The 144,179-nt window shown below is 41.5% G+C and overlaps 8 protein-coding genes across 12 annotated transcripts; 5 read left to right on the plus strand and 3 right to left on the minus strand.

The window, feature by feature from the left end:
• Positions 1 to 4,047: 4,047 nt before the first annotated feature.
• hamp (hepcidin antimicrobial peptide) lies at positions 4,048 to 5,407 on the minus strand. The gene is made up of 3 exons (XM_084051987.1): positions 5,183 to 5,407; positions 4,842 to 4,919; positions 4,048 to 4,482 (listed from the first exon to the last, which is right to left on the minus strand). Exons 1-3 carry the CDS (start codon positions 5,267 to 5,269, stop codon positions 4,369 to 4,371), a joined length of 279 nt encoding a protein of 92 aa, XP_083908113.1. The 5' UTR covers positions 5,270 to 5,407; the 3' UTR covers positions 4,048 to 4,368.
• A 9,923-nt stretch (positions 5,408 to 15,330) lies between these two features.
• Positions 15,331 to 32,873, minus strand: usf2l (upstream transcription factor 2, c-fos interacting-like). Of its 2 annotated transcripts, none has more exons than XM_084051762.1 (11): positions 31,546 to 32,873; positions 30,524 to 30,564; positions 30,035 to 30,138; positions 28,840 to 28,956; positions 27,941 to 28,094; positions 27,514 to 27,601; positions 24,891 to 24,929; positions 22,703 to 22,761; positions 22,302 to 22,396; positions 22,046 to 22,174; positions 15,331 to 18,166 (listed from the first exon to the last, which is right to left on the minus strand). In XM_084051762.1, exons 1-11 carry the CDS (start codon positions 31,578 to 31,580, stop codon positions 18,077 to 18,079), a joined length of 951 nt encoding a protein of 316 aa, XP_083907888.1. In that variant the 5' UTR covers positions 31,581 to 32,873; the 3' UTR covers positions 15,331 to 18,076. The 2 variants fall into 2 exon arrangements, with proteins under 2 accessions (XP_083907888.1, XP_083907887.1); XM_084051761.1 differs by having other exon boundaries at positions 30,035 to 30,144.
• A 133-nt stretch (positions 32,874 to 33,006) lies between these two features.
• etfb (electron transfer flavoprotein subunit beta) lies at positions 33,007 to 45,764 on the plus strand. The gene is made up of 7 exons (XM_084051763.1): positions 33,007 to 33,157; positions 35,603 to 35,761; positions 38,193 to 38,351; positions 38,593 to 38,655; positions 41,067 to 41,225; positions 41,497 to 41,702; positions 44,877 to 45,764. The coding sequence occupies exons 1-6, from the start codon at positions 33,104 to 33,106 to the stop codon at positions 41,665 to 41,667; spliced, it is 765 nt and encodes a 254-aa protein (XP_083907889.1). The 5' UTR covers positions 33,007 to 33,103; the 3' UTR covers positions 41,668 to 41,702; positions 44,877 to 45,764.
• Positions 45,765 to 46,881: 1,117 nt separating this feature from the next.
• LOC311042106 (NACHT, LRR and PYD domains-containing protein 12-like) lies at positions 46,882 to 51,275 on the minus strand. Its single transcript, XM_084052659.1, has 7 exons — positions 50,889 to 51,275; positions 50,065 to 50,139; positions 49,806 to 49,856; positions 47,889 to 49,689; positions 47,654 to 47,740; positions 47,364 to 47,531; positions 46,882 to 47,246 (listed from the first exon to the last, which is right to left on the minus strand). The coding sequence occupies exons 1-7, from the start codon at positions 51,214 to 51,216 to the stop codon at positions 46,934 to 46,936; spliced, it is 2,823 nt and encodes a 940-aa protein (XP_083908785.1). The 5' UTR covers positions 51,217 to 51,275; the 3' UTR covers positions 46,882 to 46,933.
• Positions 50,971 to 57,564, plus strand: LOC311042107 (sialic acid-binding Ig-like lectin 5). Of its 2 annotated transcripts, none has more exons than XM_084052660.1 (9): positions 50,971 to 51,093; positions 52,209 to 52,388; positions 53,193 to 53,588; positions 53,918 to 54,214; positions 54,363 to 54,626; positions 55,990 to 56,262; positions 56,697 to 56,802; positions 56,897 to 57,062; positions 57,178 to 57,564. In XM_084052660.1, the coding sequence occupies exons 2-9, from the start codon at positions 52,346 to 52,348 to the stop codon at positions 57,337 to 57,339; spliced, it is 1,707 nt and encodes a 568-aa protein (XP_083908786.1). In that variant the 5' UTR covers positions 50,971 to 51,093; positions 52,209 to 52,345; the 3' UTR covers positions 57,340 to 57,564. The 2 variants fall into 2 exon arrangements, with proteins under 2 accessions (XP_083908786.1, XP_083908787.1); XM_084052661.1 differs by having other exon boundaries at positions 53,199 to 53,588.
• Positions 57,565 to 59,380: 1,816 nt separating this feature from the next.
• On the plus strand, positions 59,381 to 79,058 carry xrcc1 (X-ray repair complementing defective repair in Chinese hamster cells 1). Its single transcript, XM_084052598.1, has 17 exons — positions 59,381 to 59,866; positions 60,053 to 60,145; positions 60,594 to 60,701; positions 61,370 to 61,528; positions 63,173 to 63,250; positions 64,422 to 64,545; positions 64,981 to 65,087; positions 65,925 to 66,093; positions 66,237 to 66,480; positions 66,704 to 66,820; positions 71,032 to 71,113; positions 72,270 to 72,369; positions 75,304 to 75,349; positions 76,371 to 76,507; positions 77,691 to 77,781; positions 77,984 to 78,059; positions 78,787 to 79,058. Exons 1-17 carry the CDS (start codon positions 59,816 to 59,818, stop codon positions 78,892 to 78,894), a joined length of 1,890 nt encoding a protein of 629 aa, XP_083908724.1. The 5' UTR covers positions 59,381 to 59,815; the 3' UTR covers positions 78,895 to 79,058.
• Positions 79,059 to 89,929: 10,871 nt separating this feature from the next.
• Positions 89,930 to 110,308, plus strand: drd2l (dopamine receptor D2 like; the record flags this gene model as incomplete). The annotated part of the gene is made up of 7 exons (XM_084052254.1): positions 89,930 to 90,286; positions 91,099 to 91,208; positions 105,187 to 105,323; positions 107,562 to 107,773; positions 108,226 to 108,309; positions 109,118 to 109,472; positions 109,703 to 110,308. The coding sequence occupies 7 exons, from the start codon at positions 89,930 to 89,932 to the stop codon at positions 109,897 to 109,899; spliced, it is 1,452 nt and encodes a 483-aa protein (XP_083908380.1). The 3' UTR covers positions 109,900 to 110,308.
• Positions 110,309 to 130,453: 20,145 nt separating this feature from the next.
• On the plus strand, positions 130,454 to 135,768 carry ethe1 (ETHE1 persulfide dioxygenase). 3 transcript variants are annotated; one of them, XM_084053813.1, is made up of 8 exons: positions 130,454 to 130,602; positions 130,919 to 131,138; positions 131,696 to 131,840; positions 132,425 to 132,573; positions 133,535 to 133,664; positions 134,332 to 134,421; positions 134,993 to 135,109; positions 135,405 to 135,768. In XM_084053813.1, exons 2-8 carry the CDS (start codon positions 130,929 to 130,931, stop codon positions 135,449 to 135,451), a joined length of 888 nt encoding a protein of 295 aa, XP_083909939.1. In that variant the 5' UTR covers positions 130,454 to 130,602; positions 130,919 to 130,928; the 3' UTR covers positions 135,452 to 135,768. The 3 variants fall into 3 exon arrangements, with proteins under 3 accessions (XP_083909939.1, XP_083909940.1, XP_083909941.1); XM_084053814.1 differs by having other exon boundaries at positions 130,454 to 130,577; XM_084053815.1 differs by lacking the exon at positions 130,454 to 130,602 and adding an exon at positions 130,664 to 130,795.
• Positions 135,769 to 144,179: the final 8,411 nt, after the last annotated feature.

Here is a 144,179-nt window from a genome sequence, read left to right on the forward strand (position 1 = left end):
CAAATAAAAAATAAACAGCGGGATGAGGGAACATCAGTATTCCGCTGCACCCCTCTGGAGGGGATGAGTGGGAGGGGGGATGGAGACCCTATCACTTGCTTTTGCTAATTAAAACTAACGACTCCAGGTGTGGTGCTGGAGCCGGACTGGAGGAGAGGCTGGGCGGGGTGTTTGTGTTGCTGGTTTGCCTTCATTACCATCTCCATCCATTCTCCTTACGAGGCCGCCACGCTATTGACTGGAAACCTGACATACAGTATTGCAATGCAACAGAAGGGGGTGGAGGATGGTGGTGTGGTGATCTAAATGCAAATCATACTGCAACGGCGTGGCATATTAGAGACAGTGTGTGTGTGTGTGTAGTGGTGATATAGGCAGTGTCATGAGGAAGCTCTTTTTTTGGACAGCTGGAATCTCAGTAATGGCCACCAATCAATCAATAACGGTATCACACCTCTAAATGTTCCCCAAAGCTTGGGAATGTGGAAGGATGTTTCTCTGGAATCAAACAGTCAATTAACATGTTATTTCCATGGCCTTTAAGCAAAGCTGTGATCAATGAGAGAGAGAGGGAGAGAGAGAGGGGGGGGGGGGGGGGGAGAGAGAGAGAGAGAGAGAGAGAGAGAGAGAGAGAGAGAGAGAGAGAGAGAGAGAGAGAGAGAGAGAGAGAGAGAGAGAGAGAGAGAGAGAGAGAGAGAGAGAGAGAGAGAGAGAGAGAGTGCAACCATGCTTATTCCCACACCTGTCAGGCCTGCCGAGCCCTCAGGTCATAATGGGACTGTTCCACTGCATACACACACACACACACACACACACACACACACACACACACACACACACACACACACACACACACACACACACACACACACACACACACACACACACACACACACACACACACACACACAGAGAGAGAGAGAGGTGCTCTACCCAAAGGCTGCCAACTGCATTGCAGACATTCATTACAATGACACATGATGTTGATATGCCCAATAATACATCACCAATACAGTGGAAAATTGGCCTGAATTTAATTCTAAATAATGTATAGTAGTGCTGTGTAAAAATGCTTTAAAATGAGAGCAAGCTCTGTTGATTCACATAGAATCATCAGTGACAGCAGATACCACCCATCTAAAAATAAGAACATGAGAAATCTTTAATTAGATCTTTTTAATTTGTGATCAAGGCTACAGTTTGAATGAATTGTTTGAATGGGTCTGACAGGATTTCATTGCATGTGTATGCCTGGGTGTGTGTGTGTGTATGTCTCTGTGTTTGTTGGCCTGTCTCAGTTTTTTTGGCCAAGTGTTTAGCACTTTTCCAACATCAAAGCCTGTCCCCTGTGTCAGAGACTGAGTCAGAGATGCTGCAGTTGCTGTGTTCAATGGCCAGCAATCAGTGTAAACAAACAGCTTCCTTCAGAATGATAATGTATTTTTTGCCAGACCCAGGGGCTTACATGAGGCTCTGTACCTGTTTTCTTCATACATGGGCATGCCCCCTTTGTCCTTAGGTCCCAGCCAGAAAAGTCTGTCCCCCTTTCGTCCATACATGGGCATGTTTTGTACCTGTTTTCTCCATACATGGGCAAAAAACTTGGCCCCGTCCGTTTGTCCTTAGGTCCCAGCCAGAAAAGTCTGTCCCCCTTTCGTCCATACATGGGCATAGACACAGGCTGACACGTCATGTGAAGTCCGGCTTAGCCTGAGTCTGGCAGAAGGTCTCCTGGTCTTGTTTTAACACAATAACACCACCGAATCACTTGAGGTTGGTTGGAAGATACAGCGTGGTGTCTGATGCCATGATGATCGAGGTTAGACAACACACTCCATATTTGGGCATTGAGGCATTGTGAACTCCTTATATGGTTATGGCTGAGTCATAGTGACATGAGCGTGGCTGCTGGAGCCCGCTGGCTGGCTTTTTTAAGATTAATATGTTATTAGATTACGCTCAATATATGGGCATAATCTGGGCACACACTAATAGAGGTAGAGCTATGTTCTAATTTACATTGATAGATAAGTGTATGTGATGTACTGTATATCGTTGCTGTCTTGCAGGAACGTTGTATCTCCATATTCAATTTTTAGCGGCGCTAGCCGCTCTATACCTTTATTAGCGGCGCTATAGCGGCGCTAGCCGCTCTATATACCTTTATTAGCGGCGCTAGCGGATCCTGCTCTATACCTGACTTTGTCCGTGTGCGTACGTCAACGTTCTGATTGGTCAGGTGTGTCAACAAAGTGATTGGTCAAGCTTCACGTGACACATGGCTATAAACACATTATAAACACATATCGATGACAAAATGTATCAAAGGCGCCGCTACCTTCACACAGGGTGTGATTTTTTTCTTTGTAATTTAATGCCCTACTTTGTCATACTACAGAGTCACACAAAATCTACAAGCATGTGTTGCAATGCATTGTGAGCTTGTAGATCTGCTATTGATGCTATTTTCAAATTTCGTGAAAGTGAAACATTTTAATGTTTCTCTTGAATGTACATCATTGTATATTTACCATAAAAATACATTTACATTTTCATTATATACTAACAGTACTATCGTGCGCTTATAATACTTTTCTTTAGCTCAACACAGGTTAAGTCTGTGTTGCATGGTCTTTCTAAAGTAATTAAGTGTTACCAATCACTTTCCTGCCATTGAATCATTTTGAGAAACATCACATCAAAATAATAGGTGAAGTGATGACAAATGGATATGCAATGACTGAATAATCTAGATGGAAATCAATTCTATCAACCTCAGTGACACTCTACTGGGGCTGATAGAATTAGGGATGTTTCTTCTCACCCCTCCCTCTTGCATCTAAAATGTAATACTCCCATTAACACAGTTGATGAGATAAGTGTAATTTGAACAAAATCCAATAAATAAACTTGCCTCAAGAGGAACTGCTAAGCTATCAAGAATGACTCTACATACAAGGATGAGTTGTGAATGCTATGCCAACGGCCCTCATAGCTGTGTTGAAAATGATTATCGAAGATGAATTTACCACTTAATATGACTCATTTCCTGTTGATGACTCTTTTTTCTTGCCTTAGCTGTAGACACTAACTCCAGGTTTTAAAAGTGATCCCTTTTCTCTCTGAACACAGGATTTGACTGAAGGAAGTGTGAGTCCTAATAAGCATATAGGTGTAGCTCTTTGTATGACCTTTTGACTGGATGCAGATGGCACTGGCATCACTCCAAAATGTTTTACCTCCAATTCACCTCAAAACTTGACCTTAGTCATACCATATTTTCATTCAAGGCCACATTAAGCCTGGTTTGTTTCCAATTCATGCTGAGAACAGGTTAATCATATGCAGCATCAGCTTACCATTAATTCAACTTACCTTATAGAGTTATGTATACTGGAATACAATACTAATAATTTGTTTTTAGACGGTGGGAAGAGAAATGTCCGCTTAGCATTTCTAATAAGAAAGTGTTTAGCATCTCCTATACGTATTTGACCAAGATACATACTATAGATAACAGTGATGCCTTATGTTTGAAAATATGATATTCAGTTCAGAATCTCAATCAAGAGATATATATCTATGATGCATAGCACAAACTGATTATTGTACGTCATTATTGTAAGGACATTAGCATACGTCCTGAGTTGACAAACTGTCACTTCAGACTGGATTTTCTACATTTTAGAGATATAATATGTATTGATTAATGTATTAGTTACTGATTTTCCATTTCCAAAATGGATAGCATTTTAGATATGCACTTATCATGGCAGTTATAATAAAAAAAAGCACCAACACTTTAGTTTTCATAAAGGTGTAAAATCCAAATTATGTTAATTATTATTATTATGGCACTCCCAAATATAATATCGAGATAATTTACAATCTGGAACCATAGTTAACTTTGAAAATGGAAATCACTGTGGCGTCTCTGAACATCATTATAAATCCAGTGAGCTATGAATCCTATTCAGTGCTGCGGTAATGATAAACAACACATCAAGGCAGTTTTCAGTTCAGTATTTATTTAGCACTGAGTGCAGACTTTGGACCAAATTTAGATAAAGACACTGTCACATTTGAGTTATTCTTTTTCAGCTCATGTCTTTGCTTATAAAAAAAAAAGACCATCACGGGATGAAAACATTACCAACGTACAACAAAATAAATAGAAAAGAGTAGCCCTTGTTTTAATTAGTTCCAACACATCTACTTTTGTCACATTGATCATGTGATACATCTACAACATCATACAAAACTAAGTAGCCTGTATAAGACAGGATGTGCATGTCAAGAATAGGTCAATTTGTTGGCAGGAAAAACAGCATAATAAATTAATGTTGCAGTTGTCATCACAGGGAATCCTCAGAATTTGCAGCAGAACCCACAGCCCTTGTTACCCTGGGCCCTGCAGCAGTTACAGCACCAGCGGCACAAAGATAGGTGGCTCTGGCGCTTCTGCCTGGTGTGACCTGGCATCTGTGTGGGGGAAACACAGGCACACATGGTAAGGTGTTTACGTCTCTAGATGTACACACAGTCACGCACACACAGTACAATAAACTGCTAAATCACACGAGTGTTCATTTTTACACTCTCAGTTAAGAGTGAAATTGACACACACACACACACACACACACACACACACACACACACACACACACACACACACACACACACACACACACACACACACACACACACACACACACACACAGATGGCTCATCCTCCTCTTCTGCGGCAAAAGCAGAGTGGCACTCCGTAGGGAAAACACATCCACTTAGGTTTTAATTTGCTCACGGTAATTGGCTTAATTCATTCCGTAAATGAAACATACCATCCACGATTCCATTGACATCTCGTGATGTTCTGCAACCGGAGTGTCATTGCTCCCTGTCTCCTCCAGCTCTTGTACCTGTTAATGAATTAAGTGCATTCAGGAACAGCGTCTTATGCATTTGCTGACAAATCATTTATACAGTAGCTAACAAGCAAATGAGGTGAGCTTAACTACGTAAGCCCTTTTTCAGAAATATAGTGAAAAGACACGATATACAAGCTCACAACGCAACGCAGCGCGTCACATCGTGGTGCGTTTTTGAGCTTGTAGATCTATTTTCACTATTAAAAATGTTTTTGAGTGACACCAGGTTGAATGTGTTTAACTCAAATACTTACCCCTGTAACGGGGACAGCATAGCTCTCCACAATGCAAATAAAGGCGAGCACGAGTGTCACTGCAACTGCAATGCTGAATGCCTTCATTCTCCTTTTTTTAGTTTAGATAGTTTATTTATTCAATCCTTGGAATGTCAGGGTTGACGGTCTTCTTTCTCATGGGTGCCGAGTCACTGAAGACTACCTCAATATCTTCAAATTGATTCTTGGGTTGTGATACCTTCTTTGAGTGCCTCCTCTGTGTGGTGGTTGACTGAGAGACAGAGTTGGTATTTATACACCCTTTGGCCCCTGTTGCCTCATCATCCTCCAGGGAGTTGCAGCCCATTCCTGGCAAGTGTTACCTAACTCCAGCGGGGAATTTTTGGACCTCCTCTTAGTCTTTAGTCTTTCTCCTCTTCATATTTCTGTAATACAAACAGTAAGGCAAATTCTCTAATCTGTTTTTATTGATTGTGGCCCCACGTCTGTTCCACAATATCAAATCAACCATAAACTTTTAAATTGAATTGTTTTCCACAGACAGGACACACAACTCCATTTGCTGCTGGAGGAGGCTGTTGTCACTCAAGGGCCGCAGTATATAGGAGCAATATGCTCTGTATTGATGCAGTGCTCTGACAACATCCTTAGATAGGGGGGGGGGCTAATACTAGTCCTTTACTGGAAGAAAATGGGAATTCCCACCACAGGCTCCAAAATTGCATGGTTAGTGGTTAGTACAAGGCTGAATAAACCACACTTTCTTGACCTAGGAAATCCTCTGCCAAGGAGAGGAAGCCACTCTGGAATACCCATTGCTCAGTCCAAAGGATGTAATTACAACCTCTGAAATGTAATAATTACCCTTTCATTTTCAACACTTATTTTTTTTCTTCTTGTGTGTAATACACGGAAACCTGCAGTTGAACCACATGAAATCGCTTTGAGAGAGGCAGAACAGTAGCCAAGGCCTGAATGAAAAGGACTCTGGAGTTGGTGGCCAGGTGATTCAATGTGTTTTATTCATTAAATATCATAATAAAAATGAATGTCTTTGAGAAGAAGCTGTTGTCTCTAGACATAATTGTGAACACCATTAAAGCTTTGTCTGCTAAGACTCATGCTCTTATGTAACATGCCTACATGTCATTATGCAGAACTTGCACATTTACAATTGACCTTGTACATTCATTCAATCTACAATCAATCGGTCCTTAGTACATGCATAAAAGAGGTCGCCTCAGAGTTGGTGTTAAGAACATAGAGAGGATGTGCGGTGGAAGAATAACTCAAAGGGGAAGACAAAGAGCCAATGTTTTGATTAAATCTGTGCCATTGATCATGTAATCATCAATCACAGCCTTTCAATGAGAGAGGCTGGGCAGCGGGTCCAGACCAATCTCTGAAAATCAACTGTGGCATCAGTAGTAAGAATATTCAGGAATGAGAAAGTGACTGTGCTATGTATTTCAGTTCTACTGTATACAATGTAAAACAGTTTTTCCACCCATGTCCTTTATGTAATGATCGTAATCAATACATTATTTTCCCCCTCACATATGTCTAAGTCAAATACAGGCATGTGCTTGTGACAGGCACATAGTGGGTATGGTTGTTGCCAACAATGCCATTCGATTAGAAGAACACTAGACAGCAGTAATTCAAGAGCACAATATGTTTGCCAATGTCAACAGTGTAAGTGTAGCCAACACTGACCAGGTCCTTACTGTAAAAGACATACCAAATGTAAAAGTAAAAGTAAAAGTAAAAGTAAAAGTCATAAAGTGTTTTGTCATAATGAAAGCTCCATTTTTCATGTTAATGAATGTCATATGACAGTGTCGCACAAAAGTAGCAAAAACAGCAGATCTTTAAGCTCACCGAATGCCTTGCAAGTGCCACTTTCTGAGTTACCCACTTTCCCACAATCAATTTCTTTACAATAAAGTCAAGACATTTGCTGCAGCTTTTGCTCTTCAGTGAAATTCTTTCTGCTTTGGTCTTCTTTTGGTAACATCTTTTGAGGAAACAAGAATACAGGCCATGCTGTGGTAGTGGATTATTTGCCTTTACATAACTTAATTATAGTTTCAAAAGTTGCACACACACATAAGGTTAGCCATGTTAGGGTATAGTTGATGTTAGTGTTTATTGGGCCATTGTTTAATCATTGATAGAAGTTACTTTCTGTGAGATGAAAGTTATGCTGTTTTGGTAGAGGTATTTGATTGTGTGACACATGTATTCTGTGTTTTGGGTGTTTTAGAGCATTTTGGTAATGAAATGTGTCATTTTGGCAAATGTGATTCAGTCTAGGAGACAGTGTTAACTGTTTTGCAAAAGTGACTTCTGTTTGGAAAACGTACTCAAGCAATCGAGAAAAAAGGAACCGTTGATAAATAGGCATGTAAGAATTCACTCAACTCACGATACGATTCGAATCACGATATTAGGTTCACAATACGATTTTTCACCATTTTTAAGCACAACATTTTTTTCCAGGCAAATGACTGAAAAAAAACGTATTTTTAATTATTTCTTATACACATATCCAGTATTTTCTTCTCTTATTTTTTTTTACATTATAATACTGTGTTTTCTCTTATCCTCTTTTCAATACGGTAGCAAATGACTGAAAACTCTTTTTTTAATCAATTATCTTACGATCTTGTATTTCCTGTAAATCGATTTAAATTGTCACCAGTTTGAATCGATTTTAATCGATTTACGATAAATCGTTACATGCCTAGTGTTAAACTACCTGATTAAGAAGAATTAACCTGGTGGACATTGTGTTAACAAGCTAAAAGCTAAATAAAAACAGATATTGAGGTTAAAAACACATAACTGGATATATATTGATTGCTGTATAAGATTAGAAAACAACTAATTAATGAAATATGTGGTTAATCTAAATTGTCATAAGGCAAATTTGTTTATTTATTCAAAGCCTTCATAAATGGTCAGTGCTATAATACTCTTGGCTGCAACAACATGTTATGGGAGCCCTGCGACAGGCTGTCTCGCTCACTGATAACCTTTGTGGTACTCTGTGTTGACTTTGGGTGACCACGATGTCAGTGTCAACGAATTTAACCATGAATGACTCGGCATCCAATGGAATCTTCTCATATTTTAGTAATCAGAGAAGATGAAAGTGTTGGCCATATGGTGCAGTATGTATACTTTCTCTGAGACACACAGTCTCGTGTGTGTGTGTGTGTGTGTGTGTGTGTGTGTGTGTGTGTGTGTGTGTGTGTGTGTGTGTGTGTGTGTGTGTGTGTGTGCGTGTGCGTGTGCGTGTGCGCGTGTGTGCGCGTGTGCGCGTGTGTGTGTGTGTGTGTGTGTGCAGGAGGGAAAGTACAGTCACTAGTCTAGAACTTGTACATTACGTCCTGTCATATAGTTGACATGTAATTTTGTTTGATAGAGTTCAGTATGCATGAGTCAACCATTAGTTGACAGTTGTGCCTCTGAAAATTGGTTTCTGTACCAAGAAGAAAATGTTTCATTATATGATGCAGAGTGCATAAGACTAGAGTATATGACAAAGTGAAAGAAGAAAGAGAAATACATGAATTAAAAAGATAGAGGAAGGGCAGTGAAACCGAGAGGGAGGGAAATTGAAAAAGGTAGAAATGTAGCCAGAAAAAAGAAAGCACATGTTTGTGCATTCACATCTGTTCCAGCCACCAAAAGCTATCAGTGGGGATCTTCTGGTCAAACAAAGCGAGGCACCAGCACGGCGCCCGCATTCACCTCAACAGGCGCCAGTCTACCTCTTCCCCCTGGCCCAGGGCATTGGCCCCCTGTCTGTTCCTCTTTCGTCATCCAGGCACCTCCCACCCCACACTCCATACCGTATTTCACAATGCCCTGCTCTTTATATGCCCCCATGAGAGGTTCTACTACAGTTGCAGCTAGCCTGCTGCCTTATAGGCTATACCCACTTATTGAAATATACCCCCAACCCACATCACTGCCTTGCCAACACCCCACCGACAGGCAATACAACCAGACTGTTGCCTTGAATGTTTGGTGGAATCAGTATGTTCCATTAAAATTGGGCCATGGTTAGTAGTGTTGTCATGAAAATGTAAATAAGCAAATGGAACTAGAACCACTAGGACTAGAACCACTTATCGATTAAGTTGTCCACATGCAGTGCATGTTTTCAAACTCAGGGGGCAGTGTGGAATAAATCCTGGAAAGACACTGCATTGGAAAGACTGGGAAATTTGGGTGCGGAATTTCCCAGTCTGTCAAAGCATTAGGCTGCTACATTCACCTAGAAGTTCTAAACCCTTACATTACAGAGTAACTCCGGTAATCAAAAGAAAAGTTAATGTTTTTTAATAATTCAGCCTAGAGGGAAACTTCTGAATCGCTGATTGTTGATAATGAACATATATCAGGACCAACATCTGGCATTTCTTTGCATTTTTGGGGGCTGCAACACCACTGTGTTAGGTCTAAAGCGAAATGTCTTTAATAATAAGTATGTATATAAAGTTTGCGTGCGTGCGTGCGTTGCCAATTTGTATCTTTCAGTATTGGTAATTTTTTTGACATAGTGTACGTAGTATATTCTATACAGAAATTCACTATCATGAAATAATATAAAAGGAAATAAATGAATGAAAATCTAGAAGGATTGAACTCGAATTGAAGGTATTGCATGTGGTCCCTGACTATGCATTCAGTAATGTAGGAAAGTGAAGGGTCTCCCCCCCCCCATATTTGTATTTCATTTTATTTTTGGAGAAACTTGGTAACTTGGTATTTGAGGACAGGGGAATCATTATCAGTGGTCATTTGAGGAGGCTTATGCTTCAATTCCAAAAGTACTTCATACAAAAGAGGATGAGCTCATTGTCCACAGACTGTCAAGAGGCACATTATATGAAACACTTGTGAAGTTGTCAGACACAATTCACAGAGCTTACAGCAAAAAACAAATGTGTTTTACCTTTTACTATATCACTGTGAGAGTGGTATTTCCACACTGGCATCCATGAAGAATTTGTACAGGGCAAGGTTGGAGCCAGAAAATGGCATTAGACTCTGTCCCTGTCCACCACTATAGATGGACCACTAGTTGAGAAACAGTGCAATGAATGACCTGTTGACCTAAGATGACACGTCAATGTTGTCATTTACTGGGAAGTCGGAGGTCAAGAAGTTCCATAGAAAACGGAGTTAAAATCTCAAGAAGAGGAAGTATTGTGCAACAAATTATATCAAGCCCTTAACAGTGTGTGTTGTACAAAATCTAATAAAGTGGGAACAAGTCCTAAAGTAACCGGCTGGGAGCTTGTGTGCTAGGGCCACTGAAAGAAGAAAGATCTGCCAAGTGTCAAATGTAACTCAGCAGTGGGGTAGGCCTTTACGTCTCCATGGATACAGCTAATGCTAGCCCTGTCATCAGTCCACTGTTCTCTGGGGACTGGGGTGGATTGCACTACAGACTGAAAACTGCCTGTATATACAAGTGCTTCCTCCTGCTGACCATTTATGATCACTGATACTATATGGCCTCTTTCCTGACTGACAGCAGTTACCCTGGTAGGTCTGGGACCAGAGCAGAGAAGAGACGTTTTATTCTGTCATAAGTACTGGGTGTGGCCTAACGCATCACACTGATGGCACCTCACATCTGGCTTCCCTGACCATAACCACCACCCCTCTCATCCCCATAGGACTTACGTTTCTGGGGGAACCACTCTGGTTGGCTGGAAAGCTTTGCCGACCCCTCCAGGCTGACATGAACATTTTGACAAGGCACGGCGGGCAGCCTCCTTATCTGTCTTTGGATCATGCTCTTGAGCTTGAACATCAGCAATGTCTTTAAAGGTGGCGGTTTCGATTCGGACTAACCTTTTATTGGATATCCAAGGCATGTTTCAGGGGTGATTTCATACTTGGCAAGAATCACCCTTCTCACCTTCTTATAGTCTCGTGAGTCCTTCATGTCCTTAAGCACGTGACATGACATATGCACTATGGACCAAAAGGACAGCCCACTCATCTGGAGGCCAACGGCAGACATGGGCCATTCTTTTAAATGTGGTTAGAAACCGTTCTATCATCTCCGGGTGACAGTGGCAACTATTTCTAGTATCGATGGACAGGTGACCTGCACCCGGGCCTGGACCAACTCCTGGTAAGACAGTTATTTTTCATGCTGCTTATCTCTAGCTGCTCGAGTTTGCATGAACGATTTCATCATGCCAGACAACTCCTCCAACTTGTCCCCGGTGGGGGCGGCCATGGTCCCCTGGTCAGCTCCCGACATAACTTCTCCATCGTCAGGCTCCTCCTGTTGCACATTTTTTTCTTCCTCCTCTGGTCATGATTTTCACCTCCTCACCAAAGTCAAAACTATCCCACTTCTGCTTGTTGGAATGAACGAGCGGTCACGACCATAAGGAGGCAGAGGCAGGAAATATATCAAACCCCAATGGTGGGCCTTTATTCCAAAAATTGTCCATAACATACATCATAACAATAAAACCATGTCTTCCAGACACATGTTACCCTGACCAGCCCTAGTTACAGAATGGCACAGAGCAACCTTTTATAACCCACCCCCTCAGGTGTTACCAACCACAGGGGTGCTCAATCATAACCTAGTTCACATAAAAAAAAACACAATACAAAACCCAACAATACCTACTATCAAAACCCCTAAATTACATCCCTTAACCTACCTAATAACATCCCCCAAACCCCACAACAAAACCAACAAACATCAATCTGCAACATATTCCCCATCCCCTGCACAATCCTGTCTGTCTCATACTTTAATAAATTCTGTGTTCGAGTTAGGAAGCACTCGTTTTCACTAACACAACGTCCTGCTGCATCCTGCAATATGTGCAATTTGGAAACAGGTGGCAACGACCATTGAGTGATTTCCAACGAGGGCTTCCAAACTCTAAAATCACAGAATTGTAGGTCATGTCTACGGTGGATTTTTATTAAACAAAGACATGACAGAGAGAAAGAGGATAACCCAAGCTATCCGTACAGGTGCAATATATTGGAGAGTTTATCATCGTTTAATACAATCATATGGGACTTTTCTGTTTCATGAATGGGCTGTCAATGGAGGGTATTGAAACTTAAATGCAGATAGCATTCATAGCATCTAAGTTGCTTGCGGCTATCTGCCAATCCATTCTTGAGTTATTTTATTCAGATATGCTGACAGAATTTGCACCTGATGATATCATTTTGACCTTGACTTTCATTGTGACCTTGACCATTGACCTTTTCAACCCAAAAGTTAATCACCTGCTGATAATTCTCTCCAGGTTCTATGAAAATCAGGCCATCTATTCTTAAGTTATTTGCTAAGAGACAGACAAACATAATGGGGAGGAAACATAACCTTCGACCAACTCTTTGGTAGAGGTAATGAAAAGAAAAATGAGTAACCACAAGCTGTATTCAAAGTTTTTTTTTAATACAGCTTAAGAATGGAATGGATAACCTTCAACCAACACTTTTGGTACAGGTATTCGTTTTTTACCACTTAACTGGTGTATTCCACCATATTCAAAAGTTGTTATTTATAGCAGATCTATAAGCTCACAATGCGTCATGGTGGGATTGTGAGCTTGTACATCTGCTATTTTCACCTATAATGCCATGCCCTACATAGGGATGCTAGGGTAAAAGTGGTTAACATCTATTCATTCAGGCAATGGTTGCGAAATTAGAGAAGTATAAATTAAAATAATAGCAAACAATAAAAACAAATATAGAGCAGATACATGCAGAATCTGTGTATAACAGATGTATATGCAAAACATCTGTTGGCATTTTAGAGATGTTGCTGATTCTATCTCATAAATGCAGCTTTTGGGAAACTATCTCTTTATATCGATAATTCTCTGGTCGGTTTAAACAGTTAGTTTGTCACTAGACATTATTGAACAAATTGAAACCACAGCTGCTTTTACCAAATCTGTGCGCATATTCGATCCTCTTTCCCTTTGCTTGACTGCAAACCTTTGTTCCTTTACTGAGTTAAACCTTTATTGATTCTCGGAGCGGAATTCAAGTCATAGCAGCAACAGCAGTGAGAATGAACCACAGGAGAGGTACACGTCAGAGTAAGTGTCAAGAAGCAAATCAAGATCAAATTAAATTAAAAAAAAACTGTCCCTATAGATATCTGCAGTGGATCTCTGAATAAGTGAAAGAGTGAACATTATGTACAGTCTTTCAATACATATAAATGTATAGTAAATATAGCCGATGGATCTGGATGAATGTGGGCTACATTATATTAACAAAGAGTAGCTTATACGTGTGGTGGGGGTACTGTGAGTGAGACAGGGTAGCGCTGTGTAGTGATTACTGTAGGCGTTGAGGAAGATGAGACTCTGTGTGATATCTTTGTACCATACAAAGGTGTGAGGAGCACTGTACAGAAGACGGAACAAAGCTCTTTCTGCTCGACAAATAACAACCTCCAAGAGAGAGGCACTGCGAATTAGGCTGAGGCAGTGGACAATACCCGCTGCTGACATTGTATTTCTTTAAAACCCAGTATAGCTCAAAGCACAAAGGGAAGACAAGCACGTGGGCCGTGTAGTTTCTGGCTTGTGTTGGCCTTGGGTATTGAAATTCAATGAGAACCGGTCAACCATGCACAGTATTCAGTACACCGGCCACTGGTAGAACTAGGTAAACCCAGGACTTAAAGAAAGGGTCTGATTTTCAGATTAATTAATTGAAGTTTGCTGTTTTTCCCTACCGTGGGGACATATTATCAGAAACAAACAGAAAGAAAACAGTCAGATGGGAAAACACATTTAACACTGACCAGAGATAGGCTAGACAACAGGCTTTTTAGCGGCTATTATTTCAGGAATTAAATGTCTTTACTTACAGCTAAACAGTGACATAGATGTGGATTTCCATTTCAGCCATCATTTTAATCCCACGTTCATCTTCGCAGAGATGATTCATGTCTTCAGAGATGAATGTGGGATTGAGAGAGGTGTCTCTCACCTCTCACAGAGGTGAGAGGCAAAAGTCAGAGTAAGAGATGAAAAGAGAGAGAGAAATGATGTGCCGAATCTCCCGATCAGTGGCATACACATGGGATCATAGAGATCAGCCATTTCAAACAGACACAGGGACTCAGTTGCGTTTGACTGGAGACTGTCAGATGAACTGTCCGTTGAGGGTGAGAAGTGATGCCAAATTTGGCCCTGACTCGACAAGCATAAGAGAAATGGCAATGCTGCTAGTCTATGGAAGCATAGGCCATGTGTGTGCAGGATAACATATTGCTTAATGCTTGAGTTTGTTTCTGCATATTAACACTAGCTCCATACAAATGGATCTGATTCACTGTGTGAATCATTAATTAAATGCTGTATCAAAAGTATTTTGAGTGTTTGGCAGTGGGCCTTGTAGCAGTCGATAATGTACTGTACTAACTTTCAATAATGTAATAACTCTGTCTGTCTGTCTGTGTGTGTGTGTGTGTGTGTGTGTGTGTGTGTGTGTGTGTGTGTGTGTGTGTGTGTGTGTGTGTGTGTGTGCGTGTGCGTGTGCGTTTGTAGTAGGCAGACAGGCCCATATAGTGTCTGTTGTTCATAAACCTGATTGCCTGGGAGAAGCAGCGTTTTCAGAGCATACTGGCCTTGTGCACTGCTTCAGAAAATACTTGTCTTGAAGAATGAGCTATAAATACCTGTTTTCAACTCTTTGTTGAGCTTCTCATTGTTTAGTTCAAACAGCCAGGGGTAAATTCCTAGCTATTTGAATGAAGCAATAGGGCAATGATTCTGATTTGATAATACATTTTCATGTAACATTTCAGGAGTCATAGCTTTCACATAAAGATTAGAGAGGGTTGAATTGCAATAATAGTGTATTTGAAACATTCTGCTTGAAAAGGTGATTTAAATTAATGTAATAATACATTTTTCATGAAAAGAAATGGTCTCGTATATTTGAGAACACTGCATCTTCAAAGATGTAGATTTCATAATTATACAACATGACAGTAATTGTGTTTGCAAAGGCATGCTCACCTCACTTTCCCCCCCCAAATGGATCATCAGTAAAAGGCAAGGCTGGAGATGAGGCTCAGCATCAAGTACCTCAAACAAATAAATACATTCTAACTGTGAAGAGCAATACTTTATACTCAATGTATACAACTTACATAGTGATGTAAGGAAATTATTGGCTTAGGCTTTCAATAAAATTGTTATTGGCAGTTGATACTTTATTTGCGGTTACTACATTATTGGCTGCTTTATACCCAGCCAATAATGTAATAACTCATTACATTATGTAAAACAAAAGTATTCAGAAATGTTCAGTTATTGGATTATCGACTCATTACATCAAGAATTAAAAAAATAAATTTGTTATTGCCAGTCATTACATTATTGGAAAATGGAAATTAAATGATCTGCTGCAGGCCTAGTATACTGTTCTTGTAATAGGTGATGCCAATCAAATATAGAATAAAATCATTTGAATAGAGGTCCCATTCTCACTCCAAAGATCCTTTTAATCATCATAACTCTTTTTCACCCAAGGTGCCCTCCATTTCTCCAACCCATTTATTCATTAAAATTTCACCAGTGCATTTATCAATTAATTACATGAACAGCAATGAATGGAATGGGTTGCGGGAAACGTCTCTACTGTGGGGAAAGACAATGAGCCACAGCACCACAGCCCATCAAGGTTATTAGCCAGTGAAGTTTTATTTTTCCATTGTTTTACTTAGAAAAGACAATCTAACCTGAGAACAGCAAGGCTGCTACCGAGCGGGCTAAAAAAAACAGGCTTTCAAGTTTTCTTTCCAAAAACAAAAGTGGAAGTAAAACTGCCACAAACGACCTTTCATCTGCATACAGCATTGTCTTAAAGCATTAATCTCGTCTTCGTGCTCAGACCTTCGTTCTCCCCTCACTACAAGGTGTATAAAAGTCTACTGCAAAATATTTTATCAACTTTGGCTAGGCTCTTTATTTTCTTTTGTTTTATTTTTTTGAAAGCTCACATACTTGTACTATCCAAGATAAATTAGAATTCAGCAGCAAGAGCAGAACATCACTTCCAAAGCACATGGCATTAACTAACAGTCTGAGATATTCAAATGTGATAAAAGTCTGTGCGATTTTGCCAGGGGTCCCAGCGTTGGTTTTGCTTTGCAGGATCCTGAGCTGTTGACACAGGGAAACGCAATCACACTCCAATAAGTGACTCCAAACCTTGATATCTCTCTTCCAATTTCACCCACATTGCCCAAAGCAGGAGAAAAATACATCATGTATATTCATACACATCATCATCAGCATGATTAATATTCGTTTTTCAGTTTGTACAACCAATTACAGCTTGGTTACTGTTCACCTGAGTGGGTGGAGAAATATGCAAGACATTTCTTTTCTTTTTTTCCACCTTGGAGAGTGAGTTCTGCTCAGCTAAGAAGTGCAACACAGAATATTCTCCGTTGTCTGACTATATTGAGCTGAAAGTCTTTCAGTGTGTTCTCTCCAGGGTACTCTTCCTCTTGTGCATTGGACTCCATTTGAAGGGTTGCATTACCAGAATAGTGCAAACAGCTTCAAATGAAACACATGTGGGATACTCTTACATATATCGAGACACCAGAAAATCACACATGAACAGAAGATGACCAAAAAAAAAAAGAAAAATAATGTAGTGCCTATATTTAGTTTGGCAAAAGTTAGAATTCTACACTGCACCCGATCTGCAAAACAGAGCATTTAGGAAATTATAATCTTGTACATTTCATGTCTGTACTTGATAAAAGTTGACAGATTGGCCATTTCTCTGGCCAATGAAATGCCCCACAATCGATGTTGTAGAGCAACACTACTGCAATGAAGTGTAACGGTTGCTTACACTTAATAGTTATTATTACAAAGGGCCAGCATAGTTAATGAGTTATTGATTACTATTCTTTCCTATGTTTACACCAGCAACATAATCTTCCTCCAACATCTTAAAACATCTGCGCTAACATCCGGAAGTTGTATCAAAACACATTTCACCCTAGCACCAAGAGCTGTCACATATATCAAAGTAAAGCTTCTGCTTTGCCTGTCGTAACAATACCACAGATATCTGTGTCACTTGGATAAAACGGAGACATTATTTCCCCACTGTGCCAAATCACAGTGGTTTGCATAATTTGCCATTTTCCACTTGCACTTCAATCAAATTCTCTAGGGTTCTTCAGCTTCAACGTAACTGGTCTCCGTCAGGGTTTCTGACAGCAAGCGGACTAATAAATTAACACACAACAGCTAAAAACAACAAAATATTAATACAGAACTCAAAATCGTGTGCGAACACACACACACCCCCACACACACACACACACACGCACGCACACAAAGGAGTAAAAGCATGAACTAAGTCAGGCAGTTGTCAGGAGAAGGGGGGGGGGGGGAGTGAATGACAAAAAGGTCAACATCACAGTCCATGAGTGAGGTTGCATAAGTACAAAAACAAGAGAGGAGTCAGCAGAGATTTTGCTTTTCTAAATGCTAGTAAATTGCTCTGGTAGCGTTGTTGTTGGTGGTGGTGGTGGTCATAGTGGCAGTTGTAGTGGTGGTGATGATGATGATGAGCGTTTTTGTCCTTAGAGCACATTTCTAAATGGTGGTTATCTCAATCGGAGTGGAAGAGTCTAGAGCAGGGTTTCCTGGAACACAGCCTGGGATCCCAGGAGAAAGAATGCGTTCGGCAAAAAAAAGCAAAAAAGAAAGTGATTCTTCACAAGTTCATTCATTTGTCTGTCATTTTGTCTGCCCTCTACTTTTTGTCTTCTCTCCGAGTTGGTGATGTATTCAAGTGGTGATACTCCTCCTTGTTCTTTTTTTGTTCTCTCTCTCCCCTTCACTGCGGTGGCGTCTCACCGACCATCTCAATGCCATGTTGCTGGAGTTGCGCTCGGAGCAAGGCATTCTCGTTCTTCAGCTCCTCAATCTGAAAAACAAACAAACACACAAACACATCATATTACTGTCGTGTCATCGTCATCTTCATCATCCCTGTGAGTATACAGGGCCAAAACTTTACTCTTTGATGTGTGTTGCACACATGCTTTTGATGTACACATGGGACTACAGTGTCCCTACGACTGAACAGTATCACACTCGGCTCTTCACAAAGGCTCCCCTGCCCACAACCAACTAGCTTATGAATTCTCAGAGTAAGTCCACTTTGCTCTATTCCCTTGGGTGAATCCCTAATGCCCTGTGTCGCTCAGGCTGTGGGTTCGACAAGCGGATATTGCGCTTTGAATGTAGGAAAGGGAATATATCTACCGTCAATGCCCTCGCGGGCCTTTGTTTGAGCGGGGGAATGTGACAGCCTCTGAGCTGTAAGGTTTCACATTACCTTTTGAGTGCATTAGTATGCCGTTAAGTCCTTGCACAACCCCATACAGTACAACTCCCCTATCTCTCCCACTGCTCGTTTCAGGTAGCAGTTCTTGTTGTAGAAGCATAAACTCTTTGTCAGGGCCTGATGGTAAACTATGCAGGCTAGGACCTTTGGGGGGGGGGGGTTGGGGGTTGTTTTAGAGAAATTACAGAAAATACATACGGGGATGGGTTGCAGGCACTGCGGTGCACTGTGAATGAGTCTAATCTAGTTGATATGAAGCACATATGCACTGCCGTGCTCTGAGATGGGGTAGTGTGGTGAAGAGAGCCATCTCTGGAGCCACATTGTACAGCTGTACTGGCCTCAGATTGAATGCCAGCTGAGCTGCATGTCCCCTCGCGCTTCCCTACCATCTGTCAAAATGAACTGAGAATACTAATAAGGGGAGGGGTGTGTGCGCATACTTCTCAATAACAGAAAATAACAGTTCAGTCAGATAACTCACTAATGGACTGAAAACATCGCATTTATTAAATATAAATACTAGTGTGAACATTGTATTTGATCTAGCCATTCAGGCACTGCTACTGTATACTGTATATATCTTGGCGTTCAAGCGCCGCTACTGTATATATCTTGCCGTTCAGGCACTGCTACTGTATATATCTTGGCGTTCAGGCACTGCTATATTGGCCTTTTTCCCCATTACTCCCTGCTCAGCACCTTAGAAGACAACCATTTAAGAGCAGGGAGTTATACTATACATATAAAACCAACCTCCCAGGGGAAAACAGAACCCTTAGGGAAAGCAGAGCCCACTGATGTTGCTGTGGTGGTGGTGGTGGGAGCAAACAAACACACTTCAGTGACACTGACAGCAATAGGAAAAACAGTGAATGAGATTAAATAGACTGCTTGACACATCAGTGTTGCCGACACGTCACATACATACATTGCCCACATAGTGATGCAGGCTCTCAAGTGTGTCAGCCTGAACTTGCTCACAAGCTACGCATCATTAAAAGTCACAGCTTTTTTTCACACGTCTTGCAGTTTTGTATTTGGAGTCTGACATGTTCAGCCCATTGACTAGACCCACAATATACTTGACATTCCTGCTGTCCGTTTTCCAAACATTATATGTTTTTTGTTTTGTTTTCTTCTAAGGAAGCCATTGCAATCCATACATTTCAATAATTGTTTCATAAACAATCAATAATTATACTAATTATGTTGATAATAATCAACATGCAGCAACTAGCGTCCAAAAATATGGACAAAGGGAGCCGTGACTTCACCCATCGGTTTCTGCACAACCGTTTTGAACCCACTATTTCAGCCAATTCAAATCCACCATCTTGGAATTTACGGGAGGTAAATTATGACTTTTCCTTTAGAATGGTGATCACACCCCACCCTCCTTTTTTCCCTACTCTGTGCATATAGTGTTTTATATTTGTGATGATATAGATTTTGTGTTATGTTTATGTTATGCTGATGAATTGAATACATAGGACCTCAATGGAAACAAGTCAACTAGGACTTTTTTTGTGTAAATCCCTTTAGACCAAGTCTATGACTGTACTCGTGCTGTTTGCATTTCTGTTTAATAAAGTATTCAATCAATCAATCAATCAAACCCTCTAGGCCATTAATAAGAATTGCAGGGTTTTCATTATTTTCTGCATTAGCATAGTTCATATCCAGACTACGGAAACTTGCCGCCGGGACTAGAGCCCTGCTCAGACTGCCCACTCCCACTCCTGGATTTTGATCATTTCTGCCCACAAACATGTTTTCTATTCAAATCTGTCAAACAAAAATGTTAAATGACTAATAGAAATAAATGTATAGAACAGGAAGTAATCAATCCATGGGGGCATAAAAATGATGCATCTATTCCATTATGTTTATGTGTTGGTTACGGTATTCATGCTTCATCAGGTCTTCCACCAAAGTACTGTAGGTGGCTGTAAACATTGAAGTCGGGTGTTTAAGACCTATCAATTATTTTAATCTCACGTTGTCAGACCTTCGTCTTTCTCAACAGAAAGGGCAGAGATGGCCACACAAGATTAATGTCTGGTGATTAGTTTACATCATAGTTAATGGAAATGAGACTAACCAGTGTGTTGAATGGACACGTACAGACACAGCATGTACATGGTAAATACCTTATTTCCATATTGTCGCTAGTTTTTTTTTTTTGTCCAACACAGTTACTTTTAGGAAATGGAAAACATAAGCTGTGTTCCAATGGATCCAATGTAGTTATTATTTAGTCACAAGCTCTTGTTAATACTTAGCCCTCACACACTTTCAACCTGGCTTCCCCATTTTGGGTATGTCATTATAGAGAACATTTTCTAAACTTTTCAAAAAGCTCCATGCGACACATTGTGAGCTTGTAGCTTGGCTATTTTCGCTTCTTATACATGAAACTGTCACTTATGAAAAAAACAAGAATAGGCGAAATATGGTGATACATGTTTTCTCCCAGATAACGATATATTAAAAAGCAGTTTTTGATCCTGGGTTCATACAACAGTGATGATGCCGACCACCCGCTACCGACCGCAGTAGAGTAAAACGTATTTCTCTCTGGGTCTCACAACCTCTCTCCACTGAAGCGCATACTGTGACTCGAGCCTAATCTCAGCATTATCCTCATTTCATATGTATTGGGTCCTGTGTGAACCTTATATCAGTCCGTAGCAGTCTACTACTTGAAACCTCCTTGAGATAGGTAATCATACACACATGATTGGGCGATTGTTTTTTGTTAGTTATATTATTGTTGCATTTTAAAGTGAGAATTGATATTATCGATCTAGCTGAAAGAATATTGATTTCCGCATGAAATTCAAACACCCACAACTATTTAACCGCAAAATGATGTTCAGCCAACATTGGCTCGATTATTCAGGTACCGGTAATTGGTTGTTTTAATGACTTAGGAGATAATGTTTTAATGACTTTGGAGATAAAATCTAAAAATTAGGGGGGAAATGGGAAAGTTGTCTGTTTACGTACAACATATGACTGAAGCTGTTAATAGACAATAACATGATGCTGTTAAGGTCCTTTAAGAGCCAAGAGGGCAACCTTTTTATTACAGAATGATTTGTTTAATTACAAGAAATATCCAAAAACAGTAAATTCTCAGTATTGATCAGATCTATAGCTACCTACAAAAATCCTGAAAGTGCACACACATACTTAGTTGTTAGTTGGCGACATCTCAACATGAAAGCTTAGAAACACAAAGTGCTTAGTCCATTAAATCAGGACATAATTATGTTTGACTGATCAGCACTGGACAGAAAGGATCCGATTCACACCAGCACCCCTCTCTCTCCGTCTCTCTCTCTACTGCACCACATACTGTGACTTGTGCCACATCTCATCATAATCATCACATAATAATATCCTAGACTATCCTATCTGTTTACATACACTGTATATTTGACAGGTTACCTGCTGCCTGCAGAGCTCATTGTCCACCTGTATCCTCTCTGCCTCCTTCAGACTCTCCTGGAGCCGTTGGTTGCTCTGCCTTAGCTCTCGGATGTAGTCACATGCCTTGGACAGGATGCCCCCTTTGCTCTTAGAGGACAGAGAGACGTGATGTCACACGGTTTATAAGTTGACAGGGGACGGGGTTTTTTAACATGGTAGTTGTCGTAATTTAAGCAGTAAACCGGTGGGTTAAACCGAGGCTAAATGGCCTTACTGCGCCCGTCTTGGTGCTGTCCATGTTGCAGTCTGGGATGATTTTAGAGAGGGTGACGATCCAGTTGTTGATCTTGTCTCTCCGCCTCCTCTCAACTTATGGGTTGGTAAAAAAAGACAGATAAAAACGGGTCATTAGACATAATAAATCATGTTGGAAGAAATGAATGAAAAATGAATTCTAGTCTCCACAGATACAGAATTATTTTTTAGATATTGTTCATTCACTGCTCCCCCACCCCGCCACCCCAAGCGCAGTATCTTCTCTCAAGAAGTATGACAACAGCAGTCTCTAGTGGCCAATTAATGAAAAATATGGTGACATCAACAGACAAACAGCAAAACTTAAACTTGCGGGCCAGACCACAACGCGCAAAGCCACGAAAGGAAGCCGCTGCCCACCTTCGTTATGTTGAGCTCTCCTCCTCTCATCACGGGGCGTTCGAGGTCCATCCATTTTCCTGTGGACAAATGCCAAATTAAAAACACTTCTCATACACGACCTCCTTTCTCAGTTGCATAAAATCAGCCACAAATCCCCAAGCCTCACATCCATCAAATTTGGTGCCAATTAAAAATCGTTCTCTCCATTATCCTTCAATTGGCCACTTCTGTAATCACAGCCCTCACCACCACCGTGCTACTTGACAAGGGGCATTAGAGGCTGCATGTTGCCTTTTGGCAGCAATGTTGATTTATATCCATATGAAGCAACATATGCCGTAATGACACCATCCCCAGGGTGGGAACTGGGGAAATGCTCTGACTGGAATATTGAGTCATGTCTGTAGCAGACTTCTTATTCTATCTGGCTGTCCTCTTCCCAGGTGTGGCCCTGAGGGAACCTGCTGTTTTATTATGTGTTAAAATTACAGTGCTTTAAAAAAATAAAAACATTGAGAAAAAAAGCATGCACGCACACACACAGATGCTGTCTATTGGAGTCTGGGCGTACGGCTAATGACACAACTGTCTCCATCTCTCCCCCTAGGTATTTGGTTAATTAAGTTCCGGAGACGTGACGGGGAGAGTTATGCAGCTGCCCACCACGCTATGCACAGGGCAGTGGCACACATACATAATGACAAGGCTAGCATATACTATAAATATCAAGCATGGTTTTGTCCTGCTAGTGGAATGCATTTCAACCAATTAATGTGAAAATACAGGCTGTGTCAAAAACATACTAGGGCTTTTAGGGTGCTTTTTGCTGTAAAGTTACTGAGTTTGTGTTTCAACAAAACATCCTTCAGAGTAAAAATAAATAAATGGTATAGCCTACATATAATGGGAATTATCTAAATAAACATAAAGGATAAACACATATAAGCCTAAGCCCTTTCCTTAATGAAGGTTAATGGGGGCTAGCAGTTTGTGTGTGTGGGTGTGTGAGTGCAAAGTTAATTAATGTTATGCAAGGTCACTCACACAGCCATTTCCCATAAATACATACTAATTACCAATATTAGTGTCGAGCTTGTGACCTATCAATGGCTCGGCACTGTTTCCATCTCTGCTCGAGTCAGCCAAGCTAGAAACTACAGTCTCTGTTGTATCTCAATGCATCTTAATGGGATTTCAGCTGTATAAAAGGATCCTGCCACACAGTAATTGTATGTATGGTGCGATAAATGTGGATGATTGTATGAATGACTTGGCCAGACGATTAGCCATGAACAACCTGATTGCTTCAATGCCCTTATACTGTACCAATCTGGAGGAATAGACTTTGGCAATGTTTTCACCCAATGCCCCATTTCCAGGCCTGGAAACTGAGTCAGACACACTCATCCATGTCCTCTGTGGATTACTATCTTTGCTAAATGTGACGCAAGACAAAAGACGTAATCTTGGGCTAGGACAATTCTCTTGTTGGGTGATAAACAGACTGGTAATTATGATGGATCACCAACAATTTGCATGCAAAAATGTGTTCTGCAATGGATAAATGGCCAGACTGGAACTGCTAATAAAAGTTAAGTATCCTTTTCCAATCTTTTGATTAGAACTACAGATTTTACTCTGCTGTCCCAATACGTTCATACATTTTTATTACTACTGACCAAATTAAAGTACAGGAAGGAAGGAGAACGCACGTCTTTTAAAATCGACACCAGAATAACAGTGAAGATATCATCTATTTCTAAATGGATAACAGTAACCCAATTTCCCAAAGTCCTAATGGAAAAACAACTTTGCCACAGGCGTAACTAACAATAGTGGATCAAGGACAACATTGAAGAAAATGCTATATCTGTGTCCCCACACATCAAGAGCAGGGAGAATCAGGAGGGAGCCAGCAGAGAAGACTGGAGGGAATGGGTTGGTGTGCTGCATATCCTTCTTTGTGTGATCTAGGCCAATTTTATTAGTCGGCTGCAAAGGTGTGTGTGTGTGTGTGTGTGTGTGTGTGTGTGTGTGTGTGTGTGTGTGTGTGTGTGTGTGTGTGTGTGTGTGTGTGTGTGTGTGTGTGTGTGTGTGTGTGTGTGTGTGTGTGTGTGTGTGTGTGTGTGTGTGTGTGTGTGTGTGTGTGTGTGTGTGTGTGTGTGTGTGTGTGTGTGTGTGAAGGGGTCGTGGAAGTTGTCCTCACCAGTTTAAACCGTCATGTTGCAGCACCTCGTTTTCATCTCTGTGAACGGCAGGTAGTTTGCATTCATTTTACACAATCACATCATTGTCATTGGTAATTAGGTTACACTTTCATGTCAGGCATTGCCTTTGTCACAGAGAAAAATAAATAAAGAGAATCATAAGTAATGTATCAGAGGAGATAATTAGAAACGAACGTGTAGATAGGCAGACCAACAGACGAGAGAACAAAGTGCTTCTTGTTTTGACATACTGTACAGACGTGCAGGCATATGAAACATGTCATTTCTCATAACTGACAGTAATGAGGTCTGTGGTAGGTTAGGGTTATCCAAGACAGTCCATTTGCTTCTGAGATCACACACACACACACACACACACACACACACACACACACACACACACACACACACACACACACACACACACACACACACACACACACACACACACACACACACCTCTATAATACTGCCCAACAGTAATGCCAAATGGAGTCAGGATCTGTGACTCAAAGAAATGCTTAGCTGAATGTTACAGAGGCAGAAGCAATCTGCTGTGGACCCCCTGTGATTCATATTCTAATCCTATCCACACACCAGGGGCCTCATGCATAAAACTCTGTGTAGAATTCATATCAGTGAGCGCACGGCCAAAATGAGAAAAACATGGGTCGCCCAAAAACAGAGATTTATAAAACCATCATAGAAGGGTACATGTACACAAGTAATCTTTGTGTATCCCAATTCAATTAAAATTGTGCACACATGAATGCACCTCCAAATTTTAATCCCACCTCAGCAACTCCCAGAATTATCCATAAATGGTAGCTTCGGTGCACCTCAAATGTAAAAAAAGGCCCATTACTTGAAATCTCTTGCATCGAACCATGAATGGACTAGAGCAGAGAATGCTGCTTAGCCAGACAGGAGGGGGATTTGGCAATAGACAGCTTTAGACTTGGTAGACCTTTATTAATCACATGGGGGAAATTCTGTTTTAGCTTCACCCAGCTGGTGGCTGCTCAGCTTGTCGTGATGAATGCTCGGCGGGCAGCTGTTAGGACTCAGTTAAGTGTCTTGCTCAGGGACACTTCCACACATAGACATAGGCGGGCCGTGAACCGGTGACTTTCTGATGACGAGACGTGTCTACCCACTAAGCTACGGCCTCCCCAACTTGGTGTTAAGAGAAGAAAAATAGAACTATACATTTTTCACCTGTTTATGTGTTGCACACCAATTATATTAGGCCACATGGTTACACTTGATAGTTGAATAATTGGTGACAATAAACCAGGTGACTCCAAAAGTTTGGTCTGCAATGGACTGGCAGACCAAATAAAATCATTTAAATTACATTTAAATTCAAAATCAAGTCCAATTATAAGTATTAATAATGGCTTTCTGTTTGTGTCTATTCACAGGGGTGATATTTGATAACTAGACCACACATGACAAGCCTATTTAAAAATATATTTGAATTATACATTGAATAGATTAGTATGAAAAAGTCACATTTATCATTTGTGAGGTGGAGGCAGCAGAATGGCCTAGTGCGACAATAAGACAATGGTAAAGTGTGTTCCTCAACAGCCACATGTTTGTGTCCTTGAGCAAGACACTGGCGAACTACCTGCACATTCATAGTAAGCTGCTCTGAGTAAGAGTGTCAGCCAAATGCCTAAAATGTAGTCATATTTAGAGTGCAAGCGTGGAGCGAAATGGCAGAAATATACACTCGGCTCCAAGATAATTTAATTTGCCAAATAGATCATGTGCTCATCTTGGGCAGATAAACAAGCAAAGGACTGTGTATCCATTTTTCTCCAAATGCAAAAGGAGGGGAAAAAAATGAAAGAATTTAACCTTAAATGGCCTTATATTTCTGAGCCATAAGACTCATGAGCAACAGCATGTTGAGCACATAAGCATACTCTGAGTCAGTATGGAAGGACACTGGAATACTCTATTTCTAAATGAAAGTTTACACTAATGCGTTTAAGGTACTACTCGTCTAGCCTCTGACAAGGAATATGTAGCCACAAGTAAATGTTTTGCTATATTTAAATGCACCCTGATTGTCTGTTATCTCTCTGATTGCAATCAACAGATTAAATGTTTCGACGAGAGCATTGCGATGCACACACTGTTCTGCTGTCGAGGTAAACAGAATAAAGAAGGAAGAAAAGAGAAACCAGGTCAGGCAGGACATGCAGAGATAAAGATCCCCAGGATTACATCACCCTGCTCAGCACCAATCTCAGCGGAGAGCTGAGAGAGAGACCCCGCAGGCAAACAAACACAGTCTGGCTCAAGTTAGAAAAGTATACATGCATAGTAGCTCTATAGCGGTGAACATCAAAAGAGAAATTTCTCTCTGCTTTTCAACAGCAAAATACATTTCCTCGAAAATGCAATACTGCAATTGATGTCTTATTCCCCAGCAAAATAAAAGAGGCCAAAGTCAAACTGACTTTTTTTTTTCTTCAAAGATAACGACGATACCGTACTTCCAAGCACTGAGCCAGCTTTGGCTCATTCAGTCGTGCCGGTGCGACTGCACCGTCAGTTGTGTCACCTTCCCAAGGGGGAGGTAGATAGCATAGTGGAGCGGATACTCACGCAGGATAGGGGTGTGTGCGTGGCGCTATGGTTCGTTGCGTGCCTGTCTGAATAACATCAGGGGGGGTCATCATCACGTAAAATTGACCTGGGGAAGTGAAGAGAGAAGTCAGAAGAGAAGAGTAGAAAGACAATGGAAGTATATGATTCTGGTTTCATTTAGGCATATATACAGTGGCATCACTAATATATCTTTTGGTCATTTCATTATTGTTCCGTTTTTTTTCTCCCCCATAGCCGAGCCTTGCTGTGAGGCTTCATCTTATTCTGTGCCATGTCACAATCACAGTCTATAATAAGCTCACAACAAGTCGAGCTGCGACGTGTTGTGTGCTTATAGATCTGATAGATAGATTTTCAGTGTACGACACCAGTCCAGCACCCAAACTAAGTATACAGTAAATACAATTTTAGTGTCTTGACTCACCCCCTGCTTGTGTGAGAGTGGGATCCGTAGTGGCCTGCACAGACACTGTCCCGTCGTTCACCGCTGTTGCGGGGAAGTAAGCAAAGCGTGTCTCTCCTCCCACTGCCTCCCCTGCTGGGCTCCCGCCATTACTGAAGGGGTTCTGGATCACAGCCTGTGACAGAGACAGACAGACAGACATAAGCCTGATTTATACTTAGTTGGGCGCCGATTTTGTGTGCCGAAAATAGCTGATCTACAAGCTCACAACATGTATAAATCAAGCCATAGGGTAGAGGGTTTTTATCAAGAAGCAACACACCTCTGTTGCTCTCACACACACACACACACACACACACACACACACACACACACACACACACACACACACACACACACACACACACACACACACACACACACACACACACACACACACATACATTTTGGCTGTTCTCCGGGTCTTCTGGCATTTTGAAAGAAGCAATGGTGCAGTTTGGCAAGTGGGAGACTTGTTAGCGGAGATAGGAGGAGGCGCAGGTGAGAGGTCTGTACATAGTATGTGACATTCTGTGCATAAAATACATGGTTGCATGCATCCACACAATGCAATAGCTCTACGGCAGCAGTACAAAACTAGTCACATAAGAACAATTCCCCCAGAATAGTAAACAACGGCACAGTTGGCAACAATGAATCAATACTACTGCCAACTTAGTCATAAAATGGTTCTTTGACTGGAGCCTTCTTGCTCACTAGACTACACATTAATTATTCAATTCAATGTTCATGCTTTTGGATAATTTCTGTTCATCTTAAGGTTAATTTATACACCGTCACATTGACCATGTGCATAAATTAGCCTTTAGTGGAGCCAGGTTTGCGGGACATTGTTGCCAAGTTGCTGTGGGTTCTGGTACCTGTGCTACTGCTTGAGGAGCGCCAGCGAAGGCGGCCGAGGAGACCACGCTCACCCCTCCTCCTTCGTCTCTCCCCTCCAGCTGCTGGTCCGTCACCTGGACGACTCGGTACGTCACCTGAGAAAGGGGGGTTAGACGGAGACAGAGGTGAAATTATGAAAGTGAAAGATACAAAGAGTAAAGAAAAAGAGAGACCAAAAGAGAGAAATGAGAGACCCATGGAGTGAGACAAGAAAACAGAGAGAGAAATCAGCCAGCCACTGATGAATGTAAACATTACCTACCATGTAGATGTCTTTATTGTATCCAGTAGTTTCAGTTCAGCCAATTCTACCATCTGACGCAACTGTTCAAATTTAAGCATGTCAAAATCCCAGGCATTATGCTTATGCTTCAGAATGTGGTCGATTTAATAAAAAAAGAAATCAGCCTGTTTGTTCAAAAGAATCTGTATTTGTAACCCGTAATCATGTGACTCTCCGCCTGACTGACATGTGACACGGCCGCATGCCAATCCTGGTCCAGACTGGAATCACATGATCACTCACACCAGTGCTGTTTATGCCAAATGAGCAACACGCATCACCTATAAACTATTAATCCTTGTTTCCTCTGTATTCATTTTGAAACAGTCTGCCGCCAATGTCAAGAAAATTACCCACACTGATAAAAGTTAATTAGTAAGGCAGGCTGAAGGCAGAACAATGTAGCCCAATCTCCCTCTAAAGCAAAATGCAGTGTGGATTTAATGTTTAATGGTAATGTGTGAAAATAGAAAGGTATTTTTGTGTGTGTGTGCACTAAAATGGCACGAGCGAGTGAGGGGCCCACACGAACAGACCCCAACTATCAGGGCTATGGTAGGAAACATTGATTAATCTATTCCATTTCCAGTATACATTTTCCACCAAATGCAGACAAAGTGTGATGTGGGTAATTTTAGATTTTTGACCATTTGGGGAAAATCTTGAAAGTGTGAGAACTACTGATTTAGAAGAAGGCATTTGTAGAATCGGCCTCAGGTCTTAATGGGTTAATATTTCATTTTTATTTGATAAAACATGAAAATAATGTGCGAGCACCGCTTTTTCGTGTGAACTCTCTAGTCTACACCAATGTAGAATAGCATTACCCAAGAAAAAGACTCTTGTGCTGCAATGTGAACTTGTTATTTTCCCACTCATTGTAGACGTACCTGGCCCCCCTCTGTGCGGAACTGGTATTGTATGTTGTGGTCACCGAATGCTGAAGCCTGCTGAACGCTGGCTATTGTAACAGCTGTCTGCTCCTCGCCCCCTGCTGCGTCTCCAGGAAAGGGAGTAAAAAGGCAGTATAAGGGAGGGGGGGGACTATGCAATGATCCTACCAAGACCCAAGTCAGCTGTGAAGGACAACATAACACTGCTTTGTATTGGTATTTTAGAACCAAGCAATACATAACATCACTAAGGATGAGCAGGAAAACACAGACAACAACAACTCTACACATCAACATGAATGCTGTTAAAAAGTAACAGTCAATGATACGGATATTGTGCTATTTGTGTTTCGGTCATTGTTTATGATTTACTGTTTGATTTCAAGTTGTTAAGCACTTCAAAAGGTGCTATTTAAATAAAGTTTATTATTAGTATTATTATAATGCCCTGTCCAATATATTAGACAACACGACCAGGGTCCTTACCTTCAGATATCTGAACAATCTCCTCTTCTTGCTTTTCTTGGCTGCAAAACAGGAGGGAAAGCAAATTTAAAAACTAGGTGAATGTAATGATCACCTTATGTTCTTTAAATTGGCAGCAAGCTGAAGCACTGACAGTGCATTTCTTGCCTAGTTTTAAGTCATCCTCAACTTCAGCTGAGCTAATTTGACACATACAGCCAGTTTGTCGTGCACAATGTCACCATCGTCCAAAAGTACTCCCAATACAACAGTGAAAGATAGTTTTATGGATTAAGCTCCCAAACATGTTCATGTTCCTGCCTTCGCTTTGCCTTTTCAACATCTTGGCAACAGCTTTCAACCTTAAGATATAGTGGACTGCTTCTCTCCAGTGGTGGAAGAAGTACTCAATTTGTTTTACTAATGTAAAAATGTCAATACTGCAGTGTAGAAATACTCTGGTTTTCTTTCTGAATTCAAAATGTACTTGAGTAAAAGTACAAAAGTATTGGCATCAAAATGTACTTAAAAGTACCAAAAGTAGAAAGTACTCATTATGCAGCATGTCCCGTTTCACAAGTTCAAATGTATAAAATGTATAAAAAATCTTTTGAAAAATAGCAGATATTCAAGTGTCAAGCTTGTAGATCGGCTATTTTCAATTGGCCGAAATGTATATAGGGCTGGAGTGGTTAATGTAATACGTTTTGTAATAATAATCAAAATCTACAAAAAGCTGTCAAATAATTGTAGTGGTGTAAAAAATACAATATTTACCTCTGAGATGTAGTGGGGTAAAAGTACAGAAAATTGGAAATACTCAAGTAAAGTAAAAGTACCCCAAAATTGTACTTAAGTACTGTACTTGAGTACATGTACTTAGTTACTTTCCACCTCGCTGAATAGTGTATTGCAATAAGTATATCATTCCTTTTGAAACTATAGTTAATAGTTTTCCAGGCCTGTGCTTAGCAGTCACCAGCTAGCCGCATAATAACATTAGCCTGGGCTTCAGTTAGCCATCTTAGCTGGCAGTGGATTACCTTGTGGTGTCCAGACTCTGTTCGAGCATATCCATCAGGGTTGTGATAAAAAGTGATATTCTGTGTCACACAGACGGAGATGGAAGTGCTGATCACGGGAACAAACACTCGGGTCATGTGAGAGGAGACAGCCCAAGACACGTGAGGTATGGATCGGTCAGGGAGTTAAAATGGAGACCGCTGCTGGAAGTGGATCTGGATCGGGTCTGCATGATTCACTGCCTCGATTTGGACCGTCGCAGTCTTGTTTGTGTCGATGGGAACTTCAGCAGTAGCGCACGAGCCCTTCAAAGCTATGCTTGTACAAGTTTAATACATCAAAATATGTAAAGAAACTTCGATGAGAGTCGATGACGCTTCGCTGATCTCGGTTACCGTTATACTTCAAAACATCTTTCCAGGAACAGGGACATCAGTAGAATTTATCCAGAACCACCCACTCTTATCCTAAACAGGGATGTGATGTACTGTGAAATGCTGGCTTGTATTGTGTTTCTTAATAATATTGTTGTATAGCATATGATTTTATTCAACCTTAATATTTGAGCCAGCCTTTTGACAGACAAGCCATCACAGGAATGTAGCCTATATAATATAATTAGCCTATGTAATTGTGATTACAGGGTAGCCTATGATTTTTTTGCCCAAGTGAATGTTTTATGGCGAAACTATAACTCACTAGCAAAGTGCATGGGAAAAAATCGGAGTAAATTTCCTCCAGGAGAATGTTTGACTCAATCATAGATGTTTATGGATTTTGCAGTTAATCTGATCTCCTGGCCAAGAATACCCTTTGACAAACATGCATGGATAATGAACCTATACCTAAATATTAACATAGTGTTCTTTCTGTTAAGTTGTGAATTGTTGTATCTGTGTTTACTGTCTGCATGTTCTTCAATGTCCCATCCATGTATTTTTAAAGGCACATTTTAGTGTTATTGTTTCATGGTGATGGTTTCATTCCACATACTGCGAAAATAAACGACATACAGTATACTCGTACGTTGCCTGATTACGTTACTTGAATGAAATCAGAGTTGTCTGAATGGGTGATTTAAAAGTTATATTTGCATGCATGAGATATCTCGATGCAGATGAGATGATCCATGGACACATTTTGGTATCCATGTGTAGCCTATCTATGTTGTCTGAATAATAAGAGGTTTGCCTAAAATCTCTGCCGGGGTGAGGGGGGGATAAATGCTTATTAACTGTGTGAACTGATGGACCTATGCATGCCACCGCATCAGTTACCCGCCATGAACTTTACTCCACTTACCGGCAGCGGAACGTTTCTTTACTACGGTTCTGTTTGCGACGGAGATGACGGGAGCACACCACAGTGTGTTCTGCGATTGGCTAAAAATTACACATGATTGATGGCTTGTATGACTTGCAGCTTCTGATTGGCTCTGATGGTGGGCGGTCCCATTTAGTTCCGCCTTTCAGCGGAATCACTGTAAAACATTTCCGACCTCTCCTTGAGGTTCATTGCGGTGACTGGCTACCTGTGAGGCTAATTCAGTTAGCTAACCTTGCAACAACAACAACTGCAATGTCTGGCCGAGTTCTCGTTGGAGTTAAACGTGTCATTGACTACGCAGTCAAGGTATTGTGTCCTTGTTTAAAAACAATTTCAAGAACATGCGAAATATGCTATTTTTCGTACTCTTGGGGTGCTGTGACCTGCTAGCCTCTTGGTCGTCTTTATGCAATCTGTTAGCCCTATATCACTATCTGACTGACAGTGTCACATAAGTAGACACGTTAACTTACAGTGTATTGTAGGAAAACTAATGTAAGTAACTTGATCGCAAAAGGCTGTCGTTACAATGCATTGCTAACACAGTTTTACGTCACCTAACGTGAAAATCAATTGACTCCAACCAGTCTCATAAGGTTGTGAAAGATCTGTACTGAATTAGCCCAAGAATGGAATATCAGCCATTCTAGGGCTAGTTTGAAATAGCCCTAGAATGGCTGTGATATTTCATAAATTATATGTAATTCATGAAATGTATGTAATATCAGCCATTCTAGGGCTAGTATTGAAGCTGGTCAGCCCATACCAAAAAGCCAAATGTTAGTAATTCCTCAGATCACTTGCTGCAATGTCAACAATTTATTTTTTGTAGTTAATCGATAATTCCCATACATCTTGCTGCAAAGATGAACCTGTTTTATTTTTCTCCCGGCATATACAATTTGATTAAAAAGTGCTACTGTACCTGTAGAATAGTGTAGAAGATATTTTAACTGTTATAATCGGGGTGGTTTGTTTGATTAAAAATGCTATTATAAATGCATTGCCTCTCACTCAAACCAATCTTTTGTCAGACTTAACAGAGAAAATATTATTGATTTAAGTATTTTTTTTCCTTTTCAGTATCTGCATACCTGCCAACATTAAACTGAAAAATTAGGAGATTTCTTTGGTTGGGCGCCTGACTTAGTATTCACAGACTTAGTATTCACTGACTTTGTATTCACTTACTGTAGTATTCACTGACTTACATTATGGCCCAGCTGCATGTCATTGAGACGTGTAACAACACCCTTGGACATGCTCACTTTTACCACAGATTCTCGGGTTGAGTTGTCAAAAATGTTGGATATTTTCAGAGGAGAAATTATAATTCAGAAGCACAGCAGGAGATAAGGTGAAATTCCAGGAGTCTCCTGCTAAATTCACAAGTGTTGGCAGGTATGAGTATCTGTTTGAAGCTGTTCTCTGCAGCAGTCAGAGTGCTCCTGCTTTAGCTGCACTCAACTGGATCTGTCTTACAGCCAGGCTTTCAGTCTATTTGTACAGTGATACAACTCTATTCCCACTAGAGAGTAGGCACTTTTTATTATGAAACAGTCAAGGATTAGTCTAAGGCTTAGATAACCGTTTTTGTGGATTAAAATGTACTTAGTCATAAATGTTCCTAAAATACACAGATTGTCACTGATACAATCTTCAATCTGTATTTTATATATCATTTATATATAATATTCACACAGTATAGGATTGTTCTTGAAGGCTACTTAGCATTCCAAAGACAAAATGGTAATAACAAAAGCATCCGGAAGTGGATGCAAACCCTGCACACTCCCAGTGCTGAAGCAGCAGCAACATTCCAAAGTTAGTCAACTTGAGAGGGTCATCTGAGGACCATTACTTGAATTTCATTGTAATCGGTTATTTTGCTAACAAATGGACACATACACTGACAGGATAAGCTGCATACTCTACAGCAATGTTTCTCAATGGGGGGAACGTGTGGTGTACCCTTGGGGTACGCAGAAGTACTACAAGGATTGAAAATGGAAGAAGATATTTTACAGTTATGTTTAATGATAAAACATTGTAAGTGTTAAACCAAATACAATCTAAAACGTTTCTAGCACAACTGTTAATTAATAGAAATGAGCAATACTTATTTGCACATTATTATTTAACATATTGGCACCAAAACGGGGCTTACAATTTTATGGCTACAATTTAAAATAAATCTGCTCAGGAGTCACTAATTGCAACTCATTCACTCCAATTCTTTTTTGTAATGTTATATTCTTCAAAAGGAGGGTTATCATTCATTCATAGCATCGTATGCCAGCTATGTTTTCGATTGTAGTTTTCTAGGTACAATGTTGCAGTCGGGTAAAGGGGGTATTTGGATTCAGGAATCAGAAAAGGTGTACTGAAGCCAAAACAGTTGGAGAACCGCTGCACTACAGGCTGACAAACCGCGAAAAGCAACAATGACAGACAGATCCAAACCGTTGGCTTCAATTGGCCTTAATATTATATGAATAATAATGGATAATGACTGTAAACAGTGCATGGATCAAAGCCGCTGAAGTGTGCATCACTTTGCTTTATTGCCTTTCAGCACAACGCACCAACCTGGCTTTCTGCCTCTGTGCACCACTGCACCCTCCCTCTCTCGTTGCTCTCCATCACCCTGTCTGTCAGGTTGTCCTAGAATCTAGGCTACTTGTCCCTTTCATCACGCTGTGCCCCCGTCGTGACTCTGGCTGTCCTAATGCTTTCTTCTTCCTCCTACAGATTCGCGTGAAGCCAGACAACTCGGGCGTCGTGACGGATGGCGTGAAGCACTCAATGAACCCCTTCTGTGAGATCGCTGTGGAGGAAGCGGTCAAGCTCAAGGAGAAGAAGCTGATTAAGGAGGTGGTGGCTGTCAGCTGCGGGCCGCAGCAAGTACAGGTGGGTGTGACGGAGCACCAGGCCTCTGCACCACCGCCTCATTACAGATGTCCTTAAAACCCATTAAGACCAGGAACACATCTGTGTAACCACTTATACTTTGGCTATTAAAAAATAGCAGATATACAAGCTCATAGCGTGGCACCCAGTAGATCTGTTATTGAGCTTGTAGATCTGTTATTTTTGAAAAATCTTGGAACATTTGTGCAAATCTTTGAATTATATATTTTTTAAAGCGAATATTTGTAACTCAAATCTTTGCTTCTGGTGGGGGTCCCTAGAACAAAATATTTTGAGATGGGGTTCCGTGGCTAAACAAACACATATCATTTTGGGTGGTCCTTGACATGAAAAAGTTTGAGAACCACTTATATTATAGCAACATACATTTAAAAATAAATAAATTAGAAGACATTTGTAGAATCCCCAGAAGCAAAGATTTGAGTTAAAAATGTTCGCTTTAAAAATGTATATATTCAAAGATTTGCATACATTTTCACAATATTTCAAAAAATAGCAGATCTACAAGCTCATAGCGCGGCACCTGCCGTGCTATGAGCCTGTATATCTGCTATAGTCAAAGAAATCTAAAAATTACACATTCCAATCTTAATGGGTTAAAGACATGCAGGGAGTTAGCAAATAGCCATATAGTACTCATTCTTGGAGCAGGTGCATGTGGAGTCTGGTTATGTTGTCATGTTTTCATTTGTTGATCATAACCATGCTAAAAATAACCATTTCCATAGATTGTAAATGTGCTGTGGTCAGCAATTCTCTTCTGAAGTGCTGGGTAAAGCAGGATTTATGCATTGAAAGATGAAAGTAGTGCCATACACTGAAATGCTTCATCCATTGCTTATAGCATTTCTTCACAGCTACAAATACATTTGCAGAACAAATGCATGTAACAATTGTAAAGCCACCTACTGTGGCCCTTCTCCGATATTCAGGGCCACAACCCAGACCGGCTTAATATGCACAAGGCCTTTTTACCAATGTCCTCTAGACATGCACTGTGGCACTGTGGTCTGCTGTGGGGTCAGAATAAAAATAGAGGCATAGTTCATTCTTTTGAGTTTTGCGTATGAGGTATGTTTATGTTAGCTACTGTAGGATTGTTTTGTTAGGCTTGTTTATGAGCTATTAGGGCTGCAACTATCGATTATTCTATCGATTACCTTTCTGATTAATCAAATAATTGAGTAGTATATTTTTATGTTTTATATATCAACAAATCGATTAACCACTTAAGTTTGTGTCATGCAAAAATTGTCAAAGTAGCAGATCTACAAGCTCGCAATTCGGCTATTTTCACTATTTCATTTTTTTAATTTTTATATTTCTTTCGACTATAATGACATTCCCAAGCAATTATATTATGACATTTCTAATTATCTTTTTTTTCTTTTCAATCTATTACATTGATTAGATTAACTGTTACGTCCCCAATAGCTATGTTAAATACCGTATGTTTATATTAACATAATTGTGTGTGTGTGCAGCCTCTGTCCATGCCATGAGCAATGCCCATATCCTAGAAAGATTTGTTGCCCAACCATTTCATGGGATTTTGTAAAAGTCTGAGGTGGTAGTGAGTGCCATGCCTAGAGGATTCAAATTCATTTATCTGATCAAATGGCATAATATTCTTTCAAAGAACATGTCTAAAATCTGAACATGAAACAAGATCAAAAGAAGTGCTGCACGTCCAAAAACCTTTTGAAGGTGGGTGCTGGACCCAAAATTAGCAAAGATCAAAGGCAAACACAGCCTGCATTGTAGCTCCTTAAGTAACTTTTTTAAATTAAGCATTTCGAGCAAACACTCTTCTTCAGACTGAAGAGCTTTAGCTCGAAACATCACTCATTGGACCCCTTGATTAATAAAGTCACTTAATGGTGTGGTCTTCCTTGCCTTTTGTAGAGGAAAATAAATAGTTAATAGAAATAACAGATTGTCCAACAGCACTGTTGCAGTCACAGCCAGGTTTGATTTAACAAATCTCTGTTTTATAGTGGCCTTATTTGCCCCGAAAATGGCTGTGTAAAGGTAATCATTCCCACCTTTTTCTTTCTGTCACAACTCTAGATTGCTAGATAAGGATTCACTGCTGTTCCCCAGAGTCTCTTGTTAGTATTAAGGCCAAGTTGAATGTGGTGCCAAGTGTCTGTCATGTAAAGCCGAGCTGTTTCACTTGAATGGTTCCTTATCTTGCTGTGCTTTGAGTTTCAACTTCTGTGCATTTTTTAAATGTGTCTTTGAGCAAAAGAAACCATCCAAACCTACCATTTTGCTACCACTCTAAAGAATATACTGTGTTTTTAGTCATGGATTGCAGAACTTGTCTAATGGCCAAAAAACGGCGAGGGGTTGCATTGTTCTTTCTGTATTTTCAGAGCTGTGTCTCAAGTGTATGTCGTTTATTTAGGAGACCATCCGCACTGCACTTGCCATGGGGGCAGATCGTGGCATCCATGTGGAAATCTCTGCACAAGACTACAGTACAATGGGACCCCTGCAGGTCTCCAAGATCTTTGCGGCTCTGGCAAAGAAGGAGGAGGCTCAACTCATCATCCTCGGCAAACAGGTTTGAGATGTCCGAAAGCAAAACTACCACTGTAGTATTTAAATTTCAGCTTGAACATTACTATTGGATGGATATCAATAAAACTATTGAATACCAACCAATCAATATCCCCATCAAAACATTGGCTACTTGACTGCAGATCATCAGGTTACCTCATCAAAGTCGTTTCGGTAGCTTGTCACTTCATTGTACTTTTCCTTAAATATTTTATGACTCCCTGCTGTTTTTTCCCCCTCCACAGGCCATTGATGGTGACTGCAACCAGACAGGTCAGATGACAGCTGCCTTGTTGGACTGGCCTCAAGTGAGTTTTAACTGTGATGTGGTGATTGAGTCATAGTAAATTGACTCGCACCTAAGAGCAAACTGTGTTGACATTATGTCACTGTCCCAAGTGTCTTATCAAGTATGGTGGATACTAGTTTGAGTCAGTCAGAGCTACACAAGTCCTACACCGAAGGTCAAAGACTGATTTGGAATCAGTGGCCATGTAGGGTGTAGTTGCTCTGTTCAGCCAACAGAGGAGGCACTCTACCTGTTAATAAACAATAACATCCTAAGGTTTGAGCAATCATAAGTTTAAGAGTAAGCATTTCAAAATGGCAAGTCAACAAACCATATTTAACCTGATACTTAACAACTGCCGGATGTTGATATTGAAGATGCGTACTATCTTCAATATCAAGTACTATGCTATGATACTGAGGAGACTGTCATTACAATGCACAATCTTTTCCAGTCTGCAACATTTGTGTTTAGACCCTGTTGTGCTTTCTTAGTTTTGACAAAAGTGGTAAAGTCAGTAGGTAGTGGGGCACCCCTGTGGATCACCGGGTGGGAGTGCATGCCACATGAATGTGGCTATAGTCCTTCTTGCAGCTGACCAGGGCGCGGGTCTTGTCCTTAGGTACTTTTCTGCATGTCATCCCCCCTCTCTCTCCTGTCGTTCCTGTCTCACTGTTCACTGTGCTATCTGAATAAAATATAAAATGCCAAAAGCAAAATAAAATAAATGGTAGGTAGTTTATTGATCCCCAGAGCTACATTTAACCATCACATTAGCACAGAAAGGGATCCCACAGTCATGAAATTCCTGGAAATATTTTGAAATTCAAAAAACAGTTTCCAGGCCTGGAAAAGGTTTCGAATGAATCAAATGTTTTGGAAAATGTTTGGATATAATTTACAGTTTTTGGCTTGTCCCAAAACATGTGTAGCATTACTTGAAATACGTGTGGCCTAATGTATACGTCACATGACAAAAACACACATGACACCTGACACCTTTGCTCGAGTCTGTCTTGGTGCATAGAACCCTGGTGTATATAGCCTCATTATTGCACCATATGATTGCTATAGGCCTGGACATGGGGTAAAATACTTTGGAAAGGTTATGGAAAAGTTTTTAAAATTCATCGTTAAAAATGTGTGGGAACCCTGGAAGAAACATAGTATACACTGTATACAAGATAAGACGATACAGTCAATACGCATAGACATACAAAATGTTGAAGCCTCTACTCCATATAGTCCCAAAGTAATTAGACATGTGACAAAGAGCAACACAATCATCAAAAACAATCACACCTACTTATTACTTTAACACATCGACTGCCTAGATCGAGTTAACTCGATATTAGTAATCCAGCGCTCGACTGCCTAGATCGAGTTAACTCGATATTAGTAATCCAGCGCTCGACTGCCTAGATCGAGTTAACTCGATATTAGTAATCCAGCGCTCGACTGCCTAGATCGAGTTAACTCGATATTAGTAATCCAGCGCTCGACTGCCTAGATCGAGTTAACTCGATATTAGGTATTTTCATTGGTTTCATCTGTGATCGCGCGGGTCTGTTTACTTTTAATCATCACTTTCGTTTTCCATCTACGTCACACTCACCCGAAGCCGGATGTAAAAAAAAAAATTCGTTTCCGGGTCACATTGTTTTTCTCCGGTCATTTTCGTCCAGAATAGAGAAAAACACTTTTTTTCACACGCTATAAAATACAAAGGGAGAGCTCCCCTTTTATTTTCTTTGGTCCGAGTGACGATCAGGCATCGTCGTCGTGTATCACATCGTATCACAAGCCGATCAGAGATTGTCAAAGACAATCACATCCGGTTCATGTTGTTTCACTGTTTGAGCCTGGAGGGAGGGGGGGGGGCGAGTCAGCGAGTCATCGAGGGTGTCATTTTGCTGCGCTCTGCTGGTCGATCGTCGTATGTGTTCAAAATCATGGGAAAAAGAAACTTAAATGCATTTAAATGAGAAAACAGAGAAAACAAAAAAACACGCAAATCGCTGGCAGTCAAGGGGGTAAATTTGGAATAAACTCTGGCAGTCAATGTGTTAAAGGAAAACATTAACCTTTTCACATTGGCCTATTATAGTGCCACCAGGAGGCCACAATAACCTACCTAACTTGGCGGAGACCTGTGCTCCGAGGAGCACTTTTTCTAGTATTTACTTATTTTGTTTTATGTATCCTAATGTAATTTTATAATTGTGTTTCCTTTGCTTGATTTTCTGTGTAAAGCATATTGAATTGCCTTGTTGTTGGAATTTGGTATACAAATACAACTGCCTTGCTTTTCCTAGTGTGGGCTGATGCTGGACACGTTTTACATAATTTACAGGGACTTAAACAAAATAATGTCATGTTAATGTTGCCTGTCCCGATTTCTTGAATTGAGGCTCAGTGTTGTTATTCCAGGGCACCTTTGCATCCGAGGTGACATTTGAAGATGGTAAGGTGAAAGTGGTGAGAGAAATCGATGGTGGACTGGAGACCATTAAGATCAACATGCCTGCAGTGGTGACTGCAGACCTACGACTCAATACCCCCAGATACGCCACTCTTCCCAATATCATGGTACAGACATCCACACACACTAAAGTTACAGAGTTGATTGTGTTTCATACAATCAACTCTGTCAACTCTTGAAATAACTTGAAGTAGCATGTTAATAAAGTTAGAAAGATCTTGTTCATCTGGTCTTGCAGCATTTTGGGGTTGGTGTTGTGCGTTTACTCACCACTACACAACCATGAATGAATGCTCCAAAGATAAGCAGTTAAAATGGTACACGCAAATTGTTTTAGCAAAGATTCACTCATGTTCTTTCTCTACATGACTTACTTAGAAAGCCAAAAAGAAGAAGATCGCTAAAATGAGTCCAGCAGACCTGGCCGTTGACATGACGTCACGGTTGGAGACGGTGAGAGTGGATGAGCCTCCTCAGAGACTGGCCGGTGTGAAGGTGGAGACGGTAGACGACCTGGTGGGCAAACTCAAGGAGGCAGGGACGATATAGAGGCTGAGAAGGGAGCACAGGAAAAAATCAGAAGGGTGAGTCTGCATATGTACACATCTTACATCATTAACTTAATAACTTTTATTCTCACTGAACTCTCTCCCTCTCTAACACACACACATTTACAGCCTTTCTCTTACACAGACATACATACTGCAACAGCCTCACCTCCAAAGAGAAGTGCCTTTGCTCTTTAGACTTTTTGATACTTACTGCACAGACTGCACAGTTGTTAAGTTGCTGCCACGAGTGTTTTCTGAAGTAGCCCGTTCAATGGCAATGTCCCATCTGTGCAATCAATGAAATTCTTATGCTTAATTTCTTCTTTGTCGAACGTAGGGGTGGGACAAAGAATCAACATCGTACTTCCTTTTGCGATCAATACGCTGTTGCCACGTATCGATATTTTACACGCAATAAAATGACTGATTCCTTAATATAAAGGGGGAAAAGATGAGGAACGGACATTCCCTAGCATTATCAACCCTAGTCAACATAACTGATTGGTGACTGGCAGAGATTTATTACAAACCTGGCAGTCTCCTTTGCATCTCTTGTAATATTGCTCACCATAACATTGCTCTTTGCTCCATAGTCAACGTTATGGGTATTATTTGGAGTGAATGTGATATCAGATAAGATGATGTTAAATTGAACATGATACTGTGATATAGAGGAGACATTGTTATACTTTTTACGGTTATTTTTTTCTTCATTTAGGCAGATACCGTGATATATCGTAAATTAAATGTCTTACAATATATCTATTATTGTGGATATCATGACATGGGGTCAAATATTGTCACAGTATCGTATCATGAGCTACTTCTAACATCCCGTCCCTAGTCGTGCTAGCGTTGCTTGCAGAAAAAAGCTTGCAGATCTGTTCTTTCATTGTACAATGAAGTATAATCGGGCACTAATGTGTTTTGTTCATCAATTTGGCTAATATTTGTCCTGTCAAACATTAAAGATGACTCTCTCGGTTCAACCGTCTATCAGTCCCTCTCTCGGGACTGATAGACGGGCGTGTTTCTCGTGTTGTTGCGAAGTAGAGGTTAAATGTCGTAAATGTACACACACATTGGCAAATCACAACTTGTTAATTAGTTCAGACTCTGAGTCCATTAGAAAAACATCCAACACAAACAAGGTTGTGTTGTGACATTTTGTTCCCCTTTTTTTCCTTGTTTATTTTGTGGACTTCATGTTATGACAACTCTCTTTTTAGCATTATACTGTATAACATGTTTGACCCCATAATCAGAGCATAATATTCAGCAGCTGTTGAAACCCAGCCAGCACTGCTAGGAGAAAAAATAGCCAAATCATCTGCATACTTAAGATGGTTAATTAGGGTGATACCAACCAATTTCGCAGCCTCTTAGTTGCTCGTATAAATAATTCATGTACACATTAAAGGTGGGGGGCTATTTTCACCAGCCCCCCGTCATACTTTATCACCAACACCAAAGGAGGCACAAACGCTGTTGCCCCATGCTTTGGTTGGCATACCAGTATGCCACGATTATTATCATAATATCAGGCACGTCCCTTTGACTCAATCTCTGAAATAACTTTTCATGGGTGACTCGGTCTAAAGCCATAGAAGCAAGCATCAATAAATCCAATTAACACAGTGGAGACTTTGTCTTCTCTATGTTTCAGCTACTTCTTTCAAGGCACAAATACACAAATAAGTACCATGTTGAAGCCTTGAAGTCAGACTGTTTTGTTCATTATTATATTATTATATTCATGAAGCCGATCCAATAGAATCCTTTCCATGACTTTAGATACCACACTAGCTAATCAAATAGGGATAGGCTATAATTATCCAGACTCCCAGCTTTGCCAGATTTGACCTTGGTGGCAGAAACAAGAGTTATGGACAACATAGAATCTGTCAACAGCCGTGTTTGCAAACATAATGAACCTTGCATTGGTCAGCTTTATCTATTACAGGGCAGGCCTCTATCTGGGCCTATCTGAACCCAAGCCTTGAATGCCTCCATAGCTTCTGCATGACGTGTATTCACATGCTTAATACAACCTGGCGTGATGACATGTTTTTAGATTAGGTAAAGTAGGATCTACTGGCCTTATACACAGCTCTCACAATACCATCATACATACTGTAGCACATAGACCAATTATTTGTTTACCAACATTGAGACTGGATGCACAGGTGATTGTTTCATGCAATCAATTCTCAGCCTGTTGTTTCGTGGTGCGCTGGTTTCAGCACACCCCGACCACCTCTTGTGTGTTGGCTAGTGCTGCGCGCCCTTGCGAGACCTGACAGAATTGGCTTGACGCTTGCGCAGTATGACGCTTGCAGCCAGTGTGACGTCGTCTGTTAAGGGGTCTATAGGGCTTCATGGTGAGAAACAATTCAGGGGTGGAAAAAGTAGTCCAATTTGTTTTACTTAATAATACCACAATGTAGAAATTGTAGAAAAAGTAAAAGGCTTGTATTCAAACTATTCTTAAAATGCCTAAATAAAAGTACTCAATATGAATGAAACATTTCAAGTTTTCAAAATCGGTAAAAAATATTTTTCCAAATGTTTCAAAATTACAAATTATTCATCTTTTCAAAAATGTCATCGCCTTTCGCTTGTTATACCCAGTTGAAAATAGCATGTTTCGCCAAATATACATCGTAAAACACAGGAGCCAAGATACAGAATATTTCCCAAATACTTTAACCAGGAAGTGAAGGGAGCAGTAGATTTTTAAAGAGTCATTGGTGGTGTGGGCACTTGATTTACAGCCGTCAAAAGACATCATTGGCAGAGAATGAGTTAAACATGTTGTGTTGTTAGTAGGAATAAACACTGAAGCACCCAGAAAGGGGACTAAGAAATGGGAGGAGCCACACAAGTTCCTGTTTCTACACAAAAAAGGAGGTGGGACCCCCCGAGGCAAAAACAAAGGAGAATTTCTTTCCTTTTTTTTTACTGAATGGTTTCTCAGATTGGGTGATCAGTGATAGGTCCTAAAATCCTAATGGGAGCATCCCTACTTTATGGTGTTGATGAGACATGTAATCAAAAGAGACTATAGAATATCAAAGAGTAAAGTGGCCGCCATGTGAAAATGGTCTATTGTTTCATGATTAAACAAATTCAAATGTTACAGTTAAAACTTGTATGTCTGAGTGCTGATGACATATCGCCCTTCTCCATTCTCTTTCTCGCTTGTAGGAGTCCTGGGTGAATAAATGGACATCATTAAATAAGCTTACCCTGAGGACTGGTTGCTCGCGGTGGAAGCCTATTTATCCACCTAATCCCTCTGTTTGAGACTGTGACTCCAGCGGTTGTTCAGGCAAGAAGTACACTTCGGTGGAGTACTGAGAAACACTGTCTTGTAGCAGCCATCTTCCAGACCCGTAGGGCCAGTCCTGTCTTTTATGTGCATTTTATATCACATGGTAAATGTATAAAGTGGGTTAAATACCTGTGGTGTGGAGTTATAGACAACCTGGTGCAGAGCACCAACATTCTTACCATGCAATACGTTCAAACGCCATTCATTCATGTCCCTGTTTGTATTGCACTATACATTTTGCCATGATGAGTACAATGCAATTTCATTATGTGACTTGAAGTCTGAATTATATCGTACAACGTTGTCACATGCCGAAAATAGCCGATATACAAGCTCACCGCACAACGCGTCACAGTACAACACGTTGGGCGTCGCTTTATGACACATTGTGAGCTTGTAGATGGGCTATTTTCGGGGTATTAGGCATGTCTCAGCTGTTTGCCTACATGCACACCTGTAATCACATGATAAAGCTGTGTAAGTTTGTGTAAATGGTATATGTAAATATGGACCCAAACATGTTTATCTAAATATGTACTTGAGCATTAGTGACATGTCTACTGACTTTGTCTGTATATTTTATTAAATATAATTGAAACTGAGCACCAGGTCTGCCTAGATAGTGTCTCTCAGTACGAGCAAGAGGGAAAAGAAGAAAAGAAAAGACGTAAAGCTTACCTTTTACCACAAGCGCCTCGATTCTGTGTAGATTGTACAGATACCTTCCATGACAATAAAGTAAACTGTTTTTTCATATCTAATCTAATCAATAGTTGTCATTTTATTTTGGCATGATTTAGATTTGTTGAACGTTTCAGCAAAAACTCTCCTGATATAATCAGACTGCATCTAGTAGGCTAGACGGCACTGAATTGTACTGTCTGAATTCCTTGGATCAGAGTGCCTGTTTCCATAACTGAGGTTACTTAATGTTTGAAAATGAATCATGAGGCAAAGAGCCTTGATACTATGAAAGTTCATTGTATCAGGGGGGAGCTGAATTCAATGCATTCAATTGTTGACATTTCCAACATAGCCTACCTACTCGTATGCACATGTATAGTTGGCACAACATGTCTGATTCTCAAAATGTTACATCAAATTATTTTTTCAACTATGTTTATGACGTATTAAATGTTAAAAAAAAAATAGGTTGTCAACCTTATTAAAATTCACATGTTTCACAGTGGTGTAGCTTAAGCTATGGTCCTCTGTGCAAAGGCCATATGAAATCTATCCCAATTGACAGGATTGTTTATAGTCCCCTAGGGGGGAAATGTTTTGCAACCAGGGTTCACATAAAAAACATGATTGCATAGAAAAAGAATAACATCAAAGATTTAAACAGAACAAGTACAGGCAAATGGAGTTAATTCATACCAAGTACAAATGTGCCATACAGGGAAATGAAAACAATTGTGCAAGTGTGCAATATACCAGTTGGTGCAAGGAAAGCTATCAAAGTGCTATCTTTCATTGAGCATATCAATAGCACTTGGGATGAAGGAAAGTGGAGTCTTTTAGTCCTTACTGCAGGGGTCCTCAACAGGAGGTCCTCAGAGTTACTACAAGGGGGCCGCCAAAACTTTGTGTGATTACTTAGGAACTTTAACAGATCTACAAGCTCGCAACGCCTCGCGCTGCGAGGTGTTGTGAGCTTGTAGATTGGCTATTTTCCGAAAACAGGTTTGGTGTAGAAGGAAAAAAGAGCAGACCAAGTACAAAGCCAAAGTTCAAGATTACTAAATATTGAGGGATTATGGTTAAAGGTCTGAAAATACACATTAACTTGAACCAACATATTAATAGGAAAGATAAGTCATCAGCACATGAGACATATTAACAACTTTATTTTATTTCATAGTTGTTTTTCTCAAGCTTACTGCTTTAGGTCGAACTGCTTCCCCTTAATATACATATAATCATATGGTCATTTTCCACCAGCTCGAACAATAGAAGGCTTCAGCAACTCCAGAATCTTGGTCTTCAGCTCCCTGGCCTTTACTGCATTCTCTCCCTCCTCTACTACCTGCAGACCTTTCAGGACAGACCGCAAGGCATCAGCGTTCTTCACCGAGTCCATCTGGTCCCGGTCAGCACGGATCTCTTCCACCCAGTCCAGGTAGGCCTGAAGTAAACCAAGGTCATCTACAAAGTTTCCAATAATCCGGAGATCCGGCCTTCGTCGCTCTAGCTCCTTCAGCCTTCTCCTTCCTCCCTCTCCGATGTCATTCCCCACAATGCTGACCAAACACAAACAACGATGGACATGTCATTCACCCCACACTCCAGTAGATGGCATGGCAGTGTGATCATGTTTCTGAAAGCTGTGAACAATGTATGTGAGTCTTTGTACTTACGTCAGTGTTTTAAGAGAGGTGTTCTTGCCGAGGCAGTTGACAATATTCTCTGTGCCCATCTCAGTGATGCCAGTGATGTCAAGGTAAAGTTCCTCCACTGTGGTGTTGTGTTCCAGAGCATTCCACAGCTGCAAAGCCCCTTCTGGACCCAGATTATTGCCACACATACTGCAGGACCAAAGTAATTCTATTCAATAACAGCACAGCAATTAATGCTTCTGTCTATATAAGTATATTTCAGGCTGCTTGTTAAATTTACTTTGCATTTAATATTACTTAATGTTACTTACAACAGCTTCTTCACCTGGCATTCGTTTGATTTCAAAACAGCAGATTCTAAAACGGCTGCTTGTCTGTCAAGGCAGTTGTATCTCAAACTGAAAGAGATCATCTGTGTTACCTACAGTAAGTCATCCATTTATGAATGTGTTTCATGTGATGTAAAAGTTAGTTATTATCTTTGTATTTTTGTCATGCATATTGTATAATCACACATTATATGACATATTGTATCATCACACTTACTAGAGAGATTCACAGCGATGAAGGATTGGACCCAGTCTGTTGAGTCCTCTGTTTCCGATGTTTGAGTAGCCTACGTTGAGCTCCTCTAACTTGTGCGGGGAGAACTGCAGCACGTAATGCATTGCTGCACAGTCCACCACACTCAGCTTCATTTTAAACAGGTTCAGTTTCTTGATCTCTGGTGCTGTAGTGCTTGTAGCTTCCTCCATGTGAAACTCCATTAGACAGTGGAGAAGATTCAGGGCAGTTTGGTTTTCCAGTACCCTGCCTTTAAACTGGGCCTGGAACCATACACCTAGCTTCTTGGGGAGGCCGTCCTGTTGCCCCATGGGGGTAAGGGCCAACCCCTCCAGCTGACCTGCCAGCCTTGCACGGAGAAGACCCATGAAGAAACGTGTGAACATGTGCAGGCTCTCCAGCTTGTCCACATCCAGGTCTTTGTTTAGAAGAGGTACGGCAGTGGGGGGTGATTCACCAAAACACCAGAAATCCAGAGCCTGGATTATATCTTCCTGGTTGTGAAGGTTGATTGCACAGTAAAGGGCAGCCAGATGCTCCTGTACAGTCAAGTGAAAGAAGGAAAACATCTCAGCTGTCTCTTCTTTAAGAGGCTGTAGGATGTTGAGGAAGGTGCTCTGTACTTCAGCAGGTGCAATACCGTATTTCTCCAGATCTGCCCTGTCAAACAGGACCTTTCTGTTTAGAAGGTTTTCATAAGCCAATTTTCCAAGGCTGGTCAGTTGTTGCCTAGCCAGTGACAGGACCTCTGATTTTGGGGTGCTCCTCTCTGCCCTCCCCTTCAGCGCATGGTGCTTCACGGCTGTAAACAGGTAGCAGAAGTAAACCTCACTGACTGTTCTGGGTGGGTTCAGCTCCAGACACTTTGAATCACCGCAATCTTGTTTCCCCGAGGTGAAAAACTCGGCCATAGCCGTGCAGATGATGTAGCAATAGAGGGGGATGAAGGACAGCACAAAGAGGTTGTCATTGCTCAGGACATAATCGTAGACTTTGTCAGCTACTTCCTTGTCTTTGTAGAACTTGGAAGTGTACTCCTTCACCTGCTGTTCTTCAAAGCCCAGTACCATGCAACACCTCTGGAAGAAACGCTTGGGTGCTTCTGTAGAAGGCCTCATTGTGACAATCACTGAAGCCTCCGGAAGAAGGCTCCCTTTGATCAAGGCCACCATCAGCTCTGACACTGGCACCTTAGAGTTCACACCAATGTCACAGGTAGGAGCATTCCATTTCAGATGGAATCTGAACTCATCCAATCCATCTAGGATGAACAGCAAAGAGCTTGGTGACGCAAAAAGGTCTGGTAGAACTGTCTTTAAATACAGGAAGCGGTTTCCGAGCAGATCGAACAAGCTCAATGGTGCTTCAATCAGATTTAGCTCTCTGAAGCGCAGGTCAAAGACGCAGGTGAAATCGCGCATGTTCTTCCCCAATGCCCACTCATAGGCCAGTCTCTGCACTGCTACACTCTTTCCAATGCCAGCAATGCCTTTCACTTTAACCCTTTTCGGTGGCCGTCCTGTTGTTTCTTGGCGGCTAAAGAGGTCACATGGCCGGATGCGCTGGCAGGCCTGGTGGACATAGATGCGCGCTCGTCGACTGGCTAGGTCAAAGTACTCATGTTGGCTGCTGTCAATTAATTCATAGTCTTCTGTCACAAAGAGGTCTGTATAGCGGATCTCAATATGAGATGCAGAGTTTGAAGCATCTCCCTCGCCCTCAGAGTAGCATTTTAGTTGCTCTGTGCGTTTCAGAAGAGTTGTTTTGTGGGCAGAAATTGGAACTGTAATTGACAACACAAAATCACAAGCAACTTTTGTCAAGGGAACATTTTTCACATTTAGTTTGCTAAGCAGTTCTGATCAAAGACAATATTGGGAGAAAAGGATATTTACATACCTCTGATATTAGCTGACTTTATGCTCCTGCCAGGTTTCAGCTCTTTTTTAACTGCGTTATGCAAAAGATAATTTGAATTGTCATAACATGCTAAATGTAATTCTAAATAATTAATTCAATATTTAATACATTTCTTCTATAAATATGAATAATTCATTTATACATATAAATATGTCTGAATTGTCTTGCAATAGCTATGTTGTATAGTGGTACTAGGAACCAATCTTCTATGATGGTTTTGATGAGAGAGTAAATTTACCTTCAGTGGTTACGGTGAAACCTTTACTCTTCTTCCCCTTGAATAGCTTAGAAATTGGGCCTTTAGATCTTTTGTCTGTGGAATGGATGTTGTATGGTTATGTATTAATGTACTTGTATGTAGTTATTTAAAAAAAATATTAAATCATTAAAAAACTATGTTGCAGTAAAAGAACTCAGAAGAACCCATGAATGTATCTTCCTTAATCTTGACGTATACATTTCAATGTCCTTCGATCCATTTTCATGGCTTTATCTTAATTTGTCCTGGGGCTTTTTTCTTACATGATCATTCTCAGATCACAGAACCAGTGTTTAGGCATTATGACAATTACCCTTGTACTGTAGAACTTATGTTTTACTTACCATTGATTGCCTCTAATGTTAGTGATCCTATTTTATGTTGGAGCCTATTTTATGTTTGCTCAATTACAAGTGCTAGCCAACACCTAAAAGGTAAATACAAAATGTGGATTAAGGTTCATTGTTGTTCATAATGACAACTACCTTAGTCAATATCTGATCCAGAGACTTTAGGTGCATAGTGCACAAACTCAATAACGCCTCTGCTGGGTTTATTGCACAGACATTGGCAAGACATCAGAGTGTTTATGAATTGCACCCTGTCAATAATTTTCCTTCAATACTTCTGCTCATGCAGTAAATCCTGGGCTCAATTCCAATCCCTTAGTTTGTGTCCTGATTGCTTGGCTCTGAAAAACATTACTATTTGTCTTTGTGTTAAAACCTAACATATACCTTGTACATTTTTCCTAATAGGTGCAGAGCTCATAAATATATCTTACTCATGCAGCTTTACTGTACCTTCAAGTTGAACAGGAACAGGCTCCGGCTTCCTGTCTGTCTCATCTCTGCAGTGTCTCTCCACCCAGGCCTGAAGGTCCTCGCAGTAATAATCCTGCACCTCCCTCAGCACTTGTAAGAAACGTTGGCTGCTCTCCTCGCTGGCACACACTGCCTCCAGGGCCTGCACCACAGCGTTTGAAGGAGACCGCTCCAGCAGGGACAGGTAGAGACCGGAGGAGAGCACGTCGGCGTCACGTAGCCAACGCAGCAATGGTGCCGGGTGGTCACGGGTCCAGTTCAGCAGCAAGTCTCTCTGAGACCGGAGTAGCTGCTGGGTTGAGCTCATGCTTTATAGGAACGCTGTCACTGTCAAGAATGAACATTGATTACATTGTAACAAATTTACACAAAATGGCACAATCTGCTGCTTGAAGAAGTTTAGGCTAATAAGTAAAACCCACACATAAAGAAATAGGTATAAACTTGCTTTGCATCATAATTTGCTACAGTCCCTCTATCATAGGCAGTAATCTCTTGCAGAGTATGCTATGCTAAACTGTCGGAGGCTTTGTAAAACTTTTAACCTCATTACAGACATACACCCTGAATGTCTACCATAAAGAAAGGAGAAAACACAAATTAATAATGTGTTTAACATACTTAACTAGAAAGGATAATGCATCCACTTCTCCTATATGATGTGTGCTACTTGCCTGTCTTGCTTGAAGTAGAGATTATTTATTCTGTGCTGGAAGGAGGAGTGGTTAGAGTCCATAGTTCAAATATGTTATAAAGTATGTATGAACCTGATTATACAGTCTTTTATCGAGTCTTTAAAAAACTTTCCTTTGTTTAATTCGCCAGATAGCATACAATGGCATTATACACTTATGTCATGACAAATGTTTTTCTGTTGGCTTTATCTTCACCTTTTAAAATATTTTTGCATTAATATTGTTTTAATAACGTCCTACATACTGTAATAAATAATGGTTGTAAAGACAAAAACAGAAATTCTGCACAAGAGACTTTTGAAAAGTCATAAATAAAATATTTTCAGCAGAAGGAATGTCACACAACTAACGGTTAGGTTTTCGATAGAGGGATTCAGTCACAGAAATTGCTAATAGCTGGGCAAGTAGGAAAAACCTTGGCATGAGAATGACTCATTCAGTGTCATGAGTTATCTCACATTTCTGCTGTAGAGTGTCTTTCAGTTGCAAACTATTACCTTGGATAATTCCATCAATTGAACTACTGACTTTGAAAAGAAGGGAAAATGCTGTCTAAATTCGGTGAATTCATTTCTAAATAATCTAAATAATGTATGTGCCCCAGTAAGATACTGCAAATGTAAGAGGACAGATGAACAGGTCAGAGGATACCTATCCACAGAGGCAAATGAAACCAATCCAACTTCCTCTTCATGCGTCTTTGTATCCTTCCCTGTCTGTCGGCTGAGTGGTGTTGCAGTCATGCATCTGGACACAATGTTTCTTGTATGTCCTGTGATTTTTGGTGAGTGTGTTCAATCTATTGGTTTTTAATTAAACAAACATTTAAATTATATTAGATATTCTTTGTGTCAGTCTGAAAGAACCAATTTGAAAATGTTGATTATTAACTGGCCTTAACTGTATGTTACAACAGATACAAATCATGCTACAATGAAATGTACCGTAAGAGATGTATGGGAATAATGTATTTTTTCTAAGCTAGAATATTAATTATTTGATGTAGGTTTTTTAAAGTATATCCACAGGTATGGTACACTCTGCTCATTGGATAGGTCCACACTTGTTTCTTTATTAAGATAATATTACTATTAATACGATTATTCTTTTTTCAAAGATAATTATTTTTATTATAATAAGGCACTGCACATGTAAAAAAAAAAACAGTGTAAAAAAACCAAAACATGCATGCTAAAGTTGCTGCCGAATCACATAGAGTCAAGAGGATGCTGTTTCTCCTTTCTAAAAATACATATGTTGTGAAACATTTCATTGTGTCACATTATATTAACACTACTTGACAATTTGACCCATTAATTTAAGCGCTTAAGCCCTATTTTATGTATAATAGTTTACTGTATACACATTCATACATTGTAATAGCGAATACGAATAGCTATTTTCATATAACACCATCAAGTATAAAATAGGGCTTAAGCGGTTAAATTAATGAGTCAAATTGTCAAAGTAGTGTTAATCTGCTTCATGTCCCTGTGATAGTAGGCTACTTCTATGTACTATGTGTCCATGTCCACTTTATTGTCATACAAACATTACATTTATTATGGTTGTCTCCTCTCTGTCATAGCAACAGCCTTTTGGACAGGCGCCCAGGCTTTGTCCCAGAAACCCTCTGTCCCTGAGCGTGTGCGTGCCCTGGCGGGCTCCTGCGTGGTCATACCCTGCTCCTTTACTCCTCTAGCCCCTTACCCTGCCAAGGGGAGGGTGGATGTCAGGATGAGGTTCAAAGGTGGCAGCTTCTTATACCCTCTCCGCAGCACAGCTTTCAACAGTGAGGACAGAAGTCTAGTGAGCAGGGACTTCCAGGGGCGCACAGCCCTTTATGGACGCATGGCGGATGGAGACTGCTCTCTGAAGATAGAAAGGGTCAGCCTGGATGACTCTCGCCCCTTTGAGGTAGCACTGAAAGACAGAGATGACTTGCTCTGGGGGAGGCCAAGTAACTTCATCTTGGAAGTTTCAGGTGAGTGGGAGAAAGCCCCCCACACACACACACAGTTTGAAATTGGCTTTGCAGCATGACAAAAACAAATACATGATTACAATAAAATACAAAACCTTTATGCATAAACATAACATGTTAAATAAACAATGTGTAGAAAATGACCATTGAAGTGGTAGCCTGTTGTAAAGTGTCTGTTACAGCTGAGCATGTTTAATATTAGTTCGGCGTGTATGCATTTCTACTATTCCCTGGGTCAACCGTGTCTTTTTAAGTAATTACTGTGCAATGCATTTAATCTTACATAGATAATAATATGAAAATAATGGAATCAATCTGGTCATGGACAGAAACCCCAGAGCCTCCTGTCATCAATGGCGTGGAATCAGCCACAGAAGGACAGTTGGTGACCCTGAACTGCACCGTCAGCAATTATTGTCCTATCAAACCTCCAGCACTCTTGTGGCACTGGGAAAGAGGAGTCCTGCAGGGAAATAGCAGTGATCATGGGGAAAAGTTGCCCAATCCTATGATAGTGGCCTCTTTGTCCTTTATCGCCTCATACCAGGTAAAACCCAGGCTCCGCTGTGAGGCCACCTACCCTGGCAACAACATAAAATCATCTTTAAAGGATCTTCACATAACATGTAAACATTTTGATTACTATTTTGTGTAATTTTAACAATTCATTTGTGTAAAATATTATTGCAGATAACTTTACATTTGCAGTTAATAAAAAAAATATATATATAGATATTGTTTTGAATTTATACAATACCTCTGCATACTCTCTAGTTCCTCCGAAAGATGTGAAGGTTCAGGTTCAGACCTTGACAGTCCTGGAGGGCGCCACAGCATTGCTGAGCTGCTCCTGTAAAGCTGACCCCCCTGTGTCAGACTACCACTGGTCCTACACCCAGCATGGCGTCACTGTGAAGCTTCACCGGCGCACACACATGGTCCGCTTGTACAACGTGACCCGGGACATAAGGGTCCGCTGCTCAGCTCGAAACATGATTGGTCAAGGAGAGTCCCACCTTACACCGTTGAACGTGCAATGTAAGTACCTTGGTTACGTACCGTTAGCCTCATAGCATGATTCATTTTTGGGCCAAATTGACATTTCTGCATAAAGTGCCATTCACACTGAACACCATAACAATAAAAATAACTATAACTGCCTGTATATCGTACGGTTCACCATTTTATTGTCGGTGAACTCTGCCATCCACTTGACATTAACGATTTTAAAACTATATTTTTATAGTTATAGTTATTATAGTGCTCAGTGTGAATGGCCCTTAACTCTACTCTCTTAACACTGCTGCTTCATTGTGCCTTATTGCTTGTTACATGACTTTGGGCAGAAAGTGCTTTTAAGTCAACTTTTTGAATTTATTTTTGAATGTAACAAGCATTCTGATAGGCAGATAACATTGGCAATAAGGCAGGATGAATCAGCAGTGTTAGGAGAGTAGAGTTATTAGGCAGATATAAATAAAGGCAGATATACATGACTTAGGAAAATGTTGCTTTTTTCTCATGATTGCATAAGTCAACTCGATTACTTATTCTGTCTTGAAAACCTAAAAAATATGACTTAGGGAATTATGCTATGAGGCTAACGATACAGTTCAATAAGTCACATAAGCCTCCATGTACCTTTTTAATATTTCCAACAGGGCTTTCAAGTAAATCAGTGGCTCACGAAGTGGGTGACATAAAACACAAACTGATTCCGGATGATTTCAAGTGACACAGCTTTTCATCACTTCCTATGATTCAAGCGCAGTAAACTTGAACTTTTTGTTTTTATTGAGGCTGTTTCTTTAGAGGGTGCAGTGAGCATCACTTAAATAAGGGTCTTCAACAAGGGGTCCGGGATCCCTAGGGGGTCCTCAGACTTACTTACAAGAGGGCCGCCAAATCTTTAAATTAACCACTTTAACCCTAGAATCCCTATACTGACGAAAACTTTAGACGAAAATAGCAGATCTACAAGCTCACAACGCCCTAGCAGTTTGGTGTAGAGGGAAAAAACTAAAAAGAGCAGACCAAGTACAGAGTGAAAGGTCAAGTTTACTAAGTATTGAGGGTTTAAGTGGTTAAATGTGTGAAAATACAGAATTCAACATATTAAAACAAACAAAAAAATCCACAACACTGATGACCGTGCTGTCAAACAATGAATTTATCTATGAAAAAGTTTAATCTGCAACACCATTTTATACAAAATGTAGTCAGGAGTCCCTGCTTCATCTCTTTCTCAACTAAGGGGTCCTCCTTGGCCTGAACCTAACTGTGGGTTAGGTTAAGACTTTGACAGGGGCCAGTTTGGAATAGCGGCCTCCTGAAGGTGTTTCTTTAGGGCAGTTTTGAGCTAATTACAACACCCTCTTTCTCATGTACTTTCTCTTCCCAGACAAGCCAGTCATCCTCCATCCGTCATCCACCTGTGCTGTAGAAGGGTTGGAGGTGCAATGTCGGTGTTCAGTTGACTCCTATCCCAGGCCAGCGGTCACCTGGAGTGTTAATGGGAGTGAGCCCCCTAGTGGTTACAATATGTCAGTGACATCTGATCATGGAACTCAAACAGCCACACTGAGGGGCCACGTGGACCAACCTGTGAGGGTGGTCTGCTTTGCAGTGAATGCGTTGGGCAATGACTCCCTCGCCCTGTTGCAGGGAGAAGAAGGTGTGTTGTTCATCCATCTATCTATCTATCTATCTATCTATCTATCTATCTATCTATCTATCTATCTATCTATCTATCTATCTATCTATCTATCTATCTATCTATCTATCTATCTATCTATCTATCTATCTATCTATCTATCAATTAATTTATTGAATATTTTATTTGACAGAAATGTAAAAACAGCGTACAGTCAAACGCTTTGTCAAAATCTATCTATCTATCTGTAGCCTATAGAATAATAATTAAACCATATCATTAAATATTGTTTTCTAGCACTTCTTTTGCCAGGCAACCCATACTGTAGGCTACCTTGTATGTATGGGGAAGACAAATATTTTTCAAGTTTAACTACATTATACTGAAAAAAAAAGACATGCTGACAACAACATGCTGATCCACTGTGCACTTTTTCTTTTGTCGTCAACGTGCAGTGATGGGCTCTTTGTTGTGGCTGGTGATAGCAGCCGTGGCCATCAGCCTGATCATATTCTTCATTTCATTTCTGGTCCTGTTGTGTTGCCGAAGGAAGCCTGGAAAGTAAGGAGCTATGCAATACTGTACTGTAGTACATCACAGTTCATTTGTCACAGGTTTGGGCTGTGAATTGAATTGGTTGTATTGATCCTTTCAGACATGTCCTCAGTATACCTCCAGCAGGCTACCCAGGAGAAATGGGGATCTATCAGGACCGGATGCCCCTCTACATTAACTGCACAGAAGTGACCCACATCTACACCAATGGCAGCTATCAGCTTGTATACCAGAACTGCACCCCTCTGTTTGTCCGCACTAAACAGGTACACTATATGGCTGACCTTACATTATAGCTGGCTGCAGAGAGAGGCCATATAGAGAAAAATCATAATTGTGCCTCCCTGACTTGATGATTAATTACATGTGTCCCTTATCCAGAGTCGCCCAATAGGTAGAAGGGGTGGGGAGAGACGAGTGGGTGAGAGGAGAGGAGGAGAAAGAAGAGTGAGACAAGGTGGTTCCCGGGGTAGAGCTACGCGAGAGACACATAGCACTACTACACCTGAAACTGAGACGGCCATCTACCTGGAGATACTCTGAGCTCGGACCCACTCAGGAGATGTCACATACCCAACTATGAATACACATTTACCCTTTGTTCTTGATTTGGTTTAAAGTGCTTATTACTACATCACAATTTAATAAGTGCTACATCAGAGGATCCGTGATGGCTAAAACAATCAATGTGTTCATCAACAGCGATGTGTCTTTCAGCCAGACTGACCCTTACACCTGCTACTGGTGTGTTTATTGTGGTTTGATAATTGTAATACAATTCTCTACAAAAATGTACTGTGTGACTGAGATTTTTGATAGCATATCCAGACTCATATCTCTTGAACCATTTCCATTTTTAGGAATTGAAGTGCTGTAAAGTTTACTGTATAGTATGAGTTTACATAATATCCCATTTATTGTTTCATACTGTATGGTACGGTACACTTTACCCATTGTAAAATGAGTTCCTGCTATAATGGAGAAATGATCTCTTACTCCTCTTTTGTTTCATGCGGCCTCATTAGGCTGCATGAAACAAGAAAGAAGAGAGGCTGTTCACTCCCCTAAGTATTATTAAAGAATTGTATGTTATTGAGATAGATAGCAGAAGTAGAAAGTAAAGTAGAAAAACACTGTGATGAGATGCAGTGAAAATGGCAGCGGATTTAATCACTACACCAAAATAATTAAAGAGGTGATTCTATGTCCCCTTCTCAATCATCCCACAATTCAGGCTCTGGAGATCTGACCTATTAGTCCATGAGCTAGACAAGATTTCATTATCGAAAGAGTGGGCAAAACCATACCTATATTAATTTGTTCATAGGGTCAATACGAGTAAATAAATATATGATAACCTCTCCACAGGAGTAGCTTTTTCATGGTTATCACACATTTTGTTATTTTCCCCATACGTGCATGACAGGTGAAAAAATGACAAAATTTAAAAAAGAGTTATCATAATGAAACTTCCTGAGTTGATTACTTACATGAAGACAATGATTTATCGTATTACAAGTTTTCTGAAATTGTATATTTAAATATGCAAATTAGGCATTTTGTCCATGAGCCAGAGCCCCAAAATTGAGCCAGATATTGAATATTCCCTCGTTAAAAACCTTTGACTCCAACATCTTAACAAAATGAAATAAGTATGTTGACTCTGGCTTTGTCCAATGTACCAATGTTGATTCTGGAAAGTTATGCAAATTTGGGCATATTTTCCTAATGCCTACGTATGGAGAAAATAACAAAATGTGTGATAACCATGAAAAAGCTACTCCTGTGGAGAGGTTATCATATATTTATTTACTCGTATTGACCCTATGAACAATTTAATATAGGTTTGGTTTTGCCCACTCTTTCGATAATCATTGCTCAATTTTGGGGCTCTGGCTCATGGACTATATAAAGGTTGAGCATGTTCATCCAGATACATCCAATCTGTACCTTTGTTTCACTAGTTCATCATCTTGTTCTGGTTTTAAAATAATGACATCAGTGTCACTATATTGAGAGACAATACTTCTTTCTTTTCAGTCAAAGAGCCTCTTTGTTTTAAAATTCGAGCAACCTTACTGAAAAGGAGGTTGTATCCAGGCAATTCCTGCTTAAACTCGGTAGGGGGCGACAAACCCCGTGTCACCAGACAGCGTTGCCATGTCTGCTTATTATAAGCGACTTTGGGCTAGACTGGTTCCAGACCATAGACCCCGCCCACTCTCTGAGTGGACTGCCTCTCTCCACCGCTCTCCACGCAGCTTCAGTCTGATCGTATTTTTCTGTAAGTTGCTTGTAAGTTGTAAATATTTGTGGTTGCGGTTTTTGGGCCTTCTGTAGGATACTTGCTTATTTAGGCTTGATAAAAAAAAATGTAAACCAGTGGTTCTCAAATACTTTCATGAATGTTTTCAAATAGCCGATGGTTTAAAGTGCTCATGTGGCCTAGTTGCTTCTTTTGGCCTTGTTTTCCTAGACCTCGTTCCTTATTTCTCTCACAAAACATGGCAACACTGTCACCAGCAGGCTTATCGAAGAAGAAAACGGCAGAATGTAATTGGCTGAAAATACCTACAGACGGAAACTACGTCATCAGTCAACGTCAGTTTTGGTGCGAAATTGAGTTGGTATTATCATTGGCTTTCTTTTTAATTTAAAGTATGTTTTTTTATATTTTCTGGTATTTCTTGAAATGCAAAGCTACCAGGATAACAACGAGATATGATCCACACGCGTAATTCTTCTAAACGATCATATGAAATGAGTCTTTAGACGTGTTCTTTTAACCAAGCTAGCTAGTTAGCCACATTACTCTCATTGTTTGCTAGCGAAACGTTAGCTCGCCTTTATTGCTGCAAACCTTAACTAGTAACTACCACATTAACCTGTAGTAACTAGAGTTAACTCAAATTTAAAAGATAATAAAGCCAATCGCGATACAGCACAAAAAAAGCAAGCCCCTATTTTAGTTAGGGTCATTTATTTTACCTTTTACTTTATTAGTGTCAACAACAACATAATGCCAGAAATCCAACTCAAGCACGTCGTGTCCTGCAGCAGCGAGGACACTGTAAGTTGTTATTATTTTACTTTCACTACAATTGTGTATTTAAGCACATACCCAAAATGAGTGTTTTCAATCATAACTAGTTAGTTTTTCAACAACTACTGTTTTTTTGTTTCGTTTTTTCTCTCACTATTTACAGCTATTTAATGCACATTTGCTACATTCTTTATCAATCGTATTGTTTTGCAGACTCACAAGGCTGAAAACTTGCTGAGCTCTGACACCTACAGGAAGTGGAAGGCAGCAAGACCTGGAGAAAAACAAACCTCAGTCATTCTACAGGTATTCCTCTATGCCTAGGATTGTGCTTTTGTTTAGAAAATGTTTTGGTGCAACAACAAAAAAGAGCCTGTAGTTGATATGTTGTATGTTAATTCTTTAAAACATTGAGACCTGAGGCTGATACTATAAATATTCAAAGATTTTTTTACAAAAAATAAATAAATAGCAGATCTACAAGCTCGTAGCGTGGCACGAAGTGACGCGCTATGAGCTTGTATATCTGCTATTTTTGAATAGCCAAAGTATAAAATAATGCTTTTTAGCTAAAATCTAAAATGGCACAGAATTCTTTCCCGGTTTTAATGGGTTAAAACATGTCGGTAAGCCGTGAGAGCTCTAATGCCACAGAAGTTCAACTGAAGTTTTCAGCCATTAAGTAAAGAGCCATTTAATGAATAGCCCACAACTTGGAACATGCTTTAAATCTGTGTTGTTTTCATATTCTCAGCTTGAGAAGGAGGAGCAAGTGCACAGCATAGACATCGGAAATGAAGGGTCAGCTTTCATCGAGGTGCTCGTGGGAAACTCATCAGCTGTCAGAGACCAGGACTATGAGGTATTAATTAGTATGAAAGCCAAATATACCTCAGTGATCATTCTCATATTTAAAGGAGTACTTCACCAACAAAATGACCCTCACCCTGTGTGAAGCCTTGAATACATAGAGACATTTTGTTTTTGTTGCGTTCCTTACTTCCTTTATGGTGAATGAAGAATCAAAACATTAGAGAAGAAAATAGAGAATACTTTATGAATTGAACAACAATATAGGGGAACATGGTTAACAACAGCAAAAAACTGTTTATAAACGCCAATACAGGTGAGTATAATCAAGTATCATCGATCGTTACTTCAAAAACAGCTTTTTGCTGAATATTTATCGTTTAAAATTAGCCTATTTGCGGGTTAAATCATTTCATCCGCGAATGACGCACGGCTGTGAACTGAGCCCCTATTGAACCCACTCGTGCATGACACGGTTTGCACTGATAGTGAAATAAAAAGTTAAATATTCAGGAAGCAATTATGTTACGAGTGGACGCACAATACTTGTATTATACTGCCTTCATTCACCGTAAAGGAATGGAACAAAAATAGTAGGTCATTCAAAGTATTTGACAGAAAAAAAGTAATTTTGGGGGAGAAGTACTCCTTTAATAAAGACTGCATCCTTTGTCAGAAGATCTGTCATTTTTATAGTTCAAGGTCATTTCCATTTTCCAGGTTCTTCTGGTTACGTCATCCTTCATGTCTCCTACGGAGAGTCGCAACAGCACCAACATAAACCGGGTGCGTTTTTTTGGGTCCAACCAGCTACAGAAGACCACAGCCCAGGAAAAGTGGGACCGTGTTAAGATTGTGTGCAGTCAGCCTTACAATAAGGTGAGTGAGGTTTCACCCTGAGGGTTGTCTATGTATGTTTGCATAAATTGAAATAAATTTGAATCATAGAGACAATGGGCCTCATTCGCGAAACATTTGTATGATCAGATTTGATACTACTAAATCGTTCATACAAGTGTTGTCACAAGCGTAGTCTGATTCATCATTCTTCTTACCTGAATTTGATCGTTGGGTACACAGAAACCCACGTCTGCTTTGAGACACTCGTACGTGACAGAAAACATCTGAGACGTCATTTAAAATGCCTTATTCTTATATTCTGATAGTAATCATTGCTACAGAGCATTTTTTCGGTCACAGGGGTCTCTCCAGGTCTTTAGTAAACAGAACATTTTCAGGTAGGTGATACATTTTAAGCCAATCAGGACAGAGCACTGAAAATGCATTTTCTGTTTAATAAAGAGCTGGAGAGACATGGGAGACTCCTTTTACTGAACAACCACTCTATAGCAATGAGTACTATCAGAATATAGAGCTATTTAGCACTTATTTTAAACAAAGTAAATCACTTACCCTACCTTTTTAACGCAAACAAATAATTCCATTTCAATAGTGCCAACCTTAAACAAAAGGTTTATGTGCCCAACATTTGTCAAAACAAAAAAAGAAAAGAAAAAAGATGTCTGTTAAACATTTTGCTTCATCAGGTCCACACCACATGAAGCCCTTGCATGGACAATAGTCGTTCGTGTTTGTTAATGAAATCAAGCTTGGGAGAGCTGTAGTTTATCAAGTACGGACATTCCCTTCTTTTTACTTGAATCATTTTGGTCCAGCAACGTTTTCCATGAACTGTGGGGATGTGCATATTCTACCTCCTGTCAGTAGGTTAGAAAAAATGGCTCCAGCTTGAAAAATTATCACATATTACCTTGCGTTATCAGGCTTTACAGAGTATCTGTGAAAAGCCTGGTTTCTGTTCCAAAAAAACTGTCTGATCTGGTCTAGAGACTACATTGGATAATTTGCAGGCCCTCATACTGTACAAGTACATACTGTTTCCGTATCCGCCCTATACCCAGACTGGATCACCAATCTACAAAAGGAACTGAGTCCAGTCTAATCGCGGCTGCCACTGCTAGTCAAAAAGAAGATAACTAATGGTTAAATACAATAAAACAAAAGGATTAGACTGAGGCAATCATCAAAAATATTGAAAATAGCCGATCTACAAGCTCACAATACGTCGTGAATGAGGCCCATTGATCGCTTGTAATGTCACAGTGGATAGTACAGTACATGTGATAGCAGGGCCTAACATACTGTGCACTGCAAAAGGACTTTGTTAGACCATGACTGTACAATACACGAACATGTAAACATTCAGCATCTGTTGGCATTCATTCACACACCATTGAATAGCATCCAAAATGGTGACGTGTTCAGATTCAAGTTTTGAGAAGACAAGTGCATTAGACCAGCGCACCATGATAGTTATACTATAGACTTGGTGACTATAAAAATAATTTATCTGACATATATAATTATATTATATATTATATTATATCAAATTTGTGTATTTTAAAGCATGTATTACTTAATTTCAAAGTTTATCCTGCAGAAACAATTTGAAATTATTGTTTTTGTTGTTGTTATCTGCTATTCTTTTCATTCACTCATCAGAACATAGCATATGGAGTTGCCTTTGTGAAGTTTCATTCACCACCAGATAAAAATGATCCACCAGCAGCAGCATCCCCGGTAAGGAGGGCTCACTCTTTTCCATTTGACTCTTAAGTATTAAGCCTTATTTACTTATGTATCCCCTCCAACACTCTCGCTTCATATGAAAGTCATTGTTGAATTAAATGCAGACCTCTGCTATTGTCAAGGAAAAGTTACCATTTGCGAAAAAACGTTTTGGTTTGTGGAGTGTCTGTTTTCCTATTATATTCCATGTGTACATCTAATAAAAAATAATGGCAGTGGACCATCTTCAATACATCCATTAATGTAGAATGGCACCGCAGATAGGATTTACAAGGATGTGAACTTGGCTTACATTATATTACAGTCATTTAGCAGACGCTTTTATCCAAAGCGACTTACAATAAGTGCATTCAACATAGAAAGTCTCAGAATTACTGAAATGCGGGCTTTTATACATTATATAATGAGAAAGATACTGGTGCTTGGTCTTTTAATTCACTTAATAGTCTTGTGTAGTCAGACGATCAGAGATCTCTGTCTACTGATAATGCTGGGGAAATCTAAGCCTATAGTATTCAATGAATTTAAACAGTGAAATCCACCAGCACTAACAAACCCAGGGGTTACACTAAGGGTTGCTGGGCAAGTGGAGTTTGCTTTCTGGTTGCCTGAACTGGCAAGTAGGTTTTTGTATTTTATTTAAAAAAAATATTTCTTTTTTGAGTGTTTTAGAGACACGGAAGCAACCGCTTTTGTTCGCTATTCACACAACATCAGATATATCTTTCCATACACACAATCAAACGTCCTTGTTCACACTTGAGAGCACACTCTCACTCCGTCTCTGACGAGCACAACATGCACCAGCTGATATGAGCGAGTGTGCGATTGAGAAAAGTGACTAAAAGACATTTTGTTTCAGTCTATCTATCCCAACCTGAGTAGGGGTCTTTCACATCTCAAATATTCACTCAAGGATTCAGTAATGGTGACCCCCACCTAAAAACATTCTGATACCGTCAGCATCATGAAATGAACGGGCACCCTAAAGTCTTATTTATTTGTATCTTATGATGTTATTAGAATTTCTGAAGTTTCCACCCAGTTTTAGATGTCACCAGACGTATCAATAGGCAGAGATATCTGGTCATCTGGCTACATGAGACTAAGTCACTGACTCATATTCTTGACACCAAACTGGCTAATTCTTCACCCATGGCAGAAGTTGACAAAGCTGGGCCAGTTCAAGGTGAAGGATGAATCTCCGTCGGCAGGCCCCAGTCTGCAGCCTGGCCACCTTTTCTTCAACCGGGAGAACATAACAAAAACCAGCCCTACATCCAAAGGTAAAAACACCACCTTTTTTTTCATTGAGGCTATTACATGAGTAGTGATTGAGAATTAAAAACCCTTCCGTGAAATCTTTTTTTTTTGCAGGTTCTTATGAAGTAGACAGTTGAATGTTTTATTTTAAACACTCTTTATTGAGTAGTGTTTTTGTGAAGGCCTCCGCAAGCTGTCTTGTCGGTAACCCAGAGAACTGGGCACATTAGAGAGCTTTTCATGTTTTGGGGGGGAGAACTGGGCACTATTTTGGGGAGAAGAGAATTTTTAGAACCCATTTCTAGATTTTGGCAGAGACGATAATCGATTGCCCGTCAACGGGCAATCAGGTGTCTATCAGGTGTGTAGAGGTCCTCAGAAGAACACGGTTAGTTTTATCTTTATTTTAAACAATGGAGTGTTGTGCCACGTGTCCTCTCTCTCTCTCTCCTTTTTAGTTTCTCCTCAGAATGAGAAGCTGAGCTACGCAGCTGCCACCCTGCAGTCTAGTGGTGCCTCCCTGCCCTCAGGACTGTCCTCCCCCTCTAGCACCACCTCATCACAGGTACAGAATTACAGTCTTCAGCAGCACTTCTGAAAGGGTTTTTATACCAATAGGTCGGGATCTTTCTAATGTGGGAGTGGACAGTCTACACTCTTGAGGTTTCTGTTTGTTTGGTTAGTTTGTATTGAGACATTCTGAGGCGTGGCAAACCAAAAATCAAGAAGCCTAATGCCTGTGTCAATGTTTGACCCCAGTGGTAGCCAACTGAGTTAAGACGCCTTGTATGACATTTGTGCCTTTTTGTATACATACAGTCTACTAAAGCTTTGAAAATGTCTCCGTCCTACCCTGACCTTATAAATTGTGACAATCTCTCTCTCACCTTTTATAATTTACTCCTCGTGATTTGCCATTGTGTTTTAGACAGTTTCAGCCACCCCTCAAAGCACAAAATTGCCAAAGCTTCCCCATTATGCTGCCAGAGCTCTGGGTATCAGATTGGAGATGGCAGAAGATTTGGGGTGGTATTATTCAATGCTCTGCAGTCTGTGACTGACTCTTTGACTTGATCATCCATCAAATTGATAGCCAGTCTACTTCCCTAGGACTGGAAGAACAAAATCATGTGGTCATCTTGGTAAATACTAACTTGTGAACGTCGACTAACAGTTGCCATCACACCTCCCACACTGTCAGGCAGTCATATGAAATGCGACAGTGGCGCAATATTTAGACTTCCCCTGCCGATTGTTAGGAAAATAAAAAGTAATCGGAGAAGGCTAATCATGTGCATGTTCTGTGCTGTGTGTTATCGTAATCGCCTCTGTCACTTTTCTGTGACTTGATGAATCTAAGGACAAATGACATTCCTATTTTATATCCTCCGTTAATTCATAGCCTCCGGTAAAGAGAAAATTTGAGTTCAGTAAAGATCGCCTGTCTGCACCTGCACCATCCATCTCAAAGAAGACCAGTCCCTCAGGGTCACCCGAGTTGAAGGCTGCCACTCCTAAACCCAAGCCTAAACCGAGTCCAGCCAGCACCCCCAGCCCAAGCTCTGCTAAAGGTGACCCACACAACACACACACTAGACTCGCTCCAACCACTGTCTATTATACTGCATGTCATGTATAACGTTGAGGGATATACATTGAAGAATCACATTATTATTCAGTCTTTTTATTTAATACAATACCCTTTGTGCTTCAGCCTCAACAGCTCAGAAGACCACTGACAAGAAACGAGAGAGCCAGTCCAAGCCAGAGCCTAAACCCAGACCACACAAAGCCAAACCACAGAGCCCTGAGCAGGTGCCTCTCAACCAGATCATGCAGGGCGTGGTGTTTGTCCTCAGCGGTTTCCAGAACCCCTTCAGAGGGGAGATGAGGGACAAGGCACTGGCCATGGGAGCAAAGTACCGTCCTGATTGGACCCCTGACGCCACACACCTTATGTGAGTGACAGTGAAAATACACTTACACCCCTAGTTGCTACAATGTTTGTAACTGCGCTTGTAAAATGCATAATATGACACACAACTTCCTGAGTCGACAAATGCCTGCTGCTACAAAATGTCGTCTCTCTGGCGTCCTATATGTCTACATCTGAGCTCTGACGTCTCTAGTCTACGGTAATGTAATTTTGATTGTGTCTTGTTTCGGTCTATCTGTGTCTAGCTGTGCCTTTGCCAACACCCCCAAGTACAGCCAAGTGAAGTCAGCAGGGGGCATCATTGTACGGAAGGAATGGGTGATGGACTGCCATAAAAGGAAACAGAGGATCTCCTTTAAACGGTAAAGCTGTGTGTGGAAAAACATCACTTTCCCACAAATAAAAAAAAGAAAGCGCCTTGTTATCATCAACAACTTTATAACGTACTCATAGCCCCAAAAAAAAATCTTAAAAAAAACTGAACCAAAACAAAAGGGGTTATTGATATTGCACACGCTGCACTTAAACACAGGTTTGCCAGTAGCATGAAAATGGCATTGCAGGAATCATTCAGTGTACAGATAACGTTGTACATCAGGTTTACAATAGAGCCTGAAAAGTGCTGACTCCTGTATTACTGAAGAAGTCACTTGCTCTACTTACACTACATAGGGTTTTTGAAGTACAGTAATATCCATATATAGTCCTCACTCCTTATAGGCAGTGGTGGACAATAAGCACATTTACTCGAGTACTCATTATATTAAAGTACATCTGTACTTGAGAGTATTTATATTTTTGGATAACTATGACTTTCACTCTACATTTGAAAGACAAATATTGTACTTTTGACTCCACTTCATTTCTTTTTACTATTGATATATTTGTATTAATTATCATCAATTATTAATGATAACAGTTATAATTGATATTATTATTCCAATTCGTATAAACTGTCAGAAAATATGCTTTGTTAACTTGACACATGTAAACGCAAGCTGAAGAAATCTCAGCAGTGACAGCAATGTGATCTTGATCCTTGTCCTTGACTCACATTGAGATGACTGTGCCCTTCCCTAAGTGGTTGATGCGTGCCACTATGATCTCCACATTCAGTCCCAGATGACCTCCAGGAGTTCAGTATGTCTAATTAAAGTGTGAGCTTTGCCAAGGCCCTGCCAAGCCATTTATGAATCTGTATCTCCTAAATAATGAAGGATAGTACACATCTTGGCCCGAGCAAGGCTCGAGTTAATTTGAAGGGTATTTGTTTTCCCCCTCCTTTTTAAAAAACTATTGGCATTGTGGTTTTCACTTTATGCTGTCTTGAGGAGTGAGTGGAGTGAGATTTCCCCATGCCTTTGGTGTTACTCATTTTTGGCTTACCCAAGGTTACCAAACCTAACCTAGTTAAATGCAGAGGCCAAATTTCACGTATGTACAAAATGTACAGTGACAAAAATTCCCCCTTTTCATTTTTTCCTGTATACAGTACGATATCAAGTCAACTTAGAAATGTAACTACAGACACTGTATGCATGTAGTTACTTGTCCTTGACAAAGGACAAGTGACCTAAATAAAAGGAACAAATACATTGAAAAATAGTTGTATCCATTTAGATTGTCAGACTACAGTATTGATTATTCACCTACAGTATGGTTTGTGGCACATGTATGTCATCATCCACATACTGTACACGTAAGATTAGTTTACATTCCTTGTCACTTAGTTTAGCTGTGGGCTTGAAGCATTAAAGGCAGATTAACAGATTTGAAATGATTGGAATTGGATTTCTTATAAAGTGGAAAGAAAAGTGCTTATGTTATAATTTTGCATTACCATAAACAATAAATATGTTATATAAATGTTGTAAATGGTGTTTGAACGGCTAACTCTGGGGACACCAGGAGCCGAGTGACAGCAAGTCCCGGGTTCGATTCCCGGGCCCAGCTGCATGATGCACTTAACTCCCTTTTTCCTGTCTCTTTACAATCTGGTCTATTAATAAAGGCAAAAGCCAGAAAAACAGAACAAAAAAAGATAAAACGGCTAAATCTGCCCGCGCCAACATTCAATAATAACTCAATGAACTAATGTCGGCCAAGTGTTCAATGAAAGCAAGCATATGGGTGGGGATTCAGTCACCTGGGCTCGTAAGAGAAAGATCATATCTAAAGTCCATATATCAATAAATGTCATGAAAGACCAGTAGCAATAAGCAGTGTATTGTCTTCTCTCTCCCATTTCCTTAAGTCATTATCTGATTGTACAGAGACCCCCTTATCTGTCTCTCCTCCCCTCTCTCAATCCCCCAGCTAGACGAACTCATCGCCTAGCCTCGCTATTGTGCAAGAGCGCAGCTTTGATGATTTATCCCTTATTTAAAAGCTGCATCTGCCATGTGTAATTAAACCAGCCACTTACTTTGATGATGACAAGTACCCCCCCCCCCCCCCCCCCCCACACACACACACACACACACACACACACACACACACACACATGGAACAAACACGCTCACTCTCTGTCGCTCCTTCACACACATTTGTATGTAAATGCACAACCTCACTCATGGTGGACCAGTGCAAATAATGCCTTTGTGTCAGGCACAATGCTTCTTCGTATGTTATCTATTTTTATGGTATTTCGTCATCAGCTAAGCACCTCAGTAATGCTCTCTCAATAGTCTTTATCCAATCAGAGAGAACCTGGGGACTGAAATGAGTAGAAGGGAAAAGTGGCTCTGGCTTCCACGTTCCACTCAAGTCGTGTAGAGTAAACACATTTCTCATTAAAATGTGAAGAGTCTGTTGTAGCATTCAGAGAGCATGGTGAAAACATTTCACATTCGCATTTTGGCAATCTCACAGGGAGCAGATGCGCCTGCCAACTGTGATGATAACCGTTTGAACTAAAAACATGATTGATAGTGATGTACTTCAAAAGCTTGCTTGATATGGGGGAAGTAAAGTTAGCCGTTGGTTACGCAACGCTGCTGACGTTTCATCAATAAACTCCCCCCCCCCCCCCACAATCTTTTCAAAGTCATTCTTCTCTAGTCTGTATTTGGCCTTGTAGAAATGTCTAGAATAAACTCAAGAGTGTAGAGTCATACACTAGAAAGACTGTACTTTTTTTTCCAAAGTGATAAAGGATCTGATCTTAACCTTGGTTCTAGGTTACTGGACTCATAAGAAGCCACTGTGTGCTTTAATGGCATCTCTAGCTAGGCCATTCAACAATGATTACACTATCAAGTTTATGTGCTCAGTCATTTTCACATACAGTGGTTCTTACTGTTGCTTTTTTTTCTATGGCAGGAAAGGGTCATTGGGCCACAAATTGAATTTACCTCGCTCAATGTAGATCTGTGAATGGTTTCTCCTGAAGCTTTTATTGACTGCCGCCGCCGGGTATGTTCACGTACGAGGAATTGGACTTGCATTGCTCTCACAAATAATAAATAGTGAAGAAAAATCGTTATGGGCAGATGAGATATGATTTTTTTTTTATTGCTACAAAATACAAATCTATCATCTACCAAGTGACAAGCCTGGAGATGTTTCACTGACAATGACTGTGCACACCACCACAGCATCTTTACTGTGTTTCCAGTAATTGGATACTTCATACTAAAGTCATTCACCCAGGTGATTGACACTAGAGCAGATCATGCTTGTCTGTCTGCTTTGTAGGTATAAGCCTCTGTTGCCACGGGCAACAGTGTCTGCACTCTACCAAAGAACAACCTCTCCTTTTTCATTTTCCAATTTCCTTTTGGCCGCAACATGTGAGATAGATAAGCATGGGTCTGTTAATTTCTCCCTACAATGTGACTGGTGGTGATGGATACAGGAAGAGTGGGCACCTCGATGTGAAATTGGCATTTTGTTCCAAAATGTAAAAAATAATTAGGAAAATGATTTTAATTAATTGTAGAAATATTAGGCTTTAACTAGCGACTGTTCTACTTCTAATGATGTATGCTTTACATTACCTATGACCATTTTCCAAATCTAATTTAACCAATAATAAGGTGCCCACTCGGCTTTGGTGCCCAGTCTGCCCACTCTTTCGGTTACCATGATATGATGGTCACTCTGGAACAAAATATTTTGAGATGGGGGTCCGCAGCCAAATATCATTTTGAGTGGTCCTTGACATGAAAAAGTTTGAGCACCACTGATATAGTAATACGTTTTACAGAAACCAGTTTAACCAGGTTAAATCAACTTTAATATAACTATGGATTCCTTTTAACCAACAGCTACCTACCTGACTTCAATGGACTGGCAGCTAGTTCTCACTCTAGTGTTGCTGTAATAGACGGCAACAGATGTGAAATTGGCTTTCATGCAGTGTTTCTGCGGGATAGATTGATTTTTTACAGAAAAACTGTGTAGTCCAACTATTTCTGTGGTATAGGGTTGTCAAATAAACATCTTGATAACTGAGACCTTGTGTGCACACCACTGTCTTAACCCTTTGACATTATCTTAAGACGAGATAGCAAGATACAGTGTTTTTCTTGTTGATGATTGTTCATCTGTCTCCCTTTTACCTTAACACCAGGTATTTGATGGATGGAGCAGAGTCCAGCTCAGAGAGTGAGATGGAGATGGATGAACAGAGTGAAGAAGAGAGAGACACCAGGGTAAATGTGCTATTTTAGCTTCATTTGTTATTTAGCTGAAAAGTGAGGATTAACTAACCTTAAAGTTGTTCTGTGCAAATTTCCAAAAAACGACTTTTAGCAGCCTCTGCTGGTCATTACCGTCACTGCAGGCCGTTTCTTTATTACTGCGTCACCCAGAATTGCATTCGTTTTCACCGGAAGACGGAAGTGTTCTTTTAATTGCTTTATACGATCTGTGGATCGTTTCTCTTAGCCAGTGGAGCATTAGTTACCGTGAGCTGTGTTTTCTTTTTCTGTTTTTTTTCGTTCTTCAAATCATACAATCTCTTAAAATCAGCGTGAGTTTCCTTTTGTTATTAGCGCGGTAGTTCCTGGCCAAACAGGAAACCGGCGCGGTAGTTCCTGGCCAAACAGGAACCTGGTGCATTTCCGCTTCCATTTTCCGGCCATGTGACGTCATTTTCGAGGGAAAGTCATGCTCGACAGCGTTCAATAGAAAATATATAAATATTCGGGGGTGAAATTCATGGAGTGGGTGTTGTGAAACATTTGCCACTCACAAAAGATATACAATTTAACTTTAGTTTTACTGAAAACGTTACCTAGTATTACTTTAATGACCGGGGAAAGCATCTGTGTCATTTTAGATTTTTTTTTCAAAAATAGCAGATATACAAGCTCATACCGCGGCACCAAGTGCTACGCTTGTAGATCTACTATTTTTGAAAAATCTTGAAAATGAGTGTAAATGTTTGAATATATATATATTTTTAAAGCAAACATTTGTAAAATATGTTGTTCCAGGGACCCCCCCAGAAGCAAAGATTTGAGTTACAAATGTTTGCTTTAAAAAAAAAAAAAAAAAAAAAAAAAATATATATATATATATATATATATATATATATATATATATATATATATATATATATATATATATATATATATATATATTCAAATATTTGCTAAATAAATCATGATTTTTCAAAAATAGCAGATCTACAAGCTTGTAGCACGGCAGTCGGTGCCACGCTATGAACTTGTAGATCTGCTATTTTTGAATAGCCAAAGTATAAAATAACGGTTATAGCTCAAATCTAAAATTACACAGGTGCGTTCCTGGATTGAATGGGTTAAACCGAAACATTGTTTTTCTTTCCTATGCTCTGTCCAATAGCGGGCTCCAACAGAGCAGGAGAGGAAAGCCACCCCAAAGAAGATTCCAAAGGTGGAGGAGGAAGACGAGTATGGCGGCTCCACAGACATAGATGAACCAGGTTTGAATTGAGCTCCTCCCCCAATAGCAACTTCTACTAATCAGCAGCAGGAATGCGCCTTTTGTTAAATTCGGCACAAGCTGTCAAAAAAAAGAAGCAAAAAACGGCCGCCGTTTTGCGTGTGGTTGAGTCCCGAACGTAGAGGAAAATGTGCGTTTTGCTAATGTCTATGCTAGTGCGGAGGGCAGAGTTGCTGTTTCAAACTACTTTGGTCCGGTTTTGTGTTGGAGCAGCACTGCCTCTAGGGATTGCTAGTGCTGCTTCTAGACTCGTAGTGATGTTGTATGCAGATATTGGAGAGACATTCCATTTACACTTAATTAACAAATTGAGTGCCAAATCCAAACATGCTATTTTCAACTGGCTGCAATTATGGAACAGATTACCGCGATCAGATTTTTTAAATTGTGTGTGTGTATGTGTGATGAGGGGATCACGGAAAATATTTTGTGACAATTTTAACGATTTAAAAAAAACGTTAAAAACACTGCCCCTGGCTGTACCCTGTTTTAAAAAACCTCTGGCACTCAATGTGTTAATAATGTTGCATGATCATCCAGGACACGTTAATCCCAGGTGTAAATGGGGTCATGTCTAGTTAATTGAAACTTACGTAGGTGAGTCTGTGAACTTTGGTTCATTTATAGATTGACTCTCTAGACTTGTCTTATAAGGCTGGTGCACTGGAAATCCCTGTCGGTTTGCTGGGGAAAATGGAGACAATGGGCTTTGAGAGCCTCTGATTGTATTTTTCACTTGAATGATAACCTGAGTCCTGAGAGGATAAAACAATGGAGAAAGAACTGGACAGACTTACCCTTGAAAGACAACAGTAGCACAACTTGAAGGATTGACTGCCAAGATAAGAGTTCAGTTGCAGTGCAAGTACAGTAGATGGACAATACAGCAATACAGTATTGTCAACAGTGCAACTCCCTATGGTTAGGTGATACCATGCGCTCTTTGTGGAATATAGGCGTTTGCCGTGTTCTTTCTGCCTTCTTTTTTTAACCTGCTATTTCTTTCCAAAATTTGACAGAGACTTTGAGAAAATGTGAAACCTTTACTATTCACAACCTTCAAAACCTTCTGCCCATGAATTGTGTGTTTGCTGTACATACATAAAACAAGTTGACTGTTTTCATATTGGTAACGATTCTTAGTACATGGCTGTGAGGCTTGGGTAGTGATTTTGCCGCTGTAGACTCAAATAACTTAACTCATTGAGTGCCATTAACGTGTTTCACGTGTTTTAGCGCTATGGTGTTGAGTGCCATTAACGTGTTTCACATGTTTTTGAAAAAAAATGAAAAAACTAAACCCAAGATATCATCATCTGAAGATTTGCAGCTCCATCCACTCCTTGTTTAACTTATAACTTAAAAAGGCTGTATCTCGCTTCCTAAGCACTTTTTTTTTACTTTGAAAAAATAAAAAAATAAAAATTGTAATGGCCAGAAATAGATAATAATAATTTGGGCACTCAATGAGTTAAGAGGAAGTGAGGTGATACTGTATCGAAAAAGCTTAAGTACATAAATGAATTTAGTGGGGCAAAGGCACATGTTTGAGAGTGAAGGGATTGGAGGAGACCAGGCACTACCAGGAAACGGAACACGTTGATGCCGTTTAAGAGGAACGGAGGAATGAAGGTTAGCCGAGGCACAATCACCGTGAAGGGACTTGTGCATGATTCTCATTTCTATGTTAATGTGAGGCCAGGAGTAAAGTGGCAAGGTGCATTAGTAAGGCAACATGACAGCACTTGCGTACAAATGGCTGGAACCCATTCCATCCCATTCAGCCTCAATAAGGATTGATATACTTACAGAGAGCATTCATTGTCTTGCTTCTCTTCCCTTGAATAAAATGGGATGGAAGCATAATGGTCTTACAAGGAGCTATCGATAAACCTCTGTCCTTTAAGCCCTTAATATGTATGATTGAAATGGAGTACCTACTTTATGGTTCTCTCCCCCTCTTGAGAAGATAGGCCACCACTTCAGGCTCTTTCCCCAAGACCACATTTAATACATTTCTGCTACTGCAAACAATGTGCACTTCTGTGCAAGGATACTCATATGATGAAACTGAGCATGCAAGCATGGAGTACCGAAGTCCTGACGTCACTCGTTCATCCCTTGGGTCACGGAAGTAATTTCTCTGAGAATAACATTGGGTCATCTTCGAGTCGTCTCTTATAAGAATTGTGGTCCAAAAATAAACAAATCGTCAGGGAGTTAGCTCTGTTATCGTTTACGATAGTCAGTCACTCATATTTGATACAGTCTGTTTCGGACGAAAATGTAACTAATTTGGCAGCAGTATCATTAGCATTTTCTCGCCGTCAGCTGATGCTTCATATCCATACGAGTCAAACCGCCTGGCTCATTCGTTTATTCTTGTAACACAGTTCTTATTTGACGCAATATTAAACGAGTATGGGAATTCTGAATGGGAGGAAAAAAACGTGACCCAGGTAGGATGCGTAAATTACGTCAGACTTCGGTGCTCTATAGTAGTTCAATATAGTGGTAAAATGTTGGGTTTAAGTATCAGCCCAACTTTGCATTGCTCACCAAAACATGTTTGCGTAACAGTCAGAGCTACCAGGGTGATGCAGCCATGCAGTTGTTACTGATACTTTTATTTTAAATATATTAACACCCATTGGAGAAAGATCTGTTTGAAGGGATTAAGCTTTAGTTTAAAGCACATGTATTTATGTGATAGAGGCCACAGAGATCGGTAAAGTTGGAATTATGCATCGGTTTGATCAATTTACTAATTAGTTTTGTGTTAGAGTGCAGTGATTGTAATTTCAATAATTAGGCTCTTAAGTACAAAGCAATGTTGAGACCTGATATTGCCCCCAACACATTGTAAGATGGCTTAACTTCCTTGTTAATTACAAATGAACACTCAATTTCCCAGGAGACGATGATGAATCTGCCATGGACACAGAGGACGAGCTGAAGAGGTAAGCTCTAATATTGATGGTGATGGGGTCATTGGGTTGTGTGCTCAAACTGGCCGTGAATAGATTCCCTTTAGCCCTCAGTTAGCTCCAAGTGTCAGTCACTGTAATTTCCCCTCTAGTATTGTTAGTGGTTGTCTTTCCACCAGTAGCCTATTTTGAATGGGTGCAACAATAAAAATAAATCTCTTGAAAGTTTATTACTAGTGGAAAAATGTTGGTGGTGATAAACTAAACTAAACTGACAGAGACAAAGAGATTGCAACTGATGTAAGGATTATGGTTCATGTCAATGCTGGTGGTGTTAGTGGAGTTGTAGTAGAGCGGGCTAGGCATTAAATCGATATTGTGATATGAGACTAGATATGAGAAAAAAGTAGTAACATTTTACAACATTGTTGCAAGTAAAAGTACCAAAAAATATTTTAGTCACAATATATTATCGTAACAATATCACGCAGCCCTAGAGATGGACACAAGGTGACCCAAATATGGCTATAATAAAAAGCTGCATGCTGAAAATCCACATAGCACCCACCTTAGCCTGGTGGTTTGTAAGTATGGTTTTGGTGGCTGAGTGACTGTGCATATTGACATTAAACTCTAGATACATTGTTTCAGTCTTTGTTTGCAATACGAACATCATATTTTGAGGCAGTTGAGCGCTATTACATTATACAGTGGAGAGTGGCAGTACAGAAATAGGAATGGGGTTGGCAAGTGTCAAATATCACTCAAACAGCCCTGTCAATTCTAGGCTCCTTTACTCAAGGTAGCTCTTCTCAAAGATACCTTTTGGATAAAACCAACTTTAATGTCAAAGTGAGATGTCCACATTTAATACAATGTCACCTTGCTGATGTGGAAAATGTGAATATCTTTCAAGTTATCATCTTTAAAAATTGTGACATTTTAGAATCCATGTTTTTTGTATATAGGAAATAACATCAGGTAAATATTTTAGAAATGTGTGACAGTTTAGAACAGAAGCACTTAAGTGTCCTTGTCTTTGTCTACCTGACAGAGTTGAGACTGAGAGCAGACACAAGAAAGCAGAGACTGGAAAACACAGAGTGAAAGAAGAGGATCCATACGGGGGATCGACGGATGAGAACACAGACGCAGAGGCAGAGGTGGACTACCCCATCCCAGAGTTACCAGGTCTTATATTTAAGTTGTTATATTGTATACATAACATATACACTGTATATACACTGTATATGTTTACATGATATGTAGGGCTGTCACGATTACACATTTAAGTTGACGATTAATTATCACTCAAATAATTGCGATTAACGATTTAATTGTGTTTGTCGTTGATAATTAATGGAACATTATGAATACAATTTTAATTTCTGTTTGGCTTTTAGCTTTCGTAAACAAAAGTTGCACAGGGCAGATATGACAAGTAACACATTTAATTACTTTATACTTAAAAATAAATTAATAGTAGAAATAGCCGATCTATAAGCTCAAAACGCGTCGCGACACGTTTTGAGCTTGTAGATCTGCTATTTCCACAATTTTTGATTTTTTTTTGGAAAATATATGATTTTTTTAACGTGGAATTGATTATGACGATAATGCAAAAATAATTGCGACTATATGAAATAATTACAATTAGACGATTATGTAATAATTGTGACAGGCCTAATGATATGTCTAATGTAGTTGTGCATTAGAGAGTAATACATTACTGTTGACACTGTGTGAGCACATGATATCTCATGCATAATCACCTGAAGTACCGACTGACCAAACTTTACTTAGCTCCCGTCGCCAATGCATACTGTGCATACATAACGGCAGAATTTCAATGAATAACAGCAATATTAAAAAATAATTTCACAGCAAGTTCTCAGAAATATAGTTAAAAATAAAGACAGATTTAAATGATACACAAAACTAACTATGGACAAAATTTGATAGAATACAGATGCTATGGACCCTTTCTGTATTATGTACACACGAGGCAATAGTTTAAGGACAGCTGATGATAGTAGCTACAGCGGTTAATGCAGGGTGTGTGTGTGTGTGTGTGTGTGTGTGTGTGTGTGTGTGTGTGTGTGTGTGTGTGTGTGTGTGTGTGTGTGTGTGTGTGTGTGTGTGTGTGTGTGTGTGTGTGTGTGTGTGTGTGTGTGTGTGTGTGTGTGTGTGTGTGTCCATGTAATTGGTGGCTAGACATGCAGCCTAAAGGTCAAATGTGTAGAATTATCCATTTTCTCTAGCCCGCTTCCCCCCTTTCTTAAATGCCTTTCTTCGTTGTACAGTATACCTAGTCTTATTCTCACTGTACCACTCTACCCCCATTTATGTATACATTTTTTTATTTTCATTTCAGTCTTCCTGACAGGAAAACATTTTTTCCTTTACGGCAAGTTCCCAAACAATGAGAGACGCCTCCTTCTACGGTACATCGTCGCATTCAACGGGTGAGGAAGTTTGAGGTTTTCTTTGCAGAGCAACTGCAGCTTACTTTGAAGCCAAAAAATATTATCAAGGAAATGCTGTCAGAAAGTTGTCATTGTCACCTCCCTGTACAGTGTACATCGATTAGTAGTTAAATATTATATTGACAAACACATAAGGCTACTGTTCTTTACTCTCTCATTCTGGTCATTGTGTCCCCTCCAGGACGGTGGAGGAGTACATGAATGAAAAGGTGCAGTTTGTGTTGACCAGCGAAGGATGGCATGACTCCTTTGAAGATGTAAGTTGATGCATAGGCTTGTATGTGTAATGTGTGTTTCAGTTGTGTTTGAAAAGAAAAAGGAATGTGCAAATAATCTGCCTTCATGTTTTTCTGCACACATGCACTGTACACAAAGCTTTGAGTGTTTTCGTGGGTGGGAAGCTGGCGTGGGATCGCGTCGCTGCATTACTTGGAATGCATTACGCTGCATTACTGAAAGTCCATGTGAACTTACATACACCTGTTTTGGTTAGTTGCAAAAAAATGTGTTGGGGATTTTGGGAAAGGGATTGATACAAAACTGAAATCATCCCAGGAATCTCTCTGAATCCACTCCGACATCTACCGGGATGGTAATAAAACATATCGGATCCAATCTGATATCTGAACGAATTTCCCGGGTGTTACGGTTTGGGTTTGTCATTTAAAGAATATATCAGAACCATCTGGATCTTGGAACAAACTAGCTGTGGGTCCATCATTTTGGACCCATGAAGACCGCTAGTGGGGGAGATGGTATCAACCGGTGCCATTACACTCTTGGTGAAACTCCTCACTGTCAGGAGAAAATAATCAGATGTATCGAAGGAGGCACTTGGTAGTCTATACGCTCCCCAGGCTAACAGCGAAGGGGTTAATTGGTTTGAGGTTTTACTTAACGTCCAAATTAAACGGTTCATTTGTTCAGACAAAGTGTGTGTGTGTGTTCACATCACTATCATGTTTATCCCTTTTTCATTTGCAGGCACTGATGGAGAATGGCAATTTGTGTTTTGTCAAACCGACATGGATTTATGCAGTCAATGATCGACAAAAGATGCTGCCCTATCAGCCATACTCTGTTGTCCCTTGAACACTAGAAGTGCACACACACAAACATACATACAGTACAGTATGATACAAGGAAAGGGGAAAGCCATAAACTATTTTTTATGGGTGTTTTTTTTGTTATGTTTTCCCAATTCACATCCAGTTGAATTACTCAGTTGAAGCAATAAAGTTATACTGTAGTTCATACATGCATATCTCCTGTCTTCATTTAATATATAATATAATATAATATAATAATAAATATAATACATTTCTACTTCTGGCCAAGCTACAAACTCAAGAAATGCAACTTGTATCTTCAAAACTTGGTGATGTTTTAAAGATGTCTGCGTACAGCAATGTATTCATTTAACTCTTGGGTGTCAAAATGGGCTTGTAAAGTAACATTCAGGATTAGGGGTAGGGTTACGATTATACATTTTGCTGTGTAAATTTGGCTAAGTCATATAAGGTCACCAGTAAATGACCTCCGCAACACACCCCTTGTCAAATGCACTGCACTAAGGATGCTGTTTTTTTTCTATGGTTGCTTTAGGAGAGATTATTAGTGCTGGGTCAGGTCACCTGAGCTTCAACCTTAATAGGTAGCAAACTAACTAGTAAATATAAACGTGTCCGACTCCTTTCGCCAGGACACGGTATTTGTGCTGACAGTAGCCTACTTTGTCAGCAGCTGTTAAAACATGGGGATTTTAATCCCATCTTTAAACCTGGCTGGGGTGAGAAAATGGCAGATCTACAAGCTTGCAATGTGTCTCGTTGTGAGCTTATAGATCGGCTATATTCGGGATTTGGTATAGAGGGTACAGACCCCTGGGATATGCCGGTCAATAAAGTATATAGGGTTTGGGTGGTTAAAGCTATCAATATTTAACAAGACAGTCCATTTGTCATCAGCTCTTAATTCTTAGGTGCATAGCCAGAAAGAAGCTCAGCCAGTATGCTGCAGACTTTCCACACTCGCTCAATAATTATTTTTTATTTTATTTTTAATGTTTTGCTTTTGGTCTGTTGTTGCTCTCCTGCTACCCCAGGGTTTGTACAGATACATGTTAATAGAGCACAAGGTTCATCCTACATTATATTCTACACATTACCAAGGACTGATCTCACAGTTCATTGATTTTCATATTAAGGACTCAGTATTGAGATTACCCCCCCCTACTGTATTTGAAGGATACAGTTAAATATCCATAAGACATTTATTTTATGCACCATGAAGTGTTTACACAAATGTACCCCACAAAGAGGGTTTGGAGGCCTCTAATATTATATGGTGGTGTTGAGAGAGAACCAGTCCGCTCCCGCTGGGTTGGTGGTAGGATTGCTACCAATAATTATTTTAGATTTGAAATGTGTTTTACCTTCATAAACGGGGCATTTCTATGGATAGTCTTCTTATGCTCTTATCATCCATCTAGCTTGAAAAGAGGGTTACTGTACTGTCAACTTTTGAGACTCAAGAGAATTTGTAGTACCGGGTTTGTAGAAGACAAGCCAGGGGCATAGAACTATTCTCCTTACCTGAAAGTCTTCCTATCCTCAGAGTGATTCATTGATTGTATGGTCCACCACATTTTCATCTTTCTCTCAGTATACCAAGCACATAGTCGAGAAACATTGGCATTTACTTTGATGTACTTCATGCGATAGGAAATGCGTTTTAACTGGTCCCACTTTTGCTAATAAAAATGCTAAAAAATAATGAGTTATGTCGGTAAGAAATGATATGTGTATACAACCCCAGCATAACCTCACGTTGTCAGATAATCAAAGATCACCCTCAGCATTTATAGGCCACCAGGGAATTCTGCCTGGAATAACCATAGTAATGCCATGATTAAAGGAGACTTCACTATACCCTCACACAGGAAAATATATATCAGGTAGAGGATATCATGTACAGTATAGAACTACGTACAGTATGTAGTTTATCTTTTGAAATGTCCATGTGGGTTCTGCTGTAGGTAAAACCAAAGGATGAAAAGTCTACGGTAGCCAGGAGTTCTAAGTGCCACAGAACATGTTGGCTGGGGCTTCATGACACTGAGGTGGTGAATCCTTTTAAACGAGGAAGGGAGAGGGACCACTTATTCTGAGAAGGGGAGTATTGGATTCACACTACAGACTGAATTCCACAAGTAGACGGGTCAATATATGGTTTAACCCCAAACAAATTGATACAAAATGTTTTTCAATGGATCCTGGTAGTTTTGGAATGCTAACTAACATACTAAAAATCTAGGAAGATATATCTTCTGGAAAGGCGTCATTTTCATATGTTCATAAGCATGCCTAGAGGTACCAGAATCAATTGAAAAACTATTTTGTATCATTTCTTTTCAATTGAGACGTACAGTCATTTTAAGCTCTCGTCAACTGTAGTGCCATGATTAAAGGACACAGGAAAAACATCCTGTAAGTAATGGGGATTTACTTCAATCTTTCAATATTTAACAAGACAGTCCATTTGTAATAAATTATTCATTTAAAAAAGATGGTGCATAGCCAAAGAACAACCCCAGCCAGCATGCTGTAGTCTTTCCATTTTGGCTCCATAATCAAAGCTCATACTCTTTTATTCAGGACTTTTAAAAACGCTTTGCTTTCTGGGCTGTAGTCTGGCGTTGCTCTCCTGCTATCTCAGGTCTGGATCAAAATGAGTAACTTCAATGACCTGTGATGACGGTTACAGCCACTGATGAGACTCGTTGTTTATTGGGCACACTATTAAGAGAGCAACAGTAAGTCAAGTGAAAGGTGTCACAGTGAGTGGCCGTGTGTTAAAAGTACTATGTTTGTAGAGTTTGATAGACTAATAGTTTGCGCTTTCTATTTTATTTTTGTTTATGAGCTACAGAGCTAGTCACAACAGCTGTGAGGATCACAGTGTTTTGCTTTCCAGAATGCTCAATGGAGGCAGTCTGAAAGTGGTTTGTCAGATGGAAGTGTCTCAGCCTTCTTATTTGTTAATAAGATTAATTGTTAATCAAATTAAAGAGTTTTTTTTATCAGACAGTCCTGTGTTTCCATTTTGGTTTCTCTTGCCCAAGAGCCACTTTAGAACACCCATCTTGCGTCCCTAGCCCTCTCACTGCCTTTCTAATTCATTGCTCCTTCTGTTTTGTGCTGAGCCACTGGGGCCTCTGCTCTTCAGGTGCTGGCATTAGGGAAAAAAAAAGAATAATTGGGAAGGAGGACAGGCGTGGTGAGGTTTACTTCATGGAGATGAAAGCTGAGTATCATCGGCATGGGAATGGAAGATTAATTTATGACGTCTGAGCATATAGTGAGCCAAGGGGTAACGTGTAAATTGAAAAGAGAGCAGGACACACTGTTTTGAACATGCACCTCTCAATCTCTGACTCTTTCACAGATACAGTACACTCTCTTCTACCCTCTCTGTCTTGTAATGGGTTTGCAGGACGAGTGTGCTACCGTGATGGATTAGCCCCCCCTTCTTGCTTTCCCCTAGTTTTAATGTACGGCTCGCCGTCCAGTGCTCGTCAATCAGACTGCTGCTGTTCAGTCTGCTGCTGTTCAGTTGCTCTGACCCCCGAGCACCGCCAACCACACAGAGACGTCGAGGGAGGGGGTGTGTGTGAGGGGGGGGGGGCTGCTCTTTTGAAGCGCAGGCAGCGAAGTGTGCTGCCCGTTAACCCATACTACATTGAGTTTGAGGTGGATGTGCTACAGACAGACAGCTGACCCCGATTTGTTATTCATCGTTGTCCTTATGAGGGAATGGGAATCCCAACCCGTCACCACCACTATTGAGTGAGGGTAAGTGGCATTCTTATTGTTGGATCCACGGATGTCCTATTATGATTGTGTTTGTCTTTTTTCACTGATGATCTAGAGAATAATATTAACATTTTTTAATGCATTTTCTTTTAACATGGGTTGATTTGATTACTCATTTAGCCTATTAGTACAGGCTATATTAGGGGAGACTGAGAGTGGGGTAAGATGAGCCACGTTTTACTAAGTTGTCCTTGAGGCAAGGAAAAATGAGACAGAAGTAAAATCTAAACATCTACCCTTATTTCAGGATGTCTTCTGTCCATGAGTAAAACTATGGCTTCTGGCTCAAGTTGATCCAGGTCCAGGGGTAAGTTGACCCCTCTGATATTCAAATGTTTCAAGTTTAAACTTTAAAAAAAAAATATATTGTACTCATTTATCAAACATAATTTAACAACATATTTCCCATTTCTGAATATCTAAATTTCTAAATGTCTTATTATTTTCTTAAAGGTAACTTTAAACAATATAAAACCAACCAAATAAAGTTTGATATTCAGTGAAAGACATACAAATAAAAATAGTGATTAATATTAGGGGTAAGTTGAACCATTGGCTCATTTTGCCCCACAGCCACTATTTTAGACTATTTTAGTATCATATTTCAGGCACATTTTTAGCTAAATGAATCATATGCAAATACATCACCAACATGTTTAAAAAATGTTTAGACCTGGATACATTTGCTTTGACATGACAGTCATTATACCTGACAGAAAATGTGCTTTGACAGGCAAAAAGAAAAAGACTTTGTGTAAAAAAAAAATGCTTTCCACTTTCCCAATGTGCATCCCAACTTCACAGCCAGCTAGAAATGATGGGTACGCTGCTTACTAAATGTAAGGTCTCATGACAATACAGTGTACATTTTTTTAGATACATGGGGTGGGTCAACTTACCCACTGAGTCATCTTACCCTGTTCTCCCATACAGTGGGTGTAAGGTATAATGTAGGTTACCTTAGTGTAAACCAAAAACATGCTGTACAAGTTATCTTGTGTAGGGATGGGACGATAATCTTTATTATTGTTTTTAAAAAAACGCTCACGATAATCATATCGCAGAGATTTACATTTATTGTGAAATTGTCCGTCATACACTGGACCTGTGTTGGCTCTGTACTTTTTTTCCTGCTTTTTTCCATCTACACCAAATCTCTTTGCCAAAAATAACAGATCTACAAGCTCATAACACGTTGCGTTGCATTGCGTTGTTGTGAACTGTAGATCCACTATTTTTGGCTAATGTTCCCCCCACAATGTGGGGGGAAATGAGTTTTAAGCGTTCAGTTCACTTAACCAATTGGCTAACTGTATAATTTAGGTGCTGTTAAGCCTAATTCATGTTTGTTGTATGACCATTTTGCTGGACAACAATAACAGATTTTCATTTTTGTCAAATCTACACAGTCATGCCACTAAGTATAAATTAGTCCCTGTTCACTAGAAGTACCACTTTCCAGAGAGCAGAGGAATGCATCTACAGTATGTACAAACAACATTAACTTGATTGATTATAGTTAAACCATTCATGATTAATTGGGCAATCAGTGTAACTCTTACTGGGACAGTGTGTGAGTCATGCTTTACAAAGTATCCTTGTAAGTGACTTGATTGTACGTTTGAATGTTATAAAGATGAATATACAACTGATGTTCAAGCGATGTGTCGCATTGTTGGCTTGAAAATTGGCGACACTGTATTGCAACGGAGGATAAAATAGGCTTAAGAGAAGGCGGTACGGTAAACATTTATATGCGTGACAATGCTGAATGCTTGTTTTTCCACCAAATCACAGCAGCTGTGCCGATTACACAGTGCCATCACTGCCTCAGTATATGCCCATCATTCCCAGTGGTCAAGATTTATACATGCCTCTCAATGAAAGAACTCAAAGATTTATGGCACTTTGGGCTTGTGCCTTGAGCGTAGCTGTGCCAAAATGTAAAAAAAGACAGTGTTGGGGGCAGACAAGGCCATGGATGTAATAGACCTGTCAAGAGTCCCCAGATTGGAGCAATAGGAGATTAGATGAAGTAAGAAATAGATAAGAAAAATGGGAAGAAAAGGACAGGCAAGTGCTATTATCAAAGGCCAGTATAGGATAGGCTTTCTCCATTCTGAATTTAAAAAGAAAACAACACAAGACCGAATTAGAGAGGGAATCTTCTGTGTGGTTCAGACTTCAGAGTTCAGACAATCAAAATGGTTTTGGGAGGAAGTTGTAAATAAGGTGAATCAATCCATGTCACAGTATGTAGGTTGGAAAATATTCCCTGTATTCTTCTGTATAACTTCTCGTTAAAGGGGAATCTTGTGTTGTTTTTAACCTATAGGTCTTAACAAAGGGTATTTGTAATAGATATTTGAATTGCTCCATTCAATTGCCTCCTAACATTTTGCATCCAGAGGGGCAAGCCGGTAATTCAAATGATGCAGTTTCTGCTTTTCTTTTCTTTTGCCAAATATAAACATATAGTCTTCTATTGAGACAGATTGATCAATTGTTTGTGTTAACTGTTGCACCTCTAATTACATTAATTTACTTTCTATGCAAAGCCAACATTTTGTTGTATCATTATTATAGGGTGTTCAGAGATTTTCCTGTGGTAGGGTACAGTATGTGCAAATGTGCATATAATTTGTTTTCAATTCAATTCAAAGGAGCTTTATTGGCATGAGAAAACATAAGTTTACATTGCCAAAGCAAGTGTCAAAATGCGGCGTTATATACATGTTCAGGGTATAAAGCTTTTTGAAACAAATAGCAGCAATCTTTTGCAGTCACAAAACTATTTAAATAGTATACAAAAAGCAGCTCTGTTTATATGTGCAGTAGGTCTAGAGGTCTACTCAGTACAGATAGTGCGGGACACTCAATGGTCAGTAATCCTTAGGGTGGTTGTATTCCACTAGACGTTCGGCCCTCACATCTAGTAGCCTAGAATATAGGCTATATACTATTATTATGGGGCGAGGATTTTAAATATATGTGCGGGCTGTTTGTCTTAGCCTGGCTCCAGACCATGTCTGTCCCTCATTCATCCATCTGACTGAGGTATCTCCAGAGGAGGTGTCTACTCTACATTGATTCACATCACATCTTCACCTGTGGTTTTCGTTCACCTTTATAGCCCATTAGGATAATATAATTTGAATTTCTAATGTCTGGACGAAACTAAATATATAGGTATAGGTAACCAAATGTGGTGTAACTGAAGGATGCACTTCCAACCCCTGATCAGCCCTAGCCAATCACAGATCGGAGCTAGACAGACTCAACTTTTTACAAGAAGAAAGAAATTTAGCGGAACTTATCCCCTTTCCAAAAATGTTGTTTATAAATCAAGTCATTATAACACAATAATTTTTTCAATATTTTTTTCTTTGGGATTTACGTGACACGAAAATTACGGAAATATTAACGTGACTCGGGCCGTTAAGTAATGGAGTACGGATATTACCGCGATTGACTGCAAAGAGATAGTAAGTGCAAAATGATTAGCTTACTATTAGCTATTTTGGCTAGCTCTCGGCGATCTCTCGGATTGATTTCAGTTACACATTAATGCATTTATCTAATTTTCATGTCGATTTACAACCAGTTAGCATCGTCTATGAGAAACCCCATGTTAGTGGTTTGCGCTAGCATGCTATCACTAATGGCGACAAACAGGAGGGGTGGGCTGTTTTCCCTTCCGGGGCGACAATATGGGTGACATCAGAGTGGTTCGCTACTGAGCAGAAATATGGCCCAAAGAGCAAATTCAAATGTATAGTGAACAATTAAAAGTACACTATCCAAAGGCTACAGGCATGATCGAATTTTAGGCGAAATGTGTAGGAAATTGGACACGTGGTCTGCTAGTAGAACTTAGCTACAATGTAGGGTCCTACCCAGATGACCCGGAAGTCCAACCACTTTGCGTTTGTATTAGTTAGGATTGGCTAACCTTCTTATATCGCAACAGTTCAAAAATCTTGCTGCTGTGTTTGCACATCGTTGTATTTCTCCCAGTAGGTATGAGAGTTTTTTGTCGTTGGTCATGTTTTCAAACTCACTTTGAGTGTATGTAATCTGTGGGAAGTATGTGTCTCAGGTGTCTTGGTAGAGTGGGCATGCGTTTAGTTTGAAAGTGTAGCTCTGTTTTCCACCACATTTTGTGTGCAATGGGTGCACAGTCTGTCTTCCCTTGGGAATGAAGAAAATGCAGTAACAGATGTCCTATTCAAATGTCATTTCTGGTAGTGAAGAGGTGTATCTAGGTAGATGAGTTTATGTAGCTTAGTCTTTGCAGCCATGTGTGAAATTGAATTGATATCTCATCGCTAGAGTCCCGAAATGAAGCTAATCATTCAGTCTGACGTACAAACTTACAATCAATATGGTAATAAGGTAATGGCTTCATGCATTACCTTGCCCACAGGGTATTGTAATTGGCTCTGTCCGACTGTCTGTTAGCAAAAACAGATGGGGTCAAAGAGTAAAAATCCAGGTCATGGACAAAATTATACAAATGGTATATCTCAGGAAGGAAGATCAAGATGTACTGTAGAATAACAGATGTATGTGCGGGTACATGCTATACATTACCAGTGTTGCAATGCTGAATTGGAACGTGGTTGCACTCTATTTTAATGACGTGACGTGCATGTCACTTAACACCTACACTACAGGTCACACAATGGACAATTGATATGCATCTAGGCTCATTCCTATGTTAATTCGCCTGGTGTGAGTCGGGAGCCTTTGTAAACTTTGTTGAGGGGTGAATTTAAAGTTGTTTTAAATCTATGCATGTGCCTGCGCGTGCTCCTGGTCAAATAGGTTCCTGCACAGCGTGCAAGGCCTTCCCATGAGCAACCCTGTACATTACAATACATGCTCCTCCTGATGTTTTTGGAAAGGGAGGTGATGTAACTACAAGTTTATGTAATTCATAACTTCTGATGGGCGGTCGGTCTCAGAACTTGTTCTCAGAACTCCTGCACCCCCAGATGTCCTGACACTCCGAACTAGTTTTGTCCGAAATTTACAACATAACAGTAAAATGATTGTCCTGATGCCCCAAAAATGACTCTTTATCTCTAAAATCTTTGTTTTTATTCTGCTTGCATGCTACCTACTGGCAGAATAGAGGTGAAGGACCATGCTGATGAACAGATAGCAATTAAAATCCTGTGTCATCCCTCAACCTCTTCTTCACCTTGATTATCTTTGAAGAATGGCAAGCAATACAGTTATACTCAGCAAGCACATTTATCTTAAAACCACCACATTCTGTATATAAAATGGAAGAAGCAACACTGCAATTGCCAGCTCCTTAAAAACGTATTCCAGACACAGATTAAGAGGTGACACTGTAGCTGATATAACAAAGTCAATGGTGTTTCAGTGAACTCCCGGGCCCAATAGAAAGTGCTTGTTGTAAAATCAGAAGCATGTAAGCATGTAACAGAATGTTCAATGCGATTTGATGTGACTCTTCAGCTACAAGACCCAAGAAAATCAATTGGACTACAGTTGACCTATAGTCATCGATCCTATGGTAATATGTATATCCAATACCGTCACAGAGAACAATTACTATTGTTTCCCATAACCAGGATATGCCAATATACAGCTCCATATAAAAACAAAAAAAAAACAGTTGAAAATCCACACTGTAAGGAAACGTAAAAACATAAAGCTAAAAATGTACTATGGATGAAAAAGTTGAAACGATTGAGTTCAGTTGTCAGTGAAGCGTCTCCATATTGTTCATGTTGGAGCTTACACCAGAATCACAAGCTCAGAGTGAGCTTGTAGATCCCATTTTTACCAGGTTGCTTGTAGCCTGGTCTAGGAAGAGACTGATCAACTACTAAACACTTTCTAAACACTTTCTAGCGACGTTTTCATCATTGGCTGTCCTTCAATCCTTTAAGCCAATGGGGAGACTTCCCCGAGACTTCCCCATACTCTGAACGGCGGCCGTCCTCCCATGCTATGGGATCATAACCTTACTAGACAGCCTGCCTGCAAGGGTCTTATTTGTACCCTCTCAGAGTTTAATTAACACCGGTATAAGTTGCCGCTGGAGGGATCCCATAGGAAATAAACAGCTAGGAAAAAGAAAACAGTGTGGTCGCTCTCCAAGGTGCTGATCCTAGAGTTGGTGGACATCTGTCCCGCTGGCATGTTTGATTACCGAGAGTGGGAATGCATGACCAGTTGGGGAGGATGAGATAATTCATCATCAGTCATGCCTTCATTATGATCAGATGTGCTATGTGTCTCCCCTGTGATTATTACGGAATCCTGGAAAATCAGGTGACCAGATCTACCTAAGGATCATATGTTGCCTCTCATTGCTTGTGGGAGTAATTCCTGTTTAAGTTGTTAAATTCTTTCCTGCAGCTGTACTTTACAGTTAGCCTCAGCAGTTTAGTTATATCCCCTGCCCAAGTTGGCAGTGGTCTTTTGTTGTTTTTGTACTGCTTTTCAACTGAAGAACACTAGGCTACAGCAGTGATTCTCAACCTGTGCGTCTGGGCCCACTGGTGAGCCACGAGGATATTGCAAGCGGGCCCCTAAATAATTGTCAAAACACTAGGATTTTAATGATAATAGAAAAAAAATATTATGTAAAAATAAATGTCATGGTATTTTAAACCTGGAAAAGTGAGTGTTCATTGTGATAGTGCTGTGACCTTCCATTGATCCAAGCCGGAACACAATCAGCTGATTGACCATTAAAATATCGGCTGTCGTTAAGTGGTCAGATGGGTGGGCCGCGAGTGCAGATATACCCAAATATGGATATGGATATATTTTGCCACTTTTCTCCCTTGTTCTACTCTCACTTATTCTTGTCTAGTTATCTCATCCTTATGAAATGAAGAATTGCTGTATGCTATACAGTGTATATTATACAATGTATACTATACTTTACATTTATAGTATACTATACAGTGTATATCATACTATACAGTGTATAGTATACTAAAAGTGCTAGCTAGCTTGGCCAGGCCATAGACATGAGACCCTGGGTGTCAAAAGGACAACCGCACATAAATAGAGGTTGGAATAAAAAGAAAAAAGCAAAGAAAAAGTGAAATGATGGAATAGCTTGACAGTTTGAAAGTTATGCTGTCAAGTATTTCAACTGCCAAGCTTTCGAATGGATGACTGGGGCATCATTACAGTTCCTCTCTCCTTTTCTGTCCTGCAGTGTCACCTTCCAGAGTGTTCCAGTCCATGGGAGCGAAGCCATGTCTTTGCTCAACGAGACAGACGGGACCTTTCCCTTCTCCCCCCTGGAGCCCAACCTGTCCGTCTTCCTCGCCCACGAGCCACCTTCCCTGTCCTCTTCCTCCCCTCTCTCCTTCTCTGCCTCCTCCTTGTCCAACTGCTCCGGCGCGCCGCCTCTGCCCTCGCCCCCATACAACTTCTATGCGGTGCTGCTGGTGCTGCTCATCTTCTGCGTGGTGTTTGGCAACGTGTTGGTGTGCGTTGCGGTGTCGCGGGAGCGTGCCCTGCAGACCACCACCAACTACCTCATCGTCTCCCTGGCCGTCTCGGACCTGCTGCTGGCCACTCTCGTCATGCCCTGGGGCGTCTACCTAGAGGTGTGTGGGTGTTTGTTTTGTGTACACGTTTTGCATATCTGTGTGTTTGCATTTTTGTGTGGGTGTATATAACACAACACATGCACGCACGGCAGTAGGAATGGTAAAGTAAAATTCATGTAATCATTTCTTGACGTTTAAATGTTTGGGAATCGATTGTCATTTCACATTATTATTACAGTAAGATTGATCCGTTATGATTAGTACAGTGCGTCGTCCATTTCTCAATTACAGGTGTTTAGCCCTGAGGTACTGTTTAGTGCAGGGGTCTTCAACGTTTTTCAGCCCAAGTACCCCCTAGCTGAGAGAGAGATGAAGCAGGAACCCCCCACTACATTGCATATAATTGTGTTGCAGATTACACTTTTTCACATATTTAATAGCTTTATTGACTATCATCAGTGTTGTGTAAATTAATGTTATTTTGTTCATTTCAGACATTTAATCACTTAAACCTTCAATACTTGGTACTCGATTCGCTCATTTTACCCCCCCTACACCAAACCTCTTTACCGAAAATAGCCGATCTACAAGTGCACAAGATCTGCTATTTTCGCGGCTAATGTTCCTCAGAATAGAGATGCTAGGGTTCAAGTGGTTAATGTAAAAAATAAAAAAAAATCCTATAACAAAGATTTGGCGGACCCCCTGGAGTAACTCTGAGGAACCCCTAGGGGTCCCGGATCCCCTGTTGAAGACCCCTGGTTTAGTGTTTACCCATAAATCAAAATCGTATTATTGTTTGGAAATGGAATGCCATGCGTTTCACACAACATCCTGTTTTCATGGCGGGTGTTGTTGGTTTGTTGTAGGTGGTGGGGGAGTGGCGCTTCAGCCTCATCCACTGTGACATCCTGTTGACCTTGGATGTCATGATGTGCACGGCCAGTATCCTCAACCTCTGTGCCATCAGCATCGACAGGTATGCATCATGGCTCTGGGTCATTGTTCATCATCTTTTCTTCCTCTCATCTCATCTCAGCTTTTATTGTTTTTTATCGATTGGTTGTATTGATCCCCGGCTCCTCCCTGGCGTTGTCGAAGTGTCCTTGAGCGAGACACTGAACCCCTAACTGCTCCTGATGAGCAGGATTGCTTGATTGATTGAATACTTTTCTAACAGTTTGCTGTAAAAAAAGGTTGGGGCCTTCATGCCTGTGTGTGTGTGTGTGTGTGTGTGTGTGTGTGTGTGTGTGTGTGTGTGTGTGTGTGTGTGTGTGTGTGTGTGTGTGTGTGTGAGTTGAATTGAATTGTGTGAGAGAGAGTGTGAATAGGTGAACGTAATGCACATTGTAAAATGCTTTGGATACCATTTGTATCATTAATTATTTTCTTTTTAATACATCACAGTATACTATATCCTCTAATAGATATTCTCTATCTATATCTCTTTTTCACTCTCTCCCTCCCTTAATCCCTGTACCTCTTTCTCTCCTCAAAGACTCCTCTCAGCAAGACAAGATCTTTGTCAAGGATTAATGGCTTCAGAGAGGACAAATTGACTTTTTAACTACCGTAAATCCTCTAATAGTGACCCGGGCTTGTATTTGTTTCAACTGTAGTGGGTACCGGGCTTTTATTGAAAGGAGGCGTGTATAAGAGAGAGGCCTATATTTTTGGGGCGGTGTAGCCGCCCCCTATAAGTGAGTTTTGGACACCGACCAAAACATTTGTGTACCCCCTATCCCTTCCATTGTTAATGCAAATCGATACTTTTTTCATATCAGCCAATCACATTACAGCTAGTGTCATCACCACTAACTGTAATGTGATTGGCTGACTTTGCAAATTCAGGACTGTGATTGGCTAGCGAAACACATGACACATGTGCAGCCCTATGAATAGCAGTATGGACTTTAAAAAAAGTAATTTATCCTTTTTTTAAAGTGAGTCATGTTGTGATGACCACACACCGCCCAGTGCCACTTCACACTGGGTGTGATTTTTTATTTTTCAAACGGATCAGAACGAATAAATCAACATCTTCTGTCAGTTACAGGTGGTCACGGGTCATTTTAACTTTTCATTACTCACTGTTTCGTAGATTTCCTTTTCTTTGTTTTGTATTATTTTCCTTGACTGCTTGATCACTCAGCTGTATCAGCTAAAACCTAATTTATGCTACCGCCGTGCAAACGTGTTGCGTGCTGAGAACGGCCGAGAACAGCAGACCTACAAGCTCACAACGGTTGCATCCGCGACGCGATGTGAGCTTGTATGTCCGCTGTTCTCGGCGCGCAATACCGTTGCGGGGTGAAGTATATACTGTATTCTCGCTAGGAGCGCCCTCTTGAGACTTAAAAAAAGGCTTGTATTAGCAGACCGGCTTGTATTTGCTTTTTTCAACAACGTCCCCGGTCATTAATAGAGGCCCGGTTTTCAGTTGAATAGAGGTCATTGAATAGAGGTCACTATTAGAGGATTTACGGAAGACCATAATAACTAATATGATGGCAGGCCAATATGTGGCTCTTGATTGGTGCTGGTAATTGTCTCTTGCTGAGAATCCAGAATGATCGATGGACACAGGACACTCAGTAAATCTGTGTCATATACAGTATATTGCAACGTACGTTTTTCAGAAGACTGTTTAGGAATTTAGAAGGCATTTGTAGAAACGGCCTCAGATCTTAATGGGATAATGTGCATAATACAGTAGTGTGCACTGCACGCACATCCACATTTTGAAATCGCATCCAATGCATTGGCTTCTCAACTTGCATTTCCTTTTCGGGGAAAAACGTCTCCGCTGTCCAGGTGGAGGGACACCACACCACCACCATAGAGTTAAGACCACCACCCCGCATTGGAAGAGATAGAAGAGGCACCCGTTGCTGCTTCATAATTCCATGGAATTATGACAGCATCGGCCTCTTTTCTACCTGGATTTAACACTTTTGGCAACTTTCAAAGGGTCCATCCATGTGATTTGTATGGGATTGTAATCACTGAAGCTGAACAACATGCTTGGTTAATCGATAACATCAAACGGAGAACGGATCAGGAATGAACTCCCCACAATAATTGAATAGCCTACTGGACATCTGTCCTGTGGGAAAAAAATCCTAACGTGCCACTACTGTCATAATCCTCCACTAACATTCTGCTGTATTGAGAGAACTTTCTCCGCAATAAACGTGCCTGAGATCACCTCGACTAGTCGCTTGAACTTGATACTTTTCACTAGACACTATTTGGATTGCGATTACATTATCAGGGGTTTCAACTTTTTGTATTGGCCTATAATTGTTTTTGTGTTTTTTTTTTACCCTGTGTAGGCAAATTTGTATTGCCTGTTGTATGTTGATTGATCTTTTAATTTGTAAAAGGTATTATGTTGTATAAGTATGTACTGTAGGCTTACTAGGCTACATCATCTAGCCTACCTGAGTGGCACACTGATTGACATGCTTTAAAGCCTGAAAAATTGTTTGGAGAAGCTATAAGTTATCCATCGCAAAGCGTATTGTAGCCTAATATTAAAGCTAAAAGGTGTAAAAACAAATAAATATTTTATTTAGGCCCCCCTCCTCCCCGTGCAGGGAGGAGTGGGGCCTACCATGAGGTCTTCAGGCCTTCCCCACAAAGACGTTCTGGATCCACGCCTGGTCGGATCTCATAAACGACCGATGATCATTGTTGGTAGATCACCCAAAAGTGTGTTGCTGACACAGACAGGTCTCAAACAAAGATAATTTAAGATAATGTTGGAAAGCGTCTGTAGACTGGGCGGTGGGTACACTGTCGCGTCGGGTCGCAAGTTGTAGCGAAGCATCGAAAGCCGACCGATAGCAGCGGGCCTGTTGTTGAAAAATACATCAAGCCATAGGCTATTTTAGCACCATAGTAGCCGTCTGTATAATACTGCTGCTCTGGTATGTTTGTTGCTTCGGTAAGAATTTTGACAAATGTGATTTGTGTTTATTAAATCTTAAAGAAAAAAAAATCATCTTTGAAGTCTTCTGTTCCTCTACTCGGTCCTCACGTGATCCACAGACCTTTTAGTCCATGTTAAGCAAATAATACCCATGAAGCAATACTGTTGCAGCCTTCATGCATATTCCCAGTACCAACAAAGAGTTAATAGGAATTTTGTCTAATGGTAAAGTGAGTGGAATGAGTATGGACCCTTGGGTAAAGCCATTAGCCCCCCTAACTCTGTCCCTTTGTTTGTCCCTGTCCCTACCCCTCCGTCTTCTCCTGCTCATTAAAGTGTCTGTTCCTGCAGAGAACTGTTCACACCTGTGCTTTTACCACGGGAACATTTTGCGGTAATAGGCTTTCTTTGACACAGTGCTGCTGGTAATGGGCATTTGTTGCTTTGACACATTGCTGCCGGTAATGGGCATTTGTTGTGAAGACACCTGCAGTGTCTTCACTATGGTCAAGCTGACCCAAGAATGTCAGCTTTTGTCCATGTTTTCCACGTGGACAAGGCCATTGAACATTTCAGTCCAAAACCGTTACTTTTCAGAAAATAGGGGGGGAAGAGTGTTCCAATGGATCATTTGATTATTATTTAGTCACACGTTCTTGTTAATACTTTTCATTGGTTCGAAATTTGTAAAAATCTAGTGCTACCTTTGTGTGACACTGTTGTTTGACAAAAGTTAAAACCCATTAAACATAGAGATACAAGGTTTCTGCCTGACAGCACCAATTTGTATGTTTGGGTTCAATATGTGTGAACCCTGGGGCTAATGTCTGATGGTGCATTAACCCAGATATACAAGCTATGAGCTAGTATATCTGCTATTTTTTTAAACATCTTGGAAAATTTGTGCAAATCTTTGAATATATATATATGTTCTAAAGCGAACATTTTTAACTCCGATCTGTGCTTCTGGGGGGGGTCCCTGGAACCACGGTCAAATACATATCATTTTGGGGGTCCTTGACATGGAAAAGTTGGAGCACCTCTGATATAGCAACACACTGTTAGAAAGACTGATTCAGAAAACATTTTTAGATATGTATTTGGCCACGGACCCCCATCTCAAAATATTTTATTCCAGGGACCCCCCAGAAGCAAAGATTTGAGTTACAAATGTTGGCTTTGAAAAATAAATATTCAAAGATTTGCAAACATTTTCAAGATTTTTCAAAAATAGCAGATCTATACGTACAAGCTCATAGCACGGCACTTGCTGCCTGGCTATGAGCTTGTATATCTGCTTTTTTTGAATAGCCAAAGAAATCTGACACAGATGCATTCCCGGATTGAATGGGTTAATTTGTGCTGGGTAAGCGTATGCATATACACCAGTACTGTATATGCTTCTACCTGTGTATTTGCTTACATATTGTACATACATATGTGTACTGTATGTTATGTTGTGTGCATGTCGTGTGTGTGTGTGTGTATGTACGGATTTTACCAAAACAGGCCTATTTCTGTCCTATCTTGGGAGTGTGATCCCTCCGTAATAGGGCTCGATGGTCAGAGGTTTTAGGTATTAATTACTCAACGATTATCCTACAATAATAAACCACACAAAAGAGGACGTGTCTTTTTGCTTCTTTATGCCTTTCACGCTCACAATCACACAAAATACACACAATACAATAAAACCCTGAATACTAACACTGAGAAGAAACTCCTAAAGTGCCAGTCTGCGTTTATGAGCGGCTAGCTTTAGCCTAGTAACAAGTAAACACGCTCCCTTTGTTCACGGTGGTAGTCGTTGTAGGTTTAGCAGGTAATTTAACTGTTGAATAGAAATGTAAAACCACATAAGCACCTTATTAAGAGCATAACATGCTACGGAAACCAAAACTTGTATTGATGGAACATTTGGTACAACTTTACACTATATTTGCATGTTTATAACTCCGTACGTACCATTTCCCCATCCGATCTCCATCAAGCTTTTTTCACACTGACAAAAACAAATTTGGCGCATGCGTATCGCCCCGTACGGCGCAACTAAACAGTGTTACCATATCCGCTAGATGGCACTAACTTTCCATGCATTACACGGTTATAACACTGAAAGTTTCACACCTCCCATTTGGGCTGTGTTGTAAACAAACAGGCCACACATACTGTAGCCAACATGCACAATGTAAAAAAGTATTAAATAATTACTATTATAAATAGACTCAAAGAGGTCTCGCAAATAAATAACTAAGGTGGTTACAACGAATAAAAAAGCACCTTAATTTTACTTAAGGAGGTCAGCACCACCGCCTCGCTCCTAACTGAGTGTTGGATTTGCCCTTTAACCACTCAGCGCCCTCAAGGGATACCCGTTAACTATAAATAAAATGCACACAACACACACAAGTCTTTAGCTTATTTGTTTGGGTACCCGTCAAGAGGACTTATCAACCTGTTGTTGATCTTCCGCCGGAATGAGGACCACCAGCCTCCGCACGTCACGATGAAGGATGGTTGATTGCCACGACACCTCGTCCTTCTTCACCTGGGACCAGCTGATGGGTGCGCTCGGACAAGTCCGCACCTTGACGTCCCTTACGACACCCCGACCATCTGGAACTGCTTCAATGACACGACCCAGCCGGAATCGTCCTCTCAGAGCGTTCTGGTCCGCCACCCACACGACGTCGCCGACAGCCACGTTCCGGGACGACACGTGCCACTTCTGCCTGACGAACAGGTGTGGACCGGCAAGCTGACTCCATCTTTTCCAGAACTTATCCACTTCCAGTTGGACCGCCCGCAGCCGACTGAAAGGGTAATCAGGGAAGTCGAAACCCCGTGTATCTCCCTCGGGGTCCACTCGCCCTAACAGAAGCGAGTTTGGTGTGATGATGTCCACGGACTCCTCCTGGAGCTGAGTCCGGGCACCAATCGGTCTCTCGTTAGAGAGGTTAGCAGCGAGGAAAAGAAGAGTCTGGAATTCCAACGTCGTCAGGTCTTCAGTCCCTCCCACGCTGCTCAGTGCTCTCTTTATGATGCGGACAGCTGCCTCTGCTGCCCCGTTGCGGTGCGGTGAATCTGCTGGACTAAACTTCCACGCCCAGTCGATTCCAGTCACAGCCGCTCTGTGTTGGACCACATCTTTATTTATGGCCGCAAGGAACGTGTAGAGGTCCTCCAGTGCAGGTCTTGCCCCTACAAAATTGGTCCCCATGTCAGACCATAGCTTGCGTGGATGGCCTCTTAGAGCAGTGAATCGCTGGAAGGTCTGAAGAAAGCCCTCAGTTGACAGGTCAACGACCAAGTCCGCGTGAATGGCCCGCGAGGCCATGCAACTGAAAACCACACCCCAGACTTTCTTTTTGACGCGATTCCTCACCGAGTCCCTCACTGTGTATGGCCCGAACAAATCCAAGGCGGTGTACTCAAATGGACGTGCAGGGTTTGTACGCTCCACCGGGAGATCACCCATGATCTGAGTACTCAACTCAGCTCTCCTCTTCCGGCACTCCAAACATTTGTCCATCACCCTGCGCACAACTCGCGGGCCCTGCACAATCCACGCCTTTCCCCTTATCCGCAGGATTGTCCCAGCAACTCCCTCATGGTTGATGTTGTGAGCCTCCTCGGCCAAGAGGGTGCTGAGCCGCGCTCCATAAGGGATCAGGGGAATACCACCGCTCTTGCTCGCGGTTTGGATTCGACCGCGGCACAACCACAGGCCTGTAGCCTGATCTTTCCCCACCACCAAGCGATTAAGGGTAGTTGAGGGGAACGATACACCTGCTTGGGCAGCAAGACACAAGTCCATGAAAGCTGCCTCGCGCTCCTTGGCCAACAGTACAGCCCCCCGTTGTACACGATGGTTGGTTTTGCTGCGCAACATATAAAGGAATCTGCGCACATAGCCCACAACCCCACAGAAGAACGACAGAGAGCAGTCCTTCGTCAAGTCCACTTGATCGACGAGCCCCGTGCCCCACAACTTCTGTCTTCCGTCGTCAGGCACTGCAGCCGCAGATCCCCCGCCTGTTCCTGGAGTAGGCCTCGTGTCACTGACTGTAGACAACCCTTTATCGTTGACTGGCAAAGCAACTTTGTCACTGCCCTGGTGTTGTTGTAATGCCTGGGCCCTGGTGGTGACTGCAGAGAACGCCTTTCGTTGTAGCGTCCTCACCTCCTCCCTTGATGCTGCAGCTACTTCCGCAGCGGATTTTATGGGCCATTCCCCCAGTGGTTTGGTCAGGAATGCTGGACCGTTCTGCCATACAGAGTCCTTGTCCAGCTGCTCGGGAGAACACCCATCTCTGGTGACGAGGTCAGCTATGTTGTCTTTCTCGGAGACCCACCACCAATCTGTCACTGGCCCCGCCTTCTGGATTTCTCCCACCCGGTTGGCAAAGAAAGTTTGGAAGCCATAGCTGTCACGTTGTATGGCTCCCAACACCGTCTGGCTGTCGATTAGGTGAAACCATCTGTCAATCTCCAAACGGCCTTGCTTCTCAATGAACTTTCTAAGCCGGGAGGCAAAGACAGCCCCGCAGATCTCCGCCTTTACAGCGTCGCCTTTTTGGTCCAGTGGAGCCAATTTGGCCTTTGACTCCACCAAACGCACCTTGGTCCCGCTCTTAGTTTCCCAGCGAAGGTACATGACAGCACCATAAGACTCCGAGCTCCCATCGGAGAATGTAACTCCCCAGGGTTTGCCCACCCAGCCGGGAGGCGTAATACATCTGGGGAAGGTGACTGAACTCAAACAGGCATATTCCCGAAATAAGACGATTGCCTTCCGTCGCAGCTCGTCAGGTAGCGGATCATCCCAAGTGTCCTTGACTAATTGCCCGGCCGCCTGAAACGCTTTCCTTACTAAAATTACACCCTTCTGCTTCATAGGCGTAGCGAGGCCGATGGGGTCATAGAGTCCCGCCACCTGACTCAGAAGCACACGGCGTGTGAGAGGGTCTGGCGTCTTTTCCTCCACCTCTTCTACGGCGAGGTCCTCCTCGACCCGCATTTTCCTCTTTCTCGTGGAGAAATTGACCCCCACCATGATGAATAGCCTGTCCTCTCCAACATGGTAACCCACCCCCAAGGCTTTGTTGTCCTCTTCCCGCAACTGGTTGGGTAACAACAATGTCTCTGGCTTGGAAGGTCCTTCCTCTCCCCTCCCACTGTGGCCAGACCGCACCCAGGGTTTCAGACGGAACCCCCCAGCTGCCAGAATGGTTGTGACCCCCTCCAGAATCACACTTAGTCTTTCAGGGTCATTGTGGGAAGCAAATAAATCATCGACATATGCGTTGTCAACGATGATGCTCTTCTCCTCCGCCCGATCGCTGAACTGAGGCAAGCAGGCTGTCTCTCGCATAGCCACCTGCGCGATGCAGCCAGACGGCCTGTCTCCCATGTTGACCCTCACCACAGCGTAGTCCCTGATCTCCTCTGCTGGTGAGTCCCTCCAGAGGAACCGGTGAAGGTGCACCTCCCTCTCCTCCAACCACACAGAGTTATACATCTTGGAGATGTCTCCGATGGCGGCGTGCTCCCCTTCCCGGAACCGCAGCAGCACGGCACGAATGGGGTTCAAGACGTCCGGGCCCTTGAGCAAAATACTGTTCATACTCACGCCCTCAAACTCCTGACTGCTGTCCCACACAATCCGAACTGGTGTGGAGGTGGAGTGAGGGTTTGGAGCGACAAGGTGGTTGATCCACCACACAGCTCCGTTCCATCTGTCCATTTCAACCTGCGACAGTTGAACAGCAGCCCCCCTGTCTAGCATGTCATGCATCTGTCCTTTGTAGGCCTCTTTCCACGCTGAGTCTTTTTCAAGGCGCTTCTCAGACCTCCTAAATGTGGCCTCAACCGCTCTGCGGTTATTTGGAAGTGTAGAGGGGTCCTCCCTCCACGGATAGCTAGCATCCCAGTGCGGCTGCTTGCTGTGTGCGTCTTCCAGTCGGTAAGTTAAGCCGCCCTTAATGACCTCGAGCTCTCTCTCGTCGGCCAACGACATCTCCTTCCCTCCAGGCGCACACCTGCCACACCGGCAGCCGCCACACTTTGGATCACAGGCGGCCCCAATGCTGTCCCATTCGAGCCACTTTAAGACCTCGGAGTTACAGATAGCCATAGTCTTAGCTACTGCACCGCTTTGTCCTGGACCGCTTCGGGGTCCCTCGACCGTGATGGCCTCTGCTCTCATGGTACGGGCACAATGGGTTTGAGTTAAGGTCGCTCTCTCGACCACCTCGGACAGTTCAGGATGTACTCCGCTTACAGTCTTCCCTAGGGGCCCGTCCCACAGTACTAGATCACCGTGTCTCCTCATCCGTTGAGGAGCGAGACGACCCTCCCGCGCACTGATGAGCATTTCGACCTTGTTAGGCCGCCGCAGGTCCCCTGACTCCACATCACCCGGAAAGAATCTCTCTAGACGCCCCGAGTCCACAGTGTAGCCCACCCTTGCGATTTCGTCCAGCCCATAACAATACATGTCATGGTTGCTCCATGTTCCTCTCTTCGTCCCCACCTTCAGGCCCACAGAGTATTTTTTGGTTTCGACTTTTGTCGTCATCCCCCCAACCCCATGCACCACAAGCGTGACGGGCTCTCCATTCAGACCCAGTCTCTCGGCTGCCTGGTGGGTGACATAGTTTGTATCCGATGCCATATCGATTAACGCCCCCACCCAGTCCCCACGCTTCGTTGTTACATCCAGTAACATGAAAAGAACCGGGCCATCACTCGACCTCTCACCGTCCGCGCACACAGTCGTTGCTTTGTTCGTGAAGGCTTTACGAATGATCTCTAACTGCTCGGGCGACAGCTTTGCTGCAGCCAGTGCGGCCTCCTGCTGCTCTGTAGGCCCCCGAGCGCTTCTCTTCTGCTCCACCTTGGCAACACTCCCCTTAGCAGAGCCTTCTTTACTGCTCTTGGCGTTGGTGACACCAGGCGATGGTGCTTTGTTGAGGCAGAGCATGTAATGATGGTCGGGTGATGCCTCCCCCTTCTTGCATTCTGCCTTCCTGCATATAAAGTCTTTTTGGCAGGCCCCATCATGCATAGGGTCCAAGCACCTGTAACACGCCCTAGTCTTTCTTGCATGCTCCCTCTTTTCAGCCACGCTGGCCTTTCGGAAAGATTTGCACCGATATAATAGTCCAGTGTGCCCTTCTTCCCCACAGACCACACAGGACCCCTGCGACGTGTAGCTCTCCCCGCGCACCGAGGCTCTGGTGTTCGCACGCCGCTCCTGCGGATTTTTTCCTGTTGACTTGCTGGGAGGCGGTACCGGCCCGCCCGTCCTGGCAGGAACCGGTCGTTTAGTCTGTAATTGTTCGCGTCGCACCAGAATGGTTTTCTGGCTGCTCAGAAACGCTAAAAGTCTCTCAAAGCGGTTTAGCGCAGTGACCCCATTCACTAGGTCACAACTATGTGTAAGCCACCGGTCAAGCAGATAGTGTGGCAACTTGCTCTCCAATGTACGCACTACCAATGGATTATTAATAGCGCCTGCGCACCTCAAAGCAGTCAGGTCCAATACAGCTCGCTCCACTTCTTGGATCAAGTGTAATGTCTCTCCCGGCTGATTTTCGCGCACAGCCGACAGCTCCTGCAGCTCCATGACAATGTCCTCCGTAATCCGCGACACGTCACCATATCGCTCGTCTAGCAAGTAAAAAATATCTTGTGCGGTGTAACAATAGCCCAGTCTGAGTTCGTTCGTCACAGTGTCAGTTATACTGTCCCGCAAGTGATGCAGCATCAGATCTGGGGACCCCGACGGGTCAGCCATACTTTGCAGTCTGATCCACTCCTCTCTCCAACGGAAATAGCCCCTCCTGTCGCCGCTGAATTTGGGAAGAGACATTCGGGCAATAGCTAACTTCGGCACTGCAGCAGCGGCTACCCCTGGCGCGCCCTGCTGTACAGACCCACCGACCTGCTGGGGCGGTGCCAGTACCTGCTGAACCAATGGTGGCGCTGCCGATGCTCCGCCCGATGGACCCCCGCCGCCAGGTGGAGCTACATTGATGGTGACAGCCGGTGCAGTGAGTGATGGTAGGCCAGGCGCAGGATAGGTTTGAGGAGGCGGTGTGGGAGCGAGGCTGAAGGAAGGTGCCGGTGGCCCCAGCTGTCCACGCCGCCCAGCCAATGGCGATCCTCTTATGATGTCCCGAACTTGGCCCTTTAATGTTCTCAGAACCTTTTTCACCTCACGGTCAATGTCCTCTAGGGTCTCCCGCATCTCAGCACCATTGTCTCTAGGGACAGCGTATGCCCATCGGTCTACCACCCCCCCGAGTTCAGCGACACCTGCAGCCAAAATATCACGCACCGTATCATATTGTCCCTGAGTAACATCCGGTCCCAGGCTCTTAGCGTCATCAAGGTCAGCCCCTAGTCTTTGTTTCACCTTGTGGTATTTGTTAGCCACTGTACAAGTCCATGATGTGTCCTTGAGCTTCAGCATGACCTCATCGTACCTTGTCTTGCAGCTGTCCGCTCTCTGTGTCACACCGTCCACCACCGCATCATGGTCGGTGTCCCTGCCTGCTTGAGGAATGTCATCCATAAAAGCCAGATAATCATCGGTAACACTCCATAGTGCCTCGTGGAATGATGTAAGCTTCACCTGTTCATTTGCCAGTGCATCCTCAGTGAGTGTATCAAACCCCCTTTCAATTCTGTTCACACACTTGGAGAACTCCCTTTGAACGCCAGAGCGTTGGACCTTCAAGTCATCTAAAGTAGTCATGGCGCCGCTCGACGGACGCTAATGTCTATACACAGTCTATGGCACTTTGAACAGGTGGAAAAGTCACAATTTCCCTCAGTAGCAAACCGGTGACACCTTGCGGTTGTACAATGTCAATCCTTTGTGGCAAACAGTGAAACCCTGTGGTTGTACAAAGTCAATGCATCCAAAACGTATGAAAAAGGGAATAAAAGTCACTCCTTCCCCTTTGTGGCAAACAGTGAAACCTCGTGGTTGTACAAAGTCAATGCACCAAAAACGAATGAACAGGGAATCAAGTCACTCCTTTCCTTTGGTGGTAGAACAGTGACACCTTGTGGTCGACTAAAGTCAATGCACCCCCAACGTATATACCTTGACGTGGGCGTCTCCTTTGTGGTCCCCTCTCAAGATGGCGGCGATGACGTCACTCAAAGGCCCTCCCCCGTTAGCACAACCAGTTAGCATTAGCTTAACCTTAGTGGATGTCTCAAATGGCGGCGATGACGTCACTCAAAGGCCCCCCCCGTTAGCACAACAAAGTTTTTTAGCATTAGCAAGCAACAAGTTGGCCCTCCACGTTAGCACAACAATGTTTTTAGCATTAGCAAGCAACAAGTTCTTAGCAATGTCTATGCACTTCCAGCATCAAAGCATCCCTTATCACAGTTTATGCATCCATACATTGCATCATTTGTGCATCATTTGAGAGACAAGACACAGTAGATGGGTAGTTGTCGGCGTTTCTTACAGCCGCAACTACTTTCACTTTCAGTAGTTGTAAACAATGGCGTCCACGCGCGTCGTGCTTGCTCCGTTGAGACGGTGCTCCTCCGTCGCGGTGACGCTCGTCTTTTGCGAGTAGGCCTTGCTTCCACCGATCGTCCGCTCCGGTCCACCTCCATGCAGCGAGGATAGCACTGGCTCTCGTCCGACCCGTCGTGGTTCTAAGCACCCTTTCTCTCTAACAAAGACGACGCTAGCCTAGCGTTAGCTTCGTCGTGCAGACTGGCTTCTATATATCACGTACATTTTACTTTTCTGTGCCTCACTCCCACAAGACACAGATGTAAAATAACCGCTGGTTATACCAGGATGTTAAATTACTGTACGGATTTTACCAAAACAGGCCTATTTCTGTCCTATCTTGGGAGTGTGATCCCTCCGTAATAGGGCTCGATGGTCAGAGGTTTTAGGTATTAATTACTCAACGATTATCCTACAATAATAAACCACACAAAAGAGGACGTGTCTTTTTGCTTCTTTATGCCTTTCACGCTCACAATCACACAAAATACACACAATACAATAAAACCCTGAATACTAACACTGAGAAGAAACTCCTAAAGTGCCAGTCTGCGTTTATGAGCGGCTAGCTTTAGCCTAGTAACAAGTAAACACGCTCCCTTTGTTCACGGTGGTAGTCGTTGTAGGTTTAGCAGGTAATTTAACTGTTGAATAGAAATGTAAAACCACATAAGCACCTTATTAAGAGCATAACATGCTACGGAAACCAAAACTTGTATTGATGGAACATTTGGTACAACTTTACACTATATTTGCATGTTTATAACTCCGTACGTACCATTTCCCCATCCGATCTCCATCAAGCTTTTTTCACACTGACAAAAACAAATTTGGCGCATGCGTATCGCCCCGTACGGCGCAACTAAACAGTGTTACCATATCCGCTAGATGGCACTAACTTTCCATGCATTACACGGTTATAACACTGAAAGTTTCACAGTGTACTTGCCGGGGGTCAAATATCCCGACAAGTATATAGTAGAATTTGATAAATAGACATTGTGAGCACCATTTTCCTGGTTTGATGGTTTAAAATATATATTTCTAGGGTAATTAGGCTTACAATTAGGAAAAGATTCAGGTTAGGATTAGATATTTAGAAGTTAGGTTTAGGGGTTAGTGTTGGATATATGCCTGAGTTATGCTTAGTTACGTGCTGATGTCATGCACCGAAAATAGACGATCTACAAGCTCACAACGTGGCTATTTGTCAGCTTTTAAAAATGGCAACATTTTTAAAAATGGCAACATTTTTAAAAATGCCATTCATACAATTGCCATCCTAAAATGTTGATGTCCTCACAAGAATAGTAATACAAACGTGTGTGTGTGTGTGTGTGTGTGTGTGTGTGTGTGTGTGTGTGTGTGTGTGTGTGTGTGTGTGTGTGTGTGTGTGTGTGTGTGTGTGTGTGTGTGTGTGTGTGTGTGTGTGTGTGTGTGTGTGTGTGTGTGTGTGTGTGTGCGTGCTTACAGATACACAGCGGTGGCCATGCCCTTGCTGTATAACACCAGATACAGCTCAAGGAGGAGAGTGGCAGTGATGATCGCTGTGGTGTGGTTCCTCTCCTTCGCCATCTCCTGCCCTCTACTGTTTGGACTCAATAACACCGGTATGGCAGCTCCATCCGGCAGACATCCCTGCATGCATGGGAGTCCCTCTTTTCAGGGTGTTTCGCCTGGGACGGGCGTGGTTTTGAGGTTAGGTTTAGGCATATTTTTACGTGAGGTTAAGGTTTAGAGTTAGGGATAGGCATATTAGAGGCGGTCCCTGGTCAAAACACCCTGAAAAGACGGAGTCCCAATCCTGCATAGGGCTGGGCAACTTCAAATCAATATCACGATTATTTCAAGATTTTTTATCATTTTGAAACATTTTAACACAAATCTTTTCTTATAGGGGCCCCTGGCATAACATCTTTTATACATAATAATTTGGGGATCTTTGACATGAAAACGTTTGAGAACCACTGACTTAACCACATGAACATTCCACCAAAAGACGACATACTGTAGACAAAGATACAAGCTAGTTAGGTGTAGAGGGGAAAAAAGGAGGGGACCTATTATAGACCCCTGCAGGACTCCGGTCACCTCTTTTCAATATTGTACAATTTATTCAGTTCCGTTTAAGTTAATTCAATTATATTCAGTTCAATATTGTCATGTAAAGGGATCTATGGTGGCAAACAAAATTAATAAGAAATCATACAGGCAAAAGTTCACTGTTTCCTGTCCATCTCCACTCTACACTATCAATGAAAAGCCCCAAAGATCTCTTTGACGAAAATAGCCGATCTACAATACTAATGTGCAGTGTAAAGGACCTGGTATTCAAGACTATACGTGTCTATAAAACTGGAGACACGTACATGTACTCAGTCACAAACATACACAGGCATAATATGCCCATGGCATCAACAATATCCTGGCCCAGCTGGCCCTGAATTCGATTATCATCTGTTGTTGAGAGACTAAATGAATAATCAATCCTATACATCTGTTCACTCGAGATGCCTGTGTGGCAAATTAGATCCCTATAATATGTGTTTCTAAGCACAGAGAGTGTTCAGTAACATATCTTGGCTCCATATGCTTTGCTTATCACCTTCTAGTAGAACAGGTGTCCCCTGAAAGACATGTGATGCCTGTCTGTAGCAGCAGATCCCGCGTCTGTGAGACTCAGTGGACAAGTGGGCACACATAATCCTTGACTTACCTCATCTCGCTTGAAGAGTCGTGTCACAAAGCAGCAAATGATAGCTGAGGTTTTCAGTGCCTAAGCCCCTTGCTTAATGAAGGCACTTGCTGTGTGTGTGTGTGTGTGTGTGTGTGTGTGTGTGTGTGTGTGTGTGTGTGTGTGTGTGTGTGTGTGTGTGTGTGTGTGTGTGTGTGTGTGTGTGTGTGTGTGTGTGTGTGTGTGTGTGTGTGTGTGTGTGTGTGCGTGCGTGTGTGCGTGTCCGTCGAGCTGAAAAGCAACCACTTGATCTGAAGTGGCTAGCAAATGATATGAGATGTAATATTCATCTCACTCATACATACACCCAAAAACAATTCATTCAATTCAAAGATGCTTTCGCTCCTACAAACATTTTGGAGAGAAAGGTATAGCTCCTCTGAGACTGCAATTAATCATTTAAACCCTATACTTGGTTGACCAAAGTCCCCCAGGGATCTAGTAGACTCCTTTCTTTTCCCCAGAATAGGGGACGCTAGGGTTCATGTGGTTAAAAGAACCTTTCTCCATAACCTGTATGGTAAAAGGAAGTTCTTGAAGTAGGTGGACTGCCAAGACATTCTGTGCTAATGAATTGGCTATGTGTTTAATGAGCTTTCTAGTGTTCTGCTGTTTGACTTGAGAGCCTGTCTGCCTTTCAAATATTTGTTCCCTTCAATCCCTTTCATGTAAGACCTTAAGAAGCAATGTCTTTGATCAAGACCCAACTAATGATGGAGTAACTTTTCACAATTCAATAAATATTGGCGAATTTCCCTACTTAAATGTGTTCATTTTAATCAGTCCACTTTCGAGCAGTCTGTCAGGGAAAAAGCAAGCTCTCAGTCCTGACTGAATGTTAATGAGAGATTTATTTATAAGAAGAAGCCATATTACACAGGACGAATCAATCTATCTCAGTGCAAGATGGAAAGTCAGGTTATACAATAACCTGGGGGAATTATTTTTCTTTTTAGCATAAATGGCCATTCAAAGTCAATAGCTCTCCATCCCCCCATCTCTGGAGGAAGGAAGATAAGGGGTTCCAACTCCTCACCTCACACAGCTAACCTGTACTGTGTATTTCTCCCTAACAAGTCCTATCATATATTTCCTTTGTTTCCTTATTTACCAGCAAGCCGGGAGGGTACCAAATGCAGCCTCGCAGACCCAGCCTTTGTGGTGTACTCGTCTGTAGCCTCATTCTACGTTCCCTTCATCGTGACATTGCTGGTCTATGCACAGATCTGTGTGGTGCTGCGCAGGCGTGGCCGACGCACTGCCCCGCCTCGCAGACACAGCCTGCACCCACAGGGAGAGGCAGCAGAGGGGCAACGACACAGGAAGGTAGTGACCCCGGAAATTCCTTACAAACAAGGGTAGCCTAGACGATTCTTCAAAATTTCATTCAGTAAAGGGTTTCTCTCACACACATACACTGCACGCATGCATATACACACACAGATCTACAACTATTTAAACTATTTGAAATAGGGCATAAGTGATTATTCATAAGGTACTTGGAGTGGAGTCAAAAGTACAATATTTGACTTTTAAATGTAGTTGAGTGAAAGTCATTAGTATCCAACAATACAAATACTCAAGTAAAGTAGATATACTCAAAGAATATACTTAAGTACAGTACTCAAGTTTAATGTACTTTGTTACTGTCCACCTCTGTTAATAAATCACTTTGTGTAAGCCTTTCTCTTGACACATTTCCATTGTGTCATGTTGACTTGTAAGTTTTGGTCGCTGTAGAGCAGATGCATAACATCACTCCTATTCTTCCCTGTCAGAATAAGTGTACACACCCAGAGGATGTGAAGCTGTGCACTATGATTCTAAGACCACCCACTGCTGCCCCGCAACGCAAGAAAGTGGTGAGTGTACAGTGCTCTTCTATACTATCGCACTCTGAAAACAAATTGCTTTACAAAGGAATAAAAAGGAATACTTATAGTATACAGATACAGTATAAAGGAGAGGGACTGGAGCTTATATACACTTGGAATACTGTGTGTGTGTGTGTGTGTGTGTGTGTGTGTGTGTGTGTGTGTGTGTGTGTGTGTGTGTGTGTGTGTGTGTGTGTGTGTGTGTGTGTGTGTGTGTGTGTGTGTGTGTGTGTGTGTGTGTGAGAATGCTATCCATTCACTCTCTTACATTTTTTTAAACTGATGCTCTTAACCATAACAATGAATAAGTAGTAAGTAAGTTATTCATTGTTTTGCTCAAGGAAGCTGTATCAGAACACATGGCTTTTAACCCCTTAAGCCCTTTATACTTCATCGTATGATGAGTAGTGAAAATAGCCAATCTACAGGCCTATCTACGTCGCGCTGTGATGCATTGTGAGGTTCTAATTGTATTTTATTTATTTATTTATTGACGTTCTTTTAAATGTTCACCTATAGTGCCATGTCAGGTTGAAAGTGGTTAATGGACATGTGATTTCTTGGAGGGATTACACCAAAGGCCTTTTAGTTACGCAACACTCAGTCTAAGGGCAAGATTACCATGCCTGCCATTTCTCCCTCTTCTGCTCATTCAAAATGAGCAGAAGAGGGAGATGCTCTGCTTTTGTTTTGACTTGTCCTTCCACTCACCAAGGTGATCTCCTCACCTTTCCCTGTCCCCTTTGTCCCTGACTCCCCCACTCTCATTGCCTTCCCATCTCTTCCGTTATGTCAGACGCTGGTGAAGGAGGCGGTGGTGCACCCCCTGGAGATAGAGCCAGGGCGACTCCTGTCCCAGGGGGAGGAGAGCCTGGCCCCTCTCCCGGCCCCGCCACCGGCCTCCCACTTGGGACGGGCCAGAATCTCCCTGTCCATCTCAGTGGGGCCAACCCCGGCCCCACCCCCCACCGTGAGCAGATCCGCCCTAACGCCTCGCCCCGCCACGCTGGAGGACGGCATGAGGGGCCGTGAGGGATGGAGGGATCGCCACAGGGACAGGGACAAAGGGGGAATCACCAAGGAGAGGGTGAGAGGACGGTTATCACAGCAGAAGGAGAGGAAGGCGACGCAAATGCTGGCTATTGTGCTGGGTGAGGAAAATCAACAGCATAGAAGGAATGGAGGGAACTGTGAAATAATGTATTAGTTAGTTTATTAGTTAATCCTAAAATACATTAACCTCTGAAAATTGAGTGCTAGCAAAATGTTGACATTTTGGAAAATTGTCACCTATAATGACATGCCTAATATAGAGACGCCCAGTTTGAAAGTGGTTAATCACTCAATCCACTGTGTGTGTTCTTTGTGGCCACCCTCCCAGGCGTGTTCATCATCTGCTGGCTGCCTTTCTTCTTGACCCACGTGCTGAAGGCTCACTGTGGAAGCTGCTGCATTTCCCCCTCGCTCTACAGCGCCGTCACCTGGCTGGGCTACCTCAACAGCGCTGTCAACCCTGTCATTTACACCACCTTCAACATCGAATTCCGCAAAGCCTTCATTAAGATTCTCCTCTGTTGAGAGAGACACAGAAAAGGTGCGGGAGGAGAGTGAGTGTCAGTGGAGCGATATTGACAATCATAGGGACGAATGAATGAGTGAGTCAGAAAAAGTAGAATACAGAGAAAATGCATGATCTTTTGCAATAGATTGGTCCCGCCCCTCTTCGTGCCCATTTGTTGCTGTTGATTGGTTGGACAAAAATCCTCTCTCTCCATCCACTACCATTGAATTTTGTTTTTTCAATTGCCTATTTGTCGTATATAAAGATAGCAGTTGGACTGATATCACAACATACAGACAGTGGATGAAAGTAAGTTATGATTTTGTGCAAATTTAGCAAATCGAACCCTGGGTGTATTCACAAGAGCAACTGAAAATACCTGTATGAGTGTACAGGGCCTTAAATCTAACTCTCAAGTTTCCATACGGGTCAAGTTTGACATCCTACAATTTAAATTGACACAGCGGATTTTGCTGTGTGGCCAGCCAGACAGATAAAGATAGATGGCTAGGATATGAAAGAAAAATTCGATAGATAGGTAGGTGACAACTCATGAAAGTTAAATCAAGATGTCGCCTCACAGCTAGAAGGTCCTGGGTTCGATTCCCGCAGGGGACGCTGTGGGCGCTGGGGGCGTGTTCTCTACTCCGCGTCATCAGTGCCCACACCCTAGGTGGGGTTGGCGAAAGGGCCTTTCTGTGTGGAGTTTGCATGTTCTCCCCGTGTCTCCTAGGCCTAGGGTAGGTACCCTCACAAAAAATGCAGTAATCCTGGTCACTATACTGCCTCCCCCTGGCCAGCCGGGGCGCCTGATGGAGGGGAAGGGAACTGGTTGGAATAACGTGTTCCTTCCACGCGCTACGTCCAACCAGGGAAACTCTCCCCTGTCAGGTCAGTTGGCTCTCATGCATTGAAGGAGGCATGAGCTCGGCCCTGGCCTCCCTAGGTTGGCAGAGGGAAGGTAGTGCCCAGGATTACACGCTTAGGCATTGGCACTGGGTGAAAAAATAGGGGTTACAAAATCGTGGGATAAAAATTTAGAAGAAAAAAAAAAAATCAAGATGGCATAGAATATAATTCAATCGAAGGGAAGGGAACAAGATAGGAACGACTGATGAGGAGGTAAAGGAGAAATGGGAAGAGAGAGAGATGTAAAACATAGAGGGGATGGGGGGGGTATGTGTGTGTGTGTGCGCGCACGTGCGTGTAATCTGATGAGGGAGAATATGATGACTATCTATGCCTCTCTAGTGCACATCAACTGAGGGACTGCACATATAATGAGTGTGACTTTCTTTCTGTTGTGGTTTCTTGTGAACCTGGCTGTAACAGCATTGCATTATCAATTTGTATGTGCCTGCCTTTCTCAGATGGCTGGGACATTGTCAAGGCAAAAAAAGACAACACCAAAAGGCTGCATCTCGATCCACATTTTTAAATCCTTGGGGATTAGTAGACACAGAATCATCAGGCAGACAGCGAATAGTATTCTAATTCAGTTACATGTTTATATGTCAAGGCATTGCCACTTTGGAGCAAAGATTTTCATTGATAGATTTATTACTAGATTTATTAACAGTTAGACAAAGAACAATTATTGTACATGGTAATAAACTATATACTATAATGAATCAAACTAGTCACTTTCACCATATATTTAACCACACACACACAGTGTTGGTGCCAGTTATTTATTCCCAAATGAGCTATGCATTATGTTTACTGGAAATTACTCTCAGAAAGTGATTTAGTTGATGTTAAATGAATATGAAAATTAATATTAATTCTCATATTCATTGTTGACAGACTGTACATGTTCATTCTTATACTCAGTGGTGATAGACAATAGACCATGCATATATCTACCCATATACTCATTTTTCATTGTACATGATATTCATTCATATATTCACTAGATGTATTTCCACTGTAAATGGTAAATGGTGCATTTATATAGCGCTTTTATCCAAAGCGCTTTACATTGATTGTGCCATTAACCCATTCACACACGCATTCATACACCGATGGCGGAGGAAACCATGCAAGGCTCATCGGGAGCAATTAGGGGTTCAGCGTCTTGCTCAAGGACACTTCGACACTAACTCTAGGGGAGCGCCCCAGCCCGGGATCGAACTGGGAACCTTGCGGTTTTCCAGTTCACTCTACCCCTGAGCCACTGCCGCCCTCACTGTACATTTATATTTATTGATAGACTGTACATAATGTTCACTCATTCACACATTCAGAGATCCAGTGCGGTATATCTTGGGCCAGCAGTTCAGTATTTTATTTTATCTTTATTTTCAAATGTTTTGTTGTGTTTCTTGACTTTACTCTTACTGTACTGCACCTCTCCTGTTTCATTCTCTCTGCTGTCGCTGTTATGACACCTGCATTGCCCTCTGTGAATAAAGTTCGATCTTATATTATCTTACTTTGAGACCCTAGTTGACAACACCATATAGAGTGAAATTGATAAAATGTCCTAAAATACAATTGTTGTAAAAGACTTCAGTGCCAGATGAATGGGATTTTCCACAAAATTAACATACTGTACAGTATACCGTATGTGTGTGTATGCAGTATACATGTACTGCATGTGTAAAAAAAATCCACACTCCCTTGGCTGCTATGGCAATATAAACCAATACAGTATTTAATGTTGAAATGTGAACACTGGCAGAGTTTCGATAGCTGGGAGGAACCAATGGCTCAGCTTTACAACAAGGATTGTAAATCGATATGGAAGTGAACAGGGAGATGATGCCTCCCAAACGGGGTGTGTGTGTGTGTGTGTGTGTGTGTGTGTGTGTGTGTGTGTGTGTGTGTGTGTGTGTTGGGGCACGTTGGAGCAGTTGTAGATGAAGATGTAGATGAGGAAGGCGCTACAGTTACTGGGCAGCCATACCTGCTGGCAACACCATACCATACTGTAACGTGATAGGATGAACAAATATCCTTGCTGGGGGAAACATGACACACACACACACACAGATATACACACCCACACAATTAGGCGCCTTGTTTTTACAAAAGGGATGTGGTGTGATAATTTGGTATACATTTCAAGCACATTGTATTTGCTTGCAGGTATATATTTATTGTCTGCACACATACTGTAGCTGTGTTCATGTACAGGCGCTCTGTCTCACTCTCCTCTGTCTCTCTATCTCTCTGCTCTGTGTATGTGTGCCAGCCTGTACATTATGTACTGTATGAGGTTGAGTGGGTACCTGTGGATGGGAGTGACCCATTATCGTGGTATATATTACCCTCTGTTGTTAAACTCTGACCCAGGCTTACTATTATCACCATGCATATTTCATGGGTCCCAGATGACAAGGACACACGTATCCATTACGGCCCTTTACCACAGACCATGATCACAGTAGAGAGATGAAGGAGTCCTGGTAGAAGGAAGAGTGGGAGTATAGTGGCAGGATAATGCAAGGACGAAGTGTTGGAGGGGAGGGTGTGCAGCTACAGAGAAAAAGTGACGAAATGAAAAATAGCTGGAGCAAAGATCGATTTGTGGTGACAGAATAGATGTCCTTGGTTAAAAGATGCATCAGGACAAGAGGGGTCTTTTGGAACCTTGTTACTGACAGATTATTGATTGATGAAATTGCTGGCAATTCTGCGAAGGTGATTACTGTTGCTATGGGATTGACGTGCTAAGGAGAGGAGACTCACTTGTATAATCCCTCAAATCGGCGCATAACAAACATCATGGCTGACATTCAGGTAAGAGCTATTCAAAACTTTTCAAAACCCAGATTGAAGTGTAAGTGGGCATTTGTGTTGTTTGTGTATCTCATTAAGTATCTGTTTAATTATATCATTCAGATAGTGTTTTAGAAATGGTGTGTGTGAGTTTCTGAATATACTCTAAGGGACTGTTATCCTCTTTGCAACTACTTCCCCATGCCACTGACATAAATATAGACTTGTGGCTTCTGAACCAGTGTCAATTTTCAATTTCAACAAGCCCAGAATCCTGAAGTTTGTGATCATGCAATCTCATTGGCTAACAGCCCTCCCAAACCCCTAACCACACCAAACACATGCCTACACTTAACCATCTCTAAGATAATGCCTAAATGCAAATATGTAACACAAACAGGATTTATGTTGGCTCTGCTCTGCTCTGCATGTTTGTGCAATGCATCGGGCTATGAGCCACTACCTAAACAAATAAAACATTAGGTTTAAAAAAAAAGTCTCAAAGAGTCCAGTTCTTTCACAATCAAAGCTGGACTTACGCCTGTTTCTTTGTGCAGGGAACTACCTCTTCCATTTCCAGTGCTGGCATTTCAGGCTCGGACAGTGCCTCTGGGGCCTTCCTTCCAGTTCAGCCACATCTAATAGCCAGTGGGTCTCCTGGTGAGCCGTGCCAGAGTACTACTGCAAGTCCCACACACGATGCCCAGGCAACACACCTTCAACCCCAGGAACACCACAATGATGTGTGCACTCTGACTCCCCCAACACCCTCACCCTCTGATGACTGTGTCCTTACTTCCAACTTGACATGGATGGTTTCAGCAGACCAGACTGGGAGCCACAGCGCCAACACACAACAGCCAGCAGTTACCTCACTTTACCCGAGCCTTGAACACTGGTCATCATCATCTCCCCAAGCGCTTACTTGTCCCAAAGTGATGGCTGTGTCATCCATCACCCCTGCCACTCTCCTCACACTCATGCCCCACTTTGGCCCTGCCATACAGCAACGGGCAGATGGCGGCTATGGTGAAAAATTATACCCTGACCTGTCATCTTTTTCTGAGGTCAGCCCGGAGGCAGAAACTCCAGACACAGCGGCTTCAGACCCTGGTGCCTCAGCCATGCTCATGCCGGGCCCACACCCAGGTGTCAACCTCTCACCGACTCCCAACAGTGACAATCCTCCAGAGGTTCAGCAAAGGAAGTCATCCGGAGGGATCCCAGTAGAGGAGGGATTGGTTGGACTTACATTACCCAAAGATCCTCCTGATCAGCAACCAGGTACAGTAATGGTAAAACTGAGGCTGATGGATACTGTAGTATGGTGACTGGTGAGTGGTGTGTGCCACAGTTAAGGGTGATTCATACTTAGCTGCGTGCTGGTGTCATGCAGTGCGACCTGTTGTCGCACTGCATGACACCAGCACGCTTGTAGATCGTCTATTTTGCCACACGTGACGTCGCACAACCAAGTATAAATCAAGGGTTGTTATATGGCATCCACCAACACTAGTGAGTGATGTGCTCTGAACACCAAACTGTTCCGGGGATTCTGCACTCAATGTTACCCTCTGCTCTTATTGTTGAATTACTTTATATATAGAGTAAAGATGCTTTGTTTACATAAGCTCATTTCCTTTTGCGGTCCCTTTGCATACAGTATATAAAAACGATATACTATATGCATATAATAGTAATAAAATCACAAATTTACAATACATTTACATCTATGATATCGCCAGTTTGTCCATAAGGTGCTGCAATGCTTCTGGCGGCATGTCGCCTTTTTGGCCAACAGAACTTCACTCCCAGCTCACATCAAAGCTGACCACATCCTCGCCTTGTTTAAAACCATCCTCAAAACCCACCTCTTCAGACTTGCATTCCCCAGCTAATTCAAATGTATTTTTTTTGTAAAGCGACTTTGAGTATCTAGAAAAGCACTATATAAATTGCATGTATTATTGTTAAAGGGATAGTTCACCCCAAAATTACTTTTTTTTCCTATCAATTAGTCACCCCATGGGGACTTGCATTCATGGATATTTTTTTGTTTTTGTTGCATTTCTAAGCCAATAATTTGATGACCTGCAGGCGGTTCCAGTAGGAGACACAGCGGCCTCTTTTGTGTCTCCTACCGGAACCGCTGCCTACCGGTCCGCTGGTCATCAAATTATTGGCTTAGGAATGCGACAAAAAAAAAATATATATATACATGAATTCAAGTCTCCATGGGGTGACTAATCGATAGAAAAAAAATTGGGGCGAACTATCCCTTTAATACCAATTAATCAGTTCTTCCTGGCCCGATGATAAACCTTTTTTTTCAAAATATTGTGGCACTATGTTCAAATGATGTGCATTTTTGTGATAGGCCACATCCACTGTCACAACCTGTGTGGGCCAATCAAGATATCTTGTTAACAGACAGAGAGAGATGCTCCTCTTCCTGCAGCAGCATACAACACACACTGCCACCATTAAACCAATGGAATTGGGGACATTTTTGAAAGTCCATGCTACTTCAGATCAGACTTATTCCAGTCAATACCTCTTTATGTCAATGTCTGATCTGTCTAATCTGAAGTCAGTGTGTCAGCGTAAACACAACCCAAGCCCAAGAGCTACATCAAGGCACTTGCTGTGTGTGTGTGTGTGTGTGTGTGTGTGTGTGTGTGTGTGTGTGTGTGTGTGTGTGTGTGTGTGTGTGTGTGTGTGTGTGTGTGTGTGTGTGTGTGTGTGTGTGTGTGTGTGTGTGTGTGTGTGTACAGAGGTACAGTACTGTAACAGCAAACATTTCAATCTAGAGAAGGTCACTGAAGTCCTTACATACTTCATGAGTCAAGTTATGACTGTATTATTGTAAATCTTATTATGACTGTGCATCTTATGACTTCTTACAGATGGTCAGCCTTCACAGCGTGTCTGTCCACCTTTGGAGATCCTGCTGGCTGTCGGCATCCCTGTCTTCGTAATGTTGGTCATCGCTACCGCCATCTTAGGTGACCGGCATGTCTCCATTCTGTAACCTATAGCTCTCAGCATTTACAACATACCAAGTCTGATGTAGCTACCTCTTATATTATTCAATAAGCACCAGCCAACTAGCTCTAGCTTCTAGCTCTACTATAATATACCATGTGGAGTATTTTTAACCAAATTAGTTTAAATATTGCACAGGATGAACAATATTTTATTTATTTCAGTGCAAATACCAGATCTCTGATAGTTTGATACTTAATTCCATTTCCCATTCAGTCTTAATTTTGAGCAAGGTAGAAGAGTGTATAGGGTTATATGGTCAAGTATATGTACCGTCTTAGCATTTTTGTCAACTAAAGTTATTTATCAATACCCACGGCTAGCAGGGATTTAGGGAATTGTGGTATTTGTGCAGAATTTGAAAGTACATATAAAAGGTCAGACTGGAGGTTGACCTACTACATAATTGATCAAAGCTGGTATGACTGTCTTCTTTCAAGAGATCATCACCTAGTGGTAAAGCTCTGTTTATCCCAATGAGCAAATTTGGAATCAAACTTTGCTGGCCTGAATTTGTTGATACTGTATATGTGTAGCAAAGGGAAGCATATTCCAGCCAGCATGTTGTTGCCAGATTTTCAAAGCAGATAATGATTAATGGATTAGTAGTGTATTGCCTGGGTGTTGTAGCATGCCAAAGCTTACGTTAGGAGGAATAACAAGATTGTGACTCTAATTGGCACCAGTGAGTGTCAGAATAAAATCTGATATGCAATATTTAGTGTTTTGACAGTACAGAAATATAGAGCACAATAATAGAAAACTGAAAAGATACTAGTACTGTATAGAGCACTGAGGGACTCCACTCAACCATATGGGGTTTAATGGGTTTAAGTCTTGGAGTCCTGCCGCCCCATATCGGGGAGCTAATCATGTCAATGATGTCAATAATTAATCCAGTATCGGTTCGAGAACCTCTGTTTCCTCCACCATGTCCTATTGATGAAGCACCTCTGTTTCCCAACTATGTCTCATTGATGAAGCGTCTGTTTCCTCCATTACTGTACAGTACAGTATGTCCCATTGATGAAGCACCTCCGTATCCCCCACCTATTCATGAAGCAACTTTCACCGCTATGTCTCGATGATGGAGACCTGCAAAACATTCAATCAAGGAAATACTTTGCTATGCTTTTTGGGATTGTCTGTTAGTTTTGTTAACTTAACCATGTCCTTTACTGTACCTTTCGGTGGCTCTTGTCAGCAGTCAAAAGATGAATTGTCAACTAAATAACATAAATAAACACATTGGGTTGGGTTGGGTTGCGACAAGCATGGATCGATAATTCTGGATAACAGTGAGAAAAAAAAACAGTAAACAGTAAATGACTACTACAAGGAGTGAGGACTCATTTTAAGACAATAAGAATAATGTATGCACTTATTAGTATTCATCTATAAATTGGAGAAACCTCTCATGTAGCATACTATACTGTATGTGTGACCGTCCCGGGCCTAGCTCAGGCACCGTCCGACCGGACCATTTCAAACTTGGTGTGTGTGCTCCAGCTGATCCGGGGGTGTTGTGCCAAGTTGGAATTCGATCAGACCAATGGTTTCCTAGAACCAAAAAAACACAAATATCCCCTTTCTGTCTGTTCGTGGGTCTGTGGAAGATGCACCAAATCTCTGGTTGTTTGGAGGGCGGTGCAGGCATCGGCTTCCCTGATTGGCCAACCTGATCCATCGGTTTCACTGATTGGCAGAGCTTTGCGTCACGCAGCAGCAATTTTAAACATTGATTTGGTTTCAATGGTTTCACAGTCCATAATTTTTGGAAGCCCTGAATACCCTTCATAGATAATTATTTGTCTGTGATCGGTATGTTAATGCTTACAATATCTAATGGATTATTGGACATTAAGGTGATTTTTATTGTGTTTGTGTATTGTTTATAACTCCACAACACTGTTCACTCACCTTCCTTGTTTTTCTTTCTGGTGTATTCAAATTAGTGAAGTTCCTGTGTTTCCCCTCAAAACCACAAGACGTATCTCTTCTATGTTCGATGAAGGTCAACTGCAGCATCCCAACATACCCAACCGTCCTGCCCAAGAACCCATCCAACCACACAGGGAATATCACTGCAGGTACATTTATACTATAATATTAGCATTAGTACTATCATTATTTCACCCCATTAGTTTAACTCCTCCCCTTTCTCCATCATTATGCCTCTGTCAGCCTGTCCAGATTCAACCAGCGATGGTACGGGTAATTGGCGTATTGTCGGGGGGACGTTGGCGGTGGAGAATGACTGGGGCTGGCAGAGCAGCTTACACTGGAGAGGGAAACATATATGTGGAGGGGCAATCATCTCCCCACGCTGGGTCATCACTGCTGCTCACTGCTTCATTGAGTAAGAGCTGGAGAGTGGTAAGAAAGGTGGGATTATTGGGGCCACTGATTGTAGGGGGGAAAGACCCTGAAGATGGAGGGGGCCCTTCAGGGAGGCATGGTGGTCCCATTCTATTTTAGTTGTTGCACAACAATGAAACTCGATTACGATACCTATAATACCTATAATAATGTAATAAATTAGGCTTCAAGTGACAGAATTTCAAGTTGCATGCTCATAGGAAAGATAGCACATCACATCCTATACTTTGAATACAAAAATATTTTTAAAAAAATCTCCAAACTGTGCTATAAACTTCTTAACCTATACGTTTTAGTGATGGAAACAAGAACAATATTTTCAGGATTCAGTACATGACGGTGTCTGTGTCCATGTCCCACAACAGGTACAACATGGTGCATGCAGAGGACTGGCAGGTGGTGGTGGACACACTCAGTGTGGCAGATGAGTCTCATGGAAAACGCTACAGAGCGCTGCAGGTTCTCTATCACCCCCGCTTCAACAAAGACAACAATGACTACGACCTGGGACTGCTGCGCACAGTCGCTGAGATAGAAATGGAAGGTGAGAGGGGAGGGTTCCATCTGCTGGATGTTCATCTCCACACAGTTTATCGAAGTCTTCACAATTGCTAACATTGTACAGTTAGTTATAGCTGCATAATATAGGCTATAACTGGCACATTGTAGAATTGAGGGCATAAGAAATAAACATATGCAGTATATAAAGGTTATATTTACATTAAAACATACACTATGCATGAGGAAAAGAAAAGAAAGAAAAAGAAAGAAAAAAATCAATTAATGTAACATAGTTAACCCAACTATGTTTCATTATCTAACTATATAAATGGCGAGCGACTTCCGCACCCTAGGTGCGACACCCCACAGCTCTGTTATCGAATAAACAACGCACCGCCAGACCACATGTCGCCAACTGACTCGCCACGGCGGCCGCGCTGAATTTACGCGTCGCGTAGGGGACCTCTCATTGCTCACTACACCTTTTCCACCGCGCAACATAATTAATTCTACTCACCAAATGTCGGACAAAACGGAAGGGGAGGCAGCTTCGTACCGTTTACCGTGCACACCACCGACACCGCACGGCGACGGGTTTCGCCGAAACAACACGAGCGGCCGCCATTGCACTCTGCCCATGTCCTCCACAACAGCACACACACAGCTCCTTTGCTTCAACCCCCCCCCCTTCTTACGTACCTCCTTTGTTCCACCCAGGCCGTTACTTTCACTTCACTCATGTCTCGATCACAATATGTCCGTCCTTCACGTGCCATGTTCATCCCAAACACAAAAACAAACAGCCACCGCCACAGCACAGCACGTTGCCCAGGCTAATGTGGTAAACAAACCTGCCTAGGTTCATGACACCACGGGACTCGACAGTGATGTCATCATTATGCAACCCGGAAGTACAAATACCAAGGATAGGTCAGTGATGTCAGTCGGGTTGCCAAGTTTGCTGCCAGGTTTTAAAAAACAAGCGACAGAAACAAGCAAACCGTGCATGAAAAAACAAAAAACTGCCGAAGGGGTCCGCCATGTTCCAGGGGGGTCCCCGGGGGTCCCAACACTCACAGGGGTCGGCGGACCACCAGGGGGTCCGCGGACCACCAAAGTAACAATCACTATTAACATTTTTTCCAAATTTTTTTTTTTTTTTTCTTTTTGGACACTTTTACTCCGGCGATTTGGGTACCCCAATATACACGCACCCACGCTGGGCCCCGTGCGCGGCTGGGGTTGAGGGGGGCGTAGCATGCATACATACACACACACACACACACACACACACACACACACACACACACACACACACACACACACACACACACACACACACACACACACACACAGACACACACACATCTAGCATTTTGGAGAAGAACTCTTGTAATCATGCGATCACCTTCATTTTAAGAGTATGTAACAATGTAATTTTAGGTGGAGTCCGACCAGTGTGCATGCCGAACCCTAGAGAGACGTTCCCCGCTGGAACCTCGTGTTGGATCACTGGCTGGGGATACACTCATGAAGGGGGTGTGTTGCTTGGTTACGCCCACACTAAGATTTCATAGAAGTATTATCCCCTCTGATCATACTGTTTATTGTTGACTCACTTTATTATGTTCCCTGTTTCTTCCATCAACCGTAATATTTTCCCTTTTTTCTTTATTTTTTAAAAACTCTTGGCATATTCCTTTCGTTAATTTCGCCTTACATGTGTTCCTGTGCCCACTGCTGTTCTAGTCTAAAATCAGTTTTTCTGTTTTGTCTGTCACCTTTCACCTGTCATCTTTCCTCCCCTCATTCTCTTTCTCAGGTTATGTGTCAGATAACCTCAGACAAGCTCATGTGCAGGTGATATCTCAGTCCATATGCTCTCGCCCAGGTGTCTACGGCTCCTACCTAACTCCCAGAATGCTTTGTGCAGGGAAAATGGAAGGAGGTTTGGATTCCTGCCAGGTATACATTATACCCAGTTGCACAACATTTCAACGCAATCTTGCATCAGATAAGACACATTAGTCAACAAAACGAACATACATCTTGACTTTGTCAATGTGAAACGACACCCTTTTATTATTTTGATGACTGACAAAAGGTTTGTTCTCCCCATGTGGTTTGAAGGGAGACAGTGGAGGCCCTCTGGTGTGTCAGACAGCTGCGGGAGACTGGAGACTGGCAGGGATAGTGAGCTGGGGAGAAGGCTGTGGACGGCGCAATAAACCAGGAGTCTACACTAGAGTCACCCAACTGATGCACTGGGTCGGAAAATATTTAGAGGTACAGAATATAGTAGTCTTGTGTCTTGCTAAGGGTGTTCAGATTATTTACACTGGGACTGGATAAATATAAAGACAAACCCCAAACAAAAGGTACTTAACCCATTAAAACCATGCAGGAAAGTATCTGTGTCATTTTAGATTTTAGCTATATATACTGTATAGCAACATACGTTTTTCAGAAAACTCTTTAGGATTTAGAGCAGTACATCTGCTATTTTTGAAAAATCTTGAAAGTGTTTGAATTATTTTTTAATAATTTAGATTTTTTTTAACACAAATCTTCTCTTCTGGGGGCCCCTGGCACAAAACATTTTCAGGTGGGGGTCCGCGGCCAAATACATATAGGGATGGGTATCGTTAGGATTTTTACGAGTCCGGTTCCGGTTCCGGTTCTGCTTATCGGTTACGGTTCTTAACGGTTCCATATTTCGGTTCCAAAATGGTAAAAGAAATAAGAGGTCAAATGTCTATTTAATAGGAATGCACCGAATGGAAAATACTTGCCCAAAAACTAATATAGGAAACACTTGGCCGACGGCCGAATACCAAATGGCCTTAAAGTATTATTTTAAAAATATATATATGCATTTTTTAAAACATTTTGTTGTACCATTGCTGTCATGGCTATGCCTCTCTTGTAGAGCTACATGATTATGGCAAAACCCTCCTATCATAACTATAATGGGTCCATATTGAGATCAGTTATTTAAAACGTATTTATTTATTGTGTAGAATTATTTATTTACTAATGTGTAGTAATAAAATACAATGTCTCAAAACATTGAATAGCCTAACAAAAGGCAATATACTGTAATGTCTGCAGTTGCATTATTGCACACAGCCAAAATGCATTAATAATAGTAGGCCATTCCTTCCTTTTGGAGAAGTCACTTAAGTTTCATTTCAGACAGACAGACAGACAGACAGACAGACAGAGACACACACACACACACGCACGCACGCACGCACGCACGCACGCACGCACGCACACACACACACACACACACACACACACACACACACACACACACACACACACACACACACACACACACAATCAAGGAGAAGCGTTTACAGCTGGTGTTATTGTTTTGCTCTGCGCAGGCTGAGGCTCTTAACTAGCGCTGGTTATTCTGTTAATGTTACTAGTCCTGTAGCAAGCCCTCAAAAAAGGCCTTAGTTTTTGAGATACCCCTACCCGAGGTAGAACAAAACACAACCATGTTTTTTCTTATCTTTAGGGTCTCCCATTAATGAAATGGATTGTTGTGAAATTTTATTTTGGGGCAAAATTAGTTTTTTTGGCTATTCTTTAGAACTACCCCAATCTTTGAAAAAGGCAAATCCGAATAGGGCAAAGGTGACCAAATATGCTATAACCTGAGAATGCTCACTCTTATCTTCATCAAATTTGCTGAGGTATGAACCAGGTGTCTACCCTACATCACCAAAGAGTCAGAATGTAATTTACCTAAAGAAATACTGAAATATAGTCCTTTAAACATACCTTTAGTTTAGGCGGAAATTGTACTTTTCTAGTGAGGACTCCTCTACTTTCCCTCATTTAGAAAAACAACATACATTTATGTCAAATAAGCTGTTACTGCATAGCCTAAGATGCTATTAAACAATAACCAGTGGTTGTGTGGAGAGATCTAGTACAGTTTTATTGCAAATTAGACTTCTTTAGACATAACCCATCTCTGGAAATAAAACATTATAGGCGGGTGCAAATATGATTTGACCCAAAAATAATTAGAACCAAAGGTTTCTCAATGGTTTATTGTAGTATCAGGTGTACTTAATAACATATCAAAAGTTTACCAAAATCTGATCATTAGAAATGTCAAATGTCCAAGATGGCCGTCACCAGTTCCTTAAAAGACCATTACTCCTTCATTATTTGCCCTACACAAGTCATTTTGGTGCCTAATCCAATTTTTGGTGATCTAGGAATCCAATTAGCATATATAAATTATAGTCAATTGATTATAAGTACAATTATATATTAAAGCAATTGGTTATAAGCATATTTAACAATGTAATTTGACATTTCTCCCTTTTCTACATGCCATAATGCCCAGGATTGGTGAATTCATCACCTATACATGTAATTCACATTCTGTTGAAGCTTTCAAGATTTCTTTTGATACCAATAAGGAATGAATTAATTATTACTGGGTGGTAGGTACTGTGACATTTGTAAAACATGGCTGCCAATGTGATAGACTGGGAATATTACACAAATCTTGGAAGAAATTCACTGAGAAATGTCTTCACCAATTTGTTTGTAAAGGTGTCTGGTTCCCAAACTGGGGGTCCCCCAAATGATTTTGGGGGGTCCCCACCCAGATGGTTAGCTTGATGTGCAACATTGTTTTCAATACTCAACAGTAAACAAACCAACATACAGTATGTGTATACAGGGTATCTGCACATTTCTAAAGTTACAATTGAATTACTCTTAAGACTCAATATTATCTCAAATATTAGGTAAGAAAGAGGCAAACATTGTGAAAATAGCCGATGTACAAGCTCACAACGCTACACTAAAAAGAATGGCCACTTCTCTGGTCTATGGGGAAGATGGACTCCTAAGTGGGGATACAGTGGAGAGAAATGGCCCCTTATGGGCCTAGAGAGGATGTGCAAGTCAGTACAGAGCTATCACAACATGTATCTAGTGTCTGGGTGTCTAGGCAGGGGTGGTGGAGGAGTGTGGCGTGGATAAGGTGCAGATGTGCTTGTCACAAACATCTCCTTATTCCTGAGACTAGTAGTTGTGTGAGGTTTTAGTGCAAAATTAATTTCACATGACTTTATTTTATGATTGGTACTGCTGGCAATAAGCTTGAACCTTGATATTTTTAACAGCAAGAAGGTACGTATAGGGGACAGCCCATGACGCCCTGGGCTCCAGTCTCCCCATAGAATCCCAATCTAACCGACCTCCACGCCCATAAGGGGCTGTGTCTCTGCTGCTATCTCACAAACAAGCATTGCTTTAGGCAAACACCAAGTTTTTGTTGTGGAGCTGTTCTGGAGAGGGGAGAGGACGCTCTGAGCCATAATGATAAGTCACTGGGGGCCCCTGGGAATATTAACGGTCAGCCACCACGACTCTCCTGTGAGCCAGTCCGACATACACCCTTGTCTGCCTGACACACAGTCATGCACCACCACGTGGAGGTCTTACAACCAGCACTATGGGGGGGCGACCCTCCTTACGAATGCCTATGCCCACTCACGAGCGCCTATCTCGGGCATAGGAGCCAGCCAGACCCGCCAGGAGGTCCATTTGGCATACATACATATGTATATGACACAGTCTTGCAACATGTGGAGGTCTTACAACCACCACCACTGGGGACTGTCCTCACTACCTATGCTAACTAAAGAGAGCCTATCTCGGGAATGCCTATCTTGGGAGCAAGCGTGGAGGTCCACTTGGGACCAGTGGGACTATCCAGTGAGCCAGGCGACATAGGGACACTCCTCTCAGCCTCACGCATTAGCTAAATTCCAATACCTTAATTTCTGCCTCCTCCTCACTCCGTCCTCCAGCGTGCCGTGACTTAGAAATCGTTTGCATCCCAAATGCTAATTTGCTTTTGGAGGAGCTGAGAACGAGGAGAGCGCAGGCACCCTAAGCCACTTGGAGTGAGATCTGGCAAAGATACAAGTTTATCTTTCATGTATCGTTTGCAGAACTGTCTTCGTTGAAATGGCGTATCATTTCTGTTGGAGGTTTTGCATGTCGGACATGGGGGGGAGGAGAAGCTCAGGGTCTCCTTGGCTCCTAACTTTGCTCTTCTGTGCTCCAAGTGCCCAGGGAGCAATCCAGTGACCCCCTATACTCCCCTCTACCCACCTGAGGGGAACCCCAGGCCCATTTATGTTGGGCGGGGATATGCCCTGCCCACACATCCAGGTATATCCCGCTTTGCACCCAGTGTAAACTCTAGACCAGACCCACACCCCATACTCCCCCCTGTCTAGGCACCCAGTAGATACTCGGTTCTGACAGCTCTACACTAACCTCCTCTACACTAACCTCTTTGCACACTCACACTTATTGCCTTCCTAATGTGTTAAAACATCTATTTAATGTTTTTCAAAATCTTGTGTCTACAAGATGACACTGCGCTTGTCCACGAAAAAAATAAATATTCTCGTGTATGTAGGGGAGGAGTTGGGTGGGTAAGGGGAGGGGTGCAGAGAGATTGGTTCATAATGCAAGACATTTTTTTGGGGTGGGGTGTATAGTCAAAGATGAATTTAGTTTGGGCTAAATTTGATCCACAGAGCTATCCAAAACCTTTCAATATTGAAAATATTCTCAACTGACAATATTCTCTGCCACCACCTTCTGAATTACTGCAAATTGTGACTATTAGTTTTGTTGTGTTTTGAGGATATCTTGAAGCCTTGTTCCAGTAAAAAATAAATATAAGTAGTTGGACATTTACTATATAATTAGTTAAACGGGTGACCATTTCAGTGTTTTAATCACAAACAAAATATTGGATTTCACAATTATCTAATTGTATCTCTGCAATTTGGACAAGTCCAATGGATTCCCAGGCGCTTTTTTAGGGTACGGTGCTTTTTTTCATATATGCAAAGTACAGCACCATATTCAATCACACTCACACATGATTGCTGTGTGTGGCAGGGGCAACATGAAGCCATGTCATTAATTAATGGATATATGAATTTATGATTTCAGTAGTAAGAACTTTTTATATACACATCCAAACCAAAGGTGCATAGATTAATTCATTTTAAGAATTGCAGGCCTCAATACAGAGAAGCATTACACAAATGGAATACTGTGATTAGGGGTATGTATGTCTAAAGACATCTCATTTGCAATAAAACTGTACTAGATCTCTCCACACAACCACTGGTTATTGTTTAATAGAATCTTAGGCTATGCAGTAACAGCTTGTTTGACATAAATGTATGTTGTTTTTCTAAATGAGGGAAAGTAGAGGAGTCCACACTACAAAGGTACCATTTCCGCCTAAACTAAAAGTGTGTTTAAAGGACTATATTTCAGTATTTCTTTAGGTAAATTACATTCTGACTCTTTGGTGATGTAGGGTAGACACCTGGTTCATACCTCAGCAAATTTGATGAAGATAAGAGTGAGCATTCTCAAGTTATAGCATTTTTGGTCACCTTTACCCTATTCGGATTAGCCTTTTTCAGAGATTGGGGTAGTTTTAAAGAATAGCCCAAAAAACTAATTTTGCCCAAAAATAAAATTTCACAACAATCCATTTCACTAATGGGAGACCCTAAAGATAAGAAAAAACATGGTTGTGTTTTGTTCTACCTCGGGTAGGGGTATCTCAAAATCTGAGGGCCTCTGCTACAGGACTATACACCCTCTGACATGGATTCTAGTTTTCAAGGTGACAACAGCAACGTTTGGTTACAAAGTTTGCAGGGCAGGCTAATTCCTTCCTCACTACTTCAGTTGAGAGACGGACATGGTGGTGTCACTGGGGGAGAGGGGAGCGGGGAGTGGAGAGGGAGGGATGCGTGTGCGGGGAGGAATGTGGCTCAGGGAGAAGCAGCAGCTCCGCAACTGATGTATACTTCTCCATACAGCGGTGTTTTACCGGATTTGTGATTTTGTGCTGCCTTTGTTTTAACGGCTTTTAGCGCGTCTAGGAACCGATATGCAGAACCGAAATTACATATTGGTTATGGGTACCCGGTACCGACAATTTCTTTATCGGTTCCTGCTTGGAACCGAATTTCGGTACCCAACCCTAAATACATATCATTTTGGGGGTCCTTGGTACGAAAAAGTTTGAAAACCACTGATTTAGAAGGCATTTGTAGAATCGGCCTCAGGTCTTAATGGGTTGTAAGGTTTAAGCTGCATTGTATTGAGATGGTGTATGACACTGACAGTCCACATGTTCTGCTTTCACAGATGGACAATACAGATGAATCAGAGGAATCACCAACAGTCACTAGTATTACAACCACATCATAGTTGTTGTTTTTCTTGGGCCAACATGATCATACTGAAATAAAGAAGCACAGTCGATTGTATCTGCTTCCTTTCTGTGTTGTTGCAATGTCTTGCCAGGTACAGTAGATAAGTGGTGGAAAAAGTACTACATTTTTTTACTGAAGTAAAAGTATCAATACCGCAATGTAGAAACACTCAGTTACAAGTAAAAGTTCTGATAATCGAATTGAAAATAGCAGGTCTACAAGGTCACAAGCGACGCCTTGTGAGCTTTAGCCTGGTAAACCCTCCCTCCCTCAGAAAATTGGAAATACTCCAGTAAAGTGAGTACCTCAAAATTGTACCTAAGTACAGTACTTGAGTACTTATTTACTTTCCACCACTGCAGTAGATTTACTATTATAAATATGTCAAACCTAGACAGGGATTATTGTCAGAGTGTTTTTATATTTATTGAGGAAGATAGCATTGGAAGCGAGCAAATTTCAAAATGTGGAAAATGTTATAGGATTTGGAGAAAAAGGAGGAAACGGATGATTCTTTTTTTTAATGATTTTTTAAATTGAGGTTCTGACTATTCACATTTGTTGCAGCATACAATTTGTGTAGAACCATCCATTTTTTTCATCGGATGATTCTACTCAGGAAGAGGATAAATATATTTAGGATGAGAAATTGTCAAAAATGGACGGGGTTCAGTGATGGACATCATGTCGTGGGAAAAGGTAGGAGATATAAAGGCGATTAAGATTACTTGGAGTGGTTTGATTAGTTATATTATGCAAGACAAAAAGTCAGAAAGATCAAGCCCTAGCTCCTTCTAACGCTATGGAGCATAAAAGTATTTGAGGATTGCTGTGATATACTTCCCACTTGGAGCAAAAGTAAGGAGGAAGGGACTACTGATTTGTGGGACATTTCTTGATGTTGAAGGTGTGTATTCCCAGGGGACAAAAGTGTCTGCATTGTGAAGGAAATCATTATGCAGGATCAGCAGAATTCACCAAATTAAGGCGAATACAATAGGATTAGAAAATAAATACGGGGACTGTCTGATGTGATGCTGAAGCTGTGAAGAGATGAGGAGAACAAGGGTGGCATGTGGCAGTAGGCCTACAACAGGAACCAGGACCAACACAAATATATCTGCATTGACAAAGTGCAATTTTTGCCATGGTAGTTCTAAACTGTGGAAATACTGTGCTATGGAAATACATTAAGGTGGTGCAGCTGGATGCAGCCAGGACATTAATGTTGTGAAAATCTTCTAGAACCTTGATGATACACTGAGGAAAGGACAACTCAGGCCATGGTGTCTGGGTTACAGAATGGACAATGTGGATCACAGTTGTGGAAAGTAACTAAGAAACACCCTATGACCCCAGGCTACAACACTGATGATACGTCCCAGGTGCATCCATGCGATGTTTTCTGTATAGTTAGTGATTCTATTTATAGTGGCTCATAGGAATTAGACTACGTGACAACCAGGAATAGTTTGCTGACCACCGGAGAGACGGGTGACAGCCGGAATGTAGACGGCATCCCGGGAGCAGTATGGGTTAGCGCCCCAGCCTGTGTCTTCCGTGAGGAAGAAGCCCAACAAACCCACGGTGAGGCCTTTAGTAGGGCCATTCAAGCAAGCCGCAAGTGGAGCCTGCAGTACCACCACGGCCCAAGGAACCGTCACGCCAGAAGGAAATGTTTGGATCGGGGTGGTGCAGCGGATCTGGTGCAGCACTCAGGTCCTGGACCTGGTGAGACGAAGGAGGAGCCCGGCCAGGAGACAACCCACAGAGCCTAGTCCCTCCACGTGCCAGAGCCTCCCCGAGTCTAGTTCCGGAGAAGCGGACTGAGTGGCCCTGTCTTTCCCTATAGGACTGACCGTGGGTAGCTACTGGGACGTAAGTCGGGGCTTGATCAACCCAGGCTGGGTCACCTGGGCGAGGGTGTATGTTGTTGCGAGACCCGAAACACCCTATGACCCCAGGCTACAACACTGATGATAAGTCCCAGGTTTTCCATGGTCCATGCGATGTTTTCTGTATAGTACATGTACTCAAGTACTGTACTTAAGTACAAATTTGGGGTATTTGTACTTTACTTGAGTATTTCCAATTTCCAATACTTATTTACATTTACTATTTACAATTACTTCTACTCCACTACATCTCAGAGGCAAATATTGTACTTTTACCCCACTAGAATTATTTGAAAACTTAGTTACTAATAACTTTGTAGATAACCAATCTACAAGCTCACAATGCGTTGCGATGCGAATCATGCCATGCATTGTGAGCTTGTAGATCTATTATTTTTATCCATTTTAAAACTTGTGAAATGGGACATTCTGCATAAAGAGTACTTTATACTTTTGGTTCTTTAAGTAGGCCTACATTTTGATTTTTGATACCAATACTTTTGCACTTTTACTCAAATAATGTTGAATTCCGGACTTTTATTTGTAACAGAGTATTTCTACATTGCAGTATTGATACTTTTACTTAAGTAAAACATGTGAGTACTTTTTTCCACAACTGGATCATGTGAATGGACACTGGCACTGTAGTTTGCACTTTGACACAGTAGGTGGCGGTATGCACCTCACAACATACCCGCCACAAACCTAGAAGAAGAGGAATGACCACTGCCTGCGAGAGATCAGGAGAACATTAGCTCTCACAATCAATGATGACCCTGCATACTCTATTGCGCCATAATAACAATGTTTGTTATGGCTGCAGTCCAGCTGCCAAACGTATGACAGGTAATGTTGTTCCTTGGACCTCCTGGTAGGTGGACTATTGCATTATTTGCCTCTAAAGAAAGCATTTAGTAAAGGGGTATTGATATGAGGAGGCATTTTGATCGCCATATTCCCACTACATAAAGTTATCGGCAAAGTTGTCAATCATTAGACAATTGACATTTGACATTTGCTGTCACATAAGTTACAAGGACAGGGATATTATACACCCCAGCCAGGTAGCCTACAGTTGCCGCTGGGATACGAATTGTTTGCGAATAATAACCCTGTTCAGACGATTGTTTACAGTCTATGATTGGTGCTGACACTTTGTTTTGCTCGGTCTGTTTTTTTTCCAACAGTTGAAACAGAATGTGCTCGGTTATAAACATAGTAAAACCTGTCCAGGCTCTGGCCTTCACGCTTTGCATGCGATCAGCAGCGACCAGGAGCTCGAGTCATGCAGCGACCCACAGCAGACTCCTCGGTTCGGGGGGACACAGATGCAGCCTGCATTCCCTAGACGTCTCCAGAAGAACTTACTGCTCCAGGGTGAAGCTGGAAGGACTCTTCTTTAGACAGGTGAGTTCCATTCCACAGTAACTGTAGAGGGCAGGGGGGGGGGGTTTAAACATGTTTGGGGTCACTTTTTACTCAGGCTTTTGTGAGCACCCCAGACAGTTTCAAATGTTCATTCATTTTACTTTATTACATTTTCCATATTCCAAAAAAATATATAAAAATTAAAACAAAAAAGTAATTGAAAAAACACGTCCCCTCACGTAATTAAAATGGAGTTTGAAGTACAGGAGTTTGTATAGAAGGGGTGCGTGTCTGATAAAATGAATATCAAATATCTAAATACTGAATCAAGCAACTTAAAAACTGTCTTGGGTGCTCACAAATGCCTGAGTAGACATTAAAATGACTCCAAACATTAAAATCCCTTTAAATGCAAAATGGCAACAGTAACTGTAGACCTTGTATTGTGATTTTGTACTTCCATGTACTGTTGTTCTCATGTCTTACTAAATAAAGTACATCAATCAATCAATCAACTAAATGGCAACAGTAACTAAATTATCTACCCCAGGCATCACATCATTACTCGATGTCATCACGTTTCTTTATCTGTTCAGCTGTTTGAGTCGGTGAGCAGTACCTATACCTACCTGCTGGCAGACAGAGAGACCAAGGAAGCAATACTCATCGACCCCGTCCTGGAGACTGTTGACAGAGACCTGAAGCTTATGGATGAACTGGGGCTGACTCTGAAAATGGCAGGTAGCTAGTCTAGCTACCTACAGTACATGGCTCTAAAATAAACATCTATTATAAAAGCTAAGAGGTGTATTATTGTGTAGCTGTATACCGTCATAAACAAAAGTATTGTTTTCTTTCTTCGATAATGCATAATCCTACACACAAGTTCAATCATCCACTTTGGCCATTGTCACTAACTATGTTACCGTTTACACTATTTATCCACTTTATTAACTTGCTATGTTTAATTTCTTACATTTTATTTGTTTAATTTATTGCTCCTTTTCATAGAGTTACACAACATAATTTCTAGATTTCACTGCACCACTGAGCATTTTAATGCCACTCTCATGTCAGTTATTGCATGTGTGTACCCTCTTTTTATCTGTCAGTGGCTTGTTGCACACTTCTTCTCGTGCTCTGATTTGCTCAGGCTGAAAAGACAAAAAGAGAGCTCTCCTTCTTCACCGTCGATAATTTGTGCGGTTGGACACACTGCACAAATTACTGCTGATTGTCGGCCACAGATGCTCAATTACGTCCCAACTGACCGATGTCGGCTTGTTGTGTTAGGGCCTTTATGTGTATCCTCTTTTTCCCAATAGTAAACACCCACTGCCATGCGGACCATATCACAGGCACAGGGTTGTTGAAGCAGAGACTGATTGTGTTGAAGAGTGGCATCTCTAAACACAGCGGTGCCACTGCAGATGTGCTCCTTGCAGAGGGAGACAAGATTGCCTTTGGAAAATATGTAAGGATTCTTCCTTTCAACACAATGTGCAGTGCTCAGATTTGTTGATCTGTGTTTTGGCTATTTCCTATTTTACATGTTCATCTCTAGACTAGTGTGTAACAGTGGCAATATAGTATATAGAAGTATGACCTGGAATGAAGGTCAGGTGAAAAAAATGCACAAGTAGTCAAATACTTACTTAATACACATTAATAATGACTTGAAATACGTTTTTTTTAAATCAATTTAGAGTAGCCAATTCTTTTCTACCCCCTTTTTCTCCCCAATGTAGTCAATTAATTCCTCCCCACACACATTTGTGTGTTGTCACTTCTGTATCCTACTGACTCACCTGCCAGTGAGGAGCCCCCACCGGTAGGACATAGGGCCTTCGTTCTACTCCTCCCGCTCAACAGTCCCTGCTGACAGGTGCCGCCCCAGCCCGTACGAGTACGTGCAATGACCAATATCACCCTCCCCGCCCCGGCGTCTATGCGAACAGAATTGGCCACGGGCCCATTGTGTTCGCATAGACGCCCAACAAAGCCGGATGCACCGCGGTGGATTCAGACAAGGACGTTTTTTAGCGGCGCTAGCCCTCTATACCTGGCTTTTGCGTCAACGTTCTGATTGGTCAGACACATCAACAAAGTGATTGGTCAAGCTTCACGTGACACGTGGCTATAAACACATTATAAACACTTATTGATGACAAAATGTATCAAAGGCGCCGCTACCTTCACACAGGTGTGATTTTTTTATCTCAATCTAACAAAATAAAAAAGCTGTGAAAATGATCATAATTTCGTACTTTCAGAATGCTATCATGCGCTATTTGTTTAGCTTGGTAATTGCTGTACTACAATTAAATGACCCATATTTTCAGGGATAGCACAAGTGTTTCACCTGTCTGTTTCTTTGCTATTCAACTGTGCTATTTTTGTTATGTTTTCTCTGTCACTCCATGCTTCCTCCACAGTACTTGACAGTGAGGGAGACTCCCGGACACACAGATGGGTGTGTAACACTGGTGACAGGGGACCAGAGCATGGCATTTACTGGGGACACACTGATGATCAGAGGCTGTGGCAGGACAGACTTCCAACAGGGTATCCAGACTTCCAACTTTACTCTTACTTTGATTTATATGGGATTTTTTTTACAATTTAAAGGAGGTTTTTACCAGATGCTCTTGTCCTGTGTGACTTACAAAGTGCAAGGTCGTCGGGAGAAGAGTTGCCTGGAATGTTAGCCAGGGTGTCATAGGGTAGGGTCATAGTGTATATATAGGGTAATGCTGTATGTATTATGTAATCCTAGTGTGGGAATGGGTGTGGGACTGGATCATAATGTGGCAGGTAAGGGGTTGCCATGCCTTTGGGTGCCTTGTACTGTAGGTGAGCACTAGTGTTTTGAAGTGGATGCAGATTTGGTCAATCTGATTGTTGGGATTTGATATGAAATTGCAAATACTGCAACCGTATTCGTACATACGTTTTCAGTACTGACACAGAAATATTTATCCATGCTTTTGACCCAATCCAATGTAGTATGTATGATAATTGATTGACCATTGTAATTGTGCACTCAAAAAAAGCTTGTTTTTGTTGTTATTGTTTTGGTGCACTCTGGACAAATGAGCAACATGTTTTCACTAAAAACAAGGTCTTCGGTTTGTTTTTGTAATGTAGCTTAATGAACACATGGTGGCAGTATTAAATCATTTTTGCCATGTCAATCTCAAGTTCTCAACACAACTTTCCTCCTCTTTCTCAGGTTGCCCCAAGAGGTTATATCAGTCAGTTCATCAAAAGATTTTCACACTGCCTGCTCACTGCTTAATCTACCCTGCACATGACTACAAAGGTTAGCTGCAAATCCCACCTTCCTTAGTCCCATAATAATTAATTTTGGTTTACTGATTTTAGATTAAATTCTATTTGTTATAGGTTATTTATGGTAAGTACTACCATCTTTTCTGGTGGATACTCAGAAACTCCTGTGTCATTTACCTGCACTTTGCTAACACACTTTATTAAACAATCTTGAATAAGTCCAACCATTCATGGGCCATATGTGGACATTTTTTGTAGATGCTTTATTTACAAGTAAAAGTCTGATGTACATGTCGCCAATAACGTGTCTATTGGACCCATAGTTTTAAGAACTTATTGGGCTTATCTAAGCAAATTAATTCTTGAAGCACAAAGTTTTCATCATTAATACTGTATGTAACAGTCGGTGGTCTTTACATAAATAGGTTAATACCGTATGTAGTGTGCTTAATTGATTGACTTTTTTTTAATGTCCAATTGTTGACCAGCCATATTTTCGTTTAACCTCTCTTTTATCATCTTTTTAAGTCCAAGATAAAGTAAAAGGTCATCACACCTTAATTGCAACTGATCATTAGACTGGATGTGTTCTTGCCTATCAGGTCAGACGGTGTCCACGGTCGGTGAGGAGCGAAAGTTTAACCCCCGCCTGACCAAAAGCCTGGAGGAGTTTGTGGAAATCATGAACAATCTGAACCTTCCCAAGCCTGCTAAGATAGGTATGGAAGAAGAAGAAGAAAAAAATGTGATTCTAGTAGTCAGTCCCTACTACAATGCCTCCATTATCCATGCTCTATTAGCAAACATAACACTTAATCCCTGGGGTATACCGTAAGAATTATCATGTGAATGAGTATGACAAAGTTGGATTCATATCAGTGTTGCACAACGTTTTAAATAAGAACATGCAATGGCTTCTCCAGCTCACATTCACATTGGCGAAATTACTGTATAGTCAGTGTGTTACTATTTCAGAAAATTACATCGCTTTTTTTTCTGTTTTTCCCTTGTCAGATATTGCAGTGCCTGCTAACCTGGTTTGTGGACTACATGAGGTTTGAGTATTTAACAAAAGCAAGGCTGTTACTGGCAGGCAACTTGATCAGATTTACACTGTTGTATTAACATTGGATTAACAAAAGCTAAATATTTGACTTGTTTGTCAATATAATATTAATATAAGTTTGTATATTTTAAGTTTAAATCATAACTGTTGTTCATCAGCAAATGGCTGATGAACATCGCTTATAATTTGCTACACATGCACAGACGGCCGAAAAATAAAAATGTCACTTGAAAGAAAATTTTGTACAGAAACAAAATAATGCATATCACTAAGATTACCTATTTTTTAATAAATTTTTATTATTCTTTTAAATGTCAAAATTCTTTGCTCTTTGTGCAGCTGCTTGGTTATTAATAGCACAGAAGTTAAGAAGTAATGCTCAGACAGGAATGTTCCATTCAAGGTTTGGTTTAGTATTCATGAATGCTCAACTTAGACAACTGAGTCCTTCCACATGGCCTTTCCAGTGATTCCGGAGTCCTTGTGCCAAGGCAACACACACAGACACACACAGTTGCTAGCTAAAGCCTCTTTTGCATAGTAGGAAAATGAAACTCCTGTTTGCATTCAGATTTCAGAATCACTGAAGGCCATGTTTCCACTGTGAGAGTCCTTGTCATGGCTGTGCGTGCTTCCGTTCCTATCTATTTATTGAATATGGCTATTAGAGTCATCTATTGAAATTCATCACTCTGTACTGAAATATAGCATCCTGGCTGGAGAATGTCAACAGAGAAAACATATCTTGAGGATTTGTGGGGGATGTATGCTTACTCCTCATGTCTCATCATGGCCCATTGGCACTGTTGGTGTCAGGAGAGGAAGACCGGTTTGGGTGGATGTGCATGCCTTTGGCCTGACCACACAAACCGCTGATAAGCTGCTTAGACCTCTGATCGTACACTTTAACACCGAGATATCTCTTCTCGTATTTCCAAGAAATGCTATATTTTCGTCCCACGTGAATATTGTTTACCCAAGAAGGTAATCGTATCTACTTCTGTGGCTGTGAAATGCCTGCAAGTGTTTTGAACTCATTTGAAAGGCACATGACAGGCTGACAGAATGTCTCTGTGGCTGCTGTGAACTTATGACTTAAGAATATCTGGTAAAAGAGTGAAGAAAAGGTCATTATCCTCTTGTCACATGCACGTTAATACTGGCAGGCCAAACAAATACGCACACACTCTCCATCTACCAGCTGTCTCTGTCAGCACTTGAGGCAGACAACCCTTCTCTCTCACCTAGCTTATGCTCCATCAGGCACACCTGTACCCGGTCAGGGGCGTGACCATGCATGCGTTATTGGTATCAAGTGGAAGATATGTTGTTTTGGTGGCAGTGTTTTCTTCATAGAAAGGGTCTTGAAAAGAAAAGATGCCACTACCAGCTGTTCTTTTACCCACTCTGTCCCCCATCTGCTCAGGGTAAGCCTTCCCCCCTTTTCCCACCACCCACTTAACAGTTTGCCACCCTGAACCTCTGCCCATTCTCTCCCACACATGTCACTGGAAAACATAATTTATATAACGCTCATTCAGAAAAAAGCTGTGAGGAGGAGGCAGGGCAGTGTGATAAAGGCTTTGCAGTGAAGGGAGAGAGGGGTTCTGCTAAGCAATAAATAACACCCCAAGGGTCGTGTCTGAAAGGCGGAAGAGGTGTGTTGGCACTGTGCCCAGATGGCATTGTAACGGCGTAGAAATATATATAGCTCCGCTCCGGTAACAAAGAGAAAGTGGAGCCGTTGTGCCAGTTCTGTGACTGTGAATCAGTGGTGTAAAGTAACTAAGTACATTTACTCAAGTACTGTACTTAAGTACAATTTTGAGTTATTTTTACTTTACTGGAGTATTTCCAATTTTCAATACTTTTACTTTTACTCCACTACATCTCAAAGGCAAATATTGTACTTTTACTCCACTACAATTATTTGAAAACTTTAGTTACTTTGTAACTTTGTAGATTTTGATTGTTATTACAAAACGAATTCAGACCTATATATTCTTTGGCAATTTGAAAATAGTAGTGATCTTGTAGATCTGCTATTTTGTATACATTTGAAAACTTGTGAAATGGCACCACCAAGTTCTGCATAATGATTACTTTTACTTTGGTACTTGAAGTATTTTTGATGCCAATACTTTTGTACTTTTACTCAAGTAAATTTTGAATACCAAACTTGTACTCAAGATATTTCTATAATAGGGTATTGATACTTTTACTTAAAGTAAAAAATGTGAGTACTTCCATCACTGCTGTGAATAAAAGTCCCACTGCAGTGACAGGGCAGGGGATTGAGGGGACGTACTGAAACTGACGGTGTTGTTTCCAGTCGAGTCGCGGTTCACACAAAAAACTTTAGTGCCCGCCTCCCTTGCTGTCCAGTGTTGCCATGTCCGCTTATTATAAGCGACTTTGGGCTTGTTTTTCTGGTAAATTGCTTGCTTGCTAAATGTTATTTAAACCAGTGTTTCTCAAACATTTAAGTCAACTGTCATCTGAAAATATGTTATGCCAGGGACCCCATACAAGATTTGTGTTGTTAACATGTTTAAAAACTGTTATTTTTTCTTCCAAGATTTGTTTTAAAAATAGCAGATCTACAAGTTCACGATGCATCGTGAGCTTGTAGATCGGCTATTTTCAAATAGCCAACGTATTATGTTTAAAAGGCGAAGGGCTCGCTTGTTTTGGGATTGTTTTCAAATACCTGGTTTGCTTGTTTCTCTCGCAATGCCTGGCAAGACCGGCTCTCGCACATGCACTAGTACATTCCATTTCACCTGTTGACGCCGACAGCTCAGTGATCTGTCGCTTTTCATGGGAAACGATTTGAAGGGATTGAATGAATCACATCAAGCGAAGATAAAGATATCAAGGCGTAAGACGAAGCGGTCCATCCATCCATACAGCAAACACAAAGTAAAACTCAATACAGTGGACAGGAGGGACGCTGAGAAAGTGAAAGCGCACTGAAGTTCGCTCAGTCTCTCTCTACTTGACTTGAAACAATATGCAGTTATTGAGGAACTATATGACTTTTCACTGAATTTCAGTCCGTTCTCAGGTAAGATTTCTTTCTCTATGTGTGCCGCTACCATAACAACTATAGGGCTGTTTAATCAAATCGACTAATTTGTTTTAATTTTTTTGTTTTAAAGTTTTCATGTAGGCTATGTTATGTTGATGATGACCTAATTAACCATCAGAGATAGATTATCAAACTTTTGTGTAGGGCGTGAGTCTAGTCAATTAAACGTTGGGGTTAAGATTAGCCTTATATATATAATGTCATATTATGACAGTCTTGGAGATAGTTCAAAATAGTCTGTGAGGTTCCGCGCTTGGGGTCCGTACATCTACATAAACGTTCAGATTTCAAATATAAGGTGCTATCCCCATGGCCACGGATGTTACAATTATGTACGGCCCCTCAGAAGTACCCGTATATTCTATATTGTTAAAAAAAAAGCATTTTAATAATGGCTGATGACAAAGGCTAGGTTAAATAAGTCATTATATTGACACCACATTTACTACGTATCATTAAAGTTGCAAAGTCACAATAAGTGGCTTCACCTTTCCCATATCCATTGTCAACAATGAACAAACGTGGCTGATGCAGAATTACACACTAGCTGCTAACTTCACGTGCCCTTTGCCCCAAATATGAGACATGACATAAGAGATTTTTTTCATTAGGCCTACATGAGAGTTGCAATGGCCTGTTATTTAATATTTATGAGTCTATACCTACAATAAGAATCGCTATCCCATGGCAATAAGCTCAGTTTACGTTAACTCCCACTTGTTTACAATGTTCTTGTGATATCTGTCTTTTATCCCCCCCTCATCAGAGCAGAGCATAAACAAAGGGTGGGAGTGTATAGGGAGTGCTGAGTGAATGGATTTCCCTGGGAGGGTTACCTACTGTCAGGGGAATTCATAGGTTTGCGTTCAGTCATTCTCTCACACACGCCTTGTTTTGGCCAGTATGTACAAATCTATGTCTGAGCCCTTCCTTCCAGACTGTTATTAATGGATCACTTGGTTCCCTTGCATCAGGAGAGAAGTTCTCAGGTCAATGGAATCTCTGTTGAACGAGCACCAGCCAGCAATAGTTACATGGCAGCCTGTGCCAATTAGTGCTGCATTGAGCACATTCCATACTATATTCCAGTAAGCATTAAGCAATAGCCTACTATGCACAAACAAGATAGCTTAATGTGTATTACTGAATGTAGTGCAGTTGTGCATACTATGCCTGACGCTTGCCAATTTCATTTAAATATGGGCCTGTATGCATAGGCTGTAAAATATGAATGGAAATACTACGTATTGTACGTTTTTGCTAGTTTGAATGTGATAACTTTTTCTGAGACTTAAGACCCACACTTTCAATATTTTTCAATATTTTTACAAGCGCGGGCGGCACAAAGTGACGCCCTGCTAGCTTGTATATCTGCTATTTTTGAATAGCCAAGCCTAAAATCTAAAATGACACAGATGCTTTCCCGGTTTTAACGGGTTTACTTGGCTAATAGTCCAGGGACTCTACCTCACATCACAATAGATGTTATGATAAAGTACATTGTCACAGAATATATCCTCCTGCAACAGCCCATGTTTTCAAGCCACCAGTTAGCAGTGAATGCATTGTATTCCCTCGCCCCTAGGTAAATGGTAAACAATCTCATAGACCAAAAGAGACCGATCAGCAGTGACAACACTTTCCTCTCACCTGCTCCTCCTGATCAGTGGCTAGTAGCGTTACTATGACAGCTTCCTGCCTGTCGGCTCTCAGCCAATAGAGCGTGCAGTGGGAGCTGAGGTCACCGGGTATTCTGGGGCACTTGATATGTCAGATGTCATTGTGCTCCTTGGCAGGACGTCATCATGTGTCTATAAAGAAACTGGAAATGTGTCTGGAAACATTGTGTGAGACGCTGATGTCATGATGTTGAGCCTATAATTGATTTGACAGACTAAGGCTTAGAGATAGGTCTATTTGACTGAAACGACAACCTGTAATTGTGGCCTGTAAGTAATATGGAACTTGCCCTTCCAGTCCACGTGCTGGCCTAACAACTGGATCTGGTCTCGTACCCTCTGAAGATGGAACAGAACCAACATGCTGCAGAGTCAGCTAAATATAACATTTGCTTAGATTGACTAATGAAGTGTTGTGCAGCCATGTCCTTACAGAATTTATTGCTGACCGTGGCTCTGCAAAAGTCATAGTCAAGATATCTGATGGCCAACTACGGGACATACATTTGTTTCACAGAACCATGAAACTACTTGAATTTTTCAATCATAGGTCATGACAATGATTTAATTATCATCATTTTAGCGGTTGTCCTTCAACAATCTGCCGTTCCCTGATTATGCAGATCTTCGCAAAATGGAACTAGAGAATGTGTTCTGAGCGCAGTGTTAAAGTAAATATGGTGGTGAAAGTACTGCTAATGTGGAATTTCTGCTTTAGCCCACATGACTAGTACCCTCTTAAATAGTAGTAAAGCTCAAAAGCACCAACAGATTAGGCCTGATCAAGACTACGGTCAGTTCTATTTAGACTATACAAAAGACAAAAACAACCATGTTTTTTCCCATAGCAAGATTTGTATTCAATCTATCAAGAGACTAATCATGAAGCATTGGCTCAATTCACATTTTGAATTTGAATTAATCATTGAACTGATACTGACTTGACTATGATCCAGGCTTCTATTCATTATATTAATTTGGAGTCAAGTGTACTCGGATCCAGGCCTAAGTCCCTGGTGTGAAAAGCGCCATGACCTGAACCTTCTAGGACCGGTTTTCAAACTTCTTCATGTCATCATGGACATCAAATGAACTTTCATGCTCCTCCCTTTCAAATGATTTTGTTCTGTTGGGACCTTTGGTACTGTAGGAAATTCTGGATTAAATTAATCTAAATGTCTATTGTACATTGTACACTCACTGTGTCGTCATGGCATCAGCATCCTTGGAGGACCCAATGACTTATTGCTGTGGGGTATCCCTAACACATCAGTCAGCTGAACGCAGATGATTTGCCGGTTTTGGTGGCAGACTGGCAGTTGAATAAAATCAAGTGGCTAATAATCTGCTTTTATAGTTGAAATAAATAATAAAGCCAGGAGATCTTTGGAGTAGAAATGACCAGACAGTTATTTCTTTTCTACTGTAACTCCACATAATTCTTCTGTTGGATAAGTTTGCTACAATGTACAGTAACTATGGATGGTAATGGATAATGTAATTAACGTTATAGAACTCCGGAAGCTGAGTGATATACAGGTATAGTTACATATCCCAGTGCTGTCATACTCCAGTATATCAGCACTCATGGAATTTGGAATGCCTCTTGTCCAATTAAATTGTTGTATAAATTAGAGTAGTTTAATAATTACAACCCCGTCTTATGATGTTAAAATACGTGGAGTGAAGGGATGTTGATTATGGACTTAAGAAGATCAAACGCAACTGCAATTAGAACAGTATGGCCATAGGGTCGGAGAAACTTCACAGTGCGGATTGTCAAGTGTGATGTGAGATTAAACTTCGCAGCTTTGAGCACATGGTGAGATAATGTGACAGAGATAGTGGCATTCCACTCTCCCCTCTCACTCCTGCACTCCCTCACATTTGTGTGTGTGTGTGTGTGTGTGTGTGTGTGTGTGTGTGTGTGTGTGTGTGTGTGTGTGTGTGTGTGTGTGTGTGTGTGTGTGTGTGTGTGTGTGTGTGTGTGTGTGCACACGTCTGTGTGCATATGTTCATGAGTGTGTTTGTGTTGAGGTGACAGAGCTGTGGCTGGTTATTGTTGTGTTGAGGGAGATGATTAGCAGTGCAGAGTGATCCACTGACTGAGTTTTCTGGTAGTCTACTAGTAGCATGGGGGTTGAGATTTGCTGAATGTGCTGTCACTTCTGGGAAGTTATTATATGCTGTAAATTCACACACACACACACACACACACACACACACACACACACACACACACACACACACACACACACACACACACACACACACACACACACACACACACACACACACACACTTGAACTCTGTTTATTCTCTTTATCTAATCTCCCATGCCACTCCCCTGCTATCTAGACCAATTAGTGTGGGCTCATTAAAACAACATTTTGTCATTTAATCTTCCTCTCCATCACGTTTGCCTCCCTTTGCAGCACGACTTTGCTCTCTTTTTGCCTCTGCTATCCAGCCCACTCTTTCTCACTCACCCTTTCTCACACACACACACACACACACACACACACACACACACACACACACACACACACACACACACACACACACACGCATATCATGCACTCATTCATTCATTCTCTCACTGACTCTGTCTCTTGTATGTGCATTGTGTTTGTTTAGCCTTCTGTTTGTTATGCTTGACATGTGCCTATGTTGACATGAAAGCGTGGACTTTACTCGTGAATGCCTCTGGGTTGTACTGGTGATACTGTATCTGCTCTGGACTTTAGCTAGAGGTCAGGTGACAAACACTGGGTTTTACTTCGAAGCTCACAGCTTTTATTGGAAGCATGAGCATCCCATGACATGTGCAAGCATAGAAATCTATGTTGAATAATTTGATGTGGCATTTAATGTAGTTATCATGTAATGTACCAAAGTAATGTACAGTATATTGCTATCCAACCATATTATTTATCATAGGAAGGGCTTCGTTCTAAAAGCTGTCTATAAACATGAATGTTTTCTGTTTATTTCTCAGTAAGTTCACCCCACTGATCATTACATTCTGTAGTCTACACCGTGACTATTTTAGAAGCACATTTTATATTTGTTGTGTCGTTTTTATATGCATAATGTTAACTTTTAACTGTGGGGGGGGGGGGGGGGGGGGGTTATGCCTTTATTAGACAGGACAGTAGGCTGACAGGAAATGGGGAGAGAGAAGGGGAGAGACATGCAGCAAAGGGAGTCGCAACGCGCTATCAGGCTACATTGAGCCTAGGTGCCTGGCCTAGCGGCCCCCCCCCCCCCCCCCCCCCTTCTTTGGATTCTTGGAACCGTGGTGCTTTCACGGAACCCGCCGCAAACTGACCCACGTTTCCACCAGTTTTAAGCAGAACCATTGTAATTGGGGGTGGCATAACTGATTGGTTAGAGAGGAGCGGGAGGAGTCCCCCGTTTGCCCCAGGTTCGATTCCAGGCCTGGCCAGCAGTGTGTCGAATATGACCGGTTGAAGTGTCCATTTCACGGGGGAAATTCAATCGTCAATGGCAGTTACAGTTTCCCTTTTCTTTTCTTTTTTGAATGATGATTTTTTTTTGCTTGCTTAATTTGCCAATGTTTATATCGCAACTGCAACTTCCAACCTGTAGAATAGTGACACGCCCACTTTGGTTCCCAGTTCAGGCCAAGGAAAAACAAGTATTTTTTGGTTCCAGTTCCGAACCAACTTTTAGGGTTCAGAACCAATTTTTAGTGGAAACACTCTGAACTGGTTCAAAATTAGGCAGAACCCCTGGTCGAAAACAAAAGGGGCCTCTGTCTCTCTAGATATGTTTTTTTTTAGATATTTATTTTTGTTGTAATCATACAATACTGTAGTGTAGGGAGATGACAGTGGGGTCTTGGTTGTCATTGTATTGTTGTTTTATTATTTGCTTGTTCATTGATGCAGTCCTGCTCAGTCTGTTACTTGGTCTGTTTTTTATGTTGC

Source organism: Gymnoscopelus microlampas (assembly GCF_963454915.1).
Source record: "Gymnoscopelus microlampas genome assembly, chromosome: 3".
Taxonomy (NCBI): Eukaryota; Metazoa; Chordata; class Actinopteri; order Myctophiformes; family Myctophidae; genus Gymnoscopelus; species Gymnoscopelus microlampas.

Coding starts and splice junctions, on each gene's coding strand:
- hamp (XM_084051987.1), bottom strand. CDS start 5,269: ATGAAGGCATTCAGCATTGCAGTTGCAGTGACACTCGTGCTCGCCTTT. Junction 4,920..5,182: donor ATGCTGTCCCCGTTACAGGG/GTAAGTATTTGA, acceptor ATTCATTAACAG/GTACAAGAGCTGGAGGAGAC. Junction 4,483..4,841: donor TGTCAATGGAATCGTGGATG/GTATGTTTCATT, acceptor TCCCCCACACAG/ATGCCAGGTCACACCAGGCA.
- usf2l (XM_084051761.1), bottom strand. CDS start 31,580: ATGGATATGCTCGAACAGAGTCTGGACACCACAAG. Junction 28,957..30,034: donor TCCGCACAGAGGGGGGCCAG/GTACGTCTACAA, acceptor CCCCTTTCTCAG/GTGACGTACCGAGTCGTCCA. Junction 27,602..27,940: donor CACTCTCACACAAGCAGGGG/GTGAGTCAAGAC, acceptor TCACTTCCCCAG/GTCAATTTTACGTGATGATG.
- etfb (XM_084051763.1), top strand. CDS start 33,104: ATGTCTGGCCGAGTTCTCGTTGGAGTTAAACGTGTCATTGACTACGCA. Junction 38,656..41,066: donor CCTTGTTGGACTGGCCTCAA/GTGAGTTTTAAC, acceptor TTGTTATTCCAG/GGCACCTTTGCATCCGAGGT. Junction 41,226..41,496: donor CCACTCTTCCCAATATCATG/GTACAGACATCC, acceptor TGACTTACTTAG/AAAGCCAAAAAGAAGAAGAT.
- LOC311042106 (XM_084052659.1), bottom strand. CDS start 51,216: ATGAGCTCAACCCAGCAGCTACTCCGGTCTCAGAGAGACTTGCTGCTG. Junction 50,140..50,888: donor TGTTCCTGTTCAACTTGAAG/GTACAGTAAAGC, acceptor TCCATTCCACAG/ACAAAAGATCTAAAGGCCCA. Junction 47,741..47,888: donor CATCGCTGTGAATCTCTCTA/GTAAGTGTGATG, acceptor GATCTCTTTCAG/TTTGAGATACAACTGCCTTG.
- LOC311042107 (XM_084052660.1), top strand. CDS start 52,346: ATGCATCTGGACACAATGTTTCTTGTATGTCCTGTGATTTTTG. Junction 52,389..53,192: donor TGTATGTCCTGTGATTTTTG/GTGAGTGTGTTC, acceptor TCTCTGTCATAG/CAACAGCCTTTTGGACAGGC. Junction 53,589..53,917: donor CTTCATCTTGGAAGTTTCAG/GTGAGTGGGAGA, acceptor GGTCATGGACAG/AAACCCCAGAGCCTCCTGTC.
- xrcc1 (XM_084052598.1), top strand. CDS start 59,816: ATGCCAGAAATCCAACTCAAGCACGTCGTGTCCTGCAGCAGCGAGGAC. Junction 71,114..72,269: donor AAGAAGAGAGAGACACCAGG/GTAAATGTGCTA, acceptor TCTGTCCAATAG/CGGGCTCCAACAGAGCAGGA. Junction 72,370..75,303: donor CACAGACATAGATGAACCAG/GTTTGAATTGAG, acceptor TCAATTTCCCAG/GAGACGATGATGAATCTGCC.
- ethe1 (XM_084053813.1), top strand. CDS start 130,929: ATGTGCTCGGTTATAAACATAGTAAAACCTGTCCAGGCTCTGGCCTTC. Junction 131,139..131,695: donor AAGGACTCTTCTTTAGACAG/GTGAGTTCCATT, acceptor TTATCTGTTCAG/CTGTTTGAGTCGGTGAGCAG. Junction 133,665..134,331: donor CAGGACAGACTTCCAACAGG/GTATCCAGACTT, acceptor CCTCTTTCTCAG/GTTGCCCCAAGAGGTTATAT.